The sequence below is a fragment of the Salminus brasiliensis genome, chromosome 5 (genome assembly GCF_030463535.1).
Source record: "Salminus brasiliensis chromosome 5, fSalBra1.hap2, whole genome shotgun sequence".
NCBI classification, from domain to species: domain Eukaryota; kingdom Metazoa; phylum Chordata; class Actinopteri; order Characiformes; family Bryconidae; genus Salminus; species Salminus brasiliensis.
Window position 1 is genome coordinate 10,012,895 of NC_132882.1, and position 144,179 is coordinate 10,157,073.

Sequence of the window (144,179 nt, forward strand, 5' to 3'; positions counted from 1 at the left end):
ATTATTATTATTATTATTATTATTATTGTTAGAAATAGTTTGTATGTAACTCTGCCAAAGTACAAAACTCACATACAAACATTATAAAAAGTGCATGTTAATTAATAATTTAAATTATATAAATAATATCATATTTAATAATGTACAATATTACTATGCTAAAGACAGCATTTTGGGTCAAGTCAAACTTACTCTCTTACACTCACAACCAAGTGTAGACACTGTAGATGCCATTTATTCATAGTTAAAGAATGTTAGGGGGGTCCTCTTACCCTGTTAATGTATAAAAACAATTGTTTGTGAATAAATATATGTGTGTTTGTGTGTGTATTCAATTTAGAACCCCCATGTGAATGCCATGTTGGCGGTCCCTCGCTGCTCCAGAGTGTCTGAAAGCTGTGTTCCTCACTCGCGCTGCTGTGACCCCTGCGCCTCCTGCCACTGCCGATTCTTCAACACCGTCTGCTACTGCTGGAGACTGGGCCACCACTGCCAGAAAAAGACCTAAAAACACACACACATAATATGCGTATACACACATACACACACACACACACAGTAGACAGACAAAGCAAAGCAGATTTGCTGATTATTAGGCTATGGTTTATGGCCTATGTAAACGTTGAGTGCAGTATTGCTCGTCTGGTTGAATCTCAGCTTCACTCACAGCTGTTCCATCTGACACGGTACTGAACAATTCCTTTCCCCCAATCTGCCTTATTTTCCTAGAAGGCCTCGGGCAGAGTAATATTGTTTTTCTATTGTGGGAAGTGCCCATTCTCCTTAGAGAAGCTAGGAAGGGAGTGCTGTGAACAATGATTTGTCATGGGAAAATGTGCAGTGTAAACTGCCTTTATTCAGTTCAAATAGCTTTCAACACTTTGAATGAAAACCATGAAGAACCAGAAGAAAGAAAATTATATTTGACATCAATTTAGACAAGAAAAAAACACCTCTGCCTTGTTCTGCTTTTAGCAAAATGATTTAACCCCCACTGCAAATTAGGTTAATTAGCAAAATGTACAAACTTTCATCTGTCTTCAATATCTCAACACAACTAATAGAACAAGTGCATTCTCCAGAATCCACACAAATACCACTCTTAATGATGACTGCAGTATCAGAAATATTCAACCCCTTCATGACGAGCATCTTTAGTATTTAGTAGAGACCCTCTGCTCTTATGACCTGCTGCAAACTAATGCATAGCCAGACACCAGCTTCTGGCAGCATTCCTGAGCTTAGCATATCTTAGCCCATTTCTCATGGTCAGTGGCCCCCAGTTCACTAATATGCTTGGGTTTGCTGCTGCAACCGCCTTCCTCAAATCCCACCAAAGACTGTCTATGAGTCTATACTATATGTCTATACTGACAGACCTGACCAAGACAAAGGGCCTCCCAGTCCTTCTTGAATATCTCTAAAGAAGAATTTGACCAAATGCATATGTCAGTGACAGTTGTGAGTGCCTAGGAAATGTGTGGGACATGGTCAGCTGTTTATTATTCAGATATTCATTTCTTTAAGCTCTTAACTGTTCAAAGAGTGTGGAGAAAACACTGAGATTATTAGGTCTGATCACACAACAAACACATCATTCAGTCAAAGTGTGTTTGGATGTTACTATCAGGCTGTTTGGGTCATTATGCTTTTGGTGACTATGCTTGTAGTCCTCTACAACCTTCCTTTACAGGGTTTTATTGCTATCAAGAGCTTGAATGGCACCTGTTGACTGATTGGAAGAGTGCACACTGCACAAATGGCTAAAGCCAAGAGGATTAGTGGCTGTTTGCAAGTGGGAAAACTCAGCTGTTGTTGCAAAGTGCTTTCCTGCCACCTCATTGCTTCTCTTTGGGTTGTTTGACAGTTTTTCTTTCCCAATTGAATTTTAAAATGAAAATATAATAATATGTATATACTATTTCATCAGGAAATGGTCTGGAACGCTTAAAATATGTAACTCAACGATTGGTTTACTGCCAAATTAAGACGAGATAGTTAAAGAAGGGCACAGCTGTCAGTACTGAGAATAATTATTTGGAGGGGAATATTGCTGTAGTTGTATTTTTGTATGAAAAGCAGTTATTAATGTGCTTGTTGCGTTGTATTGGACTTCACACACTATGTATGTAAGTTATGTGTTATTTAATAAAAAAGAGCAGTCATTTCTACATGTACACTGATTCTATCCTCTTCTGTGGGAAGGATCTGCAGGGAGAGTGTGGTGGGGAAGTGGTAGGAAATTGGATAAGCCATGCTGGCCCACCGCTGGAACTGATAATGAGCCTGATCTGGGCCGAGTCTGGCATTTTTGCGGTGTACTTCTAGCTCAAACCTGGTCCTAGCCCGACTACCTCAGTGTATCTGTGGCTTTGTATGCTAGGGCAGAGTCAATAACACAGTTTTATTTTTTGTTTAATATATATATATATATATATATATATATATATATATATATATATATATATATATATATAAAATACACAAAAGGATACACAACTGGATATGACTTCTAGATTAAGAGCCACTGAGTGGAAGGAAGTGTTTCATTAATTACAGTCTCTAATTGACAGTCCCATTAAGGATCTGCCCAGACGATCTCACTATAATTAACTCCTCTAACATTGCACCTGTTTATATCTGTCTTTCTGCTTGTAGAATACACACACAAACACACACAGGTAAGAATGAATATGTGGGTTGGCTGAGGAGAGTGAGGAAAGGATAAGCTGGGGTTGGTCTCAGGAACTGGGGTTGGCTTCCTGATTAGGAGCCACTAAGTTCATTCACTAAGTAAATTCATTCACTAAGTAAATTCACACGTTCTGATTCTATAAGTAGGTAAAACAGGTTAACACAGTAAATGAGTGTTATTTCTTACCAAGTGTTATCTCTTTCCAAATGAGCAGCTCCTTCTATTTGAGCACACAAGTTGTTTTACTTTTTCCTTACTTCACAAGCAAACAAATTTACTTTTAATAAAAAAAAAACTTTATAAATGTTAGAAATTTAGAAATCTAGACATTTACAGTAATTAAAAAGTGAGTGAGAAAAGAGCCCAATATTTTAACATGCCTTTTAAAACACCTTCATTCAACAACCAGATTGTAGAAACAATGGTCTTCTCCATTTCTGATGAACACTGGTGGGGAGCAAAACAAGCAGAAGAAGTGTGCTATACCCCAAAGTGTGAAACTTCTGAAGCTGTCAACAACAAACACATATTATTACTGTACAAAAACTCACACAAGTCACATGTTCATTAATATTCCATGTAATTAGTTATGATGAGTTAATTTACCAGCAGATTGGCCAGCTTTGAGGTTGAATTATTCTGAGACGTCATTAAAAGTGTCATTTTGGTGAATTTGGAGAAAGCACTTATTAGCTGTGATGAGATATTTAAATTGGTCATCTTTGATTGGTTTAAATAGCTGAAAGCTTGTACATTTTGAAATAGCTGCAAAACAAAGGGAACAAAAACTACGTCTGCTCTTTTTGGGTCACATTGATCCCATTAAGCTCAAGTGGGCCGTTATTGTGAATATCTGATATACAGCAGAATAACTTGTGCTTTTCCAAACTACTGTACGTCTAATCCATTCAGATTGTAACAGGTGGACTCCAACTGAGTTCTAGACGCACCCTAATGATTATCAACGCAAACTGGATGCACCATGGTCTGGTGGGCCTGAGTACTTTTGTAAGTAAGAGATTTTAGTTAATAATTTACAAACCCATGTTCATCATTATGGATGATTAAGTGTAGATTGTTAAGTTAAACATCTGCAGTTAGGTCCATTCAAAATAAAATCCACAACACAGTAAAGTGGGCACCAAGTGAATATGTGGCTTTTTACATAATGTATGAATTCTCTTTTAAAATCTGTCTCTAAGTTTGATGATTGTGTGACTACTCTGCTCTTTCTGTATCTTGGATTTCAGACAGACTTTGCTTTTAAAAGGGTTTGGCTTTGTCTCTTTGATAATTAAGAAAGCTTGTTTATTTCTGAATATATTTCTAATTTAAATGATGTAAAATGTATTTTATATGTATACCAGTGTATAAACTCTTTTACTGCTAAACCACATTTAATTATTTCTATTAAATAATGATTATATCATAATTTCTGATTGTCATCTGGTGGGGAACTTCTGAATTCTACACCTAACTGGGATACTTTTACCATTTAAACATAATAATCTAATCCAAATAATGTTTAAATACAAATATACATATTGTAATGTGTAATATATGTAATGGTAATAGTCAGCTGCATTTTGAAAGTGTATAACATCTCTACAATCTAAGCAATAGGATGCTTGTTGACAAATATTAAAGAACCCATATCATAAAAAAGAATTTCCTTCATTTTTGGTGAAACTAAGCCTTTCATTTCAATTAATGCACCATTCACACTCAACCAACTAACTGACTAGTGTCTAAAGATCTGAGAGTTCAGCTTGGGTCTAACACCATTACACAATGTACAGACCAGTAATACACTCAATGTCCAAACATTTGTGGACAGCCTCTTTAATGGATGCACATGCTACTTTAAGTTGCACCCATGGTTAAAACAGATGTGCATATGTACACACACAGCTTGTCTAGTCCCTGTTGAGAAGCACTGCCAATAGAATAGCCTTCTACCCTGGACAGTAGAGACAGTTACTGCAACAAAGGCTGGATCACCTCTTTTTAATACCCTTGATTTGAGAAGAAACAATGAATAAGTAGGTGTCCCAATAATTTTGTCCATGTAGTGTAGTACCTCAAAGTGTATTCTGTAACATACTGGTAGCCAGTGTACGGATTTAACAGTGGGGAAGTAATGTGTTCTGCTCCTAGTGAGAACTCTGGCAGCTACATTTGGACGTAACTAGAGCCGTTTTATTGCTGTGCTCAAATGAAATAGGCTCAGTTCTTTCTTCTTTATTCATCCAGTTGGTGATGTGATCAGGACACTTACAAAGTGAGTCAAGGGGGCCGTAGTCATTTGGGAAGAGGGCCAAATAAATCTGAGTTTTGTCTGCATAGCTGTGGTAAGATATCGCATAGTGTTTGTTGTAGGATCTGGCCAAGAGGAAGCATGTAATGCTTAAGTAAGAGTGGCCCATAAATTGAACCCATGGGTACACCGCAGGACACTGGCATGCTCTCAGAAGCATTACTTGCTATTTTAACAAAGTAATTCTAGCCTTTAAGTAGAAAAAAATCATTGTCACATTTTTTCAGAATCTTTATTTAAAACTAATATCATTACTGATCTTAATTAAAGCAGAAAACTAAAGGTAGAAAACTTGCAGCTGCTTTAAGATGATTGTTGTTTTCAGTTTTTTTTCCAATGAAATGGAGTTGCGTCTAGATTTTTCTTTTCTAAGAGAAGCTTCACAACTGCAGTTTTAACGAGATTGGAAAAGAGGTGTTCCCTATCTGAAGTAGTCCTATGTCCTGTGCAGTTAAGTTAAACACAGTTTTTTTTTACGTGTTAACAGTTTTTTTTTATTTAACGTGTTAAGACTGCATGTGGTTGACTTGAGGCCACTCACTGTATCAATAAACAATATCACTGTTCACCCCTTAAAAAACTTATATTAACCAGAGAACAGCCACACCAGTTCGTACAGAAGTCTCTGTAGTCACTAAGTAATACATCTTAGTGTATAATAAGCCTTTCTGCATTAAAGGTTTAATAAGACTAACCTGGGGTTATATAAGACTAACCTAACTGTAGTTCAGGGTTATATCTGTAGGTGAGTTTGTTACTTTGTCAATAATGGCAAAGACACTTTTGCTGTTGTTAATGTTATAATTGATAATGCTAAAGAATCAGGACTGCCTGGCTTTGCATATTATTCTATTGTAATAGCAAAGCCTGTGTTTGAACATTGGACATTGGAGAATTTAAAGATCTTCTGCTTTCAGTTGTCCTATATTCTCTCTTTTTATATTTTTTAATACTTTTTTTTTTACTTTTAATAGCATTTCTCCATGGTGCTCTCTGTGGGAATGACAGGGTTTTAACTTGACCAGTGCAATCTCATCTAACAACTATTGCATTAAAGCTGTCCAGCAGAAAATCCACAGAATCAGAATCAGAGTTACATCAGAGGTGGAACAACCACTGGTCTAGTGCCTCTGTTGGCTGGTTGCAGTATGATGTGTAGCTCTGCTTATCTCTATATGTTTGTATGACAAACACATTTAACATCTCATCTAATATTGGCACGTTTTTAAATCAGTTTTTAAACCTTTACCCTTTACCTTTGCTCTATCCTAAGAAGTCGGGTTACACTTAGGAATGAAGTGATTGCCAGCCTTGGCTGGGAGAGGCCGGTCATCTGCAGCACCTGCATTGCGCCCTTTCTATTCATTACATGGAGTAGCTGAGTTGTAGTGGAACTTACATGAGCTGCATGTTTACTGTTGGTACATCGTACTACTGGAAAAACAGGGGGAATTCAGGGAGAAATCTGCTCTGCTTCTATACTGTAAGCTCAACAAAGAAAGTCTGAGGCACACTTGGTCTGGGAGAAGGGGGCAGGTCTACCAAATGAGTAGGCGAGTCTTGCTCCACCTCTGTTCTCTACTGAACAGACTCTGGTTGCAAATTTGACAACATGTTTTGGGTTCATTTCCCATGTTCCCTTGTTTTCCACTGTCATTGGTCTACATGGTGCAGCGCACAGTTTGCTGTAAAAAAAGGTGTGATAAGGAACAGTAGTTTGTATAGGATAGTCACACAAGAAGATACTATCGAGTTAACACAGACGTAACGTGGTTTCAGTAGTGCATGCTGCTTGCTGTGCAATTATTGCCTTTTGTGTTTGTGTATTCGTCAAAGAGCGTCATTAATTCCTGTTAAAACTTGAGACTGTTCTACACGTATAATGATCTATTGCAATCAGTTTTCCCCCTAAATTCATTTGTCTTTCGTTAATCCATGTGACTGCAAGCTAGACAGTTTCACCTGTTTTTGCTAGTCCTCTCTAAATAATTCATGCATTTTTGGAAAATATATTCTTTCCCAAGGACAAGAAAAGGCTCGGTTTGTCAGTGAATAATGCTTCCAGATGCGCTCTTCTTACTAGATGCCAATGGAACCATAGAAAAGGATTATTTGTGTGTTTTTCAATCCATGCAGCTGAATAACGAATGAAAGGATCCACTATGACACATGTCCACAGGAATGAAAAAGTTAAGCCTGCGAAGAGCTGACTCCCTGAATTTGCGCAAGTCTACCACACATCGCAGGCTCGCTCCAAGTTGATATAGAGACAGCTGACAGCGCAGCGGGACACGTCGACTCCATGCTGTACGGACTTCTCGTTCATGACAGAGACATGCGCTCTGTGGTCTTGCTCTTGCCAAAGACATGCTTTCTGTTGAGGCTACATTTCTTCATAGGCCTGATTGATGTGATTGTGCATGACTGAAGCTGTACTTTGCAAATAAATTAATCAAACATGACAGGATGAGAATAACAGGAAATAATGCAAACGTACATGTTTGATATATAATCCCATGAGCTCAAAATGCCAAGAAAGCCATTTCAGTTTATGTTGGCAACAATAGAAACTTCAGTGTTAAATCATTTCACTATATAAGAATAAGAATGGGGGAAATCTGACACCATTCATTCTGACTGCTCCTGGTACACCCAGAAGCAGTCCATCAAAACTGGACCCAACAGATAAAAGCAGAGAAGACTCCTGCTATAGTAGACTTTTGAAGAGGGCGTTCTTCAAGGGTTCTTAAGGACATGGTGTCTCAGGTGGTTGCTGTGGTACCCCATGTGGTTGATTGGATGTACTTGTGCATTTGTCATCGTGGCATAAATATTATTCATTCACAGAATTGCTCTATAAATAACCTTTTTAATGGTTTAAAGAACCTTCACTTGATTTTAAGGTTCTTCACACTCACATATCTATTTTACAAACATGGCTCTTTGTGGACCTTCACCTCTATGGTGTCACTCAAAGAACCATTTGAGCCACTTTTATTTTGAAGAGTGTAGGTGTACCGTTACACCCTTACTTAACTACAGTTTTACACTAGGCTGTAGTACATGTAGTACATCAGTAGTAAGACAGCTGCCAACTGACCCCCAGTAACAGTGAGGATCAGTGGGAATTAGGCAAAAATTGCAGCAGTAATTCTAAATAGTAGTAGTAGTCCCATGTGCCTTATGAGGATGTCTTCCAAATGTATCCTAAATATGTTACTTTTTGATGTTGTAGCAGAATGTGGATCTAATTATATTTAGAACAGTGTATTATCTGTGAGTAAAACATGGACAAAATTAATAACTGTCTATTTCTAAACACAATGTGACATTACTGATCTTAACAAGCTTAACCAGCTAATGCCCTCTCGCTGGCATCCTCAGCTGATCTTGACCAGGCTCGCTGAGGAGCTAATGTCATTTCCATTGAGAGGTTTTGTGAAGAATGAACTATCACTGCATGAATTATCACTGCATCAGTGGTGTGGGATAGGCAGAGTATACAGAGCTAATGCTCAGGAGTACCAGAGGAGATCAATCTGGCCTTGATGGTACCACAAAAGGGTCTTTGAACCCATTTTAGTGCTATATAGAAGCATTTTAAAAAGGTCAGTTGAAGAATCATGTACAATAGCTTCTCCAGTGTAGAGAGGAAACCCTTTAACCACATAAAGAACCATTGTTCTAGAGTATCCAAGATAAATAAATAAATACAAACTAAGGGGGAAAGTAGTGCACTTTGCTGAAGGGAATAGAACAGATGATTCACAAACATCTACATGTGGTAATTACTGCCAAATGGACAGCAATAGTTTTGAAGTGTTGATTTAATGTTTATTGGAAGACAAATGGAAAATGTGCAAGACGATGGCGGGAGGGAGGGGGGCATCCTGCTGCAAGTTGACCTTATACCCAGATAACATGCCTATATGGTCAGCCCAACTGGTAAACAGAAACTTTTGTCCATGGGTTTTTATGTTGCCTCCACATATGGATGCCTACTAGGGTCAGTGATGGGATCAGGAGGGGTTAAACATGGGCCCAATTTAGGTTGTACACATATTAGAGTGGGCTGTAACAAGTGGGTTTGTCACAACTGGGAAGTCCCATTAACAACACAAGTAAAATCCCACTGAGGCCCCTATGCCCATCTGGGACCCACCTAACCCAAGTTTCACCCATATGAGCCCCACATGAGCATGTCGGCTGGGTAGTTTCAGAGATTGGCTAACCTAAGGTATCCCCTTTGTGTTGTCGCAAAAGATCTTAGCATTTGAGGCATGGGCTCCACAAGACGTCTGGAACTGTCCTGTGGTACCTGGACCCCTTTAGATGATAGCAGCAGACCCTTTAAGTCCTGTAAGTTGTGAGTTGGGGTGTCCATGGGTCGCAGCAATGCGACTTAGGTGTCCATGACCCTGTCTGAAGTTCTCTGATTGTCTTTTCTTAAACCACTAACGGCAGGTACTGACCACAGCATATCAGAAAACCCAACAAGTCTAAGAGGCTCAGATTCTTATGCTTGCCCTTTTTTCCTGTAACCATTCACTCTGACAGATGCGCCAAACTACAGGAAATATGGGAAAATACTTTCTCAAGGCTTTGTACAAGCAAAGGATAATAAAAGCTAATTTGTTACAAAGGGAACAGATCTAATTCAGGATCTTTGTCATAGAAAGCAATTCTCAAATTCTAATTCCTGGAATCTCTGGAATGGATTCAATTGAGGCCTCCATAGTTGAAACCACAAACAACTTCCAGCACACACACACACACACACACATACACATTCATACACACTCACACACGCATACTCTGATGTTTTCCTGGACGGATTGTCATTAGAATTGCAAAAACTACAGAAAGCTCACATCTCTCATCTATTTCGGGAACAACAAATTGCAGGCGAATCAAGAAGTACAGATTGGAGGCTGCAGAAAGGTTCTGGAACAAGTTTCATGGATGAATGAGATGAAAATGAACTTCTTATGGAATCCATCTGTGCGTTGTTCTGATAACAAAGAAAGTCTTTATTGCCAATAACTGGAGTGAGATACAATTTATAGATGATTTGGAGCGTAGTACCTCAGTTGCTATATGGTGTGAATAAATATGCCATAAAACATTTAACCGTGCATGGCAGGCGCTACAATGGACCCATCTGTACGTTTGTTGTTGTTATTTTTTTTTACAAGAGTCAGTGCATGTTTTTTTGTAATTATGCAGACTAGCAACAAACAACAACACACAAAACTAATTTCCCAATGCAACAAAGGAGTTCATCAAGACAAAACATGGTTCCAATTTATGTGTATTAAAGCTGGCATTTCACTTGACTGAACACAGTAACCTTAAACCTGAGGTGTGGTTTAACATCTTAGAGGAAAGACAACGATCATGGTTATTTCCATTGAGATGTTTTGTGAAGAATGAACAGAGAAATTCTGTTGCAAGCTCTCATGGAATTATCACTGGGTAACTGGAGTGGTGGATGGGAGGCAGAGTATGTGGGGACAAAGCCATAATCTGGCCTTAATGGTACCATGATGGTTTAACATCATAAAGGAAAGACAATGATCATGGGCTCAGTCATATTTAACTGCAAGACAGTTGATATCTGGGCAAGTAAAAACTTCTTAATTCTAGTGAGAATATCTGTTGTAGGAGACTGCTATATGTATATAATAATATTATTAAACATATTTCTGTTTTTTTATTGCTTAAAAGTAATTTTATCTCAGTTGGTATATTTACTAGCTTTTCAAGCTTTAATTTACACTAATTACTAAACGGCTTAAACGGCTTTATTTTGATTTTTAAAAATAAAAATATGAAATATTTTCAGTGAAAATGTGAAGCAATCAATAATATAGCTGGACCAGATTTAAGAGGATTTCAGTTCACTACACTTATTAAAAAGGTGCTTTAAATACCAGAAGAACCCGTTTTAGTTCCATAAAGACCCGTGAGCCTCAGTTCTTATGAAGAAATTTCTCCTTAAAATCCACACAACACAGTTTTCACAAGGATAGCAGCATTCAGAGTTTTTCTATTTGGGATTTGTTCAGTTTACGAGGTCAGTGGGATGCATCATTATAAGAGCAGAGCTGAGAACAATTCTGTGGTTTAAAAACACTTCATGAATCTGACATGGACCTTCTGTTAGGACTTCTTCATGAACACATTTAAGAAGAAATTCTTAGGATATGTTGGTGAAAGAGGTCACATATTTGTAATAGAGATGTGTGAACATGGATCTTTATGGAACTAAAGTGGTTCTTCTATGGAATCGCTCCAAGAACCATTTGAAGAAGCTTGATTTTTTGACCAAGGCATTTGTGACCAAACACCAACTTCAACACTAACTTGCCTCTGTTATAACATGTCTATCAGTGCTAGTTGTCCTAATAGCTGTGATGTCTACTGTAATATCACTGAGCTCTTTTTACGCGTTTGGATACTGTAGGTTTATCCCGTTTCTGTCGTTTTCACTCAGGCTCTTGAGACCCACCAAAGACTCCACAGCCTTCCTTCTCAACACGCTTTCACTCACTTCCTCTCATCCCACATTATCTTTTTTCACTAAATCTGCAAATCAAAATTCTTCCCTTTGCTGTCATTACCCCACTGCATTTCCCCCCTCTAAGGAAGTTCACTCAGCCGCAGACTCCAATCATCTCTCTCTCTTGGGGACGTCCCACAATTCATTGCCAGACATTACTTTTTTGTTGTTGCCAAATGTGTGACTTGCCAACTGTGGCACCTTATTCTCATTTCCATCACACAGCAGGCCCTGCAGTCTATATTCATGGGGTGCCTTTGGTAAAAGTGAAGAGGAATGAAACATCTACTCCAGCTTCCTCGACGTTGCAACGGGCCTCCCAAGGCAAGGTGTGAAGGAGAATGGTCAGAGACCAGCTCAGCTTGCGAGCTGTTGGCAGTGCCAAAAAGGTATCGTTTGCTAGAACTGCCAATGAAACGTAACAGACCTCTAGAATGAACTAATGGCAGAGTTGCATGAAGAACACATGATTGTGTCCAGATTGTTCAGCAGTTCCACTGCTCATTAATCATGGGCTAGAGCAAAGAATTATAACGAAAGATCAAAAACACAAGCAGGCGAGTTATGCTGACCATAAAAGTCACTTATTGTTCATGCAAAATTTGAATTTGGGTGAGAAGGAGACAGAACTCTCCATATGCTGTACATCTGCGAACCAACAGGAAAAGAGAGCAAGAAAGAGAGGGAGAATGGGAGAGAGACAGAGACTAAGAGAGAGAGAGATGTCCTTTATGTTGCCTTTTCCATTTAACAGTGTACAGTAATCTAGTTATTCACAGAACGTATAAATTCAGGCTTATCAGTGCAACATGGCAGCACAGTTATTATTAATTATTAATGAATAAATATGTCCTCTACTCCCTAGGGTTTCAGTACAGCCCTACAGTATTTACAACCCTGTACAGACAAGCCATATAAGGTGATAAGAATAATTTAGAGGCAATCTGCATTAAGTCAGAAACAGCCCCCGACAGAGCTCTCGGAAAACAAACTGCTTGAATTACTTCACTTAATCAAATCTGAACACATGCTGACAGGAGTGCTAACGACCCCTGTGAGGAATGCAGAACCGATGTTTACTGTATACTGACTGTGAAGTTGGCTCCTAAAAACAGTGGAGAATTTATGTCACCTGCTGAAATGTGGTACTGTGGCGCCATCTACTTGTCATTGTAACTACACATAGTCCTACACTGTTAAAAGTTTAAGATCCTTGAGGAACTTTTGAAACTGTGGAGGAACCTCTTAAGGTGCTTTGAGGAACCTTTAAGAAAAGGTTTTTAGAAGAAAAAGGTGAAGGTTAAAGGCTCCTCAAAGCACCTTAGGAGGTTCCTCCACAGTTTCATCTGAAGAAGCTCCATCCGATCCTCAAGGATCTTTAACATACTTTTAACAGCGTACATAAGAATGGTGTTAAAAGGATGTCTAGGGTGTCTTCACTGTATGGAACAAGTAGGTCTATGTTGTCAAGGGATGTTAAAGATGGATGGCCTTCATCAGCTGTGCAAGAAACATGCTTCTGAAGCTGTAGTACGTGAACCAGACCATGGTATCTCCAAATCTCCAAAATTGCAAATTTACAGATATAACAGAGATAAAATTCTTCTCAAATTTCATTGGAAGTCAATTTAAAAATATTCCAAGTTGGAGCATTTCTATTGGTCCATTCATGATTAGATGTTCAAGTCCACGTTCAAAGTTTTATTTGTCACATAAATAGTTATATACAGTTCAGTTAGCAGTAAACTGCTTTGATAACTGTCCGCTTACAAGAAGTAATAGGATAGAACATAGAGTAGAGTATATAAGCAAAGAAGACAAACAAAATAACCTAAAAAAATAACCTAATTAAGTAAAGTATAAAATATATATGCAGAGACCATGACAAATATATAAATAGCAATATATGCGCAACAAATATTTACACAAAAAAATAGAAAAGAAATGTACAATGCAGGGATGAACTGTGAAGTGTAAAGTGCAACAACTTCGAATATGCAACATAGTGCTGTGCAACTAAGCAGGAAGTAGCGTTGTAAAGAACAACTGTTAGATTGAAATTATGTCAAAAAATGAAAAAACAGCAAAACCAGAGAGACACGGTTTTTGGGTGACAGCAGCAATTTATATCTGGGTGCCCCCTTTCTAATTTACATTTAGGTCTAGAGGTGCAAATACGTAAGTCATTAAAAAGTAATATACAGTGTGTCGTGTGTGTGTGTGTAGCATAGTAGCAAGTCTTCCACAATGCTGACTAGGGTTTAATTCCCTGTACTGGCAAGCACACCACACTACACCAATAAGAGTCCTTGGGCCTGACTCCTAACTCCTGCATTCTCCTATATGTGTAACATCATTCAAATGTAAGTCTTGTGTAGATAAGAGCTTCAGCCAAATGCAGTAAATGTCATGTCAAGTTTTAAGAATATAATTCTGTCCAAAGGGCTTCAAAGATTTTTCATTTTCTTTAAGTTTCTCAACAAGCTTGGCCCGGCCTCACAGCGGCCAAAAAAGGCAATACTGCAAGCATGGTCTGAATCCTTGGTTCCTGTGCATCTTATTTTTGGGACATTACTCTTCTGGAATGTCCAATGGCCAGGATAAATGAGGCCAAGACAAGAGCCATGGATTCCTGGTGAAAACTGAGAAAGAGCTGCTAAAATGAATGAGAGCATATGAACAAGGTGTTAACTGATATGAGTGTGAAGCCATGTATGTATTTATTCATGTATTTATTTACATACTTATTTATTTTTTGCTTTGATATGCGTACGTCGTTCACTGTCTTCAAACGCAGACTGAAGACCCATCTCTTTCAAGATATGTAATGTATACTGACTATGCTATTTAGTAGCATCTAAGCTTAGAGGGATGTTTTGGATGCCAGTCTGTACAACTAGCTAAGGGTATTTTCTGAGTAAACAGTGAAGCACTTTTGTAAGTCTCTCTCTTTGGATTAGAGCGTCTGCTAAATGCCTTAAATGTAAATGTAAACATCTTCTCCTCTTATGTGAGTGTACCACTGACCACCACTACCATCATCATTACTGGTACTGTTAGCTGTATCTAATAGTAATGATTAACTCCATGCTGCATCGGTTGTTAAGAACACAATTGGGCACATCTTGGGCTTTGTGAACACAGTTCTCATGATCTATATGTTTATTAATGAATAAAATATTAACTATAAAGTTTCTCAAAAAAGAAATTGGGAGTTTAAAGAGTAAACAGAAGTGATTCTGACCCTTCAATCAGCGTATGTTCTCTGGGGCAGTGGTGGCTCAGCAGTTAGAGCAGTTAGATTTGATGACAGGGTTGTGGGTTTGAAACCCACTGTAGCGCCCTTGAGCAAGGCCCTTGACCCTCTCTGCTCCCCAGGCGCTGAGCGATGGTTGTGCACATGTGCTCACTGTCACTGTGTGTGTTTGACCACTAGTGTGTATGTGTGTGTTCACTGCACAGATGGGTTAAAGATGGAGGCCGAATTCCATCTGTGTCCAACATTAACGGTGAACATGGTTGTCTTGTCTTTGTTTTTCCATTGCAAAGTCTGTATTAACACTTTCGCCATGCTGGCAGGCCATAGGCCTTTTAAGGGGTTAATGATGGTTAGGGGCCTGCCATTTCAGTGGCTGTAGTGCATTTATATGCACCGTGTCTCAATCAGTGTGTTGTTTTTGTCAGATCTATTATAGGCCATCAGTGAATACTCCTTATAAAGTGAAGCAGTCTCGGGATTGTCCTGGAGGATTCTGAAGTTTTTGAGTGTATTCCCACTGTTTTATTTATATCTCTGTTTTATTTTTGGGATGATTTGTGAGGACCAAAGGAATTCTCTCTGTCATGGTAGTTTATTGTTGTGTTCATTACCCAAAGCTTCCCTTCCCTTTTACTTTCGTCTTCCTTTCTCTGTCACATGTCTTAAAAATATGCAGTGAAATAAAAAATATTCACACGTCTCCCTGTCCCTCTGGAGAAAGTCATTTCTCATCCTCTCTGGTCGTTGTTTCTACAAATGTTTTTGTTGTGAAAGTGGTGAGTATGAAGTAGAGTTCGAGCAGTTGTTGGGGTAAACATGCTTAAAATAAGGGTACTACAAAAGGCTCTTTGAGCAATGTCATGCCATAAAACCACTCGCATAAAAAGGCATGTTTGTAAAAGAGGGTAGGAGAGTGAAAAACCTTCACATCAAGAGAATGTTCCTTAAACCTTTAAAAGATTTAAATTAAAATAAAAAAAAGTAAATTGTACATTTGGAAATACATAATTATTATGCAATTTTCATGTGCCTCTCAGGCTTTATTATAAACAATTTGTACATTTTAAATTACCTGCATCAGTATTCAAAGCTTAAAGCAACACTATGTAGCCTTTCTACCCTAAAATAACAGTATCTACCACTATACCGGGGCAGTGGTGGCTAAGCGGTTAGAGTGCCAGGATATTGATAACAGGGTTGTGGGTTCAATTCCTGGGCTCATCAAGCTGCCACTGTTGGGCCCTTGAGCAAGGCCCTTTACCCTCTCTGCTCCCCGGGCGCTGGAGTTGGCTGCCCACCGCTCTGGGTGTGTGTGTGTACTCACTGCCCCTAGTTCACTAGTGTGTGTGTGAGTGTGTGTTCACTACCACAGATGGGTTAAATGCGGAGGACACATTACGCTGTACAGTGACAGGCACATGCACCTTTACCTTTACCATGAAAGGTACCTTTACCTTTCATGCTGCCTGTCATCAGCAGCCGGAGCCTGATGGAGCACAATTGGCTATGCTGACAATTTACTGCTTACCTTTGTACCATTCAAGGTTCCTAGACTTTGTACCATGTAACATATTTACCATAGATATATTGACATATTCCTTATATTCACATGTATTGCACATATATGGCACTCTTTTAATGCTACTGTTTGCACTTCTGGTAGATTCTGCATGCGATTGCCTTGTACTAATAATGAGAAATGACAATAATGCTTGCTATTAAAATGACGAAAGTTTAATGGGCAACTAAATAATTGAGTAATTGCATGACAGTGGAAACATACAGGTGTTTCCACAGCGCTCACTGTGCCATCAGCAGATCTGCATAAGAATCTAAGGAGAACAAACTCTTGGACGGCAGCAGGCCAAGACAATCCCCGGGAGTTTGCTCATCACATCCGACATGATGCCCACCTGCTTCAGGTCTACCACGATTGTACCCATCCCAGGGAAGAACCAGACAGTGACCTGCCTGAATGACTATCGTCCCGTTGCAGTTTGTGGACCGTCTGAACCAGTCCACTGCACTGCACAGTCCAGTCTACACGGCCATTCACACACCTAAAGGTCAATGACACCAATGTCAGAATGCTGTTCATCGACTACAGCACAGCATTCCCACACAGACCCTCAGAAAAGCTCCTCACCCCCCGGACTGGCACCCTCCCTGTCTAACTGGGTGGCGCAGTGGTGGCTAAGCCAGGCTATTGATGACAGGGTTGTGGGTTCTATACCTGGGCTGCCACTGTTGGGCCCTTGAGCAAGGCCCTTCGCCCTACTTGCTCACACTCTTGACTCACATATGACGATGTGGCCTCCCAGAACACCACCAGCATCATCAGGTTTGCTGATGACACTACTGGGCCGGAAGTGGCAGTACTACTGGCCTGGTGCTGGGACAACAACAATCTGTCCCTAAAGCAGACAAGACCAAGATGATTGCTGACCCAGGGTGGATGGGGAAAGCCGCTGAGCCCACTCTACATAGGCCAGACAGATGCGGAGATGTGCGCTCACACCTCCTGATCTTACAACACACGCCAGATCATTAAGGAGCCCCAGAAGGGACGGCCCCTTTCAACGGGTGCACGGATCGAGACCGTCCTCCAGCATGCTCTAGTATCAAAACTGCCTTACCCTCACTACAGGGGGCCTCACTACCTTACCACACCAGGGCCAATATGAGAGCACTGAGCATCCTCCGGGTTCTTACTATGTCCTAGTGTATAGGCCATTTTACTTGGAAGGGTGTAAAGCTGATGTCAGGCAGGGGTTACCTGGCTCTTTAAATGACGTCATTGGACGTGTGAAGGGTTTCTCTGCGGTGTGAACAAAAAAAAAAAAACGCAGCAGTGTGTGAATCTGGATATCAGCGCAGAGAGAGAGAGAGAGAGAGAGAGGGAGAGGGGGAGATATGGCCAGACCATAGCGCTGTCTGTCCAGCCTTGGAGAGCAGACCCAGCTCAACAACAGCAGCAGGAGCAGCAGCTCAGCAGCTCAGCAGGAAAACACACACACTGCGACCTCTCCGCTGAGAGGAGGGCGACGGACTCGGTGAGCTCACACACAGCTGTCTGATCTTTTCTGCTGCTGTTATTATTATTATTATTATTATTATTATTAGAATTGACCCCCCCTTCCCCCTTTAGCTGTGCCCGGGACTGCGCTGGTTTACTAGAGCCGTCGATGGCATAAGATAGATAGCTTAGCTAGGCGAAGCAGCTTCAACAAGCAGGCATTTTTAATCTGGTCAAGCTAAGGTTAGCTGTTGTGGCTCACACACACTCTCTCCGTGCAGTTTGCGTGAAAATGGCGGTCACTAGTGCAAGGCCCTGCCGATTTATGCGAGGTTGAAGTTGGGTTTGGGTGGAATTATCCGTTCCACCTTAAATGGTGCAGCAGTTCCATTCTGGCGCCGGAGGCGCCAGAATGGAACTGCTGCACCATTTAAGGTGGAACGGATAATTCCACTAAGTCCGATAAAACGTGCTAGGAGCTAACTTCTCCCACTAAACCCGGCTTAGTTAAGCAGCTGGACTACAACAAACTTGATAAACACCTTAAATCTCCCCTTAATTGACTAAAATGGCACGACGGAGACTATCTAACCCCCCAACTCTACCTAGATACCTGTGCTAGTGCTAGATAGCTAGCTAGCGTAGCTCCAAAAAGAGCTAGCTACGCTACCAACTGGGTTAGCAATTTGTGAGAGGTGAAAAGCAATGAGCGCGAAAGTGGACGGTTTTCCTCCCAATACTAAGGACTAATGGTCGGCCGGTGCCGTGACAGCTGTTCATCTGACGTTTGACTGTTTTGTAAGACGTCAAAAGTTGTGCATCCAGCCTGTTAGCTATGCTAGCAACGTTAGCTAGCTAGCTAGCTGCTAGCCGGTAACGCAGACATTCGAGTCCGCTGACTGTAAAGTTTTACAACCCAGTGACTTTTTTTTACTTTTTTAAAGACAGTGAAAGGTTGGTGACCTTCTTGACACTTAAATCCTGCACTAGTAAGAGACGTAAGGTGAGCGAAGTTGATATTTACTGGGGGTTTGCACGGTTAGCTGGCTGGCTAGCTAGCTAGCTGGCTGGCTACGTGACCTGGGCTTGTGCAGATGGTGCTAGCTAGCAAAGTTTGTGGGTCTGCTGAATGCAGAGACAGGCTGGAGAAGTGTCTCACTAGAAGCAGTATGGCTGAATGTAAGGTCTAGACGTAAATGCAGTCCATATGTGGGGCAGTGAGTTGACTTTTGCATTAACTGGATGCATCCTGCTGTGTGTGTGTGTGTGTGTGTGTGTGTGTGTGTGCGCTGCTTAGGCCAGCATTAAAGCACTGCCATTTGCCATGCAGTAAGCCTCTAATTTATTGGTCTCCAAAATCAGTCACAAAGACCCCATGCCTTTAGTTTTACTACTAAAGCAGTGGTGAGCAGTGGTGGCTCAGCGGTTAGAGCGCCGGGTATCGATAACAGGGTTGTGGGTTCGATTCCCAGGCTCGGCAAGCTGCCACTGTTGGGCCCTTGAGCAAGGCCCTTTACCCTCTCTGCTCCCCGGGCGCTGGAGTTGGCTGCCCACTGCTCTGGGTGTGTGTGTGTGTGTGTACTCACTGCCCCTAACACATGTGTGTGTGTGTGTGTGTGTGTGTGTGAGTGTGTGTTCACTACCAGATGGGTTAAATGCGGAGGACACATTTCGCTGTACAGTGACAAATACGTGCACCTTTACCTTTACCTATTAGCTAGAGCAAAGGTACCTTAAGCCAGTTCTCGGGACCCCATGCCATTGGCTGTGCTACTAGCTAGAGCAGGGGTTTCCAAAGTCAGTCTGGGTCAGCATTAAAGCACTGCCATTTGCCATTAGGTGTAATGTTACCAGCTAGATCAGGAGGGTCCCCGAGCCAGTTCTGGAGACCCACACATTTAGCTAACTGCACTGCTACCAGATAGACTGGAGGGTTTCCCAAAAACAAGTCCTGGGGACCCCGTTTGTTTAGGCAGTGTTATTCAGTATAGCAGAGATTCGCAAAGGCATTTCTGGAGACCCTTGCATTTAGGGGTCCTGTTCCATATGGACTGCTACTAGCTGAATCAGGCCAGTGCATGTAGTAGAAGTGTATTTGCTAGGCTGGGGGTTCCCAAAGTCCGCTCTGTAGGTATACTGCTGCTACATCTAGGTCAAGGGTTCGGTCATTTCAGTGACCCCCATACATTTATCTATAGTGTTATCTGCCATCTAGATCAGGGCTACCCACAGTACTAACGTTCTGTGGTCCTGTGTATTTTGGTGTACTCCTACCATGGATGTAGTTTTACTACTATGAGCAGAGTCAGTTTTGGGGACCCCACATATTTAGCTGTACCTCTACAGACTAGACCAGATGTTCCAGAAGTCAGTTCTGTGGACCCTATGTGTTTTAGGTATATTGCTAGTAGCTAGACCAGGGGTTCCCAGTGTCAGCTCTGTGGATTTGGGTATACTGCTGCTATCTAGATCAAGGATGCTCAGTCATTTTAGTGACCCCATACATTTATTAATAGTGTTATCTGCTATCTAGATCAGGGAAAAGTTCTGTGGTTCCATGTATTTTGATTTACTACTAAGCGCTAGAGCTGGGGTACGCAGAAGACAGTCCTGGAGACCCCATGTTCTACTGGGGCCTCCTGCTCTATCCCAGCATGCCTGACCCAACACTTGAGGGCTTGCTAGTTATATTGTGTTTAATCAGGTGTGCTAGGTAAGGGGAAGTGTATAGTGTTTGGCCCTCAGGATGGCCAATTGTGACCCTGTTGTACTTTTGTGTAAAGTTTGTGCAGCTGCTGATCGTGTTCCTCCCTGAAAACCTGACTTGCGGCAATGACTTCTGTATGCAGTAGCCTTGTCCACCATCTCCCATTGACTTTGGCCCCTGTGGGCTTTGGCATCCATGCTGCGAGGGACATATTTACAAGGCACTTGAGGAGCACCTCTGGATCTCCTGCAGTGTTTGTTTTGCCTCACAGTTTCTCTGTCCTTGTTATTTATCTTTTTTCCCCCAAGGAAACAGCTGTCGAGAATGCTGGAGCTGTGTTTGTAACTCCTGTGGTGTGCATGAGGGGCTGGAGCCAAAATAAAGAAAAGTAGTGCTTGATGGCTGGCACTTCACACTCGTTGTGTCTTTAGGATCTCTTGTACAGTATTTAGTGTTGTAGGGTGTGGATATTGCATAAATGTGGTCTGACATGATTTTTAGCATCTCCACCAATCAGAGGAATGTTAAAATTACACAGCTGTAGGGCTGCAACAAATGACTATTTTGATGGTCAATTAATTGATTGATTATTGAAATGAATAACCAATTATTTGGATTATTTACATTTATGACATTTAGCAGACGCTCTTATCCAGAGCGACCTTCAAGGTTACTCGTATTACAGAAGTGGACCAGTGTAGTGTTGGGAGTCTTGCCCAAGGAAGTTGTGCTATCTGTTGCGCCACACCAACCACATGAATTATGAATTGCTCAGTTACCAAATAAATGTAGCTTGTGGTTATTTGTTATTATAAGTATTATATTTTATTATATAGTGATTGTGTTGTACATTGTTGAGTGATTCTCTCTCTTGTTTGTTTGTTTTTGTTTTTTGTAATTTCCTCTCGTTCTGAGGTTGACCTATTTGACTATTTCTCCTTTTTACACTCAGCCCATGTCCGTATGAGACTCCTCACACTAATAAACCTCTGCTCTCCATTCACACATCACAGTGATGTTGCTGCAGATGTGGCCAAGTTGTCTTCCAGCTCTTGTGGTGACAGATGCTCAGTCTGTATGATTTTAGTTGACTGAGTCAGTTAGTCGTTGCAGCCCTACTCAGCAGTGTTTGACACTAGTCAAAGTTTGGTTTGTCTGTCCCAGTACTGTCTGTCCTTTTAGTGTAGAGTGGTCTTGGTGTGAGTGAATCATGGGAGATTTAAAACTCACATGCAGATGATGCTTGAATCATTTGGGGGGGGTGTAATTCTGATTAATTTTTTTCTGATTTAAGAACTGACTTTGGAAACCCCTTGGTTTTGGGAACATTAATGTGTTATAGGTGGTTCAGCAAGTAATATGAGTGGGTATTATGGCAAAAAACACTCTTCTAATTTTCTAATGAGCATCACAGTATGTCAGTTTTATTGGTTTTGAGAAGTTCACCAGAACAAAATTCACCAGTAGTGGCATGTTTTAAGAACCTTTGATCTTTTTATCCGCTAAAGTTTAACGTGCTGTTTTATAACATCCAATTAAAAATGTCTTCTTTTGCCCTTTTGAACTTCATTTGGGCATCGTTGAGACTTAAACTTCTGGCAATTGAACCTAACCTTAGACAGTTACACCTCCTATTAGCCATGTTGAAGCCACTTCATTAGCATTTTCACTCGTTGTGTAATAATGATGCTGATGGTCCCATTCAGTAGCCTGGTACTGGGTCCACAACTCGCCATTCTCTTGATGTGAAGAACCACTCTTGAATGTTGTTGTATGATCAACTATTGACCCTAAATGTGTGACCCATGATGTGGTTGTCCTGAACTGCTTTGGTTGGTTCTGGGTGTTTGGTGTTCAAAAATACCTTTACTGGTGGTGTTCGGTCTTTATGACCTTTAAACTGGCAGCTTTCCAGCTGTCTTCTACTGCTTAAGATGCATGTTTTCACTTTTGCTGTCAAAGACGGTCCATTAGGAAGGACCTGTGCTCGGCATCCATTTCCAAATCATGTGTGATATGCACTCCTGCGACGTGTCTGTTGGTCATTCTGCATTAAGTTTAAGTGGTAGCTGCCACACAAGCTTAAGGGGTAGATCTTTGCCACTTCTCTCTAAGCAGTCTGTCAGTAAAGTCATGTAAAAAGCTTGCCATCATGAAGTTTGTCATGTAAGACCACTGGAAACTGTAGTGTGAAAATAAAAGCATCACAAACTTTATTTTTATTTTTGGGCCAGTGATGTTGAAAGTATCTCTGCCTTTCCCTGTGATATTCTGTTTATTGAAGGCTGTCCTGTGGTCAAGTCAAATGACTTTCTTTTAATTTGCTTCCTTTTTGTTGCTGAGATGATATTTAGTAATTTTTCATCTTCTGAAGTAGCAAATGTTAAGGTTAAATCCATGTATTTTGGACCATCCATGTTAGGAAATGCCAAGGCAGGACAGCAGAAATGGTACTGTACAACTGTACAATGTCATTGAGTTATATTTTAGGGCTATGTTGGTCATTGGTTTGTTTCATGATGATTATAACCTGCTCATGTTTACTTATTTATATGGAATAAACAATATTTCTGGTTTACTTCAGGGCTGTCCTTAAAACTGTTATAGTTACAGCCTAAAGTTGTAGTATATTCATAATATCTTGCTTTAATGGGAAGAAATGCAAGTGAAATTATATGCTAATTATAAATTTCATAAATTAGACAGTTGGACTTAGGAGTGTGTTGTTGCAGTTCTTGGGGTGAAATGTAAACAAATGCCGCACTCATGCAGTTTATAGCCTAGTTTCAGAACTATTCACTGGTATAGGCACTAATATCCTAAACAGGGTAGTTGGTGATATTCATGTATATAGCTTTTTAATGCTAGTAGAAATTACCAAAGTAAGTCATTTAAGTCTACTACTTTAATGAGCTATTCATTGGAAATACCTCCAAAATGGTGCTTCCATGACCTTACAAAAAAAAAAATGAATAAATAAATTCCCCTCCCATCTTGGGCTGTCAAACACACTAGGTTGGGAGCTTATTATGGACTTTCTAAAAGTCCACTTTCTTGTAATTGAATGGTTGTATTTAAATTGTAAACCAGTCTTTTACACAGCACACACAAAAGGGACTACTGGCACAACTGGCTGGAAACACCCTTTCCAAGTTGGGAAAGAAAAGAGTCTGTCCTTGTGCAAACATGTCCTGTTAATGGCGTCTTGCAGACTCAACAGGTAATTAAGCAATGTTTATGTCTTATACAATTTCCCAGTTGTCCTCTGTTGTTATTGTAGTGGTCAGTAGCTGATTTGCTGCTCAGGCCATGCGTCAAACATTTGTATGGGTGCACAAACATTAAAGGGAGCGCAGTGACTGTGCAAATTACTGAACTGTGCTGGACTTTGACATTGCCCGCACTTGCTTCATGTGTATTTGCTGGTTTAGACATGGCTGTGTTGGCAAGCAAAGCCTGGCCACATGCCGCAGGTTTGACGCTTGTGTGGTAAATGTGAAAACACCTAACTTTGTATGAGTGTTTCTGCAAGTGTTAGTCTCTCTTTTTTATATATATATAAAGGCTATACAGGCAAATATTTGTGGTCTGATAATGAGTCAGTTGTTATCAAAGGGAGCTAACTGTTATCTATGGAAAAGAAATTGTCCTCCTCAGATTATTTAGCCCAGGTCTCATTCAAAGGACAGTGTGTATGCTGTACTGTCACTGTCTTTACAGGAGTGAGCATAGTGTACTTCTGAAAGAAAGATGGTGATCAAATGAACACACGGTCATTGTATGAGTACATGTTAACCAAACTGTAGAGGACATGCGGCCATAGTGAACGCATTACTAGGCCTACTCAAGCTCCTGTATGTATATATTTTTTGGGGAGTTTTTTTTTTTTTTTTTTTTCTTTCAGTAAAAGTGACTTGAAATATTTGCTTTGGGCATGCAATCCTGCTACATTGACAAGCGCTAGGCAATGTTAGGACCAAAACCAGCTTACAAACATCTAGATGTGTATGGATTGTTTACTGTTAAGCCTAAGACTTTAGTAGACTTTTTTTTCTGGTGCCTGAAGGGAAGTCCAAAGAAAGTAATATACACTTCTTTGCTGTGAAAATTGATGAGCTGTAACTGTAATTTTATATAATGCTCAAATAAATCATGGGAGCTATTAAATGTTCACCTATTAACCATTAATAAACCTGTACAAACATGTCAGGTTGAAATGTGGTTTTGAATAGTTGAGTAGGCTGTATGTGTTGGAGACATTGGGACACGTGGTTCATCTCACCACCACTGGAAGAGACCTGAATTAGTAAGTTTCTCAGCATTGAACAGCTTGACCTGAAACTATGGGACGTGAACCTGCTGTTCGTGTTGACCGGGTTCAGTGCTAAAGGATCCAGCATCGCTCCGTTTAACTCCTTTCTCACATGCATTTTCACCCAGTAAATAAACAGCAAGGCATCTGGTGTGAGCGAGAGTGGATCAGTGTTGTAGAGCGTTTTGTAAAGCTGTAGTTTAACAGTAGTTGTTTTTAATGTTAAGCAAAAAAGGAAGCACTATTGATGTTCATGCTGAGGATACCATGTCCAGTTTACTGGGAATTTTACAGAAAGTAAGACTGTATGCGTCTTAGTAAATTACCGCTTAAGGGCTGCATGTGTAAATGACGCAAAGCCTGAATGTTACCTTTACCAGTAACCTGGGTTTTCATTTGTTAAACATGTAAAACTTGATTCACTATAAGGAAATCTTTAGCTTGAAATGGGTCATAAGACACCAATGGAATTGTTCAGAAATAGAGAGTAGTTCATTGAAAGGCCACAGCACAGTTATTCCCTGCTGTCATACTTGTGATTGAGCTATTTAACAGGTCTGATAATTAGCTGATGAATTGGATCAGATGTGCTAAGTGCAGTGCTAGGGCCCTGCTGAAATTGGCCACCTCTGAACTAGGCCCTCTGCCCATCCAGGTAGGGGATAATGGCTGCACAGTTAGGGATGTCCCAAACCAATCTGAGAGTATCAGTTATAATAAGCCATGTAGAATCCTTTGTACTTCTGAGTGTTTTTGTTGTCAAGCATTTAAGCATTGCAGAAACCTTCTGCTTTTCTGATTTAACTCCAGTGTTGGCAGTAACGGTGTGTTCACTGCTGAGAGACTGGTGTAGGCTACTTCATTTTAGAGCAGTAGTCTCCAGCCCTCTTAATGTAGGGTAGGCTGCCGTCTTGCAGGTTTGAAAACCAACCCAAATTTAACACACCCCATTCAGCCTATCAAGAACTTCTGAGGGCAGTAATTCATTGGATCAGGTGAGGTGGATTAGGGTTGGATCCAAAGTCTGCTAGATCTCCAGGAACAGAGTTGGAGACCTCTGTTGGAGCAATGTGAATTTGTGTATTTACAGAACTGTAAAGTGATTTCACCTAAGCAGTCCAACTCGGTCATGCAGATTTCTCCTTTACAACATCCAGAGAATTCGACCCTTCCCCTCTAGAGAAGCCACCCAGGTGCTTTTTCGGTCTCTTGTCACTTCAAGGCTTCATTACTGCAACTCCCTTCTGGCTGGTCTCCCTTTGTGCACCGTCAGGCCCCTGCAACTAATCCAGAATGCAGTGGCAGAGGTTGTCTTCAATGTTTCTCATGTCTTCAAGTTCAGCCGTGTTCAACTCCACTACTGCTTTCTCTTCACTGGCTCTGTAGCTGCTGCCCACATCAGATTAAGTACCCTGATGCTGGCCTAGAATGGCCAAGCCAAGAATGGACCAGCCCCTACATACTTGATGGCAATGGTCAAAAGCCCACTATCCCTCAAAATCCACAGAAGCATTCAGGCTTTTTTCTGTTCTGGCACCGGAGTGGTGGAACGAACTTCCCCTGGGTGTCTGAACAGCAGAGTCGCTCTCTGTCTTCGAACGCAGACTGAGGACCCTCCTCTTCCAAGAGTACTTGGGTGAAGTGTAGTGTTGAGTATTATGGTCTCCATACTGGCTTCTGTATTTAGTAGCATCTAAGCTTAGAGGTATCTTTCAATTCTAGTATATTCAAATGATATTCTGATGCACTTTTATCGCTCTGGAGAAGAGCGTCTATTAAATGCCGTAAATGTAAATGCAATAACAGAAAATGTTGTTTTGGAGAGTATCCCAGTTTGCAGATAATCATGCAAAGCGGCTAAATCGTAAAAGAAAATTAGTGTGTAAATTGTGGACTTTTGCAAAGCATTATTTATTAAATTATTTTAGTATTAATTTAAAATTAAATATATTTTGTCTAATCTGTATAAATTGGCTACTGTTGCTTTAAGAGAACTATTAGTTTTCTGCATTTAGTACACATCAGATGCCAGTTTTGGTGGCTGTAGCACTGCAGACTGTAGAATTAAACTCAGCTAATTAGCTGTTTTTTTGTGGACACTTAAATGCAGGTGGGAGTTGCTAGTCGATGCATTTTTGTGCAGTGGCCTAAAAGGAACCCAGTTTGCCACCTTTGGTTTAGTGTTTTTTTTTTTTTTTTTTTTTTTTTTTTTTTTTTTTTTTTTTTATGTAACTGTAGAAAATAAGCTTTTCTACATCATGTGCATCGTGAGCCAAACAATGGCATGCTAAACTGCAGAAATTGCAGCATTATCAGATCAGCTCATGAAATATGCAAAGTATCATTAAAGCAAAGTATTTAACTTCATAGTCTTATTAATGCACCTAGTAGAAGTGAAGCTGTTAAACTAACCCAATTAAATTCATTTTACTGGCCTGGCGTTAATATACTGTATGTACCAAACATACATTTGCTTTGAGAAGCTGTTCTATCCGTTAAAATGCAAAGATCTTCTTCACTGGTGCTCAGTAATGGAGTAAGTTTCTGTACCAACTGTTCTGCATAAATGGCAGAAAAGCTGAACTTGCTGACGCAGGTTTTTGTTGTTGACACATTCAAACTGTTTTTACTTCACTTTTCTGAGATGGTTTGGTTTCTGAGGATGACTCATGACCCATGGCTTGAACACGTCAGTGCAGAGACCTGAAGGGCAGAGTTCCTCCAGCTCTGACATACTTGACTCTGATCTGCTGATTAGCAAGTTCAAGAGTTAAGTTGGTAATGTTGAAACGGGGGAAGCTGTAATCTCTGCTGGACTGTGGAATCGATGCAGGTGTCTCTTAGTTAACGTGCATGTAAAGGTGGTCAATGGGAATATTTTATCGTATCGTGATTAAATTGTGTTGTGATTTGCAGTATACTTCTCAGAGCATATCATCCCTACTTAAAGAACTGATGAACTGCATGATTTATTACAAAGAGTCTAATTAGGCGGCGCTCACAATACAAGCCACATTAATCATCGGATTGGATTTGGCTATAAAATCAGATCTGGCTGTTTGCATTCATGTCAGTGACTCAAATCTGAATATAGAAATGTGAACGGAGAATTTGTTTTGTTTAATCGGATCCAGTTCAGCCAATTTTGAATAAAATCGCTGAACTAAAGCATTGGACAGGGTGTCTAAATTACATTCTTTAAGAATCTATTGCTACTAGTACATTTTATCTACATGTCTAAACGTCTCCAAATTTCATAAATCCCTAGTCTTGGAAAAGCTAGCATGGCTCTGTATACGCTGCGAAAGTGTGCTGTCTGAGACAATTGCTGGCGTTTGCTTGGGGCTTGGAGACAGATTAATGCAGAGTCCTATCCAGCAGCCCTTGAAATCATGTATTGGTCTAATTCAGTATGCTTTGCTATTCACGCTGCTTTGTTAGTAATGCATGAAACTCTTCTGTGAAAATGCCACTTGTGATTTATGTAGGTTTGATGCCATTTCAGAAAAATAACATTAACCTGTTTTATTTCATCATTCGTCTTAAATAGCTTTTATATGATGGGCAAAAGGGTACATTAGTGTAAATGATCATTGTTTGCAGCCAAAACAATCAGCTAATATTTAGTTTTCATCTGAAATCATCTAACAAAGGTTGATTTTTCTACTGCAGTCTTGAGCTTCTGTCTTCAGATTACAGCACAAGTGGCGATAATTGGGGTCCAAGTACTCTGCAATACAATGGACTGAGCAGAGCACAAATGATGGGCAATGTTTTTAGAGTAACCTCTAATTTAACTGAATTTGGATTCTCAAATGGGGACTTTTGGGTATGCCTTGGATTTGTATAATAGTCTCCCCTGTATTTTAGTTTCAGAATGGCAGCAATGCCGCCAAACCCCTTTAGCGAGGTTTGGTTTCTAAACTTGACCTTTAACTGCTGATGAGTTTGTTATTTATATTACTTTGCTTTTTTATCATCCTTTTTAGTTTGTGAGTTTAAGGTCAGTCTCTTTTATAGTTAGAAAATTTAATTTAAAATGTAAGATCATGATATTTGTGTCTGTGTACATGTGTATCTGTTTCATATATATGTGTGTGTGTGTGTGTGTGTGTGTGTGTGTGTGTGTGTGTGTGTTTTGTCAGTCATCATTTTCTAATCTACCATTTTTCAAACTTTAGCAACATGGTCTCTAAAACTTGACTGAGGCCAATGGGATGTTTTTTCAACTTTAATACTTTAATACTAGGGCTGTGTATTTCCTTGGGTGAGAATCTGATACAGTATGTATCATGATACACAATTTAATATTGCAATACTGTAAGCAAGGCGGTTTGTTTGTTTTACAGTATAAAATTTAACATCATGTGTTAAATTTGAGTAGAAAAAATAACTTTACTTTTTATACAGTCAGAACAGTGGGGTCTAAAGGACGAGTAAAACACTGCTATCTAGCAGTATGAGTTTAAAAACACCACATGAACCACTGTCTGCCCCCCAGTCTTTACATGTCCACTAATAATTAAAATCCATAATGTATTTTTGAGAATTGAGAGTATTGCCAAACATAATATCTCAATCTATTGTCTTACACCCCTATATGTTACATGAAACATTTAATGTGCATAATGTGAGCTCATGATATAGGCCTGTTAAAGCATGTTTCAAATGCCTTCCGACTCTTAAACTGCACTCGAACCATGACAGCTGCTAGTCGCTACAGCGACTTTAAAGAATATGGCAGTGTTTTGGCATATCTCCCTTCAGGCTTTAGTAGGACAATAGCAGACTGCTTTTGGGGCCACCTTCTCTGACCCAGTGTGGTGTTTAGCTGTTGTTTTTCTCGCTGACTCCCTGCTGTGGCGACTGTCCTGCTTTCTCAGGGGCAGGGCCTCTACCCAGGCTTCTCAGTTTTCATTGATAGCCATGGCAGACACGAACTGACTGGTGTAGTGTGTGTGTGTGTGTGTGTGTGTGTGTGTGTGTGTGTGTGTGTGTGTGTGTGTGTGTGTGGGGGGGGGGGGGTGGAAAGGGAGGGAGGGGACAGGGATTGTACACTGCTGTGTTAGCAGAACTCTTTATATCTACAGTGACATAAATGCAATTTGCTGTGCTGAGGGTGCATGTTCAGGTTTGCAGCATTTTAAACTTTTTTTTTTTTTTTTTTTTTTTTTTTGTGAGACGGCCCACCACTCTCCCAGGTTTCTTATTTGTTTCTCTTGATAGCAGTGGTTTGATTTGCTTGTTGATCACCATGCCCTTCGTCTCTAAATGCAGTGGCTCTGCGGGGAGGGCAGCGGTAAGGTAACCGCCTGATGAATTTGGCTGGAAGCACAGAGGTCAGTAGTGTAGACTGAGCAGGAACAGCAGCAGGAACAGCAGCAGCGTCAACAGTTTGGGTTTTGCTTGAGTGGGGTAGTTTTGCTTGTGAAGTGAGTATTAGAGGGAATAAATACACAGTGATTGTCACACGTGATTGACTCAGGGCTTTATTTTTGGCATGTTGATAACTCTTCTGTCCAGAGTACCATTCAGGAAACGCAGTGAAACGGGAGAGGATTTTTAATTACAGCCATCTCTGTTTTACTTATGCATGCTGTGTCATTCTGCGTCATGGTCTCTCTCTTTGTGTTTCTGCATGCCTCTCTCTCTCTCGGTCTTTGGTAGGAGCAGGATGCTGATGGCAGAATGTTCAAGTGTTCAAGCAGGACCGGTGTAAGCTGACGTTGGCTATCGGCTGTTGAACGTGGATGCCTCAGGTTGACATGACTAGACTGACCTCCACAGCAGTTCCTGTTTCTAAAGCTTAAAGCTTGGTCAAATAGAAAATTAGTCCAGTGAACTTGAATGTTAAAGATGATGGGGTTATTTCTGCTGATGTTGAATAATTGAGTCAGTTTTAATTGTATCTTAAATTGACATTTTCAGAATTACTGACTAATGGGGAGAGTAGCATCTCTATCATTGCTGTGTCAAGCTTAAGCGCTGCTACCTCACTATGTAACTTTGATGGAGCTGTCTAAAACTTCTCGCCAGAACTACATTTACATAAAATCCTTTAATACTACTCTACTGTGTCCACTCACATACTACTTTCACTGTCTCATGGTGGTTATGTTCATGAGGAAGCACTGTAATCGGGATTTGTATTTACGACAGTGGATTAATGGTGAATTGAGATCCCCAAACTGTAGGGGGAGCCTTTGAGCAGATATGTAACTATAAAGGTTAGGCCAGTGCATGCTTATTATATACCATCTTTTTATCCACCACAGTACAGCCAGGTCCTTTGAAAAAGGGGCATTTTGTGTTTCATCTCTTAGACCCAGACATTGGCCTGCCGCGAACACCTGGTCTTGGTTTAGCTAGAGCTCATTCAATCATGTTGGGTTAAAATAAATTTCTTTAAACCATGGTGGTGATTTACTGGCTCAGTGTGTATCTCTAAATGAAACTGAAATGCTGACTATCAGCTTCAAAGTCTATATGAAGACTGACACATGAGCATAACACCATTAACTCCTCAAAACTTCGGTTTCTCCTACAGTGTAGGAGACGTTTCCCCAATTACTGATAAATTTGTGGAACCCGAGGATCTGTTGATGTTAGCAGCCAACCAACACTTCGGTCACGCTCTACTGAAAATATGGGGAGGGTTAGGGTGTTCTGTATAGCCTGTCTCTCTTCAATTCTCCACCTCAGTGCTGGAGGTGTAGAGGCCATGTGGTTTGGCTCAAATGATCTTGTCAACAAACTCTTTTGATTAGTGGGGAGTATACAGTTTGGGACTGTGGTCTGGATAAGTGAAGGTGTTTTGTCAGTTTGCCCTTCTTACTCGCAGGGAATGACTTGGACCTTATGAACTGCAGTATAAAAGATTTTGCCTCCAGAGTTGGCTAAGGCTAAGCACACATCATGACATTTTATCCAGAAGTGTCCAATCCAGGACAAATTTGCAAAATCATGAGGAAATCTGTAGAGACAAGAGCGTGCACCTCTTGTCTACCAGCATTTGTTTAAGCATTTGTTTAAAGTGAGATGGTCAGACGTACTCTGTGTTTCTAGTCAGCGGCTTTTGCAAGGTTTTGAGTTCAGCTCTGGTTTTTGGTCTTTGCTCTTGAGGTTGTAGGCTGAATGGTGATGCTTTTTTTTCAAGTGAAATGATGGAATTAACAGCCACTTATCTATTAGTTTTTGGGGGGTTATTGTGGGAGAAACACTGGTTCGAGTCCTGGTTGGCTGTCAATGGTCCAAAAAAGTTCTAATTTTAACATTTGGTCACATTTAGTATGTAGTGCAGCCACAACCTACAAAAAGTGTGGATTATTTGTGGACACCCCTGCTTATTATGGATTTCAGTTGCATTAAAACTGACATTCAGTATGGCAATTCACAATGCCCAGTGTCAAGTGGGGGCTAGGGGGGTATAAAGACCCTTAGCATTGTCAAATGGTGCAGTAGAACATTTTCGCTGGAGTATATTTTTTATATATCCTACAACTTTGAGTTGAGGTGTAGGGCCTCTCTTTTCAGAAATTTCCAGAACGAGTTATCCAACATCAGTTCATGACCTCAAAGCCTTCACTGAGGAGTAGTGACTATTACTGCAGCAAAGGAGCTCCTTTTTCATGCTCTTCACTTTGGAGAAACCTTGGACGAACAAGTGTCCACAAACTTTTTGACAAAAGAATATTGTATTGTTAAATCTCACTCGTAACGTGAGGACTGTTTTAAAGTAATGCACGTTATTCAGTGATTAATTCAATAATACACCCAATTGTGATTTCTCAGGCTCCGGACAGCGTGGAACTATGTTTGCATCTTATTAGCATCTGACCCATCCACTGTCCTACTCCTTGATCCGTAAATATAGTCTATGACTGCGTTCTGGCTATTTGACACTTTGGACACTGAGCTAAACAATAAAATCTAATTGGGAGTGTAAACATCTTAAATCACATAATACAACCAAAAGGCAATAACTGAATAGGTTAACCACTGTCATGCAGGTCTGGAGTGAAGTTAACAGCTTTAGACGGCCGAATAAACATCACAGGTTCTGGTTAGGTAACCTGAGATCCATAACCTGTTCCCTTTACTTTGTCAGTCTATCTGAAAGCTGCTTATTTATTTATTTTTTCTTTGGGAAAAGTGATAAATGCTGTGATTCTGTAAAAATGGATTCTGGAAAAGTCCTTTCCACTCCCTTTCATAAGTGCTGCTGTAATGGTGTCGAATCAGCAAGTGTGACAAGGGTCTGTTGCTTGCCTAAACTGCTGCCTCCTCTGTAGAAAATGTGCCTCCCTGTTGTGACTAACGCCGGTAAAACAGTTCTTGGGAGCTTCTTCAGCATTATTGTTTTTTTTTTTGTTTTGTTTTGTTTTTTTGTTTTTTTTTTATCTTAAACTCAATTTGCTTTAGAAGCTCACTCTTTTTACTTCCTAAATCTTAAATAGCAGCTTCAGGGGGTCTCTGAGTGGTTCAGCCGTCTAACATGCTACCAATATGGCCCAGTTGTCGGGAGTTTGAATCCTGAACCAATTCAATGTTTATTTATATAGCGTCTTTCACAACAAATGTTGTCACAAAGTGAATTACAGATCCAGGTCCACGCCTCTGATGAACCAGCCCCACAATGGAGGTGGTGGCGACAGTGGCAAGGAAAACTCCCTCATACTAAGAGGAAGAAACCTTGGGAGAAACAAAGACTCTGTCCAAGGAACCCATCTGCCTTGGGTCGACCCGCACAGCACAAACAAACAAATAAATAACGTTATACAAAGAACTAGACAGAGATGGATAATGAAGAGCTGTAACTTATGTAGGAAACGGTTATGAAGTATGAGTGTGAGTAGGTGCTGGACATATGCTCAGTGTTGATGTTAAAGTCCATGCTGATTAAGTATGTGTATGTAAATCCATGGAGTGTGCCACTGATCCTGATACCATTCTAGCCATCAGAGGCTGGAGTTCCAGAGAGCCCATGTACCCACACATGCTCTCTCTGGGTTTGTAGGTGGTGCTTTCACACCTAATCATGCTAAAGCGATATTGGCTGCCACCGGCATCGATGTAGTTGAGCTGGGGATCTGACGCTCTTAAGCATGCCAGGATTCCGGCGGACGAAAAATTGGCGACAGTTTGAAAAATGCACTCTAGTGAACTAGGGGCAGTGAGCACACACCCACCCAAAGCGGTGGGCAGACAACTCCAACGCCCGGGAAGCAGAGAGGGTGAAGGGCCTTGCTCAAGGGCCCAGCAGTGGCAGCTTGCCGAGCCCGGGTACCGAACCCACAACCCTGTCATCAGTAGCCTGGAGCTCTAACCGCTGAGCCACCACAGTGCCAAATTGGAGGAAAAATAAGAAATGTATTACAAATCTACTGAAAAAATAGTAGCTTCAGAATAGAGCTGGGCAACATATTTTATCGTATTGTGATAAATTTTGTTAGTTTTTACAATGTGCTTTTCTAAGCATATCAAGGATATCCGCAGTTGACGGTGTAATTAGATTGGTTTAATTGGATGAAGAGCAGCATGTGTTGAATATATAAATCACTGTATTCAGTACGGGAGAGTATCTGAACAGTCGTTTTTAAGAATCTGTCCCTACTGATGTATTTGGTCTATGATTACATGTATTGTGATAATTTGTGTATTGCGAAAAATGTCTCTAAATACTGCTATTTCAGCCCAGAACAGTGCGGCTGTGTGTTAATGGTAAAAGTGACTGGGATGAAAAGTGCTCTGATGAAGTTTTACAAACCTGTTTACAACCCTGTTATTTTGTATAAAAGTGGAACACCCTGATTTTCTTTTTATTGAGGGCCTGTTTTTATTGGCTGGAAAACTCAAAGTCTCAAACAACATATTCAGTCGCTGGTCTACACTACAACAGGCCCTTCACCTTTCTCTGCTAGGTTTATTTTCTCACAGCCAAGCATCCAGCCTGGTTGACCAGCCTGTGTTGATTTACAGCAGTACAGTGATTAGTCATCTTCTCACGAAGTGTGAACAACACTGCTGCTGCTACGAATTGTAAAAGGCTTGGTTTTAGGTTGATCCTTCAGTCAGGTGTGCACAGACCGAAGCAGACAGTGGAACAGACGTTTAATTCAATAATTCAGGCATTTAGTTGTTAATGGGGAAGGCTAGGGTCAAGGTCCAAGGCAAGGTCGTGGTTCAGACAATAAACAAACGTGGTAAAACGAGGATGTTGAAGTCTGAGATTAGGCAGTTAAGTCTTTAACTAGCGCTGCACTTCAAACGAACTGCTGCAGATCACTCTTGGACGTTTTTCGATGATGCAATGGAAGTGTCACTTATCTGAGAATGATCATTACACATTCAGTACGCACAGTGAAGCTTTCCCTAATGGCCACAGTGATTTATGCTGTTTTGTATTTAAAAATGGTTAATGAGATGGACCAAGCTTGACTTGCAGCAAAACTACCCAACCTGGTCTGTTCAATGAAATGAATACATTGATAAACTGTATTGGCTATTTACAATGTCTACCAGATAGATAAGAGAAAGTAATTCTTATTTAACCTTGCTGTATTTCACTGTGTTGGTGTTTTATATGCCCATCAGCCATAACATTAATGCTACCTCCTTGTTTCCACACCCATTGTCCATTAAATCAGCTCCACTTCCCATATAGGAGCACTCTGTAGGTCTATCATTTTAAACTGTAGTCCATCTGTTTCTCTCCATACTGTCTTGGCCTCCTTTCAGTCTGTTCTTTAATGGTCAGGACCACCACAGAGCAGGTAGTACTTGGGCGGTGGGTCATTCTCAGCACTGCAGTGACTCTGTCTGACACGGTGGTGGTGGTGTGTTGGTGTGTGTTGCGATGCTGGTATGAGTGGATCAGACACAGCAGTGCTGCTGGTGTTCTTAAACCCCTCAGCGTCACTGCTGGACTGTGAATCTTGTAAGCACTGATTAAGGACTGGAGCATGACCAACATAAACTGTGCAGTAACAGATCAGAGAGCTTCTGTGTCTGACTTAACATCTACATCATACCAACTAGATATGAGTGTCTACTAGAGTGGACAGACTGTGGGCACAGTGTAACTCCAGCAAAAACTCCACTGCTCCACTCATACCACCAACACACACTAACACACTCACCACCACTGTGTCAGTCAGTGTCACTGCAGTGCTGGGAATGACCCACCACCCAAATACTTCCTGTTCTGTGGTGGTCCTGTGGGGTCCTGAGCATTGGCGAACAGGGTGAAAGGAGGCGGACAAGGTATGCAGAGAAACAGATGAACTACAGCCTGTAATTGTAGAAATACAGAGCGCTTCTATATGAAAAGTGGACAATACATATTGAAACAAGGAGGTGTTAATGTTCTGGCTGGTCGTTGGACAAGCCTGGTTAAGGGAATGTCCCCAAGTGTGTTTCTATATATCTGCGTCAGTCATGTTCTTGATGAATTGCGAATGTCTAGTTGAGCTCCTGTTACGCACACTGTTTTATATGACCCCCTTTAGCCCAATAAAAGTCCCTTTTCCTCTAATTATGGGTAACGAATCCTCATCAGCACTGAAATTTTTACTGGAACGTAATGGATAAAATCTATAAAATCAACTACAAGCTGAAGCTCAATCCTGAGAGTCAGTCTGAAGGATGTTTGAGTCTTTTGATGTTGGTCTATATGGTGTCCCACACTCGTAAAATGAAGAGTGCTACTAAAGCTTCTTTATGCAGTGCTGTAGAAGAACCATTTTAGTTTGGAAGGGACTGTTTTATAAAAGATCTGAGTTTGAAGAGCATTTATAATTGATGAAGAACTTCTGCATCCATTATTTAACTATGGATATATTTCTCTTTTACAAAAAACATTGTTTTTAGACCTTAAGTTGGTTCCATAAGGAACCATTTAAATCTCCTTTATTTTGAAGAGTGTAGTAGTAGTAGTGAATGTGTGTGTTTGGGTCTTGGTGCACAGTGGAAATGTTTTGCTGCTGACACGGCTCATTCTCTGAGCCTTCTCCCTCCATCTGCCCTGCTATCAGTGTGGAGCTCACTCCGCCCTAATTGGGTTCTTCTTAAGCTGCTTAAAGCCCGCTCAAATTTGGGCCTCTATCTTTATGCCCGCCTCGAGACTCATCTCCCTCCAAGCACACAGCCCCAACCATAGTGAATGTGCTAATGAAGCTGTGTAGCTCTGCAGGTTTTCCTTGTCTCAGTGTTGAACACTCATACAGCATGCTGTGGTTTGTCACTGCCACTGTCTGTGTTTTATTGCCATCATTGCTAACCGCTTCCTGTTTCCTGTTCTAGTGGTAACCATGGGCCACGGTGTCGGCTGAGGATCTGGAGGGCTTTGCGAACACCTATCGTGAGTACACCATGGTAGCCCTCAATCTGACTGTGTTTTCATGAAGTATTTGTATGTGCTGTGCATCATCTTGAAAAGTTGTGTTGGCACGGTTAATCTGACTTGGTGTTGGTTAATGATTTCAGGAGAGCTACAGCAGCCTGTAGAGCTTTGTGTCCTGCTTATGTGCAATGTAGCAACAGTAAAGCTAGTATTGAGATGAGGCTGAATCAATGCAAGGTCCCAGAGCAGGACAGCAGGCAGCTGGGTAGTGGAGCGCCAAGTCACCCTTATCACCCTTATCACCCTGATCTCCCTTCATATCGGCAGTTGTGTTCCTGGGAAATAACCAGTTGCTGCATGCAAAAGGGATTATTTTGAATTGAGTCTAGTGGCGGGGACTCGTGATGACCGTGACACATCAGGACAAATACACATACAGCATCACAACTAATTGTTAAGGTGCATCACCCCTAATTGTTAAGGTGTATATAGTAAAATTAACTAATAATGTAATGTAGCATGTTCTAATAATGGGTTGATGCTGAATTTAACTCCAATACTTTCCTGTTCTTTGAAGAAATAAATGCCTTTTGTAACAAAACCCATAGTAACACTCTTCCTGATCCATAGTCTTTCCCATACATACACTGCCAGTATACCCAGTGCACCTAGGTATGAGGAGGCCTGTCAAAGAGTATTTTGACCTTTTGTGAATGGAGGCTTTTCAGATTGATTTATTTATTTATCAATGTCTATTAATTTATGGTTTTTATTGTTTTATGACTGTACTTTGACTGCTGTTTGGCTGCTAAGTGCCGCATGCTCAGGTCGGATGTCTTTGAAGGTGCGCTCTGGGTTACCTTCGAATGAGAAATGCATCTATGTCATCGCACAGCAGTACAACAGACTTCAGCCTCTGCATTTAACCCATCCATGGCAGTAAGGCTGTTGATTAGTAGTATAATCACAGAACCCCTCTAGACTGAGTATCTCCTGTCCATCATTTAAAGACTTTGATTCACTGGTTCCTTTTCTAAAAAAGACCCTCTGAGGGACTGTAGAGCCAAAAGGCTTGGAAATATAGCATTTGTAATTCTTCACTCACTAACAAGATGGCTGATGTGATTTGCTGATGTGATATGACTTAAAAATAAACCAAATATTCAATGAAGTGGGTCAGACTTGATTTTTATATTAATATTTAATATATAGCGGTTTGTTGACTCCTCTGCACTAAGGTATGTTTCAGATCTATAGGAAACACTGAACCGATGTTAACAGAAGAAAACAGTGTGTTTCCTTTTTTATTTTATAGCCTTCTTCAGTATTAGTAATACAAGATTAATATAGTCATAAATATCCAGACATGTTATGCATCCCTATTTTTATTATTATAAAGCGTTCTAGATATAAACCTACATGATATTGTTAACTTTATTAATCGTTCTTAATTGTCTTCTTAATGCATCACCGTAGTCTGTCTGCTTTACTCTGTCTTTTAAGAAAGATGTATGCCCCTAAAAAGTTATGGCTAGGCTATGCTGTACTCCTACAGAGAACTCAGTGGTTTAGGCTAAGCAACTAGCGCTCACGTATTATATATGATTGTATGACACTAGTGCTCTCTCCCTGTCTCAGCCTCTCTTTGAAGTGGCTCTTCAGTCTCAGAACTGAAATAGTGAAGTCTTTTTAATTGTATCCTTTTGCCTCTGATTCACTTTGTAATGATGCGTCACTGAGAATGTCTGTCTGTCTGTCTGTCTATCTGTCTTTCTCCTGATGTCTTAGGCTTCCACCTCTGTGTATGACATGGCCACGGCCTCGTCCAGAACAGATTGTAGCAATAACCACGGAAGGACGTCGCAGCTACATGCCATTGGTAATGTATTTGCAAATCTTGAATGAGCAGCAGAAGTAAGGTGTTGCCTCTCTTAAAATAGCAAGGGGAGGCAAAACAGGTTTAGCATCATCCGTGAACTAAAAATTCATGTACAAGTTATTATCACTCAGGCCAGGCAGAGCACTGTGGAATGTCCTGTAGAGTGTTATGAAAGTCAGTAAATGATTTGTTTTACCTGTCTGCGGGTTTAGTTTGGTTAAGTGTGGTGTATTTTTCAGTTTCATGTGCCAAACTCAAGAGGAAGAAGAATTGGTTTGGGACGACCATTTATGTGGAGGTGACAGCGGAGGGAGAGAGCAAGAAGACGGCCAAATCCCATAGCTCCTCCAGTCCCAAGTGGGAAGAGCGCCTCACCCTGTAAGAAATGTCCTCCTCAGCCTTCTCAGTATCAGTCTGACCAGCCCAACACTCTCAGCATATAATTGCTGACACGCAAAAATGATTTTTGCCCAATTTCTGAGGTTTTGTCACTTTTTGACATAATGTGAATAATGTTCTTTAAGTTGTATCAGATTTCATGATGAATGGACCAATAGAAACGCTGCAATTTGAATTGGGATAAAATCGTTCTACATTGACTTCCATTGAAAGCTCACAATTTTTCTACAATTTTTTTTTTTTTTTTTTTTTTTTTTTTTTTTTGACATTTTGAAAATGCAAGGTTTTTGTCTGACAGCAACCATATGCTAGAGTCTAATTTAACAATAGTCTTATTGAGTATGTAAAGACTTTGACGTTAAAGTACATTTAACATGCTCAGCTGATATTTTAAATATGCAGTGGTAGTCGTCTTTGAATTTGTGAACCTAGAAATGAGAATGAAGGAATATTGCATTACAAAAAACATAATATTTAAACTTAATATACTATGTCTTACCATTACATTTAATTTTCTGCTTTTTCCTATTGGCTCATGACAAGTATTTTGTAGTCAGCAGGTTTTCTGTTTTATTCTAAGTATGATTATTTTCATTTATTTATTATTTCTTTAACACAAGTTGCCTGTAGTAACCGGTCATGCACTACAGAAGAATCACATAAGGGTTGTTAACAAAAACCCTGGTATATTCCCCTAAATCAGTTACTTTAGCTTTACAGATCTTTTTATATTTTGATGACCTCAAGCTCCAGACATTTCAGTGATGTTTTGAGTGGGAGAGTCTTAGGTTAAAACATGCTTACTGGTAGTGAGAATTCCCTTGTTGTCCTTACATGCCTTGCCCATAATTTGCCTGGTATGTTATTTCTTAGAAGACCATGTGATGTTGTTGGTATGAAATCCAAAGAGGGAAGGTTTTCCCACAGGCACACCTCCTAACAAGAGTTGGTTGTGTGTGATGTTCCTAGAGACCTCTGAAAGATTTAATTCCACATGAGGAAAGTGATTTATTGGTACCATGACTGAGAGACCAAGTCGTAACCCTCAGAACTGGTGGACCAAGTGTGGCAAGTCACAGTGTCGAAACACGTATGGTATTTTTATATTTGTGTGTAAAATCAGACATGTGGAGCTAGCAGGAATTATGTGAGCTATGCAGAAGCACTGCAGTTACAAACAAGTAGGTTAAAGGTACCAAGCTTCAAACACCACGAAATGAAATCCCAGCTGTTTTCACACTTTTAATGCTAATGGCTACGTCTGCAATATAAATTCCTTCAAAGTAAATTTTAAGGAGACCTAAAAGCTCAGCAGTTGATGGAACTGTCCTTCAGAACCTCCAGTTTCCCTCCATAAACTGTAATAAAAGCAGGCTTCAATTCGTACATTAAAAACAATCCACCAGTGGCAGTGAGACGTTGTCAGAATGAGTTGTGTAGGATGGGCGACTTCAGCTGCGTTTCTCAGAAGCCTACAGGTCCGAATTCTCTGTACAAACACACCCACCCACTATGAAGGAAATCCAGCAGAGCTGCACAGAGCTGCTGGCACAGCAAGGCTGCGCTTCTCAGACAGGGAGGGGGATTGGCGGGGAGATATTTTGCAAGTCATCGGTATTGTATTCTAATCTCGTTTTTGGCGTAGATCCTTGTGGCGTTTTTAAGCTGCCTTCTGACTGGAGCTTTGGTCTGAGGGAGTCCCTGTGTTTGTCTGGTGTGAGAGAACACCGCAGTATTAGTTAGTCACTGCTGTGGTTTGACCTAGGAGAATTTATGCATCAGTGGATCTCAGTAGTTTGCCCTGAGTGTCGATCCAGCTTGTGATAAACCTCGGAGAAGGGGTGGGAAGCTCTGGGCACCTCATGGTTCGATTTCAGTAACGGTACCAGCAATTAAACTGTAAAGGAATTTATGCATGTTTGATTTCTCAGGGTTATGCTGGTGTCCCATATTTGTACTCTTCACTAGCTCTGGCTTAATTAAACTGGACTAAAGCCCACACAACACACTTTGTTAAGTCTATAGGCTGGTAGGTTTCAGCTGAAGAGTCACTGTGTATATAACTTGGCCTGTACTGTTTGATTTTACTGTTAGGCTTAAGCATAAATGACAGTTTCTGTTATTTATTTATTTCCCTGCACTATTTTAGGATCTTTAAAGAAATGGTCACGGTGCAATCCAAGAGTTTGTCCTCCTCCCCACCCCACCAATGCAGAGATGCCTTCGTATATTCATTCATTTTGGTACCATGCAGGCTCCTTCAAAAGCCTTGCTTTGCTGCCAGTTCCTGTACCTGTACACTGCTTAGTCTGAAATAACTTGGAGCAAATCTCCAAAATCTCCTCAGTGGGGCTTTGCCTCTGACAGACTCGCTGCTCATCTGCTGCTCTTTTGGGGACAGCTTGGTTCTGCAGGCAGTGAGACTGAGCTCTGAGCAGCTGCTGATGGGGGGCTATAACTCCAGGCTCTTTTGTTGCTGCTGATTGAGCTAATGGGAGAGAATGAGAGGACGATGATGGAGGGGATAGAAGAGAGAGCTGCTGTTTGGCTAAAGCCCCTGTGTGCAGAATACTAACTGCCATGCTCATCTGCAAAGAGCTGGGAGGGAGGGAGACGGAGAGAGCGAGTTTGTCCTTCGGACAGATTTAGAGGTGTGTCGTCAGACAATAGCGTTTAATATGCTGTGTGTTGGTGAACTGATGATGATCTACACTGTTGGCCTTATAATAATGATGAAAAAAATAATAATATATATATTTTTTTAAATACTCAGATGCAATGTTGCAAGCTTGTTTACAACAATGTTACTTTACCACAGACTTGATCGTTTTGATAGACTAGATCTGGTTTTCTTAGTCACTGTGTTGTCTCAGAGCAATGTGGTGTTGGCAAGCTGAAAAGATCGTAGCTGGGTTAGCTTTTAGCCTTACCCCTGGGTTCGGCTCTTTTTACCAGTCTTACCAGTAAAAAGAAAGCCTGAGCTTGTTTAAGCTGAGGTAGTTTAGTTTGTTTTTGAGGTGGCAGACGATGGACTGAAATGATTGCTAACGTAGTAAAAGGCTAGCATTAGCACATAACCTAGCACAAGTCCTCAGCTGCCAAGTTTGACCTCTGGCACAAGAAAAGCTGCAGTCACTAGGCCCGGTTTGTGTAGCCACCTGTATTTCTGTAACTAGCAGAGTCTGGAGGTGATGTGCTGATCTCTAGTATCAACAACACACTCTTCTTGTATTGCTATTGCATCTTAGCCATGTGGGTTCGCTAGTGGGTTGGGTGTGTGTAATTTTGGGAGTGTAAATATAATCAAGACTGTTATACAGTGGCAGTTTTGGGGCTTTGGAGTTGGCCTGTTTACAGCCCAGTTTTCCTTTGAAGACGGACACAACAGGGTTTCATGGTATGTCAGTTCCTTATACTGAACTCTTTATTATTTCACTTTTGCCATTTTAGGGCACCTTTATACAAGTGGTGACTGGGTCACTTTCAGTACTGTCTATTAGTGATGGTACTTCTGAAGTTAACATACGGTTTTGTAAACCCCATAGAATGTAATTAAAAATCTGTAAAATAGTGATGTGTGTATTGATTTCCACAGCTGTACATTAGTCTCTACTCTGTTTATGTGCTTTGCTATAATGAAACCCACGTGCCCTGACTGAGCTCTGGTACCACATTGGTTTTCAGTATCAGCCAATGACCTATTTCACCTCTTCAGATATCAAAATCAATATTGGGACAGAAAATTTTGGGTCAGTTTATCCCTACACTCGTCCTCCTCTGTCTCACCTCTGAGTCACGGGAGAGACTCATCCTAAATGCTGCAAAGGAGATCACCGGAGACAGGAGTGTGAAATTTGATTAGATGCGTTGTCTGTGCCCGATCTCCAGTGCACAGATCGATCAGGGAGGCCGCCTTGGGATCATTTGAGAAGGAATGGTGAAACTGTTACTATGCGACACTCGTGGGGGAGCCTTGATGTGAACCACCCTCTGATGATGTGGGCTGGGTTATTTTAATAAATGTAAGGGTTTAATGATCATGCCATCATCATGTAAGACAAAACAGGCTCTCTATATAACTCTGCATTCGTTAGAGGATATCTGGTGTCACCAATGTATTTTATCTCTCTCTCCATGTTCCAGAAATCTCCATACACACCGCATGCTAACTCTGATTATAATGCCCTTATCTTCATTCCACATCTTGCTCTTGTCCTGCCTAAGGCAGAGACCAAACAGTGTCTGCTCCTCTTCTGCATTTCATTCAAGATGCTCCTGCTGATAGCTGTCAATGCCGGTGTCTTGTGCATTCTTATGAGCCTTTTTGTGTGGTTGTCTCTGTGTTTGTGTGTGTGTGTTTGTCTGTTTGCAGGAATGTAACACCACACACACAGTTGGAGTTTAAAGTATGGAGTCATCACACTCTGAAGGCAGACACACTGCTGGGGAAAGCCACTCTAGACCTGCGCCAAGCCCTGGAGCAGCACGACAGTAAACGTATGATGCCAACACCAAATCATTCACCACAGTCTGACAATCATTTGAGGGTTTAAAACCTGTTGGGAATGCTAAAGCTGCATCTGATGAATCATGTGTGATCCAGCATCCTATTCTCAGATTTCAGTGGGTCATAATTTAATTATTAATTTAAATAAAAAATATATATAATAAAATTTTAAATAAAATAGCCGTCATTTAGTAAAAAAAAATAAACCTTAACTTTAGCTTCTTGGCATGAGGTGTATGCAAGGAATACTTTCTACTAGATTTTGGAGTATTGCTGTGAGGATTTAATTGCATTCAGCTACAAGAGTTAGTGAGGTCAGGATGTTGGGTGATAGCCATCCCATCTCCTCTCCAACTTCCAAAAGTTTTGGATGGAGCACCAACCGTCTTCCAATGGTTCCAGTGCTTCACAGCTCAATGCTGGGGTGCCTTATACCTCTAGCCCACACCTGTGGCATGGTGCCAATAGGTTCATGTTTTTTCTGTAATAGGGAGTCCTATTCTGTTGACAATACTTTTCTACAGAGACTTGACAAGCTGTGTGAGCAGTGGGTGCAATCCAGCTGAATGAGTGTCCACAAACATTTGGACAGTTTATGAGCATGCGTCTAGTTTTCTGTAATTTACATGTTACTCTGGTGAGAAATCTGTCCTTGAAGTCACCGTATTTGTGTGTATGCAGTTGAGAATGTGAAGGAGGTGCTGAAGCTGACTCTGGAAAATAAGAACGTTGTGGTGACGTCTGGAGAGCTAACGGTCGTCCTGGATGGCTTCGCTGTTGACCAGGATTCTCTGCATAATGGTAATGCCACCACTACAACCAGTGAGTATTTGCTCTAGTTTTTCCCCATTCATAGTTCAGCAGGGCCTTGAACTTCTTTGTTAAATGTTTGTTGTCTTCATCTTCTAATAGAAGTACAGCAGAATGGAGATGCAATTCATGAGAATGGGGAGGAAAGTGCCACCAGGGCCCAGAACAGGTGAGGCCACTTCTCCCATTATTCTTGCGCCCTGGCTCCCAACCCTGGGCCTGGACTGCTGCCTGTCCTGCATAGTTGGCATTGCCTTCTGCTCTTAACAGACTTGATCCATCTAATCAGCTAATTTACCAAGCCCTTTCTGTATTAAAGTGTGTATGCTGCATAGAGGCCTGAACAAGTCGGGTTAGCCATTAAAAGGGCAGCTGCTCTTGCTCCCTGGCAACAGAGAACGGCATGGCACTCTAGGTATTACTTGTGTGTTAAATTGCCTCGCATTATTAATAATCCAAGCATAAATGATAACCTTGATACAGTTTTTGTGTTCGGACATCAGAGTAGGTAGTTCATGACGAGGCTAAATATGGGCGTATTTTCACGAGGACTTAGTGGGCAGTACTGGCGGGTATGATGTGGTTAAAGTGGACCGGTGAATGCCTTCTTTTGCAAGCATAGGCATGTGTATGGAAGTTAAGCTAATGTACACATCTGCTTTTAGGGCAGAGAAAACACTCCAATATTTTCTATACTCTATACTTCTATATGACTGACTCTGGTCCATTGTAGGGATGTGGATCACCTGGGTTACAGGGGACACCATTCAATATATGGCATTTATTTATTTATTTATTTATTTATTTATTTCATTGTTCGGGAAAGTTTGCATAAAAAGTTAACTTTTCTTTTACTCGGGAACAGTGGGATCTGAGGACAGTAAAACACTCCATTTAAACAGAACACAATGATCCGCGGTCTGCCACCAATCTTTATGTGTAAGCTATTAATAAAAAGTCAATACTGTGGTTTTGAGAATTGATACAGTATTGCAAAACAGATCCCAATTCGTATGATATATCAATATTGTCTTACACCCCCAGTCCACTGGTCAAAAATGTGACGTGGTACATTAGATCAGTTCGAGACTGCATTTGTTCTCCTGGTAGTACACGGTTAATGCAACACTGCAGTTTTTTCCATCTCGCTTTTCAGCTTTGGCAGCAACTCTCCCACGTCCATTATTTTTGAGAAGTGATTCATTCAGTTCCTCTTCAGGCAGACAGGTGCTTGCAAACCAGCTGATGCCAGCTGTTGCTGTCTACCTTGCACCGTCACCACCTCAGTTTTGAGAGAACTCTCAGGAATGCTATCATATTACTGTTGTTTAGCTGTAGTTGTTCATTATTCGGCGTCTGCTGTGTCTGAAGTGTTTTTATATGGGAACCTGTTTCATGCTGTGGCTGAGGTGTCAGGAAACAGTGCAGATGTGCTGTAACTTCCTGTCCCACACTGTCATTTCCTGCAAGTGTTGGATCAGTTCGTCACTGGAATATCCCTGCTTTATCAGAGCCCCCCCAGCATGACCTAAGACTTTAGCTCTTATGTGCGTCAGCCTTTTTCCGCACCCAATTTGCTGTATGTCTAAAAATATATATACAAAGAAAAATCCATGATTAACAGATTAAGCTGTTTTTTGCTACCTGTTAAGGCCAATATATGTAAATTGCCTCTGTTTTGATTGGTTGCCTTTTATTCTACCTTAGCAGTTCAGACTGAAACACCCCTCTTAAACAACGGGGAGAAATAGGGAAAGTTAAACTGCCGTGGGCTCAGAAGCCGTGGGCTTTGTGTGGCTAAGTAAATTGACATGTAACAGTTTCCATATATCTACTGAATGGGGAGGAGAGTGAAGGGTATATTTTAAGAAAAACAGTTTTTCAAAGCTTCAGTTTTTGAACATTTGAAAAGCTAGCCCGCATAGAAAAGCCACAACACTATATTATTTGCTGTGGATTCCCCTGGTATAGGATTGCAGGTTTAAAGAAGTGTCATTTTGAAGAAACACCAAGATTCCCCTGCACTCTCTGCCGATTCATCATCATGGCTGCCCTCCTCCTTCTGTGTCCTGCATAACAATGGACTCAATGTCAGGCTGGCAAATGCGTCAGGAGTGCCCTCGCTTCTCCTCTCCCACTTGCAAGCAAAACACATGCCATCATTTCCTCTTCCTCGATCACTGAACAGACCAAAGGCTGCCTTCCTCTGTGCTGTGTGGCTGACTTTTTGATCTAGCTGCCAGGTCTGCTTTTGGAGATGTCTGCTCTTTTGTCTAAACACAGAAGCGAGCGGTCTTATTTAACCTGGTTTTAACTTTGATTTGGAACATTTTTTATATAATGTGCCGCTTGTTTACTTTTCTGTTGTATAAATCTGTGACCATGATTAGGTAAAGGAGAAAGAGAATGCAAATGGGTTTGGTTGGTATAGCGTAGTTGGTGAATAACTGGCAGACTGGGGTTTGTCTTCCTGCATAGGAAAGCACACCACACTATACCAGTAAAATCATTAGGCACAAATCCTAAAGCTATTTGCCTACCTCTACATAAGGGTTTACATATGCATCTCATGGTCATGGTCCTCTTCTAAATTATAAATGAGATATTTGGGACCAACCATTAACGACTGTCGGACCTCCAGCTCTGTGTAAATTCCTCTGTGTGTGTGTTGTGTGTGTTGTGTGTCTTGTAGCTCTGTGAACGGCACAAATGGAGTGGAAAGTGAGGCCCCATCCACCTCTTCTGGCAACAGTGAGGGCAGCTCTGTTCCTGTCGTGAATGGCGAAGAAGAGTCTACGCCTACACATCAGATTGCCAGCCCAAAGGCCACGTCCAACCAGAGCCCTGCAGACAGGGACGTAGCCAGTACGACTGGTGAGCTCCACTGCACTTGCTTACTGGGATATCACCTAATATTTGCATCCCAGCGGCTTCAGGACTGCTGTTAAGGTCACTGCTGTAGATATTGAAAATGATGAGCACTGGCCATGAGCACCTGTACTGATACGGGTGCAGATTTGAGTAAATTCTTGGTGATATGCCAGTCGATATGGTCAAGGGTGGATTGATGCACTATATGGACAAAAGCATTGGGACACCTGCTCATTCCTTGTTTGTTCTGAAATCAGGGATATTTAAATAATAGAACTGCTGCTTTTGTTGGAGTAACTGTCTCTACTCTCCAGGGAAGACTTTCTACTACATTGTGGAGCATTGCTGTGAGGATTCGATTACATTCAGCAGCAAGAGCATTAGTGGGGTCGGGATGTTGGATGATCACCACCCCACCTCATCTCCAAATGTATTAGATGGAGCACCACCATCCTTCCAGAGAATTTCCACTCTTCCACAGCTTAATGCTGGGGTGTTTAGTACTCCTCTAGCCCATGCCTGGCATTAGACATGGTGCCAATAGTTTCATGTTCAAGTTTCATCTGCTCCAGGAGGTTCTGTTCTATTTGGCAGTACGTCTCCACAGGGTCTGTGTGCATTTGCACATCAGCAATGGGTGCAACTTAGTGTCTCAATGCAAGCAAAAAATGTCTATGGTATTCAGTGCCATGTCTTGCCACAAACCCCTAATCTGCCTGTGGTTAATCACTTTGCAAATCTGGTGTTTAGAGTACAACAGCTCCTGAAAGCACAGTGCTCAGCTGGTGATGGTGTTCTGCTAATTTTTGCAGTGTGCTCCACGGCACAGAATGTGTATGTGTGGAGAGCAGAGAGAGGATTTAATGTGTCTGCTGGGGCTCATTTTCATTAAGGTGCTTGCTAATCCATGCTGCTGTCAGCACCTCTGCTCAGCTGAGCTCTGAGAGCAAGCAGCCAGAACAGGTCACAGCAAAGACACACACTCGGGGGTTTGGCCTCCATGATTGACACCTTAACCCAGGAGGGAAGAAGGTTGAAAAGAATTGAACGCTGTTTAATGGGGAATCAGTTTAAATGTAGCTCTTGTTGGATGGAATCTGCAGAGACTAAAGGAGAGTCTTGTTAAACGTGCCTGTTTCTCTCGCTCTCTACAGTTAATGGGGAGAATTCTGCTGCTACTGCTGCGTCTGCAGTGGAGGATGTGCTTCCCCCTGCTGGTGGGAGTGAGGAAGGCAGCGTATCTGCCTCCTCTTCATCTCCACACCAGCCTGCTGCCCCTTCCAACACGCAGCCCACTAGTGCCACTACCGCTGCTGCCTCCTCTTCATCCTCTTCCTCATCTACAGCTTGCCAGGCGGCTGCTACTGTTGCTGCTGCTGCATCTTCTAGCTCCACAGCAGATGCTGCCACGGGCAACAGCACAGCCACGGATGGGGCCAAACCTCGCCAGCAAGCCCCCAGCTCTGGCACTTCGGACCCTTTGCCTCCTGGGTAACTCTTGCACGTTGTCACAACTCCACAGTTTGTTTTTCAACGTCTGTCAAAAAGTAATAATTCTTCAGTTTTTGACTACGAGTGGAACAAGTGGAAGTCTTGATGACAGCAGTCATGTTTATCAGCCAATTCCTAATTTTTTGGTAACTCTGTGTCTATAGGTGGGAACAGAGGAAGGACCCACATGGCAGGACCTACTATGTCGATCACAATACGAGAACCACAACATGGGAAAGGCCGCAGCCCCTTCCACCAGGGTTAGTCAACAATTTCCTTGCCCTGTTAAGGGAGATTGCTTTTAACACATTGTCTGATTTTGTAAATGATGATTGGGCGTGTGCTGTGTGTTGCGTAGATGGGAGAGGCGAGTGGACGACCGAGGCCGAATCTACTACGTGGACCACAATACACGGACCACGACGTGGCAGAGGCCCACCATGGAGTCAGTGCGCAACTTTGAGCAGTGGCAGTCCCAGCGCAGCCAGCTACAGGGAGCTATGCACCAGTTTAACCAGAGATACCTCTACTCGGTGAGAAAACCGCAGTTATACAGCCCAGCATTCACAACAAACCTACATCAACTAAACACTGTTTACACATATAAACACATAAATGTATGTATCAGTAGAGATATTTAAATAACAATGAATAACCTGAGAGTAAAATATATAAATACTGAAAATAAAATATATAATCCTGATGAATCACAATTTTGTGTAGTTAATCGCTTTTGTCTAAAATTCTTGTTTCATTCCAGATTATCTTTTTAAAAAAGCAGAGCATTTGTTGTGGTTGAGAAATGCAGGGTTCACATAAACCTGAACATGAAAATTGGCATTTCCACAATAATATCTGGAGGGGTTTTCACAGAATTTGCAGTTTTCATTGCTGGTCTTTTAAGGGCAACAGTGAAAGCGTTTAGCAACCATTGACCGTACAGTCACTGGTTCAGCCCCTTTTTTTTGTTGTAACCTTTCGCTGTCCATGTGTTGTAACTTTACTGGTATTGTTGTGCTTGTAACTGATGCTTCAGCCATACTTCTACTCACAAAAGAGCAAATTCAAAGCCTGGCAATAGCTGGAAATATTTTGGTTCTGGTTAAAAGCTGTATTTGACTGAGAATGCAACAATTAAAGGCTGCATCTCAAATGACTCCCTATGCCTATGCCTTATATAGTGCACTACTAAGTCAAAAACTGAGTTTTACACCCAAATGGTGCACTAAATGCATGCAGCCTATGGCTAAATGTAAATGGCATTCATGTGCCATTTGTTGCATGAGTGACATACAGCACACAAGCCATTAGCCTTGTTCAACCTAGGACTAAGGAAATGGAGCCCTTAACTGCACTTATGTCTATTATATGTAGTACAGTTTAAACAGCCTAGTTATGTAGGTTGTCTGAAATGCCTAGTTACTTTTGGTAGTATTTTTCTTTTTATATATAAATAAATGTATATATAAATGTATATACTTTCTTGAGAAAACCAGTAGCACTCATTTACTGTTTTTATTTCTTATATTTTGATTTATTTCTGTTTAATCATAATGGAGCTTTTATTACTCCTCTGAACTGGTGCAAGTTGAGTGAGTACTGCTGGTCTTTCATTGGCTTGATTAGCTCCTACTTCACTCCACTGCAGATTCTCACCTGCAAAATGTTACTCTTTGAAGAAGACTTGCTTGGCCTTTGAGATGCTGGTTAATCTTGTCTCAGTTTGATGACCGTGATTAGTTTATTTAGCCCTGGTGATATATAGTCAGGGTTTAGAGGTGGGACAACTATCGAGGTGGACAAGCAGAGCTCCAGTTATTTCCTCAGTTAAACTGGATTAGATTTCCCTGTTTTTTCAAATGTCTGTCTTTCTCTCTCATTCTCTTAATATGTATTTGGTCTTGTTTCGAACACAGGCTTCAATGATGTCGGCAGAAAATGACCCTCTGGGTCCGCTACCTCCTGGTTGGGGTGAGTTATTTATCTGTTGGATTGCATCTCATAGCTTACAGGCTCAGACAAATGACAGTGTGTGTGTGTGTTTTTGTTTTGTTTGTTCGTTTGTTTTATTGACTAATCAAGTAATCATTTGGGTCGTTTTCCCTTTCCCAGAGCGACGAGTGGATTCAAACGATCGGGTGTATTTTGTCAATCACAATACCAAGACTACCCAATGGGAAGATCCCCGCACACAAGGGTGAGTCCTAACTACATTACAAATCCCAGATGATGTCTGGGGTTGTATGCCAGCACAAAGCAGTTTTTAGAAATCTGTGTTTGAGCAACTTTTGAGCAAGTCGGAGGTGACGGACTAGAAAAACTCCCTCAGATCAAGAAGAAGAAACATTGAGGGCAATCTAGACTCGAAAGAGGAAACCCCTCCTCTTTTGATTAACTCGAAGTGGTACAGCAAGAGCAAAACAGCACTTTTTAAAGTAGTAATGGTTTGCGTTTGTTTACGTCTATAATCAGACTAAATTGTAATCTGATTTACTTTGTTTGGGAGCAGCTTATAGTGTTTAATATCTTACAGTCCAGTTAGACCTACCTGACCATTCAGCCTTATACTGTATCTTCCTAAAAAGAATAAGAAGTTTGTCTGCAGCAGCTGAGGATCACATCTACTAATGATGCATAGAGGACAACAGATGGCACTCTGCTACAGCAAACCTAACCTAAGGGCCTAACCTTGAAAGCTGATAGCAGATCCAGCTCCCCGTCCCTAGCTACTGGATCGGATTGGGAAATCCCTTGTATTTGCACAGTATCTGATGTCTAGATATAAACACCTATGGGAAGTAAATCAGGTGTGCGTGCGTGTGTGTGTGCGCAAATGATCATATGCTCAGCATCATTTCATTTCTCCAGTTTCAGCATGAGAATTGGAGAATTACATATGGTGTGTCTAAAAAGTCATGTACAAGAAGGCCTTTTTTTGAGTATATGCACTACTGCTTGTTTGTCATTTGAAGTGTACAGTTACATTCATACCACCCTGTCACAACAGCCAGTTCATAACGCACTCCAAGGATCGTCACATCTACCACATCTAAATAATCTCCCTGTCTTTCTCTGTGTTGTCTGTAGGCTGCAGAATGAAGACCCTCTGCCAGAAGGCTGGGAGATCCGCTACACACGGGAAGGGGTTCGCTACTTTGTGGATCACAACACCCGCACCACCACATTCAGTGACCCGAGGACCGGCAAGTCCTCTGTGTAAGTGCACATTCATCTGCCACTGTAATCTTATCCTTTCAGGGCTCACTCTTTCCGTTTGTGCTTTTAAATGCATTTTGTTTAGTAAATGTTTAAAGTTGTCTGTTTTGAGCTTTGATCACTGTTCTCTCTGCTGTGTTTCTTGCAGCACCAAAGGGCCCCAGATAGCATATGAGCGTAGCTTCCGATGGAAACTGGCTCACTTTCGCTACCTGTGCCAGGTAAGGGTGGTTGTTGTCATGCCTGCCTTCTGCATTTGGATGTTGTGTTTTGCACATACAGATTCCCTTTTCCCCTCAGAATCACAAACTTTGGTTTCTTTTTCCTTTCCAGTCCAACGCACTTCCCAGCCATGTTAAGATCACGGTGTCTAGACAGACATTGTTCGAAGACTCTTTCCAGCAAGTAAGAGTTTTCCCACTTCTCCCTCTGTGTGAGGCATGTTCACAAATTCAGTATATGCAGCACAAGCCCCGGTCATGCACTTAGGAATGCTATTTTTGTTCTGGTTATGATTGGAAAAGTTTCCAGTTAGTCTTTCAATATGCAAGTAAAACCTCTTCCTGTTTGTTGGTAAAGTATTTGTTAGATGACTGCATGTTGTGCCAGTGTGTAAATTTTACTTCTGTCAATTTTCCAGATAATGGCTCTAAAGCCGTATGACCTTAGAAGAAGGCTTTACGTCATTTTCCGAGGAGAGGAGGGCCTGGACTATGGAGGCCTTGCCAGGTTTGTTCAAGTTAACACAACAGTACTCTGTCAGGTTCAGACAGCTTCATCAATCCCAAGGAGTTTGCTTTCCCCCTCCATACGAAAGCACTTAAACTCCCAGACAGAGTAGTTACCTGTCAGAGACGACAAAACATGCATAGGTCAGTGCAAGGTCAGTACAAGGAAACAACAGAAGAAATAGCAGCTTGGAGTAAGGGTCCGTATTGAGCATTAGTTTACTTCCTAAGGTAATTTCTAATGGGCTGGTGTAATTTTGTTCTCCAGGGAATGGTTCTTCCTCCTCTCGCATGAGGTCCTCAACCCCATGTACTGTCTGTTCGAGTATGCCGGCAAGAGCAACTACTGTCTGCAGATAAATCCTGCCTCCACAATCAACCCAGACCACCTGTCCTACTTCTGCTTCATCGGCCGCTTCATTGCCATGGCAAGTACTTTCATTCGCACTCACTGCTTCTTTTCTTCCCAACCAGAGTAACTCGAGGCCAAGGGTAAACATCACATAACCATGAATTCAAAGTGGGCCGTTTTTGCAGCACAGTGTCCATAAATTAACTGTATGAATGGTATGCTTAAGACAAACAGTAAAGTCAAAAAATATTGTATGTATGACCATTTACATGCACAACTGCTTTAGAGCTACTTAAAACCTTCCATTACCTCTTTATGTCCTCATTATTTTTCTATCAGGAGGTCAAGCAGTAAAAAATCTATTATGGAGTTCCATAAAACGTTCTTGTTTCTGATGGAGCAGAAGATTTATTGTACCACACTGTCTACACTGCATTACAAATGTAGATTGTCTTTTTTACAAGATTGTTCTGTATAATTCTCTAGAGTGAAAAGAAAAGGAGCACCATGCAAAACGTTTTGAGCTCTTGAATAATTGTTACTAGGCTATAGAAACATTACAACGAGATCAATTCTGGAAGTAAACAAAAAAATGAAGATAAAAAGAGGATGGTTAATGATGATACCTCAAAGTCCAAAGACATATGTTTTGTCATGGCCTTCCCAGTACCCTACCCTGAACAACCGTTTGAAAATTTGTGGATAGACCTCAAAAGATCATTGCAGCAAGACTGCCCAAGAATCTCTCAGAACTAGAAGTCTTCTGTGAGGAAGAATGAGCGAACATCCCTCAAACAAGAACAGGAATATACTTGGAGGCTTCAAAAGATGTGTAAAAGCAGTTCAATTTGCCAAAGGGGGGTGTTTCTAAGTCCTGGCCATGCAGGGTGCCTAAACGTTTGCTTTGGGCTCTGCTTTAAAAAAGTAAAACATTTAAAGAAAATTGTCTATACCTTTGGAGATATGGTCATCTACTGCTTACTTAATTATTCCCAGTAACAGACATTTTGACCAGGAATGTCCAAATTTTTGCATGCCACTGTACATTCTTTAAAAAGGGCTAGTATGTGGTGAGTTAATCTGTGTCGTCCTGTACTGTCTATCTGTAGGCACTCTTCCACGGAAAGTTTATCGACACAGGCTTCTCTCTGCCCTTCTACAAGCGCATGCTCAACAAGAAGCTCATCCTGAAGGACTTGGAGTCCATTGATCCTGAGTTCTACAATTCTTTAATCTGGATCAGGTATGTGCTGCCTGCCCGGTCTGTCCTTAAACACATTCGGGTCTGCCTTTTCCAGTTCAAGTTCAACACCATTTATTTATTTAGGTTCTGATCTCTTTGAAATGTACAAAATTCACAAATTGGTGCCAAATAATCCAATAAGCTTTGATGCAAATGCACATCAACCCAAGTTATTAGAATGCTAATAATATGCACCAATTAGAAATATAAAGGCAAACTCTTAAATTGCTAAATTATATGCTATAGCTATATAATTTAGTTTTTATAATTGCTATAAATTATATGCTTTATATAGACTATATAAATATAAAGAAAACATTATTTTAGGTTATTATTATTATTATTATTATTATTATTATTGTCCTCTGAAGATTTGACTTCTCTATTGGATCTTATAAATATATAAATCTTGGACAATAAATAAATGAACAAATCAAGTAACAAGTAATTTATATTATGTATTATTCATATTTTGTTACTGCATATTAAACATTGAAATTCCACATTTGCCTTCTTCCTTGATCCTTTCATGGTGTTACTTTTAATAGACAGAAATAAGACACTTTTTAAAATTGAAAAATGAATATATTCAGCCATAATATGTAAAATTACTCTCGCTTTCTCTATGTGCAGGGACAACAACATTGAGGAGTGCAGTTTAGAAATGTATTTCTCTGTTGACATGGAGATCCTGGGCAAAATCACCTCTCACGACCTGAAACCAGACGGCGCTAACATTCTGGTGACAGAGGAGAACAAAGAGGAGTATATTGGGTACAACCTTTTCCTTTCTATGACCAAACTGGCAGAGCATGATGAGACTGCTGTGCATGATGACTAATGCAGGTGTGTTTTTCTCTGCCCTCTGCAGGCTGATGGCAGAATGGCGATTTTCCCGAGGTGTTGAGGGACAGACCAAAGCTTTTCTGGATGGCTTCAATGAGGTGGTTCCTTTGCAGTGGCTGCAGTATTTCGATGAGAAGGAGTTGGAGGTGAGGCCTAGTTCTTACAACAAACAATTTTCAGGGTATCTGTATCTCTTAGATTTAATTAAATGCATTTAAGGCTGATTATTACACTGATACGTAGTATGATCCTTTATAATGGCAAGATTTCCCGGGTATTGAGCGGCCTTTAACACACTTATTGTATTGCCATCAGCAGTCGGAGGTCGAGAAAGCCTAATTGCTCTTGCTCTCTCAGGGGCGTGTTGATGGCACTTAGTCCCCCACATCAACTACTAGTGTGATGTTTTGTTAGCTGTTGTATTTGAACTGGGGAGCCGTGCTTTCCTCCAAGCACATTGGCTACCTAGTGATTCTGCTTCAGGGCTTGTTCGAAAAGGGGCAGTAGCTGATTTCACGTGAGTCAGAGGTGACATGCTAGTCTTCACACTCCTAGTGAGACATCAGTTGTACTTGCTTTAAAGTAACATCAGATGAAAAAGTCTGCATGTGCTACTGTTACCATTTACGGCATAGATATCTCACTATAATACACAGTATTATGATGTGTGGCTTTAAAGGCTTTATACTATATAAGAACTTATAGCTTGTCTTAGGGTGGAACTTTGATCCAACTGCTGTTCGGCTCTTTGCTTCCTCTCCATCAATCAAATAAATAGTTCAGAGGTTAACTGTTGGCTGCAGCTCATTAGTTCTCCAGTTGTCAACATTTTGTGACAACTGCAGTGAGTGATACACTGAATGTCCAAATGTTTGTGGACACCCCTTTTAATGAATGCATAGCTACTTTAAGTTCCACCAATTGCTGATCCAGATTTGCAAATGCACACATACACAGCTTGTCTAGTCCCTGTAGAGAAGTATTATGACTAGAATAGGACTCTCTGCAGCAGATTGGCACCGTGCCTAATGCTAAGCATGGGCTAGAGGGGTATAAAGACCTCCCCAGTATTGAGCTGTGGAACTGTGTTCTCTAAAATGACGGTTGGTGCCCCATCCAATACTTTTGGGATAAATCGGAGGTGAGGTGGGATGGTGATCTTCAAACGTCCAGACGCTATGGTCACTAAATGGATCAAATCCACACAGTAATGCGCTTTAAAATTGTATATACATCTCCTTGATTTCGGAAGTAACAATGAATGAGCAAGTGTCCCAACACTTTTGTCAATATAGTGTATGAGAGGTTAAGTGTGTTTGTGTGCTTGCTTGTTAGGTTATGCTTTGCGGGATGCAGGAGGTGGATCTGCAGGACTGGCAAAGGAACACTGTGTATCGCCACTACACCAGGAACAGCAAACAGATCATGTGGTTTTGGCAGGTGCAGTACCTCTTTTGTTATGTTTAGTGCTCCTCATTCTCACCCCTAATTGAACAGATCACCCTGAACAGATTTGCTTGGTTTCTCTGTGTGGAAAGTCGAATGTGAAATGTGCTGTGTGTGTGCAGTTTGTGAAGGAGGTGGACAATGAGGTTCGTCTGCGACTGCTGCAGTTTGTCACCGGCACCTGCAGGCTGCCTTTAGGAGGCTTTGCTGAGCTCATGGGTAAGGCTTTCGTGCGTGCGTACACATACAATGCCAACTGCACAGAACACCGTATTAACCGCTGAACTGACTGATACGTTGTCAGTTTTTACGTTTGAGATGCTTTTGACTACATGTTCTGTACTTAATATTACCATAATATAATAATACCATGTTGTTTTAATAGGGAGTAACGGACCTCAGAAATTTTGCATTGAGAAGGTTGGCAAGGACACTTGGCTTCCTCGGAGTCATACATGGTAAATCCTTAGTTTTTAGATTGCATATCATCGCTGTCATGCAAAAAACGCACCACAACTTTTGCCATTTTACACTTTTTGATAAAATGTGAATGTTAGTCATTCTTTAAAGTGTCTCTCAATTTCCTGATTAATAGACCAATAGAAATGCTTCAGGTGACTTGGAATAAAGTCAATCTTTTTACATTGACTTTCATTGAAGGTTAAGAAGGTTTATGTTTCTGCTGTTCTGGAGTTAAAGTTTTTGTGTTCATCTTTTCATGAAACCAAAAGATAATTTAATGTCGCATCATCTGTATGACATTTCTTTATTTTTCAGCTTTAACCGGCTGGACTTGCCCCCCTACAAAAGCTTCGAACAGTTGAAAGAGAAGCTACTTTTTGCAATCGAGGAAACCGAAGGATTTGGCCAAGAGTAGAGAGCCGTTCCTCGCTGCGCTGCAGATGTGCCCAGCCAAGTCAAGAGACGGGGAGGGGGAGAGGAGAAAAAAAAAAAGAATTACAGAAAAGTAAAATTGCACAGATAACTACCAATGTACATAAGCTATTTTGTCATTTTAAACCAAATCTTAATCTAAAACCTCATTTAGCAATCTCCATGACATTATTCCCCATGATTATGCAAGCATTTCAGCTTTTTCTTATCTTTTAAAAAGCAGAAATCTAAATACAATAATAGTCTTTTTCTTTTGGTTGTTTTTAAAGGAGATTGACAAAATAAAAAATATCAAGAGAGGATTTTATAATTAAAACATACCTACAGCTCTAGTTTTATAGAGCTCTTAAAGGATGATTGTAGTGTTTGTTCTGGTGCCTGGGTTTTCTTCTTTTTTTTTTTTTTTTAGTTGTGATTTGTGCTGCACTTGCATGGCTGTCTCCAGAGAAGATCAAAACCCCCCCACCCCTCTCCCCTCCCCAGATGCACAAACACACCATGCATCAAATTCATAGTTCTGTTTGCATATCATCTGGACAAGACCTGGGTTCAGTCTCACAGTATTGCTGTTGTCACTTTAGACCAGAAGTATTTTTGTTCCTCCACACATAATTTCGCAGTGTCCCAGTTCAGAATACAAATGAATGGGTAAAAGGTGTCTCACTCTTACTGTCCCTCTAACCACATTTGCTCAACAAAGTATATGTTGAATTATAACCAAGGTTCAGCAGGGTCCGTTCGTTTGATAGCAGGTTACGCTCCTTAAGAAGCATTCAACATCATTCACCGTGGCATATCAGAGTGAAGTCTTCATGACTGAGCGCTTTAAACTGCTGTTTTACGGCAGCAGTAAAGAGGCCTTCTAGCGTCTAAAGAAGAAACCATTCATCTTAAGGTTTAATGTTGAAGTGCTGATTTGGATGATACTGTAGCTGAACAGCAAGGCCCCCAGTGTAGTAATGAGACTCTGGGTCCAAAAATGTTTTTTAAAAGATATCAAGTATGTGTTTTTCTGGGGGGTTTAATGTTCTTTCAATGAACCCGCCCACAAATCCATTCTTTTGTAGCATTTGTTGCTCTGTGTGACGAGCAATTACACAAGGCTGGCAAAAATCTCATTTTGTTTGATCAGAGATTTTACCACATTTTGTTTAGACTCCCTACAGAAAGTTGGGCTCACAGTTTAGAATAATATCCTGCTGAGGTGGATTGTGTTATTTTAGCCAATCACAATCCCAAAATCTGTTCATTCATTCATTCGGTATTGAACTGGTTTGCAGGGATGACGCCTACACATCTCTCTCAAATTGTCACCTTTTTTTTTTTTTTTTTAACTGCAGGATCACAAGGATTAAAAAAGTAAACAATTTAGTCTATTAAACCACATCTTGATGTTTATAGTGAGAACCAGCCACAGAAACTGAAACTACAATTAGAGGATGATCAAATAAAACACTGGTGGACTCCATTTCTAAGTATGGAATTAGTAACGCCCCCCCAATGGAGTTGAATGGGATTCTTGCCAGTGTCCTGTAACATTTAGCCAATTATCTACTATAACGGTTGCTGCAAGAGGACACCTTAGAGACGTTCCAGTGGTGTGGAGAGTGAGGGAGTGTCTCCCACCACTGCACCTCTAATCACTGGCCCTCTTAAGCTTTACTGCCAAGCTGGTTTCACCTTTTTCCTCTTTATCATTATTTCGAGTTAATGTATTACTGTCTGTTTGCCTTTGTTATTGACATTGGATTGGTAAAGAGATGAACAGGACGAGGATTCTGGACAAAAGATGTAGTAGTAACCTTTATAGTGGAGCTGAGAAGTGTCCTCACCTAGAACCCGTGATAAGATACAGATGAGATGTTTGACTTTGGTTTATGAAGATGTGGTTTGACTTTTAAAAGATCACGAGCCCTAATTTTAAAAGAACTGACATTTTAACGCAGTGCAATTTAGTTCTGATCTGAATTCTGTATCGACAGGTGCACCTTAGAGAAGCTGAATTTGAACAGTTAGAAGGGCGTTTGGATACAGATGTAGAGAGAGAGGTAGATATAATGAATCTTGTGGTTATTTACAAAGTGATCGATCACAGCAAAAAAAGGTTTTCACAGGTTTTAGCAGCCATTGTTCATTAAAATCACTTTTAATGATTATTCTATCCCAGGTCTCCACTTTTATAAAAAAAAAAACAAAAAAAACACCTGTAGACATTTCACATGCTTCCCGGAGACAGTCCAAGCCTCAGAGACCGGAATTGTAGAGGCTGTTAGTCTAGGTTGTTTCTCACTTGTATTTATTTAGGTTTGTTGTTTGTTTTTGTTGTTTGTTTGTTTTTTTTAAAAGTTATTTTGTTTTAATTATGTGAAAATTACCAAAATCTGCCTCTGGTGCTTTTTGTCAATTAACTAGAGCAGGGAGCTGCTCTGTCCATTTAAACGAGTTTGTCAGCGAGCTGCTGCTGTTGTGCTTCGATCAAATCATAACAGTAAAATTTCAATCTTGTTGGTCGAATTCAATTGGTTCATTAGTCTTGTAAATAATGAATGTAAGTTTCTCCTCACTGAAGAGTGAAGTTATTTGGTAAGAGGACTCCCATCGCTTCTTGTCTAACTATTGGCTTGAACAACAGCAGTTGCTAAGTAAAACCTCATCACCACGGTACTGTGCTTCCACCTGAAATCTACGACTCAAGAAAAAAGCGTATGACAAAAAAAAAGAGGATCTTACAGCTATCATAGAAAAGTACTTAATTGGTTGTATTTGGAGCAGCAACATCAACAGGCTCTGTGATGCCTTGTTCCTATCAGATGAACTGTAACATATCACATGTAGATAGACACTGTAAACACTGTAAATGCCCCCAGCTGGAGACTTGTGTATAAAATATATTAATTTTTAATCTACTTTAACCATTTTAATAGACTCTGATTTGATTGATGAATTAAAACCTACCCTCTTTTGTTTGTCCTGTGGAAGGAGATGATGAGGAGGGTGGGTAAATTGGCTATGCTTTTTTTTTTTTTTCTGTTTCTTTAGTTTTTGTTTTTTCGGGGAGGGAAGGGGGTTATTGGTTGGATCTTGCCTGTGGAGAGAACCATATTTAATAAATGTATATGACCATCTTTACATTGAATTTGACTTTGTTTCAGATCTTAACCACCACACCTTCTGAACGGTCTGAGTAAATCAGACAGCAAACATTTACATTTACATCAGTGGCATTTAGCTGATGCTCATCCAGACTAGGTTGCTCAATGTAGTGTTGGCGGTCTTGCCCAAGGACTGATTGGTGTAGTGCAGCATGAATCGAACGCCTGTCTCCCACATGGTGTAGCAGCTCACGGGCAGGTGGTACTGTTATTCATTGCTCCATACCTACCACTAAATCGGATGCTTCTGGCCTGGTAAATCGAGCAGCCCTCCGCCACTGCCATGATGATCTTAACATTAAGATGACTTTTGGGAAACTGAGCCCTGTTTAGTTTCACAATCTCAAACACAAGCAAGATGTTTTTATGCTCAGTGAAGTTAAAACTATTTACACTTTATTATGGAAATCACAGATGGAGCTGTTTAACGTGCACTTCGCTTTAAGGCTATTAGAATTAAACTCACAGCTTGAAAACCTTAGAAACAAGGCATTACATCCAGGTCTGTGTCATATCTGGTACAGTCTGTGATTGATGCCGCCATCAGCCACCGAGTTTCTTTAGCAGGTCCAGTGCTTCTTTGTGAACCTAAGAAAAATCATAAATGATTATTTTAGAGTATCAGATAGAAGTGTACATGTAAGCACCAATCAGCTATAACATTAAAACCAGTTGAAGTGAAGTACACTGATTCTCTGGGTGCAATGGCACCTGTCAAGGGGTGGGATACATTAGGCAGTCAGTGAACAGCTAGGTCTTGAAGGTGATATGTCACAAACAGGGAAAATAAGCAAGCGTAAGGATCTGAGCCACTTTTGTGGGGTTTTGTGGTATGCAGTGGTCAGAACCCAGCTAAAGTGGTCCCCAAAAATACAACCATTGAACCAGTGCCAAAGTCATGGGCATCCAAGTCTCACTGATGCGATCCATGGAGGCCCCACCTCACACATTAACAGGATCTGCTGCTAACGTCTTGGTACCAGATACCGCAGGACCCCTTCAGAAGTCAAACTACAGTAACCATAGCCTGGTTGGAGTGCCCATGCGGACCCCTGTCTACCATGACAGGCATCTACAATGAGCAGGTGAGCATCAGAACTGAACCATGGAAGATGGTCTGGTCTGGTCGCGTTAAATGGACGCCCAGTTGCGTGTACCTCCTTGGGATAGAGCTGGCACCAGGAGTGGCACGAATAGCGGCAGAGGTAATGTGATGCCCTGGGTAGTTTTCTGCCAACAAAATCCTGGTATTTATGTAAGGTCTCCTTCCTTCCTAACTACCTACCTACTTACACATCTACCAAAAAAAAGTTTCAGGAATGGTTTGAGGAACATGACAAAGTTCTCAATCCCATTAAGCATCTGTGGGATATGCTAGACAATCAAGTAGGATCCGCCTGCTGCTAACATCCTGGTGCCAGATACCACAGGACGCCTTCAGAGGTCTTGTGGAGTCCATGCTTAGACAGCTCAGAGCTGTTTTAGTGGCAGGAGGACCTACACAATATTAGGCAGCTGGTTTCAGTGCTAGGTTCAGTGACTGACTGATTATCGTACGTTATGCAGTTAAAAACTGCTGAGTTTCACACTGACGGGTGTTGAGTATTAAGACAGTCAAAGCACATCCTCACCTGCTTGTCCTCTTCGGTTATGGTGGGATAGTCTCGTGCTTTGTTAAGCCAAAGAACGGCTTTCTCCTGGTCCTTAAGCATCATGTAGGTCTTCCCCAGCATCAGAAGATTCTTGCTATAGAAATTTGGGTCCACTGGATAGAAACAGAACAAAAAACGGTGCTATTGTTTTTTACTTTAAAAGTTAAGTTAAAGTTAAGTTAAGGTTATATTTGATACATTTTAGAAAATAATAGATATTGTGATCAATACTATACCTTCCTCAGCTTTCAGGAAATAATCCAAAGCCTAATGAAGACAAAGGATATGTCTATGTATATCTGTATCAGTCAGGCTTTAAGACTGTTAAAATCGTCCATCTCTACCTACCTGTCTGCCTATCTTACCTCTTCATAAGTAGCAGTGGGGGGTGATGCAAATATAACCGCTGCAACTTTACGCTGATACCATGGCAACTCGGCAAAGGCGAAACACCTGAATGAAAAACAGGAGAGCTTTAGAAGCCATAGAAGATCCCATTTTGGTTCCATGAAGAAAACCATGGTTCTAATAGCGATGTGTGAGGGACCTTTTTAAAGGTCTAAGATCGTTTATTGATTCTTTACACTTTGATTTCTCGATTACGAACGACGCCTCATTTCCCAACATTTTCTTGAGATTTTTAAAAAAATTGTTCTTGAAAAAACAGTTTTACACCTGGCATTAACATATCATAATGGATTTCACTTGTCCACAAGAAAAATCAGGTGTAAACACCCACAAGACGCATCCACATTGGGACATGGTCAGAGTCAGATCTTACCCACATTTAATACAGGTGTAAACGGAATGCGCTTTCTGTGATCAAACTCCAGCAGGCATGCGGAAATACGTCTGTCATCAAAACAGTTAATGCGAGAAATAATTAAGATGGATCTTTCTTTCTTTCTCTCTGTCTCTTAATCGGTCTGCCTCTCTGTCTGTGTCTCATAGTCTGTCACATTTTCTGATCGAGCCATTACAGGAATGCGAGAACCATTTATTGTTTCACGGTGTTGTAAAGCCTCCACTGTTTCTCTAAACTGTTCACTGTCTCCAGAAGCAGGGCAGTTCTGACGAGTATCCATTGATTACAGGAAGTAAAACAGAAATGATGTAGATGCTGGTGTGCTTTTTATGTGGAAAAGTAAAATCGGATCTCATCTGGTCTCATCTGGTTTTCCCTGGGGATGCATTACAATGACGGGTGGTCCTTAAACATAAACGCATGTTAATGCCAGGTGTAAACAGATTCATAATGTGTTTTTGAAGCGCAGAATAGTTCAGAGCTCTGCTCTTATAATGATGGTTGGTGTGAATGGCAGAATCTTTGTGAAAACTGCGTAAGTGGGTATTAGAGGACATTTCTTCAGAAGAATGGTTAATGAACAAGGCCCACGGTTCTTTATGGAACCAAAATGGTTCAGAAATCTGAAATCGGAGACGTAAAGTGATTCAGAGGACAGATGCACACTTACCAGTAACCCAAGATGTGGATAGAAGTAGCATCTTTTGGATTCAGCTCTATAGCTCGCTGTGGAAATGACATGCTGTTACAGTGGCCGTGTCTTTTTCCAAATCTGTTATTTGTCTGTTTTATATGAAAAATTAGCATTTAGCAAAAATGCAAACCATGATCAGCTTACCTCCAAATGGTCCTTAATGATGTAGGAATTTCCGATTTTAACTTTGATCCCTTCATAATCGCCCACATCACTAAGGCATACGGCATACCACTGAAAAAGAAATGAATAAATGAAAAAAGTAAAGGTTTCAGATTGTAGTTTAAAGAGAAGCGCTGATGTACACTCTTTCAAAAAAGTAAAGGGCACTTAAAAGGGTTCCTTGAACAATGCCATAGAAGAACCACTAAAGTCCCATTATGAACGAAGCTTGTAATACAGAGGTATGAGTGTGAGGAACCTTTTAAGGTCTAGGAATTCTTCACTTGATTTCTTTACATGTTTAAAAACTTCACACAAACGAATCTGCATTATAAACATGGTTCTTCCTGGAACCAGAAGTAGTTTGTAGCTCAAAGACCCTTTCTTTGCAAGAGTATAAATCACTATGGCTTCTACACTGCTTACTTTGTGTGCAGCGAAGCAGGCCTCGTTTTTCTGCAGAGCTTTTTTGGCGTAGTCAAAGGCTTCATAGGTAAGCTTTTTCTTCTGGTCAGCAGCGATGTTGGGCAGTAAAGCGAGGTCACGGGATGCTCGTGCCAGCCTCCACAGGAATTCAGCATCATCACTAGGGGTGCAGGATACATATAACACACACACACACACACACTTTTAAATGTTATCAAGGCAAAACCTGGCTCATGCTTCCTTCAGTTGGAATTCCTGATAATTTTATTCCCTATTTTGTGTTTCTGAAGTGGTGACCATTGTACAGTTGCTAGGTTAGGACTTACATATTCAGCTTGGAACTTAACTGTAGTCCAATCAGCTCTATTACAACATCTCAGTTCGGACTCTAGTGAACCTTAAGATCTTTTTTATTTTATTTTAGGTTTTACTGTACTTTTTTGCCACTGTATCATCTAGTTATGCATTAGCAGTATATGTTTTGTACACTTTTCTTTAATCCATTATATATTAAACTGTACTTTAACTGTTTTCCTAAAATGTTTAACCTTAAAGGCTCATGAACAGACAATGTCCTTGCTCTTTTGTGAAGAGGAAGGGGAAGGGAACTCAAAAACTTGGGCTGCATTTACGGCAGCTTAAGCTGATGATACTTGAAGCCAGACCCCGCCTTGCTGAGCAAATGTTGGGCATGAGTTTAAAGAAAAGGTGGACCTGGGGTGGTGGTGGTGGTGTGCAAATTTTTACCATGAGAAGGTCAAGGAAGAGGAGTGTTGTTATAGGGTCTGTAATAACGAAGAGGAGGAGTTTGGGCGTGGTGTTTCTCCTCAACTTTAGTTATTTTATACCTCCATTTACTGTAGTACAAACAGTGGTTGAGTGTACACTGCTCTGTCTAAAAAGTAAAAACTCAAATTTATAATACTGCATAAAGACAGACTGTCACATACACTGACTAGTGTAAACAATACCTTAGAGAACAAAGTCCTTTTTATTTATTATTTTTTTAGTTTTGGAAATATACATTTAATCACTATAGCTATCCAGACATCTCCTCTAATTAGTGAATTCAGCTGCTTTAAGGTTTGTATGATTTCCACATCACTGTTCTGCCAATAGAACAACCCTAAGGCTTCCTGTAGCTGCTTCCCGCATCTGATTCAAAACCCTGACTCTGGCCTACAAAGCCCAGAAAGGACCAGCCTCTCCGTACTTGATGGCAATGGTCAAAAGCCGATCTGCACCAAGAGCCCTTCGAGCTTCAAGTACGGCTCGGCTCGACCCGCCATCCCTCAAAATCCACGGAAGACAAGCGTCCAGGCTTTTTTCTGTCCTGCACCAAAGTGGTGGAACAAGCTTCCCCTGGGTGACCGAACGGCAGAGTCGCTCACTGTCTTCAAACCCAGACTGAAGACCCTCCTCTTCCGAGAGTACTTGGGCGAATAGTAGAGTGGTCTCCTTACTGACTTGTGTTTAGTAGAGTCTAAATTTAGAGGTATCTTTAAATTATTAGTCTATTCTAACTAGCTGAGGTTTTTCTTGGGTAAATAGCAAAGCACTTTTGTAAGTCGCTCTGGATAAGAGCCTCTTCTAAATGCCTTAAATGTAAAATGTAAGGACACCACATCTGTGGTGCTGTAAAACTGTGTTCTCTGAAGTGATCCTCAGTGAATCAAGCTATATTTATGATCCAGGACTCCTCATCCAACATAGGTACCTGATCACATTAATGCTTTTGTTCCTAAATGCAATTAAATCCTCACAGCAATGTTCCAAATCTAGTGTAAAGACTTTCAAGGAGGATAGGGTCTGTTACTGCAGCAGATGAAGAACAAACCCCTGTTAGTACCCCTGAAGCAGGTGTTATAAGCAGGGCTTATTGAACACTCTTAAAAAGATACAAATGGTTCTTTGGTTCTTCAAGGCATCACTCAAAGAACCGTGTGTAGAACCCTTATTTTTCAGCGAGCGTCTGCAAAATTCTAATTTAGAAAGCTCTCAAGCTGTGTGCATACCTTTCCTGGTGCGCACTTTGTATGCTATCTCAAAAGTTGCCAGGGCCAAATTCAGCTGCCTCTCAAAGCCCTCAAAGAAGGCATTGTCCGTTTTGCCATCTCTCAAAAGAGAGTGCACTCGTAGGGTACTCCAGGACACTGCCCCCAAATAACACTCACCTCTTTCCTCAGTGTCCGAGACTGAGCGTAATGTGCAGGGTGGCTGAACGAGTTCATTCATATCTAAATCAACAGAAGAAGACCTTTTACCTGTCCTTATACTGTAACAGCAACTGGTAGAGTTTCTCGGTCTCGCCACAGCTGTATAGGTAATCAGCTTGTTCTACAACCTCCTCAGCTGACCAGAGTGGAGAAAAGAGAGGCACAGAATCAGGATAGTTCTGAAATGAGTGGCATAAATTCTCCAATATGATTCAATATGGCATGGAAACAAATATGTAATATAAATGCTGTTGACAGCAATACCTTTGTCAAGTGCAAAGACGGTGGTTGCGTAAGACACCTTCTTGTGCGCCTCATATCCCAGATAAGATAGGGCAGGTAACGCAGCCAGGAATGCTGTCTTTTTAGCCTGGTTTGGGTCACAACACATGAAACACATCACCAATGGAAAGCCCACACACTCAATGTCCTGAGTTTTCTCTTGCACTTATATGTGGTTGGTGTAGTGGCTAACACCACTCTCTCAATGGCAGACTGAGGTCCGCAGACTGGGAACCATGCTACACCAAACACTACATTTGCTAATCTGTGTAACATGATTTAAATTTAATACACTCTAAATACGAGTGTCAGCCAAATGCAGCTAATGTAAATACACTATGTGTCCAGATGTTTGTGGACACCCCTTCTAATGAGTGAATTCAGCTACTTTAAGTTGCACCCTTTGCTGACACAGACACACACAGGTTGTCTAGTCCCTGTAGAGAGGTATTGAGCACTAGGCTATGTATCTCTAAGACCCTTCACCCTCTCTGCTCCCCGGGCACTGCAGCAATGGCTGCCCACCACTCCGGGCACGTGTGCTCACAGTCACTGTCTGTGTTTTACTGGTGAGTTTCTTTAGAACTGGGCATTTCACAGGCCTGGGAATGGACCTTGCTCTCCTTTTCCAAGTCTAGCCCATGGGACCCTCGCCATATTATTACTCAAGTCCATACCATTCCTTCAGGTCTATGAACAACCGCATAGCTGATGAATACACTTCACACAAGCTACATCATGGGAAGTCATGTGTTAGTACTTTGGTACTTCATTGGAGCACTCTTACTGTTACTGATACTGATATACCTGCATGTATTTGGAAAATAGAATATTAAATTTGATCAATGTTGCCCAGCCATAGAAATCAATTTTATACATCCTGTCAAAACCCACAATCCCACAATGCATTGTTCCATCCTGATGGTTGCTATTTACATACATTACTACATGACAGCACTGAGGATCAAACTACAGGCTGTATCATCCTCCTGTCAGAGGCCCTTTCACCTATCTAGATAGATGGTCTAGATAACCAGAGAAGGTTGCAAAGAAGGTTCACAGTAAGTGCTGAGTGCCGAGAAGGTTCACAGTAAGTTCTGAGTGCTGAGAAGGTTCCCAGTAAGTGCTGAGAAGGTTCACAGTAAGTGCTGAGAAGGTTCACAGTAAGTTCTGAGTGCTGAGAAGGTTCACAGTAAGTTCTGAGTGCTGAGAAGGTTCACAGTAAGTGCTGAGAAGGTTCACAGTAAGTTCTGAGTGCTGAGAAGGTTCACAGTAAGTTCTGAGTGCTGAGAAGGTTCACAGTAAGTTCTGAGTGCTGAGAAGGTTCACAGTAAGTGCTGAGTGCTGAGAAGGTTCACAGTAAGTGCTGAGTGTTGAGAAGGTTCACAGTAAGTGCTGAGTGCTGAGAAGGTTCACAGTAAGTGCTGAGTGCTGAGAAGGTTCACAGTAAGTGCTGAGAAGGTTCACAGTAAGTTCTGAGAAGGTTCACAGTAAGTTCTGAGTGCTGAGAAGGTTCACAGTAAGTTCTGAGTGCTGAGAAGGTTCACAGTAAGTTCTGAGAAGGTTCACAGTAGGTTCTGAGAAGGTTCACAGTAGGTTCTGAGAAGGTTCACAGTAAGTTCTGAGAAGGTTCACAGTAAGTTCTGAGAAGGTTCACAGTAGGTTCTGAGAAGGTTCACAGTAAGTGCTGAGAAGGTTCACAGTAGGTTCTGAGTGCTGAGAAGGTTCACAGTAAGTGCTGAGAAGGTTCATAGTAGGTTCTGAGTGCTGAGAAGGTTCACAGTAAGTTCTGAGAAGGTTCACAGTAAGTTCTGAGAAGGTTCACAGTAAGTGCTGAGAAGGTTCACAGTAAGTTCTGAGTGCTGAGAAGGTTCACAGTAAGTTCTGAGAAGGTTCACAGTAAGTGCTGAGAAGGTTCACAGTAGGTTCTGAGAAGGTTCACAGTAGGTTCTGAGAAGGTTCACAGTAAGTTCTGAGTGCTGAGAAGGTTCACAGTAAGTGCTGAATGCTGAGAAGGTTCACAGTAAGTTCTGAGTGCTGAGAAGGTTCACAGTAAGTGCTGAATGCTGAGAAGGTCCACAGTAGGTTTAGGTGAGAGATCACCCCACTGAAGTTACTGTCAGCAGAAAAGTTCTGTTCTGTTTGAATATCTCAGGCCCAAACTATTGCTACAACAGTGGAAAGCCATGATATAAAAGCGGAAGAGTATCAAAGGTTAATGTCAGACAGGTTTTGAGAACAAGCGAAAATCTTACCTGAGCTGTGATCTTCAGAAAAGCCCCGAACTGCTGCCCGGTGACCCGGTTCTTCACCTCTCTGCCAGCGGCTCTTACAAACGACCGGAACAGAGCTGCACAGGCCATGCTTCAACTCAACTGACCCCTGGTTCAAGGACCTCCACTGTCTGACTGACTGAATGGATACGAACCTGAGAACGGGTAGAAAAACTGTCCTGTAACCAGAGAGGCTGTACAGCAGTCATCGTCAGAACCAGGGTTGCCAGATACTCTTTCATAATCCCCTTCTGAACGATTCTCTTGACTTCAACTAGTTTTCGGAATTGATCAGATTGAGAATTGAAAATCTATACTGAAAAGATATTACACTGGTAAGCACAACTCTAACAAGACTGTAACAATACTCAATTAATACTACTACTGATACTACTACTGCTGCCACTACTACTACTACTGATACTACTACTGCTGCCACTACTACTACTGCTGATACTACTACTGATACTACTATTGCTGCCACTACTACTACTATTACTACTGCTACTGATACTACTACTGCTGCCACTACTACTACTACTACTACTACTACTGCTACTACTACCACTGCTGCCACTACTACTTCTACTACTATTACTACTGATACTACTACTGCTGCCACTACTACTACTATTACTACTGCTACTGATACTACTACTGCTGCCACTACTACTACTACTACTACTACTACTGCTACTACTACCACTGCTGCCACTACTACTTCTACTACTATTACTACTGATACTACTACTACTGCTACTACTGCTGCTACTATTACTACTGCTACTACTGCTGCCACTACTACTACTGATACTACTACTGCTGCCACTACTACTACTATTACTACTACTACTGATACTACTACTACTGCTACTACTACTACTCCTGCTACTATTACTACTGCTGCCACTACTACTACTATTACTACTACTACTGATACTACTACTGCTGCCACTACTACTACTATTATTACTACTACTGATACTACTACTGCTGCCACTACTACTACTGATTCTACTACTGCTGCCACTACTACTACTATTACTACTACTACTGATACTACTACTGCTGCCACTACTACTACTACTATTACTACTACTACTGATACTACTACTGCTGCAACTACTACTACTATTACTACTACTACTGATACTACTACTGCTGCCACTACTACTACTGATTCTACTACTGCTGCCACTACTACTACTGATACTACTACTGCTGCCACTACTACTACTATTACTACGACTACTGATACTACTACTGCTGCAACTACTACTACTATTACTACTACTACTGATACTACTACTGCTGCTGCCACTACTACTACTATTACTACTACTACTGATACTACTACTGCTGCCACTACTACTACCATTGCTACTACTACTGATACTACTACTGCTGCCACTACTACTACTATTACTACTACTACTGATACTACTACTGCTGCCACTACTACTACTATTACTACTACTACTACTACTACTGCAACTACTACTACTATTACTACTACTACTACTACTACTGCCACTACTACTACTACTATTACTACTACTACTACTGCTGCAACTACTACTACTATTACTACTACTACTGATTCTACTACTGCTGCAACTACTACTACTATTACTACCACTACTACTACTGATTCTACTACTACTACTATTACTACTACTACTGATTCTACTACTGCTGCCACTACTACTACTATTACTACCACTACTACTACTACTGCTGCCACTACTACTACTATTACTACTACTACTGATTCTACTACTGCTGCCACTACTACTACTATTACTACCACTACTACTACTGATTCTACTACTACTACTATTGATACTACTACTATTATTACTGCTACTATTGATACTACTACTGCTGCCACTACTACTACTGATTCTACTACTGCTGCCACTACTACTACTATTACTACTACTACTGATACTACTACTGCTGCCACTACTACTACTACTATTACTACTATTACTGATTCTACTACTGCTGCCACTACTACTACTACTATTACTACTATTACTGATTCTACTACTGCTGCCACTACTACTACTATTTCTACCACTACTACTACTGCTGCAACTACTACTACTGATTCTACTACTGCTGCCACTACTACTACTATTACTACTACTACTACTGATTCTACTACTACTACTATTACTACTACTACTGATTCTACTACTGCTGCAACTACTACTACTATTACTACTACTACTGATTCTACTACTGCTGCCACTACTACTATTACTACCACTACTACTACTGATTCTACTACTACTACTATTACTACTGATACTGATACTACTGATACTGATACTACTGATACTGATACTACTACTACTAATAATAATAATATTTTTTTAAGTTACTGTAACTTCTGTTATAACTCGAACGTAATTCGGGGTTTTACCCAAATCTGGCAACCCTGGGCTTTTGTTTTGGACGTCTGCCTGTTCGTCACATCCGCTGACGACACGCACGATGATGGCGGAAGAAGCTTGATTCCTCCGAGTGTCCGAAAGAGATTCACACCATAAAAACAGAGATTATTAAAGTGTTCACATGTAAACTCGAGATGGCAGCTTGGACAGAGCCTCAGAGCTGTGTGTGTGTGTGTGTGTGTGTGTGTGTGTGTGTGTGTGTGTGTGTGTTTAAGTCAGGGAAGGTAAACCCTCAGATAGACCGGCGGTAGAGCACAGGGGTGAGAGACAGTGGAGACCACTGCTCTCTCTCTTTCACTACAGCCAGTCAAACAGGATTTAATAATCGACTCATAAGAATTTAATTTAATTAAATTAATAAGATTAAGATCCTCCTTTTTGTCTTCCACGTTTACTCCATCTGTGTTAATGAACACACACACACACACACACACACACACTCCCAGAGTGGTTGGGTCACTGTGGCACCCAGGGATCAATTAGGTCATGAGTATTGAGGAAGAAGAGGGTTCCTTCATTTCCCAGCTCCCACTTTCTGACGCTCCAGTGGATCGGACCAGTAATCTGCTGGTCACAATCCCTTAACCCACAGCTGCCCCCGAATAAGTAGAAATAAAAGAAATGAGTGTTTAGCATTTTAGTGACCTGTTTGTAGATTGCCCCCCTTTTTCTCCCAATTTTGGTGCTGCCAACGAACCCACCCATCCGGAGGATAAGGACTTCAGTACATGCAAAGCCAGGGCTTTTGGGCTGGAGTTTGGTGCTGAAGAAACGAGAGATGAGAAAGGGTGAAAAACAGGCGGAGATGGTGAGGCTGAGGGGGGTGAAGTTATTTGAGGTGGTGATGGTGTGAGACAGAGGGGGTTTATATATGTGGCTAAGTGGAAGGAGTTTGGGGTGAGGGCCACCTCTCAAAATTAGGTTATGTCATAACGTCACTAAGAGTGATGAGGGGAGAGAGCCTGGCTAATCGTGATCTCTTGGACTCAGGCCGCTGATGGCAAAGCGGCATGGCCTTGAACTTGAGACCCCCGGGCTGTAGTGGTAGCATATTGGACAGCCCCTCTGAGCCCTAGCAACTTTTTTTTTTTTGGTCATTTTGTCATTTAAATTGATTTAGCTCTGTTTAATTGAACGGTTGTTATTCATTTGGGTTTCATTCGTCTCAACTTGACCATCTGACGACAGAAAACTATAAACTATATGGTAGAATGTTTGTGGACACCCCTTCTAATGAATGCATTCAGCTACTTTAAGTTTCACCCATGACATAGAGACATATTAGTGATATTGCTAATCCTTTGCTGCTGTGACACTGTCAATCTCCCCACTGTGGGACTAATAAAGGATTATTTTATCTTATCTTATTTATCTCATCTTATCTTATTGCCAATAGAATAGGACTCTTTGGAGCGGGTAAACATGAACCTATTGGCACCATGCTGCCTAATGCCAGGCATAGGCTAGAGGAGTAAAAGCTCCCCAGCATTGAGCTGTGGAGCAGTATAACTGTATTCTCTGGAATCATAGTTGGTGCATCATCCAATACTTTTGGGATGAGTTGGGGATGAGGTGGGGTGGTGATCATCCAACATCCTGACCTCACTAGCTCTCTGGTCGCTTATGCAATCAATTCCTCACAAAAATGCTCCAAAATGTAGTAGAACGCCTTTCTTCCCTGGACAGTAGAGTCAGTAACTCCAGCAAAAGCAGGATATACTCTTTCAAATAGCCTTCAGTTTGGAAGAAACACTGAATAACCAGGTGTCCCAATATTTATGTCCATATTTTTCTGGTGTTCCAGAAAAAGTAAGATTACAATTACATTGCTATGATATTCATGTCCATGATGGGTGTATTTACATTTGAGACCACAACTAAATGTACAGATGGATGACAAATTAGAGGGAGTGAGATAGGAGGATGTTGGGCCACCACAAGGATCCAGAAGAGCTTCAGCTTGCCTTGGCATACCTTCTACAAGTCTCTGGAGCTGTACTATTGGGATTAGTTAGTTAGTGAAGTTGACTCATTTCCTGACAGTGTGCTGAAATCTGGATTTCATTTGATTGGGACATCAGTTCAAACCCCTCCACCAGCACTGTGCAACCTGTGCAAGGGCCTGACATAATTACATTCACCAGTGTTTTGTTTCTTGGGAGGAGATACAGGGCCAGAAGTTCTCCACATTACTGGGATTGTTGATGGACAGACATACAGGAGGGTTTGTGATGTACTGAACACTACTGGCCTGAACAGACTTTTGGAGTGTGTGGATAAACAGATCCTGCTGTGTTACTGATGTACACTAGTAATGGTGGGTGAGTGACCCTGAGGCAAAGACAAGAGAAGACTCCTGGACTGCAGAACATCAGAAATCATGCTCATCAAAACCTTCAAAAATACAATGATTGGCCACATGTAGGTCAGCCTCACACATCTGGAACATTTTATGGATGTGTGAGTAGCTGGTGATGCACATCTACCTTTCCATGATCAGTTTGTATTAATATCTGAGAGGTTCCCATCAACTCTCTCTTTATATTCTCTCATACTTTAATAACTTCCTCAACTCTGTTCAGCATTTACAAATACACCCTCATCTTATTCATCACACCCATTCCTTCTGTGGTTATCCTTGTAATGGTTGCATTCATGCCTTTACAAATTAGGCTTAATTTCAATGCAGAAATTAACACAGCTGGTCAGCTTGTCAACTTCTCAAGCCATTCAATTTATAAAGACAAATCAGTTAGTGCAGTAAAGACACTCTTTTAGTGCAGTACCAATGCCATTACACATTTACATTTAAGACATTTAGCAGATGCTCTTACAAAGGTGCTTCACTGTTACTGTTACTGTTAAATATCCTTACCAAAAGATCTCTCTACGCTTAGATGATATACACACAAAAAAGTCAGTATGGAGACCACTACACTTCACCCAAGTATTCTCAGAAGAGCTGGAACTTCAGTCTGCATTTGAGGACAGCGAGCGCTGTTCGGACACCCGGGGGAAGTTTGTTCCACCACTTTGCTGCCAGGACAGAAAAAAGTCTGGACACTCGTTTTCCGTGGATCTTAAGGGATGGCGGATCGAGCCGAGCCGTACTTGAGGCTCGAAGGGCTTTTGGTACAGATTGGCTTTTGACCATTGCCATCAAGTATAGATGGGCTGGTCCAGTCTTGGCTTTGTAGGTCACAGTCAGGGTTTTAAATCTGAAGTGGGAAGCAGGTACAGGAAGCCGCTGAAGAGAGAGTTAAATGGCTGAACTTAGAAACACCATACATCAGGTTTTTAAAATATTTTGCTTAAGTTTTTCATTTTTAAACAGCACATAATCACAGAACCATATATACACCCCCTATAACACCCCACTCCAACAACCTGAGAAATACACACAAAATTCCACAAAAAAATCACAACAGCTCAATCACTCCATTTGGACTACATGTGTCATCTTGGATAAACATCTTGCAAATCAAGGGGACAAAGAGGATTTCCAATCAAGGAGAATAATATGTTTAGCTGCATCCATACTGGTCATTAGAACCTGCTGTTGAGCTTGAGCTAGCTAGGCTCTGGATACCCACAAATTGCAATAACAGGGTCCGGGAGCACATATGTATCAAATACACCATAAATAAATGTCATTATTTGACATCAAACACTATAAAAAAACAGACAAAACGTAAAAAGATGAGCTAAGGTACTGTTGTTTGGTTTTTGTATTGCAGCGTCTGTATAGGACTTGAATTGTGTCTGCTTATATTTTGAATTGCTAGAACAGTGTGAAATCCTGGACAGACTGTCCTCCCAGATTTTGTTGGGCAGGGAAGGACCAAGCCCCACCAAGCTCTGCCAAGCTCCACAGCCAATGCCTATTACATATACACAGTGCTGTAAGTGCTGGGGTAATGCAATTTTACCACAGGATGTCTGCGGTGCTTATGCAGGAATAAGGTATAAGTGGTATAAGGTGAAGTTTGCTGGTTCAGAACATACCGTCCACTCACTCTCTCAGGCTTTTTATAGCTGACATTGTCACAAGGCAGATTTATAGGAATATAGTAATGGGATCAAGAAATCATAAAACATAAAACCCCCCGGTGAGCAAGCCAAGGACAACAGTGGCAAGGAAATACTGCCTCAGAGCTGGAGGAAGAAACTTTGGTCTGATGCAGGTAGCAGGAGAGACTTTCGGACGGGCTGGTGGGTGAGCACCTGGGTGAGCAGCTGGTCTGATGCAGGTAGCAGGAGAGACTGTCGGTCAGGCTGGTGGGTGGGCAGCTGGTCTGATGCAGGTAGCAGGAGAGACTGTCGGTCAGGCTGGTGGGTGGGCAGCTGGTCTGATGCAGGTAGCAGGAGAGACTGTCGGTCAGTCTGGTGGGTGGGCAGCTGGTCTGATGCGAGTAGCAGGAGAGACTGTCGGTCAGGCTGGTAGGTGGGCAGCTGGTCTGATGCGAGTAGCAGGAGAGACTGTCGGTCACGCTGGTGGGTGGGCAGCTGGTCTGATGCAGGTAGCAGGAGAGACTTTCAGTCACGCTGGTGGGTGGGCAGCTGGTCTGATGCAGGTAGCAGGAGAGACTTTCGGACGGGCTGGTGGGTGGGCAGCTGGTCTGATGCAGGTAGCAGGAGAGACTGTCGAAAGGGCTGGTAGGTGGGCAGCTGGTCTGATGCAGGTAGCAGGAGAGACTGTCGAAAGGGCTGGTAGGTGGGCAGCTGGTCTGATGCGGGTCGCAGGAGAGACTCTCAGTCAGGCTGGTGGGTGGGCAGCTGGTCTGATGCGAGTAGCAGGAGAGACTGTCAGTCAGGCTGGTGGGTGGGCAGCTGGTCTGATGCAGGTAGCAGGAGAGACTGTCAGTCAGGCTGGTGGGTGGGCAGCTAGTCTGATGCGGGTAGCAGGACAGACTGTCGGTCAGTCTGGTGGGTGGGCAGCTAGTCTGATGCAGGTAGCAGGAGAGACTGTCGGTCAGTCTGGTGGGTGGGCAGCTGGTCTGAGGCGGGTAGCAGGAGAGACTCTCAGTCAGTCTGGTGGGTGGGCAGCTGGTCTGATGCGAGTAGCAGGAGAGACTGTCAGTCAATCTGGTGGGTGGGCAGCTGGTCTGATGCAGGTAGTAGGAGAGACTGTCAGTCAGTCTGGTGGATGGGCAGCTGGTCTGATGCAGGTAGCAGGAGAGACTCTCAGTCAGTCTGGTGGGTGGGCAGCTGGTCTGATGCAGGTAGCAGGAGAGACTCTCAGTCAGTCTGGTGGGTGGGCAGCTGGTCTGATGCAGGTAGCAGGAGAGACTGTCAGTCAGTCTGGTGGGTGGGCAGCTGGTCTGAGGCGGGTAGCAGGAGAGACTCTCAGTCAGTCTGGTGGGTGGGCAGCTGGTCTGATGCAGGTAGCAGGAGAGACTGTCAGTCAGTCTGGTGGGTGGGCAGCTGGTCTGATGCAGGTAGCAGGAGAGACTCTCAGTCAGGCTGGTGGGTGGGCAGCTGGTCTGATGCGAGTAGCAGGAGAGACTGTCAGTCAGTCTGGTGGGTGGGCAGCTGGTCTGATGCGAGTAGCAGGAGAGACGGTCAGTCAATCTGGTGGGTGGGCAGCTGGTCTGATGCGAGTAGCAGGAGAGACTGTCAGTCAATCTGGTAGGTGGGCAGCTGGTCTGATGCAGGTAGTAGGAGAGACTGTCAGTCAGTCTGGTGGGTGGGCAGCTGGTCTGATGCGGGTAGCAGGAGAGACTTTCGGACGGGCTGGTAGGTGGGCAGCTGGTCTGATGCAGGTGAGCCCAGGGGTCAGTTTTCCATTGCTGTCAGGCCAGACATGTGGGCAGTCATTAACTATGTTTCTATGATTCTTGGCAAAGGGATGTGATCCCCTCGCAATATTAACCCATCCCTCTACTCTGCGATTGGTACAGTTTTCTTATCATAGCTGCTGTTGTCTAGCAGGAAGGCTGTTTCTTGCGTCCACATCACGTTGCACAGAAAACCCGTCTTACCTGGGAGGAACTAGACTGATTCATTTTCTATTGAATGCAAAGGAAATCAACAGCTGGATAAATAATACATTGTGTGTTATTATTAAATCACAAATGGTGATCTTAATGTTGATTAATTGTCACCAATTACTTCACCATTTAATTAGTGTGAACAAGGCCAAAGAAGCAAAATACTGCTGTTTAAAACCATTGGTCAATCTGTGGGTGGGCAGCTGGTCTAATGCAGGGGGACATACAGGTAGAAAAAGAAAGAAATCATAAGGATTTTGGTGCACAGTTTTTAGTGGTGTGAAAAATAATGCATTAAATAGATATGCTAATTATTTTGTAATAAAATAATTATGACATAAATTAATAACCTGGGGACATAACAGTTCCCTTATTTGAAGACCCATATATCATTTTCACTTTTCACATTCATATTTTTGAAATCATATATCGTAATTCTAATACCAGGCTTTAAAATGGTATAAAACTTGACAAATCTATATTCAATTTCCCCATGAACTGATCATAACCTAACCAGAGCACAGCTAAGGTTTGTTAAACAGGCAGAAGTGTTTATTTCCCCTCACTTATTAATGAAGGAAAGTTAAATCAAAGGTTGTATAGATATGAGCATAAATAATGCATTCTGTGTTTTTAGTTATTATAAAAAGTTATTATAAATCACATTTTTATCATTTTATTGGAGCAGAGAAGTTTCAGTCTGGGTTAGGAATGAATTTATGAACTTGGGGACAGTGAGATATGGGCTATTTCCTCTAATTGAAGAATCACCCTTAGATAGTTTTTCACCAGCCAGCTTTAATTTAGTCAAGAGTCATTTTTTTTAAAGATTTTTAAGATTTTTAGGATTTTTAAGATTTTTAAGAATTTTAAGATTTTTAGGATTTTTTATATTTTTAAGATTTTAGGATTTTTAAGATTTTAGGATTTTTAAGATTTTAAGATGTTTAAGTTTTTTAGGATTTTTAAGATTTTTAGGATTTTTAAGATTTTAGGATTTTTAAGATTTTAAGATGTTTAAGTTTTTTAGGATTTTTAAGATTTTAAGATGTTTAAGATTTTTAAGATGTTTAAGATTTTTAAGATTTTTAAGATTTTTAGGATTTTTAAGATTTTAAGATGTTTAAGTTTTTTAGGATTTTTAAGATTGTTAGGATTTTTAAGATTTTAAGATGTTTAAGATTTTTAGGATTTTTAAGATTGTTAGGATTTTTAAGATTGTTAGGATTTTTAAGATTTTAAGATGTTTAAGATTTTTAGGATTTTTAAGAATTTTAGGATTTTTAAGAATCTCGAAAACAGGCTCAACCAGTTATTCAGTAAATCTAATAAAACAAAAAAAATAAATGAAATGATTTGAACTATACTTCATGCTCAATGAACTCATCACAACGTTAACAGACATAAAGAGAGTTTGTAAAACAGGCAGAAGTGTTCATTTCCCCTCAGTTTTCTGATAAATGACGTCATGCAGCGTAACTCGGCCTCGGAGCAGCACGATCTGCGGCGAGGTTGACTGTCCTGAACTGGATACCGTAGTTCCAGACGATACCATTCAGAAATGGGGGGGCGTTAACGACGTGTTCCGCTTAAAATACGTTTACATCACGCACACGATGGCTATGTCCACATCATTTAGAGGGTAATACAAATTGAATCTAATCTAAATACCAGATCCCTCTTTATTATTGACCATTTCGTCAGACCCACAGTTTCACCTCGCTGCGAAACCCCTCCAGCTGATTCAGTCCTGCCGTCCTCGGGCTTCTGCGATGGAGCAGGTCTAAGTGAAAGGTATCGGGCTTTTTGACAGCGGGGGAACTTCACTTTTATTCAGCACACTGACACTGAGCCCCGAGGTAATTACACTCACACGCCGTGACCGTCCTCTTTTACAGCTGGTTCAGGTATTAGCAGTCGAGCTGGGGTTGAGTGTTGGAGGCGAGAGGCGAGCTGCGGTGTGGAGCTCACTGGACAGCAGGCTCGGTTTAGCCGACTAGCTGCTGCCTCGGTTCAGAGGGAGTTTAGCTTTCGGCGTCCTGACCGAAAGGGCAGTTAAGTAACTCCACAGGGTGAACAACAAGCCCGGTCCAGCGTCTGTCTCCACTAAGTCCAGCTTCCAGCTCTCTACACCAAGCTGAACTGGCTGGGATGTCAGACTAGCTGTGCGGCTACACAGCTAACTAGCTAGGCCTCTGTGCCTCTGTGCCTCTGGGCTGCTGGGCTGCTGGGCTGCTGGGCTCGGGCTGTGTTTATGGGCACAGAGAGGCTGGTGCACCACCCAGCTGGTGGCTTTAAGGCTTGCAGAAATCTCAGATAGGTGCTCTACCCTCCTTACCACTCATGTAACCAGTCCTCTAAGACCTGGTGGGGGTCTGAAGTTTGCTCTGTAGTTTTACTGTGAGGCTGGTGGACTCTGAGGGGGTCCCCAAACTTATGCCTTATGCTAAATTAGTACAATGTACATTTATAATATTGCACTATATGCTGTGTTACTGAACCGCTTACATACCTGAGAATGTGATAAATCCTGCATTGCCCAGTATGAAGAGACTTTAGGCTGTTTGCTTTGATATGATACATCTGAGAGTGTTTTTTAACATTGTGTCGACATTTCCTGATGAATGGACCGATAGAGATGCTCCAGAATCCCTCAATAAAATCATTTTTGACATTAAATACAAATAAATAATATCGTTTGACATTGACTCTCCTTAAAAGCTAATACGGTTTTGTCCTCCTCCTGTAAAGTTGCCATTGGTCTGAAGTTGGCCGTTTGTTCTGTAGTTTTGCTCTAGGACTATAAGGGGTCCCTAAATGAGTCCTTAAATGAGTTAGTTATGTACATTTATAATATTTCACTATGTGCTGTGCTACTGGATTGCCTACATACCCGAGAATGTAATAAATCTTGTATTGCATAGTATAAAAATACTTTAAGTAAAAATTTAGGCTGTTTTTTAACATTGTCGACATTTCCTGATGAATGGACCGATAGAGATGCTCCACAATCCCTCAATAAAATCATTTTTGACATTAAATAAAGATAAATAATGTATAAATAAATAATAAAAGCTAATACGGTTTTGTCCTCCTCCTGTAAAGTTGCCATTGGTCTGAAGTTGGCCGTTTGTTCTGTAGTTTTGCTCTAGGACTATAAGGGGTCCCTAAACTCAATGTAATTCCTTAAATGAGTTAGTTATGTACATTTATAATATTGCACTATATGCTGTGCTACTGGATTGCTGAAATACTCCAATACTTAAATACAGAATGTAATAAATCCTGTATTGTATGGTATCAAAATACTATTGACATTTTTGACATGATATGAATCTGAGAGGTTGTCTGAATGTCCTGTTGAATGGACCAATAAAACAAATCACTTAATAAAATCATATTTTACATTGAATATTTTTTTATGTTGACTCCCATTAAATGTTAGTAATGTTTTGTCCTACTCCTGTCAAGTTGCCTTTGGTCTGGAGTTTGCAGTAAGGCTCGGTGGCTGCTGGAGGGGGTCACAAACTTAGTAGTTAGTAAAAGTGCAAGTTCATAACATGGCCCTGTATTGTGTAACTTAAATAGTTTAATACAGAATATAATAACTCATTATTTCCTGATAAATGGACCAATAGAAATGCTGTAAAATCTTTTCACACTGACTTCCTTTGAAAAGTCTTTTATTTTTCTTGTAAGCGTCACGTTTTGGAGAGGCAGGGTTTTTGTGTGACAGTGACATTGTAAGAGTGGGGTTAGAGTGATTTTCTGACCGGCCAAGTCGAACAGCAAATATGAACAGCCCTGGGCTAACATAATAAACAGAGTATTTCATGTTATTTAATGAATGATCTAGATTCCCATTGCTTTTTTGTTTGTTTGTTTGTTTGTTTTTTATCTACATTAGTCTCAGGACACTGGATGTGTGTTGGCCGGCTAATTTAATTTTGGGAAAAGGGGAAATTGTGTGCAGTATTTGTGGTGAGCTATTGCTTTACGCTTTATGTGAGTTGATGTTGTGATGGACCGTAAGGTCAGCATCCTCTTGCAGCCAGCCACTCATCGTTGACCTTTTTTGTCTGGTATTTCACCCAGCTGACTTGGCACAGGATAGTGTACTGTCTGAGTACTGTTTTTTTTCTGATTTTTTTCTGTTAAAAGGTCTCTGCTCCTCATTCATAAAGCTTGCATGTATCTGCGTTAATCTGCAAACTCTTCAGGTTTGCATTTAGATTTGAAATAAGCCCTTTAGACTTTCTATTTTGAGACCTTAGAGAAATGTTGGCCTTGGTGTTGGTTATGAAAGTCGTTGCTGTCATTCAAAAACCTTGCAGTTGTTCTTTCCATTATGTCCAGATTTCACGATGAATGGACCAATAGAAATGTGCTCCAAATTGACTTAAAATTAGTTAAAGTTTTTGTTCCTTCTACTGTAAAGTTACCATTTTGGAGAGACAAGGTTTTTTTGTGACAACAGTGAAGTATCAGTCAAATTATATGTTCAATAATATTCATTACTTTTAATTAGTAAATTTATCACCTATTGATTGTTGAAGTGTTCAAATGTGTAAGCTCCTTATATAAATACATTGCCAATAGAATGGGATCATCTGCAGGAGCCACACATGAACCTACAGTCACCAGTGTCCAATGTAAAGACCCCTTTATTTGGGAATGTAGATGAGCTCTGTTCTCTGTAGAGATGGAGCTCCATCCAATGCATTTGGAATGCTGTTGTGGCTGAATGCAATCAGATAGGTACTCCCAGCTATGTCCCAACATCTGTTATAGATCTAGCAAAGCTGGGGTAAAACTCCCAGTTAATTTCAGAAGAAACTTAGCTTGAACCGATGTTTACAGTCTTTTTTTAGAGTCTAGCTGTTGATTATGAAATCTGCTCTGTGCTTCACTGTGGCAGTGGTAACAGGGTTGTATGACACATTATCTTTTGAAATCGTGTGCTTCTCCCAGCAGTCCGCAGCGGAAGCCGCACACAATGTCCTTAAAGCCGCGGGTGGTGGATTTTGATGAGACATGGAACAAGCTGCTGACGACCATCAGGGCCGTGGTGATGCTCGACTACGTGGAGCGAGCCACATGGAATGATCGGTTTTCGTATCCTGTTTTACGCCTGGAGGGAGGAGACATACCTCAGGTGTCTAGTGGTAGTAAGTCAAGGCTACTGGCCTTAAACCTTTGACTTGCTATTACCAGACACTCTTCCTGTTACAGACATGCTTCAGTCTTAATTCTGAAAGAGTTCATGAAGGCATTTTTCATTCTTTTACTGTTTTTGGTGCAGGCATTTAAGCTAGGACGAATGTTAGAGGAAATATTACATGGAGATGGCCCAGTTCCACTTTTTCTTTTCCAGTAATGGTACTGAAACTTTCAATTCCAATACTGAGTTACTTTTTCTCTTTAAAAGCTGTTGACGTAGTTTTTATATTGAAGCACCTCATTTAAGATAAATGGCAAATCTAGATCCAAAGCCATCATCCTCAAACACTCTTAAAAACTAAGCGGCGCCCAAGAGGAACCACTTTTGGCTCCATAAAGAAGCTTTTTCGTAGAAGAGATCTATGTGTGAAGAACCTTTTAAAGGTTAAAAGAAGTCAAATTTACAGGTTCTTTACCAAGCTAAAGGATCCTCACACTTACATCTCTCGTAGAAAAATGGTTCTTTATGGAACGAAAAATTGGATGCACCCATACCACTTTTTCCTTTCCGATTTTCAAGTATCTGCCGATACTGAGTACTGATACAGATACTAACACTGACTTAAATACTCAATAGATGGCTACAAATCCTGATATTTATAGTGTTTCACTTTTTAAAACTTGTTATTTTTTATATCTTATCACAAAGAAGCTTGCTAATGTATAAGTTCCATTAAATGTCTGTTTAATGGTAATAACTATTTATGACTGGCTTTTACATTTTGTTTAAACATTTGGTTTCAAAGTATGCAAACAAAAAAGTGTTTGTGTAAGTGCCAGTGTCTACATCGCTTAACCCCCTGTTCCTACCTACCTTTATTTTTAAGAGTGCAGACATAAATGCACAGCTAGCGTGTTCTTTCAGTATTATTTTTTTGTTACAGGATTGTATCAGATTCATTCTTTCTTTTTTTATCTCTGAAAATCCAGAAATTTCTGCTGAGGCTAATCTGACATTACTACGCCATCTCTGATATTAGCTAAAATGATTGATCTGCACATTCGTTTCTGCACATGATTAGGCATTTTGCCTTTGTCCATCATAAATGTAATGCACTGGTGATACTACCTGTACTAAAATGTTTAAGCTGTGTTTTCTACCCAAGATTCTTTAACTCGACCGTCAGTGATATTTATGCGTTGTGTGTGGCGTACCCAGAACCTTTGGGTGAACGGCTATACACAGAGACAAAAATATTCCTGGAAAATCACGTCCGTCAGCTGTATAAGGTAAGGACCAGTGGTGTTTCTCCCTGGACGGTTGCTCATGCCATGTCATGCTGGAGGTCATGCTGAAGGGTGTCTCTCTTTACAGAAAGTGCTGGAGTCTGAGGAGAAAGTCCTGCTGATGTATCATAGATACTGGGAGGAGTACAGTAAGGGTGCTGACTACATGGATTGCTTGTACAGGTGCGTGGCTGTGGACTCAATTTTGAGAAATACAGATATTTATGTTGTTCTGTGATTTGGGTGCAGTTTTATGATTTATGAAAGTGGTGGAATATGTGAATCACGGTTAGCAAGCTCAGCCAGTTCTGTAGCTTGTTTACTAATGCAGTGACTCTTTAATTGTTTTGTTATTTGGCTGGTTGTCATTGAAACTGAGCCTTTTATCCTCTTTTCTTTTGGTTAATCCGGCCATTGCTTGTCAGTTAACAACACATAAAAAGCGATCGGCTGATATTAAGGTATCCTCACTTGATCTTTGCCAGTAGAGCTGTATGTAAATTAGATTACTGATATGCTGTAGTGAGAGAGGCTTTCTTTTTTCTGCTTGTTTCACTTTGAAATGTTTTTGCAGGCGATTGTGTTTTAGGCTTGTAGCCTATTTAACAAATTTTACAGTCTTAAGTTAGGACACATATTTAAACATATGAATATTTGATTTCCATTATAACAGTGTTGCGATGAAGATAATAATATAATTAAACACCCAACTGAAGAAATTGCTTTTAATTTGTAAATATGTAATATATATAGAAATGCAACAGTCTTGTGAGTAAAAAGTTAGGGCACCCCCCACATTTATTACTATTTAAAATGTATAATATTAGAACCAGGTGCTCCACATCAGTTGGGGATGTGGTTAGAGAGGATATTGGAGGAGCATGTGTCTTGTTTAAACCTCGGACATTTAGCTTGGTTTGCTCTTGATTGTTAGAGTGAGGACTAAACCTGGATAAGGCCAAGGCTCATAAAAAATACAGACGCTTTTACAAATCCGATCACTCAAGCCCCTTCAGGAGGTGGTCTGAGACACATTTGAGCTACATGTTATAGCATTGTAAACGCAGCTGTCCCTACAAGACGTATTCAACAACCGAAACACCAGTAATAATTGCCACCTAAAGAGCTATTGTGCATATTCCATCCACATATCAGTTGGATTTTATTCATATACTAGTCACATGAAGTGACCGGGCGTAAACAGGGTCTTTGTTATTGTTCTGATTGAGGGACCTGATAGAGTGTGTGTGTGTGTGTGTGTGTGTGTGTGTGTGTGTGTGTGTGTGTGTGTGTGTGTGTGTGTGTGTGTGTGTGTATATATATACACACACACATGGCCACAGGCTATCAGGACCCTTAATCAGAACAATAACAAGTAAGTACATGTGTGTAAGTTGAATAGTAGATTGACACCTTCATTTTACATGTAATGACACTAATGTATTACTTCCCCTGTATGTTTGTAAAAAGTGTAACCTAAGATTCCTGTGCCCCATAAGCCCAGTCAAAGTTTAAGGCCAGTTCAGTGTGCTGGAGTTCACAGTGCTGGCCTGCATCCTGGCAGTGTCACTGTCCTGCTGAGCTTCGGCAGCTGTGGAAATAAGCAGATAGCCCACAGTGGCTCATTGTAGCGGTGTAATTGTTGATTGTCTTTGGTCTTTACCGTTTTACCCAATGCCCTATTTTAAATGTGATCAGTGTGCCAGGGAGACAAACAGTGATGCACGAGGACAGTCTTTGTTTTTTCTGTGTTTTTCTCCACTGTTTATCCATTGATTATTTTACCTCAGGTACCTCAACACACAGTTTATAAAGAAGAACAAACTGACGGAAGCAGACTTGCAGTATGGCTACGGTGGGGTCGATATGAATGAACCACTGATGGAAATTGGAGAGGTAAACACAGCAAGAGATGGTTCAGTTAATGTACACTAATAAATCATTATCTAGGTTTATAGGTGTTGCCAAGTAAGCATTTAGTTGTGCATATTTTGAGACAGTGCTTTGCTAAAGATGCAGAAAGAAAATGTATAGATTCAGTCCACAATTCAAAATAGGAGAATTTATTATTACTTGACTCATTGTATCATTGCTAATACTCATCGAGTGCTAACTCCACTCTTAAAAATAAAGATGCTACAAAGGGATTCTTTGAGAAGAGCCATAGAAGACCCATTTTTGTTCAATTAAGAACAGTTAAAATGACTGTAACCTTTAAATTGGTAAAGAACCTTTACATCCACATCTTTGAACATCTAATAGGTTCTTCACCCTCACATTTATCTCTTTAACAAATGGTTCCTTATGAGGCTATAAATGGTTATATATTTTTAACGCCTTTATTTTTGAGTGTAACTAAATATAACCTTATCCTCGAGTTGAGATGATCAGTGTGATGAATTATGCTTTAAACCTACAGCTTGCGCTTGATATGTGGAGGAAGCTGATGATCGAGCCACTGCAAGCCATGCTGATCCGAATGCTTCTAAAAGAAATCAAAAAGTAAGTAACTGCTGATTGAATCAACGCCATCTTAATCACTGTTGCTTAATGTACAGCCTAGCTTCTGAACCGTCATATTTTAACTACCTTTTCTTTTTGTGTGTAGATTTGTGTGTGTCTTAATGTGTGAATACCTCTGGCCTACTATGACTTCAGTCTGGCCAAAAATAATATTTTAAAGTAAAAAATGTTATATTCCTAGTGACCGGTGTGGGGAGGATCCGAATCAGAAAGTAATCCATGGGGTTATCAACTCCTTTGTTCATGTTGAACAGTACAAGAAAAAGTTTCCTCTAAAGGTGGGTACCATTGAAATTTTAGTGGCAGCTTTGCTTTTTCTGTCAGGTTTGTTGTGATAAGATACCAAACATTGTTTATGAATCTGAATTTATTCTTTGACAAGTTAGTTCTTTGGACTCTCTACTGGCAGGTTATTTTAAAGGTGCTGGAAGGAAGAGTGAGTGTTTGATACCTGAGAGACCATGAATCTCAAACGCTGTTGTGCCGTAATTCCAGCATAACCAAAGCAGGACTGGTGTTACTATGATCAGAGGACCGCTGGTTCGAATCCCGGTCATGCTGCTAGCCATCGGCAGCCCAGGCCCCACAGAGAGAGAGCACAATTGGCCTTGCTCTCTCCAGGGTGGCTAGATGGCGCTCTCTCCCCACATAGTTTTTTTTGTGGTGCTGGCCGTCACTGGCGTCTGCAGGCTGGTGCTTTGCAGCCAGGTAAACGGCACTTACTTCCAGGCGCGTTGGTTGCCCGGCGATGTTGCTTCTGCGGCAGTTCGCAAAAAATGAGCGACTTGACTGCGCATGTGTCGGAGGGGGCGTGTGCTAGTCCTCCCTCACTGGTATTAGGACTGGAAAATCTGGTAAAATTTGGAAATAACTACAGTGTTCTTGTTACAGTGTTAAAGCTATTCTATGGTACGAGGCTCCTGTGAGCTGCTGCAGTGCCAAAAACCAGCTAATCAGCATGTTTCATTCTGAGCCAAGTAACACTGAATGAACATTGTAATGGGCTGTCTAACCCAGTCTAGGCATTTTTCTCTGGGCAATCTGTTCGGATCACAGATTGTCAGTGATCTGTTATACCACTACCAGTTATACCTCAAAGAACAACAGAAAACACTCAGTAAATGCATTCTGTGGCACCTTTAAGAAAATTAAACTAGGTCTGTACTCTGCAAGTCCTTCTGCACACTTATAACTCACATGGGAACCACACCCTCTGTTGCTGCATTCTAGTTTTATCAGGAGATCTTCGAAGGGCCGTTTCTGACAAAAACAGGCGAGTATTACAAACAAGAAGCCTCCAACCTACTGCAAGAGTCCAACTGTTCTCAGTATATGGAAAAGGTGAGTAAGGTGGCCTGTTTCTTCTAGGACTGTTAGCATCTCAAGAAGCTAGTTGTGGATCTTTGTTCATGTTCATCTTTGCTCTAATGGTTAGAGTCTGCATGTATGTTCAGTCCTAATGTCTTCAGATACATTGCATCTGGTCTAAATATTATGTTTATGAAAGGCTTCTTAGCGCAGTCTCCTATTGTACCCAATTTATCCCCAGCTGGAAAGTTTCCGAGTAATTTAATGCCGGCTTAGTTTGGGCAAAATGCTCTGATTTTGTCTGTCAGCTTTCATTAATGCATACTGGTTGAAGGTGAATGTTAGTGTCATGTTCCTGCTGCTACGCTGTTGAATAGTGTTATTAGACACAGTCATGCTGGTGAGAAAGCCCCTTCTCATTTCTGGAATCTGTGTAGATAGGGCTGCTCCGTGGTTCAGTAGAAATTCCACTTTAAAGTTTGGGATTTTCTGGACTGCTGGTAGTTGATGGGCTCACAACACTTTGCTTTACATCATGGCTTGATTTGAAGCTTCTCTTTGAAAGATTTTATTTTATTATTTACTGCGTCTCTCTCTCTCTCTCTCTCTCTCCAAAAAAAAAAAAAAAAAAGTAAAGTGTCACTTCATTTGAGGTTTTAAAGCCAACCTTGAATCTGGTGAAAAGCCTAGTTCTGTTCTTTATACTTCTGGCTGAGACATCAAGAGCAAAAATGATCTTTCCAGGTCTTTCCAGAATCATTTTGGAACAGTTTTAATCAGATTAGTGAGGCTTTACTGCTGCATGATTATGTAGAGCTGTCATAATATTCAATAAACAGAACTACAGCTAAGCACTTGAATGGAAAGTGAATTTCCTCCATAGCTTCCTATGAACGGGGTGTCTGTGGTTTTCTTTTTTTAGGTTTTAGGGCGGTTGAAAGACGAAGAGGTGCGATGTCGGAAGTACCTGCACCCGAGCTCCTACGCCAAAGTCATTCACGAATGCCAGCAGAGGATGGTGGCCGACCACCTGCAGTTCCTGCATGGGGAATGCCAGAACATCGTCAGGCAAGAGAAGAGAGATGGTGCGTACACTTTTAACTCTCACAGCCATTATGATAGGATTGTGATAGTTTATTGGATGATATTTATTGGACACTTATTGAATGATCACCTCAGTTTCCAGTTTAATATAACCGTGTAATTAAGAGCATTTGTCTCCTAAAGCATCTAATTACTAAATTTGGAGTTCATTACTTAAGAGCTAATCAGAATTTACCTGGGTACTCATAATTTTAATTAACACTAATTAGAGCCTAAAAAGTGTGAAACAACTTTTTAATTAGTGATAGAATAAATTCAGCCTATTATGGCTGCCAAAATTGTTTGAATACAACACTCATATGTCAGTATGGGATCCATACAGGGGTCTCGGGTATCAGCATTTAGTTATTAAAAGGAGTTACTCTAACATATTCTCAGTGTACATGTTGTGTAATGGATGGTTTGATGTTTACAGCTAAAGAAAGCAAAAAATAAAATCATTAAATTAAATATTTTACTGAAAAATACAATATGATCATTTTTACATACACAATATGATAAATGTTTAGCATTGGCAGCTTTACTCTGTGTGGTGAGAGCAGTGGCACTTTATTCAGTCACTTATTGGGGCATGTTTGGCAAATACAGTTTCTAAAGCCAATTTAATTTTAGGGTTAATTTCAGGCTGGCAGTGTTTGTTTTGGCTTTGGTTTGTGGGTTAGATTGTCAGGTTAGATTGTCAGTTTAGTTTGTCTTTCTCTCTGCTTTAGTCTTTCTGTCTGATGTTTCACATATAAATAAATCATTTGAATCAAATATCAAATGTCTGTACAATGTCCTTATCCTGTATGACAGTATATATATTTAAATTATTTGTATAGAACACCCCTGTTGGCTACCAGTACGCTTAAAATGTATTTTTATTTTTTTTATAATATAGGACAAAATAGGCTTGAAATAGCTTTTGGGTAATAAAATCACCATTACCTACAAACTGTAGGAGTCAAATGCTTCAGACGATTTAATTATTTGAATTAGTTTGCGTTTAGATCATTTGATGCCAGTAATCTGCATTATAAGACATTATATCACATGAAAGACCTTCAGTTATATAGGAATAAAGACCATAATAAAGAAAACCCCAAGCAAAAACATTTTATATGTGTTTATATAGACTGTGGGCCTGACTGTCAGAGGTCATTTAATAATACTGCTCATTTGACTTTGCTACTCTCTGCCTGTTTAACTGTATTCATTAAACCTTCTAAAGCTGTTTAACAGCAGACTCTCAGCAGTGGTATTTTTATTGTGGCTGTGGGTCAGCCTTCACTTTAGGTGGTTGTGGTTGTGTAGGATCGCAAACCTCCTGATTTTCACGGCTGGATCTGGGGATTTGACACTGCTTGTTCTGGCTCGTTTTCAGACATGGCGAACATGTACACGCTGCTGCGGGCTGTGTCCAACGGCTTACCTCACATGATACAAGAGCTGCAGGTGCACATTCACGACGAGGGGCTCCGAGCCACCAGTAACCTCTCTCAGGAAAATGTGAGTCAACAAATGAAGTTATTAGATTTTTTTAATAAAAATAGTTTTTTAATGTTGATGTGGAAGTGACCATACACTTTTCATGGACATACTTTTCATGGCAGTTTGGAGCTTTCAGTTTCCTTTTCTGGAGCAGAATGAGTAACAACATACAGATAAAAAAATAGATAGATTATTAGCATGACTGACTATAGATAGTAGCTTCTCTAAGAAAAAGGAATTAAAAATGGTTTGTAATTGGACTGACCAGAACACAGTACAGTGGGTTTGAGAAGCTCAATGCAGCTCTAAGAAGAACTGATTGATTGATTGATTGATTGATTTATTGATTTATTGATTCATTAAGTCAGTGATTTCTCTTGGAGCCCTTTCCAAATAACTGCAGGTCCTAGTGTTAATGGGCGGTGTAGCCTGAACTGTCAGCTCAGAGGAATTACTTCAGATGGGCATGTATGGTTATGGGTGTTTCAACAGGACTGTGACCCCAAACACACTTTAGATGTAGTCACGGAATGCATAGAGCAGGCTAACATTAAGCTTTTGGACTGACCTTCCTAAGGTTGTGGCCTCAAGTCTATCATAGAATTTGTAAACTGTGTTTGAAAATCCATCCATGCCTGGAATCAGACAAGTTTAAGGGGAGGTCCAACATCCAGCCAGAATTCTGGACAAGCTTGTTAATGGCTACCAAAAGAGTCTAGTCAGGGTGCAACTTTCTAAGAAATCTTTAACCAAATATTATGTATATACACACAGTACACCTAAAAAAAACCAAACACTTTTACTAAATATGTATGTTGTGCATTCTGCGCCCACCCCCTCAAGCCCAATATTACCATGACATTCATCTATGATGAGTGTTTGAACCTATATCACATCCTCCTACTTTGAAATCCTTTTACAAATGAAAGAAATTAATGAATACTCAACTAATGAATAAATAACATATACTTCAGGATTTATGCAATACATTTAAACAACTATTGAGGTCTGGGAGGACTAGCACCACTGCAATGCCATCGCTTGTCCAGCCAGTATTGTCACATAGAAATCCTGGCTAATTAGTCCATTGCTCTAAATAGTAGTTTGACTTGTTTGGCTACCTGCAATTTGTGTAATTGATTTCTTTGTGTAAGTCTACGACTTGGGCAATGGCTGACCTTTGCTGACTAAAGAAGGGATTACCGGCTCTTTACTGTCCTTGTTTGACATGTTTTTCTCCTGTAATTCTCCTGTTATCCTTTTTTGTCTGCAGATGCCAACCCAGTTTGTGGAGTCTGTGTTGGAGGTTCATAGTAAATTTGTCCTGTTGATTAACACAGTGTTAAATGGGGACCAGCATTTTATGAGCGCACTTGACAAGGTATAGAGCATTTCTTATTATATATTTAAAAAAATAATAATACTTTGCTGCAAAAGGGTGAAAAAAGATTAGTGGCGTGAATTAAACATTGCATAAATCTCATACGGGGTCCCATACCTGTACTAGCTTTTAAGATTTCCAGGTTTGTGCAGGCCTGTCTATCCAGCATGTGCAAACTTGTCCTTAATGTGAGGTACATGTATTTAATTTCTGAGACGACAGAGTAACTACATGAGAAGTTGAGTGTACAGTATTGTAGATGTGATGGATTTCTGTGAAAAGATAGACGTACAGTGCTGTGCTGATGTTTTTGGCATTTAAACATGTCATATAAAGCATTTATCCCAGCAATAAGAGAGTGTTTACTGTATAAACTCCAGATCCCATCAGAACAGATGCAGGTAAATATAAATATAGTAAAAAGGAACAAGAGCTTCTCATTCTGAAGAAAGTAGCAGAGATGTGAGCTAGTCTGAAGAAGCTCGGTTCCAGGTTTCTCCTGGACGCCCCCCCAGTCCAGCCAGCACAGCGTGGGTGTGTTCAATTCCATCAGCAGCAGCAGCAGCAGCAGCTGCTCACCTGATTTACCATCATTAAGCACTGATTTACCAAATCAGGTGTTGGATGATCACTATAAATAATACTATGAGGAGAACACAGTAATGTTAAACCATGACTTTCTGTTGTAATGTTATTACAATAGTATTCTAAAATGAGTGTTAAGGAGTCAGTATTTACTAAAAGCAGTGTTTATGCTTTTAGCCCAGTAGATGGCATCAAAGAGCCAGATAATGTGGATTTGCTTTTATGATATTGAGCATGTTTACAGGCATTGAAAGAATAAAAAAAGGCTCACCATTTTGTCAAACCTTTGTGTTTTAGGCTCTGACTTCGGTAGTAAACTACAGAGAGCCCAAATCCATCTGTAAAGCGCCTGAACTGGTGAGTGATGGCTCAAAATTTCATTATAGAATAACAGTGTAATGGAATATAATGTAATGTTTTACAGTGAAGCACATGGTTTTCTTCAAACCTGACACAATAATTGGAGGGTGTGTGTGTGTGTGTGTGTTTTTTTTTTTTTTCATGCACTGTTGTGCAGCTTGCCAAGTACTGTGACAATCTGCTAAAGAAGTCAGCGAAGGGGATGACTGAGAATGAGGTGGAGGATAAGCTGACCAGCTTCATCACCGTTTTCAAGTACATTGATGATAAAGATGTCTTTCAAAAGGTAAGTTTAGCAGGAAAAAAAGCTTTGACACATGAGTGCATTTAGAATAATTCATTAATACACCATATATCCAAATGTTTGCGGACACCCCTTCTAATAAATGCATTTAGCTAGTTTGTTGCTTCTATTGCTCACACAGATGTACAAATGCACACACAGCTTATCTTAAAGAAATAGGAGACTCTGGAGCAGATTAACATAAATCTGTTGCTTATTATTACCATGCCTAATGCCAGATGTGGACTAAAAGGATATAAAGCACCCCAGCATTGAGTATCATCCAGCATCCTGACACTAAATGCAGTCAAATCCCCACAGCAATGCTCCAAAATATAGTAAAAAAAACCTTCCCTGGACAGTAGACAGTTACTCCAACAAAATTCCATAAAATTTTCATCACTCAAATATGCATCCTTTAAAGCAGCACTATGCGAGAACTGGTGTTGTGCTCGTGGGCTCCCCTGAAGTCTGCGCTAAGGGAGCATAATTCACTTTTACTCCACTGTTGTAAAAACAAATTGCACTCTGAGCTCCCGCTAACAGACACCTGCATTTGCTTACAGTCTGAGAGCTACAGATCCGACATCTGAAGGAAAAAAGTATGTGGACTGAGGCGGTAGTGTATTATTAGTGTAGTAGTGAGTTATTTCGTGCAATAGCAGCGTCAGGTCCAGAGTGATGATGACCGACACCATCCTCTCTCTTTCAATCAGAGACATTTATTTTAGGTAAAGGTAAAATTGCTACATAATGTTGCTTTAAACAACATTTTACCAGGACGCTTGTGTTCATACTTGCCAGGAAAGTTCTAATAAACAGGATGAGACCCCCTCAGCATTAAAGGCCAGCAGATTTTTCATTTCTTAATCTTTCAATCATGAAATTTTGAAGAATCAAAAATCAAATTTTGATTTTTTTTTACAAAACTAAATTATCTCAGAGATGCTTCACTCTGTCAGATGTATTAGCTTCTTCTCACACATGTTCTCCCAGTGATTACCTGGGAGTTGTACTAGATTTCATGTAAATTCTTCATTGCTACGTTAACTTTACTGGGATTTCAATTCTAGCTTATGTTGACATTTAAGCCCTTTCCTGTTTACTTACCATTAAAGGGTAAAGATTTATGTGTAAACTTTGACTGTTTTGTTCTGCCTCTGTCCTTCTCTTTTAGTTTTATGCAAGAATGCTTGCTAAGAGATTAATACACGGGCTCTCCTTATCCATGGACTCGGAGGAAGCCATGATCAACAAACTAAAGGTAAGGCAGCAGCCTTGTCTTGTGCTGTGTGTCTCTTTGAAGTGGCCTTTAATTCTACACTCCTCGGCTATAAAAGTAGTGCACAGATGTGATTCAGCAGTAATCACCAGTCCTTTTCAGTCTCCCACTCCTGCGCAACAGCTGCCATTACGTATAATCAGTAACAGAAATGAAAGGGCTCTTCTGATGAAAGTGTGCAAACTGTGCTTTTTTGTTTTTTTAAACTCTGTCTTTTTCTCTGTCTCCTTCCTACCTTGCAGCAAGCGTGTGGCTATGAGTTCACAAGCAAACTGCACAGAATGTACACAGACATGAGTGTAAGCGCCGACCTCAACAACAAGTTCAACAACTTCATTAAAACCCAGGAGATAGTGGTGGACCTGGGCATCAGTTTTCAGATCTATGTGTTACAGGTGAGAGAAAGTGAGAGAGATCGAGATGGGAGAGAGACCACACACACACAAACCTGTAGAGCTAGAGGGGAAAATATGTTCCTGGCTTGAGAAGTTATTGTTTGAAATGGGTTCATCAAGCGTGAAGTACAGATAATCTGACATGCAGTGCCTTTGACATGCCTTTTCCAAAAGTAGACAAATTCAGACAAGTTCTCAGAGTTTTGGGAGACATAAGGGGATTCTCTGAGGTAAACGGGTGTCTGGGCTTCTCTGTATTGCAGGCGGGAGCATGGCCTCTCACACAGGTCCCCTCCTCTACGTTTGCCATCCCTCAGGAACTGGAGAAAAGTGTACAGATGGTGAGATCTCACTTTCTTTGTGACAATGTAACAATGTGCCTTTTATATTTATTAACACAGCAACTAATATCCTCTGTTTAATTAATAAATGAATGATTTTAAATATAGCAGTTTACAGAGTTAATATATGCGCTAATGCTTATTTCCTTTCTTCTCCAGTTTGAGTTGTTTTATAATCAGCATTTCAGCGGGAGGAAGCTGACCTGGCTACACTATCTTTGCACAGGTACTGTGTCTGTGGGCTTGTGTTTTACACCCAGGATTGTGTTGTGCACTCCAGTAAACACATGCACAAGTACACAAGTCTGAGCTTGTCGATGCAGTGCCACAACGTTTTTGTTGTTTGAATGGTTTCGGCCATATGTAACATGTTTCAGAGCGTGCCTTTTTCTGTGGAACTGTTGTCTCATTCTTTAGAAATGTAACAGGGATTGTTAACATCAACCCAATTGATAACATCAGGCAGAATTGCTCAAGGCAAGGTCATCCCACCTCTCTGAATGCATTCTCCGCAAACTCCACTCTGTGAATGTTTTAAAAATGCTGTCACTAACCTGTAAAACCATCTGATACTGTTCCAGTGAATCACATCGAGTTTCCCTTTCACTCCCTCCCTCACTCCCTCCCTCACTCACTCACATACTCTTTTGCAGGTGAAGTGAAGATGAACTACCTGTCCAAGCCCTACGTGGCCATGGTTACAACCTATCAAATGGCGGTGCTGCTGGCCTTCAACAACAGTGAGACAGTGGGGTATAAGGAGCTGCAGGACAGCACACAGATGAGTGAGAAGGAGCTGCAGAAGACCATTAAGTCTCTGCTGGATGTCAAGATGATCAATCATGACTCTCAGAAAGTAAGCTGGCATCTCATGTAGCTCCACCTAAATGTTTCAGAGTCATTTGCCTATAAATTCTTACATCTGTCTTTGTCTAGACTTGAATGCATGGAAGCAGTTCATTTTTTTTCTTTTTATTAAGCAGCTCATATTATTTGGGCTTTTTAATATGACTTTCTTTTTACTTTTGCCTTTAGGAGGAAATCGAGACCGAATCCACTTTTTCACTAAATATGAGTTTCACTAGTAAAAGAACCAAGTTTAAGATCACTACGTCAATGCAGCGGGACACACCACAGGTACAGCTCTGTTTTACCCTCCTATATGTTGTCAGTTCTTTTTACATAGAGGGGAAAAGAATCTTTCTTTGTTTAATTGCGAGGCTTTTATGTGACCGGGAGGATATGCTGTCTGTGTTGTCATGTGAAGCCTGCTACATGACTGGATCTGTCTGTGTGTGTTTTTAGGAGATGGAACAGACGAGGAGTGCCGTGGATGAAGACAGGAAAATGTATTTACAGGCTGCTATAGTGAGGATTATGAAAGCCAGAAAAATCCTGAGACACAATGCCCTCATACAAGAAGTGAGTCTGTCTCCTCGCTTTCACTCTTGCTCTCTACCTTATTGTCCTGGTGGTCTCTGTTAAAGGCCTCATTCACATTTTTATTGTATTTGATCGTTTTCACTGAGATCCATTTGTGTGGGTTTGTGAACCCCGGACACACAAAATTGAAGAGTAAATTCTGTTGCGTTCTGATTGGCTATCCTGCATTGTGCTTTATTCCGAAAACAGAAAAAACATTCCTTATAAAGGCAGAGCTAAACTGCAGCAAAGTTGTATTTCCATAGATAGACTGTGGAGGTAATGGAAAACTGTACGTCCAAATGTTTGTGGACACCCCTTCTGATGAATGCATTTAACTATTTTAATTGCTGACACAAATGCGTGCGCACACATGCAGCCAATGCCTAATGCCAGGCGTGGGCTAGAGGGATATAAAGCCCGCCAGCATTGAGCTGTGGAGCAGTGGAATTGTCCGCTCTGGAATGATGGCGCTCCAGCCAATACTGTTGCGGGTCAGGTGGGGTGGTGATCATTCAGCATCCTGGCCTCACTAATGCTCTTGTTGCAGCAGTGCTCTAAAATCTTGTAGGAAGTCTTTCCTGGACAATAGAGAGAGTGACGCCAACAAAAGCAGGATATATAATTAAATTTTTTATTTATTTTATTTTATTTTTTTAATACCCTTGATTTCAGAGGAAACAACGAATGAGCAGGTGTCCCAATACTTTTGTTCATATAGTTTATATTTTGTTCACATACTACATACTAGATCAAGCCTTTTTCTGCCCCATTATATTTCAGAATATGAGCGCTTTAATAGATCGTTTAGTATATGTAGAGCCTTTTTAATGCAGTCCTTTTCACTTCTTTCTTTACTGTGAGGTTTGGACCTGAAGTTTATTTAGTGAAGTGTTTTGAAGCTGAATTCCTACAGAATGAGAGATGACTGCTGTAAATGGGCTGCAGTGGGGGACTCTTATGGACCTCTGTCACGGCATGCCTATAAGCCACCCATGTCTTTAAAAAAAAAAAAACATTACATACAGAGAGAACTGCACATGTACAGGACTCCTGCATGTCTATAGTATACCAAGGCGCTATATACATGCCACCAAGAGCCACAGAATATGTGCATCTATTTATCCGGATAGTTAGCATTTATTTGTTTAACAGTAACCTTAGACCTCTGCTAGTATGCCTAGTATTTTCGGTATCTAATCAGTCTTTCATTATAGTAAGTCAGGTGAGCTGCTGGTGGACCTGAACAGATCCATGCAGTGTCTGGAGTTCACAGAGAAGTCAGGAACCAAACCTGTGCTCTTGTAACTGTGTCCTTCAAACTGCTCTTCAAACTGCTCTTCTACAACTGTGGACAGTGTATATGTATGAGACGTACACAAACAGTAGCCATGGGTGTTCACAGTAGTCATGGGTGAATGTGCACAAACACAGGACTGATTTACAGGATTCCCACCCTCTCCACATTCCTCTCCCACATTAAGGCACTTTTCCTGCTCGCTTCAGGCTCTTAAGAGTTGCATGCGAATCTAGGCCTCGCCTCCCTCCCCTCCCCTGCACTGCTCTCTGTGTACCTGTTCTTGTATACACAGGAGTGTGTATATTCTATTAGCATTTCTATCTGTACACACACCGACTGATGTTTCAGTGGCATGTTTTGCAGGATTTGGCAGAAGAAAACATGCCTTCCTCACCTGGGTGCAGTTGCCTAATAAAGATGACCATGGAAGCTGATAATTGCAGACTTGCTGAGCTTCATTAAAAGTTCATGAAAAGACTCTGGGGATTCAAACCTTCACTGTAATGCTGAAGACCAGAATAAACATAGAAAAATAAATCTATAGCCCGGGGTCGCATGTTTGAATCCCGAGCCATGAGTCTTTGCCATCAGCGTCCAGAGTCAGTAAGAGCACAATTGGCCGTGCTCTTTCTGAGGTGGGTAGGCTGTGCTCTTCAGGGCCCCTCATCACCCTTATAGTGATGTCACTGGCGTCTGTTGGCTGGTGTGGTGGAGCTGGGGAACCCGGCGCTATCCTCCAAGCATGTAGGCTGCTGAAGCGGCATTGTCGGGCAGCAGTTTCAAAAGAGGTGGCGTCTGACTTAGTATTTATCGTAAGAGACATGTGTTAAGAGCTTTTCCACCTAGTGTCTGGAGCATTGCTAGTACTAGGAGGAGTTATGAGCGGGTGGGTTGATTGGTCGTACCAAATTCAGAGAAAAGGGAAAAATGTAATTTATCATATTGTTGTTATATCACCCATCCCTAGTAAGAGAACTCTTTCTACTGGTTGTACTAAAAGGATGAAGCATGCTATGCTTACTGTATATGTTTCTCACCAGTGCTCTGTGCCTTTTTTCCCCCTCCTCCCCTTTCAAGGTGATCAACCAGTCTAAAGCCCGATTCAACCCCAGTATCAGCATGATCAAGAAGTGCATCGAGGTGCTTATCGACAAGCAGTACATCGAGCGAAGCCAGACATCTGCGGATGAGTACAGCTATGTCGCATAAAAGAAACGTCACTCGGCCGTCGGACCACAAACCATGATCTTTATTTTCGGCTGTGGCTGGCTCAGGCTCTCTCCCGGCGGGATGAAGCGGGACTGTGCCTCCATCTTACGAGGGGGGAGGGGGAGGGGCCTCCAAGTAACCAGGCAGCCATCAACACCCCCCACCTCCCCTCTAGCCCACCCTTTCTGATTTTATGCTGTTTACAACATCACCAGTGCCACGCCCTAGAGCGTCAACAAAAACAAATAAAAAAAGAAAAATGCCTATAGCTATTCAAGTGAGAGCTGATAATACATTTTTAGACGATGTAATCGTAACCAGAGAAACCATGAGAGCGAGCGGATGTGCTGAGCTGCGTCAGTTTTAAAAAAAGAAAAAAAAACAAGTGTCAGAGAAAAACAACCATGCTTTCTTTTCTCACGTTTGCAGTTGTCGTGTGTTTTTCTTTTTTTTAATGTATCAAAGTAAGAGGAAAAAATATTGTAATAAAACCGTTATACTGATAATTGTATTTACTTTCAAAATGTAAAAAAAAAAAAGTAAACAAATAAGAGGTGACAAACATGATTCTGCTGCTTGTCCAATAAATAATTCAAAAAAGTTCACCTTTGTAAATATTATATAGTAGACAAGAGACATGAGTGGGTCAGATGCTTATGAGGGAGTAGCTCTGCCTGAGCTCCAGGGTTCTCAGGTGGCTATTTTATGCTGTAAGGTTTTGACCAAACAATAATAATGTAATCATAGAATTTCTTGTTTCATATGCTGCTCAGACTCTCATCCAATTAAGCAGGACAGCTGATCCTTTGTTGAACTTTCAGCTTTGTGGAGATTCACTGTCACTAGGACTAAGTTTTTGACAACTATCGATTCAATTAAATTATTTTTTTTTATGCGCTTTTCACAACGAATGTTTTCACAAAGCAGCTTTACGGAGACCCGAGTCCATCAGTGGCAAGGAAAAACTCCCTTGGATCGTGAGAAAGAAACCTTGAGAGGAACCAAGACTCAAAAGGGGAACCCATCTTCCTCTAGTCTCTTCCTCTGTGCCACATTTTTTTTTATTATTCTTGATCTTTGAGTAAGTAAAGTATATGTCTGTAGCCCGGGTCACAAGTTCAAAACACGGGCCATGCCTCCTTACCAGAACCCTACCAGAGCTCCAGTGTTCTCAGGTGGCTATTTCATGCTAATAGATTTAACTTTAAGCCCAATCCCTGTTCCATAGCTCCTTCTTTGCTACCTCTTGGCTGAGGATCGTCTCTAAATCAGATCCATGTGAGGCTTTCTGATCCACCCCACATTTCCACTTGGTGTACGTCACCAGCAAAACATGTTCAGTGTACTGTGAAGCATTATATTGTCATCTTATTTAAGGGACTTTGTTTTTGTGGTTTAGCTGATGTCATTTTAGTTTACCAGGCAAAAAAAGGATCAACATTTGGACGTGAACCAGTGTCTTAAAGAGGTTCGGGACTGTTCCAGTAGGGGGCACTGAAACTCCTGAAATTCCTGCCAAATATTTGAAAATTCAAGAGCACTCACTTTTTAGGCTGGGAAGTATGGACATACAGGGTGGAGACCCTTTGGATTTTGAAGTGCCAGAAGTAGCTCATTTATTTGTATTCTTTCAACCATCACAGCATATTCATTAAAATGTGTCCTGCTTATGAAGATCATTTAAATGTCCATATATTTGTGGACACCCCTTCTAATGAATGCATTCAGCTACTCTATGTTGCACCCATTGCTGAAGCATTTCCAATAGAATAGGACTTTCTGGAGCAGATAAACATGAACCTATTGGCGTCATGCCTGAACCCAGGCGTGGGCTAGAGGAGTATAAAGCCCCCCAGCTTTGAGCTGTGGAGCAGTGGTACTGTGTTCTCTGGTATGATGGATGGTGCTCCATTCAATACTTTTGGGATGAGGTAAGATGATAATTATCCAACATCCTGAGCCCATTATTACTGTTGTCACTAAATGCAATCTATTTACATGACGTCCTACACTAGAAAACCTTCTTCGTTACTCCAACAAAAGAGTAAAAAGTCTAAATACCGTTGTTTTAAGAAGAGAGAGTGAATGAGCAGGTGTCCCAATACTTATGTATGTATAGTATATATGAACCTGAACTGGGTTGAGCTGGATATTTGTTGCATTAGACACAGTAGTGTCTAGAAAACATGAGACTCAGGATAAAGGAACTGTTGTAACTCATGGTAAAATATTACACAAATTACCATAGAAGTCGGTAAACACCCTGCTGACCCAGCCTCAGCCTAAACTACCATCATTAGCCTCATGTAGCTGATGGTAATGATAGTGCTGCTGTTTGGAAACAACCTGCTGTCAAAGCTGGTGCAGAAACTGCTGTATTGAGCACAAACCTAGACATTACACACACCAGTATTGAGTAATGTGTCCTAATGCATAAGTCTCATTTTCACAAGAAACATGGTCAACACACAGCCCAGGTCTATGACAATGAATACATTATATGTTGCAGACTACATCTTGAATGTAGATGTAAAACATAGGTGTCTCTGTCATAGCTGTCTCCTAACCTCCCTATTTATTGCCTCACTAGTTTACTCATATGACTTAGGCCAACATTGGCTTTCTCAATTTTTGACAGAATGACTATGGCAGGTTCAGTGGTTTATGGTTTTCCACTGTGTGATCTCATGGGACCTTCTGAAACTGTGTATTAAAGAATTAGTTCAGAAAAAAAATTAAATGTGCACAATTACCCTCCTTACCCCAAATGCTGTTATTCAGCCAATACATGTCTGGCGTGTGACGTTTGCTGGCTTTAGTTTTGCACTGGAGCTGCGAGGCTGCTCCAAATAGGCCCACAGTCTGTGTCTGTGTTACTCTCAAGCTGTTTTTATAAGCCAGAAATTCTGTAAAACATTTTGAGCTGCATTTGATTGTATGAAAAGTCCATCTCTTCCACATCTTCCTGGTCAAGGGTTGCAGTGGGTCTGGAGCATACCTGGAATTATTGCCTGCAAGGCAGAAATACCCCCTGGACAGGGTGCCAGTCCCTTGCAGGGTAACAAACACACACACACACCAAATGTATGAAAAGGACAAATTAATTAATTAATTAATTAATTAATTAATTAATTTTAATCATTATAAGTAGTAGTATTATAGTGTTCTGTGACCCGAGGGTCAGTTTCGCTTATAACCTATAACCCCAGCCCAAAGTCAAGTCTGTCCAAAAAGTAGAAGAGCTGGGGGTCAACCCCACGGGATAGTACTGAAGAAATCCTACTTTGTGAAACACACTGTTAGCTTCATTAGCCTTGCAGATCCAGTGCAAACATGTCCTGACTGATTTTGCAGTACAGGGACATTTGTGGGAATTTTATTTATTTATTTATTTATTTATTTTTGACTGAAACTGTGTGTTTCAGTCAGAGGAGCCATGGTGGGCATCCCTTATCTTCATTTTGGAAAGGTGCCAACCCTATTAACAGCTTATACTTCTCTAAAACTGATCCTGGTCAGGGCTGAGGTCCCACAGCCTGTGTTGTGAGAAGTCCATGTGTGAGAAAGTTGATCAGTGGTGAGTCTCAGTGGAGAAGGAGGAGGAAAGTGCTTCACGCTATGAGTCAGTGCTCGCCTTGCCCAACCCATTCAGCGTGCACACACACACACACACACACACACGCACTTACACACACACACACACAGGCAGGCAGGCAGGCAGGCAGAGTCACACTGACTGAACAGGTGGGTCTTGTAGCCGAGCTTCACCCTCACACCTATGGAGGAGTTATGAGGATTCCCGCAGGCTGCAGGCTGCTGCTCGTGGATATGATGCGTCCCCGCTCGGCGCTTTCTGAGCGCGAGGGTCTGTCTACAAAGTAACTGCGCGCGCCTCTCGGACTCTCCAGGAATCCTAAAAGGGGGGAATATGAAAGTGACAGTGTGCTTCGGCAGGACCCGGGTGGTCGTCCCTTGCGGAGATGGGAATATTAAAGTCCACAGTCTTATTCAGCAGGCAGCCATGAGGTACAAGAAGGCGATAGCGAAGGTAAGTGGCGCTGGTTCGGCTGTGCTTTCGCCTTTCCCTGCTGCAGCGTCCTCAACATGGCGCTTCTCCGGGAGAAGAACAGGGAAGAGGACGGAGAAAGGGCACAGTTCCCCTCTTTTTACCTCAACTTCGCCGAAAAAGTGGGCTTAGTTTGGGAGAAGTTTGTTTTTCTGGCTGTTTGGTGCAGGTGGTTTGGGCTGGCTGTGTTTGTGGAGGCTCTAGAGGGGCTTCTGACTCTGAACTCCCCCCAGTATGTCCACCTCAGGAGAGACTGGTCTCTGTGGGCTTTCTGTTCGGCTGCTCTTCACCCTCTGAGAAACCAGACTGGGTGAAGTGGACAGGCATATGGGCAGGCACACAGGGCTCTCTGGGTCTCCTCAGAGGTGAGGGAACTTCTCCTGGCCAGCAGGAGGAGATCATTATTATTATTATTATCATTATTATGTTTATTATTATTATGATTATTATTATCATTATTATGATTATTATTATGATTATGATTATTATTATTATTATCATTATTATGATTATTATTATTATGATTATTATGATTATTATTATGATTATTATTATTATTATGATTATTATTATTATGATTATGATTATTATTATGATTATTATTATTATTATTATTATTATTATTATTATTCTGATTTATTTTGGAGGTCTACATCACTCTATATCACATTCTCACTTCTGCAGGGGGTGGGTGGGGGGGGGGGTTACCAGTGGTGCCCACCAGACAGATATGAGGAAGAGCTTTAACCAGCAGTGCACTCTTACAGAGCTAGAGGGCTTCTCCTCGGTCTAAAGCTCATGCAGGTAGCTAGCTAACCTAGGTTGTGTGTTCCCCATACTTGGAGCACAGTGGTTTCGTACCCTGGACTCTCTCTCACAGGATTTAACTGGTTTTAACACCAGGATGCTTCTGGAAATCTGAGTGGTGTCACTTAAAGAAGCTTTTGTAGTACCTAAGTTCTCTGCACTGCAATGGTGAGGCAAGCATCATATCATATCACATCATAGACTCCCACCGCCAGTTAACAGGGTCTTACCATCAAGAAGCTTTTGGAAAACTTTTTGGCCTGGTTCATTCACAAGCCCTTCCTAAGATGAAATGAGTGTTAGAGGCTGGAACTCACCAACATGGGAATGGGAAGCATTTACTGGTACCCCTGGGATCAGGGTTCTAGTCCAGTTGGTCCCAACACTGATCCCACAGTTTTCTCTGATCTAACACACCTGATCCAGCGAGCCTGGGCCTAGTTTCTCAAAAGTGTCTTAATCTTATGAGATCTTATCTGAGAGAGAGAGAGAGAGAGTTTATTTGGCTGTTTGCTCTACCGTTTAAGAATCTAATTTACAAGCCCTTCCTTAAAGTAGAGCAAGGTGAACCCTACATTGTGCAAGGCATGGCTCCAGAAGCAGAAACCACTGCTGGACCCAATCCCCGGTCTTGTTCATCGTTTAATCTAGTGCACTTGATTTGAACTCAGTAACTAATTAAGCTCAGCATGTGGTGGATCAGGTCAGTTATAGACTGTTGAAACAAACAACGGTCAGAGAGTGGGGTTCCTAGTTCCCATGGTGGGCTTAGGAAAGCCCATATTGTTAAAGGTAAAGGTGCACGTATTTGTCACTGTACTATGTAAAGCGGAATGTGTCCTCCGCATTTAACCCATCTGTAGGGCAGTGGGCCATCTTCAGCGCAAGGAGATGAGTAAAGGGCAGAGAGGGTAAAGGGCCTTGCTCAAGGGCCCAACAGTGGCAGCTTGCCAAGCCCGGGAATCGAAGCCACAACCCTGTTATCAATAGCCCGGCGCTCTAACTGCTGAGCCACCACTGCCCAGCTGTTCAGACGCTACTGTTGCAGGTTTTGATGAATTCCCATTAAACACTATAGCATGTTAGTCATCGAGTCCCATTGTTGTGACCTTTTTAGTGTTTTTTTCTGATCAAAACACTCCTGACTCAACCCAACAAGCCCTCTGTGGCGTTAATAATTGTATAAGTGTGTATTGGGTAACTCAGTCCAGGAGCAGGATTGGGGAAACACTACCTTATAGAATTGGCTACTCGTAATTCCTAATACTGTTCGGGACTCCCAATGATCTCCTAAACATACCGACTTTGGCTTAAACGTCTTGTGTGCTTCAAATACCATTAGGTTGCTTGGGTGTTAAGAAGCTTTCAGAAGAGCCCCCCCCAGTCTAAGAAGCAGCCTCGTAAAATACTTTTAATTAAAGTCATTAAAGTAATTATGTCGACTTGAGAAGAGTCTTCTTGGGGGTGGATACGCGGTGTGATATAGGAGAGGGTGAAAGAGGGAGGGAGAGAGAGAGTGATTCATTATTTTTAATAATGAATTAATTTTATAAACCTCAAGCAAATGCCTAGTGTCAAGATCACTAACACACTGATTCCTATTAATGCTTTACATATTCCCATCATCTCTTAATATTCAGCTTTGGGCTTGTATTGGCTGATCTACTGCTCATCTTTCTGTCCACTTCTGAACAGCTGAGGCTGTTAATAATGCTGTCAGGTCCAGCGTCTGTTCTGCAGGCTGTGAATGCTTTAGTAAACCAGTGCTGGTGTTGCCAGGATTTTTTATTTTATTTTATTTCTTTCTTTTTAAAATATTTGCAAGAAACTGAGATCTCACTGCCCCAGCATGGAAAATCATCCAGAGGCTTTGTGAGGCTCCCTGTGTTTCTGTTAAAAAGGCTGGAAAAACTGTAAGTCCGTCTTTGTGTGAAAAGTAAAAAGTGCTGTGGGAGGGCAGTAAGCTTAGAGTGACGTAGATATCGTTGAGGTCTTTAGTGTCTTTTGGCGATCATCTCGTTTGTGAGTGAGCTGTATCTGTCTAATATGTGATAGCGTACTGATATCAATAGCTGATATCAGCAGAAAATGTTGGATCGGATATCGGAAGAGGGGGGAAAAAGGAAGGAATCTGATCCGATCAAGTGAGAAATCTAGTCTGAAATAACACACACTCGCACTGTGGCGGGATGTTGTTTGACTCAAAGCAAAACCTGTTCTGTATGGTACTGAAAACGGGTTCTTTGATTTCGCAACAGTAGTGATACACTTTTTGGCGCTAATACAAAAGGTTTTCCACCAATCTAAAGAGCTCTATAGGCAGGCAAAGAGCCAGTAAGCGTCCGTGTGGTTCTTCTTTTTTTGGTTGTAATAGTTATGTATAGAACCCGTCTTAATGAAGAACACTCGAGGAACCAATTTATTTAATTAGTGGTTCACTTATTAGCCTACTTCTTTCATTTTAAAGGAAGAATTGGCTGGTTTTGCTCCTGGGCTCCCCCTAGAGCTGTGGAGTGTAATATATGTTTACATCACTGCAGTAAATACAAATCACAAGCACAAGCTTTCACTCAAATAATGTGATTGTTGACAAGCTGAGAAATACAGAACCGGCATGTTGAGGTGAAAGAATGTGGACCGAGGTGCAAGAGTAATATTACAGTGTTTGACACAAATATGACTCAGGTTATGGTGCTTTACACAGTTCCAATTAGAGGTGTTGTGCAGTTTCAGCACTGGTTCCTGCACTAGCAGCTAAGTAGCTGCTATTTTAAGGTAAAACTGCTGTACAATGCTATTTTAGTTTAAGTGTTTAAATAAAAAAAATAAAAACAATATAATTTAAAAGTTTTATAGGTTTTAAAGACTTAGACTGGGCTTAGTTTTGGTATTTGGCTGATTCTCACTCAGTGTTCAATATGAGCATTAGGAAAGGAAAGGGAAACTGCAGTGAAATGTGGGCTGAATTGGCGTTCTCTGGCTTTTTAACACAAGTGCAGTAGCTCAAGCCACAAATCCTCTTGTGCTGCAGAATGAAACTTGAGATGTGTCGCCTTGGCGAGACCTCACATCTCAATATGCCTTTCAAACAAAAGCATTGCTTGCTCTCTACAGAATTGCACCCTTCTGCTGTTCTTATTCCTGTTAAACTAAACAAGGACTTCTCACAAACTTGGGACACTTGAATTCCACATAAACACACACACACACACACACACACACACACACACACACACACGAACAGGCGGCCTGTCTGGCACACTCCGGACCTCTGGCTCAGCAGAATAGCGGCGGCTGGCTCATTGATTGACTCAGTGTAGGATTTCCCCGTGGACTTGTCCAGGCTTTCTCATCTCCACAGTCCACTCACAAGAGGCCTCAGGACAAATTTGCTGAAGCAGGGGTTTTGTGAGAAACCCTTCGTAGACTAACTAGTCTCTGGACCAGCAGACCATGTTTTAATGGCAAAGTGGGAGAGGGATTTTATTAGCATACACACCAGAATATATGATGTGCACCTTTTACTATTCCCTTTAGAGCTGGTCGTGGAGAACCACAGCACTGTTTCTCAGCTTAAATAGTGGTAAATAGTGGAAAATGAACGTGGCCTAAAGGTTAGAGAAGTGGGCTTGGGATTGGAAGGTCGCCGGTTTAATCCCATGGACCAGAAGGAAATGGGGCTGGGGGAAGTGAAGGAACAGCGCTCCCTCAGCATTCCTGATGTTGGTGGATGTTGGTGTTGGTGTCCTTGGGCAAGGCACCTAACCCCTGTCCCCAATTGCTGTGTGCTGTGCAAGGTGTGTGTGTGTGTCTGTGTGTCTGTCTTCACTGCCACGGATGGGTTAAATAAGAAAACTTGATTATGTTGTATTGCTGCACTTTGGCTATAAAGGATGTCAGTCATAAAGCAATATCTATTATATGTCATAACCTAATCAATACACAGTGATTTGAGTACGCAGAAAAGTTGATGGGATCTTCTTTTTAAAAAACGAATCGAAATTTAAAACTCACTACAATGATCAAACCAAATTTTTATAATGAATAAATAAAAGAAGATATTGGAATAACAAGCTTAGATCTGATCCAGAGTTTATTCAGTGGCACATTGTTGTGATTGCTGTGTGTCTTTATGCATGTAATTGCTTAGTAGTCTAGAAAAACTGATGATTAATCTGAAATTTTATATCTCTGCTGTCCATTGAAAAACCTGTATCTCCATTTTGATCTGTTTTTAGTTTTGGCCTGAACCCTGTAGCTGCTCTTTACACTGTGTAAATAATTCTGCGTGAATGGACCAACAGGAATGCTCTAAATGACTAGAATATGAGCTCTTATGTTACATTAACTTCCATTCAAAGTTAAGTCACCATTTTGGGAGGATATATATATATATATATATATATATATATATATATATATATATATATATATATATATATATATATATATATATAATAATGCTCATTTATTATGCCCATCAAATCACCCACCTGACTTAATGAACCAAAAAAGATGGCTATGGCACTGGAGTATGGATAAGTGCTCACGATCGTAATCACTAATAGACCCTCTTCTCATGTTCATGAACTTTGAACATGAACTGATCTGTGATTTTTCAGAAGCCCCCCCCTGTCCGCTGCTGGACTTTCCGCCATTCAGTGCATCCCACAGGTACTGTGCTCAGTTGAATGTGACTTGGTTGCAGCTTGATCTAGTGTTTATGTTGTGCCTTCTTAAATGGCACTTCTGGATGTTGCACCTCAGATGAAGTTACAGGCAGAATCACTTTAATAATACCAGACACTGTAATACCTTGAGGACTGTTTTGGTCATTTCCTGCTGCTCTGATGATAAGGTCAGTGCAAGGTTGAAATAAATGAGCACTTTAAGTCGGCTCAGATTGCAGGTGTGCCGAGTGCTCTTTGGAAGAGGGTCATTCTTTTGATTAGCCCTGATTTAACCTAATTGCGTAGGTCGTTTTGGCTTGATTGTGCAGATGGCTCCAGGTGAAATATTTTGTTAATGTGGTGCGTCTTCTGACCCCCCCCCCCCCCCAGCCCCCCCCCCCTTCCTCCTTTTGTGTCCTGAGATGGTAGTATGAAACATTAGTAGCCAAAGAGGGCAGGGATGATCACTGCAATCACAGCTGAAGCCCAGAAGGCACTGGATCACTGTGGAGAAATCCTGAAGGTGATTATTCTTAAACTCCAGCAGGGTGTTTGTACGTCAAAGCTTGTAGTGCATATCAATGACATACATTCATATCTGTCACCCAGACCTTATGGTATGAGCTCAAACTATAACTGATAGTTACTAATGATCATTTTAGAATCTGTACAGTATGTACAGTATCGTCCAGAAGTTTTAGGCCCCTGATCACATTATTTAAAAGCATTTCTTTCAGCATTAAGAGTTTTTGTTTTATTGTAGAAACTCCAGGTGACATTAAAACATATGCAGGTAAACATAAACACAGTAAAAATGAATTCCTTATTCTGTGGGTCTGTTCAGTTCCATCATCATCAGCAGCAGAAGCTCACCTGATTTACCCTCATTAAGCTCTGATTTACCAAACCAGGTGTTGGATGATCACTATAAATAATACTAGACTCATGAGGAGAACTTTGGAGATGTTTTAATGAACACAGTGATGGAGAACCTCCATGACTTTCTTATTGCCTTATTAGTGTTTATTCTAATATCAGTGTTTTACTGAAGAGAGAAACACCTACTGTCCAGATAAGTAGCTTTTTTTCTTTCTTCTTGTCACAATTTCTTAGTGCCACAATTATTTGCACAGTGTTTTGCTGCTATCTAATGAAAACCATGTATCTCCCTTTTTGTGTGTTATTAGTTTTCTCCATCTGTACACTGTAAATACTTCTGGATATATGGGCCAATAAAAATACTCTACATTACTAGAATAAGCACTTATGTTACACTTACTTCCATTTAAAGACCACTTTCCTTCTTTTGTAAAGTCGCCACTTTGTAGATGCATGTTTTTCATTGGACAGCGACAATATACATATATATAATATTGTAAAAATTCATGTAAAAAAAAAAGATTTTATCGTGAGTCATTTTGGAGCATTTGGAGCATTTCTGACCATCATGTAATTGTAACATAACTTAAACAGCTGCCAGATATAAATTATGTCGTAAAAATAAAGTAATAATAATTAAATACATAAATAAATAAGCTGCATAAAGCTTGTTATAATAGATGACCACAACCTTTTTTGGGATCTCTTGAATAGTGAGCACTATAACATGAAACTGTGGAGCTTCGTGCACTCCAGACGTTCAGAGTGAGACATAGTGGGCAGATCAAACAGACTTCTGGAAGAAGGGGTGACTACATACAACATGTTTACTACAGGAACAGAACACTGTATGCCCATTTAAACAGAGCTTTAAAAGTTATTGTTTAAAGCAAATGCAGGCATGTTCTGAACAGCATGTTTCAGCTACTCTCTGGTTTGCTTTTTCTTAGCAGCAGATTGAACTAACCACTGTTTAATAGCCTCTAGCTGTATTTAGATCCACTGGAGACCTTGAGTGTGATTAAATAGTGAAAATGCTTCCAATAGCTTCCTCTGTTTTTTGTACTCAGACCCACTATAGTGTGTGTTTCAAGTTTAGAAAACAGCCTGATCAGACAGAAATCTGATTATTTCCAGTCTGTCTCACCATTCAGCATCCCTGTGACTCCAGTAACCACACACTGGTTTTCCTATTAAGTGTTGTTTTTTGCCAGCTGACTGTGTTACTCCTACACTGGAGCTTTTGGTCACGTGAATCTTGATTTATTCAGACAGTGAGCATGTGCAAAGACCTTTGCTGCCTTGCTATTTGAGTATGGTGTCCAGTGATGGGTACAGTATCTCTCACGCTCCAGTAAATAAGAGGGAAGAGTAGGAAGGTAGGAGAACTGAATTTAATTTTGGAATATATTTATTTATTTTTTCCTTCTTATTTTTTCCGCTAACTCCTCCTGCAGTTTTTGAGGTATCGACACTGTTCCAACTACAGATTGTTTGGCCGGATTGTGTGATTCTGGCTTTTGGATCAGATGTATTGTTTCCATTTATTATTTTTATTGTGACACCATAGCAACCACCCGAGACACCATAGCAACCACCTGGGATACCATAACAACTGTCGAGACACCACTTAGCAACAACAAAGCAACCACCTAGTAACACCAAATCAGCCACTCAACTTTACCCTAGTGATTACGTAGCAACAGCCGAGCAATTGCCTGGAAGTGGAAACCTCTTACTGTAATGAGCTCAACAGATTTGTCTATTCGAGGCATCCTGTGGTACCTGGCACCAAGACGTTAGCAGGAGATCCTGTTGAAAAGTCCTGTAGGATTGGAGGTGGGACCTCCATAGATTGCATCAATAAGCAAGCCTTGGATGCCCATGTTCCCATTTTTTCTTAAACCACTTTTGGTAGGAACTGACTAGGCCGCATACCAGAGAAACCTCAGGAGATCTGCCTCATGTTTGGAGATGTTCTGACCCAGTCGTCCAGCCATCGCACCAGTCAGTGGTGCTAATGTTATGGGTGATCAGTGTGTATACTTAATGTACCAGAATACTCATCATGCCTAGCCCTGTGTTGTGCCACATTTGAAAAGCAGTGCAGACTAATAGATTTCCTTAAGTGAAGGGTATGGACTTTTAAGTGACTAATATGTTGCGGGACCTTAGTTTTTACATGCAGCATGTGGGGAACGTTCACATTTCAGTGGTTTTAGATCCTTTAAATGCTCAGATCAATTGAAAATAGCAGCATAACATTGTTCAAAGCACATTTTCAACCACCCCTTATTTTTGCTTTATTGACCAACAGAACAGATCAGGAAAACACTGTATTGAATCGTTTTGGGGTGAAACTGAATCATTCAGTTTGTTTTTGTAGTTTGTAGCTTTTGCATGACACTTCTAAAAGTCCAGCAAGATCCCTCAGACAACAAAGGCATTGGTGAGGCTTTAGCACATGGACATGAACTCATGAGCCTCAGCTGTTTGCATCTCTTTGTCCCCTCTTTCCTCATAGAGGCTGGGACAGCAGTCTCTGTGTGAGGCCTCTGGAACTATTCCACCAGACAGGCGTGCTGGACCTCCCACTGTTTATGACCACCCTCATCCTCTCCTTCACATTTAGCAGGGGCTCATAACACCGCCCTGTGCATGTCCACCCTGTCGGCCCGCTGCCCGCTCACAGTCAGCTTCTTTTGTTTCTGAGAAAGGCTCACATCACTCTCCCTCTGGTCTTCCCCAGCGAGTACTAGATCTTTCCCTCTCCCTCCCTAATTGTCTCCCGCTCTCCCTCACACAACTCCCCTGGTGTCCACCGATCATTCTCTCTGTATGTCCAAGACAGCCTTTGACCTCTGACCAATGGCTTTTGGGAGCCCTCCTGGGCACAGTGGAAATTGAGTGTGAGTGAAGCTGGAGGGCACAGCTTGACAGAAGGAGGAGGAGGAGGAGGAGGAGGAGGAGGAAGAGGAGGAAGAGGAGGAGGAGGAAGGAAGCCTGGCTGAGGCTGTGCTGGGTGTTCAACACAGCTTGAAGAAGGCTTGCCTTTCGTCTTGTCAGCATTGCTAAGGAAGGAGTTGAGAGAGGAGAGATAACTACAACCCTCCATGTTTGATGTGTCACAGTCCTTTGTAACTATTTTACACACAAACTAGCCAATGTGATTTAAACTGACCACAATGACCACTGACCGTTCTAGCCATATATTGTGAGCACAGATCCATGGGTATTGGTACAAAGCTGATATTGGCTTCTCTGCGGCCTCCAGTGTATGGTCCAATTGGCCAGTGACAATGACTGATATTTAGGATTCCTCAGTGTTGACTTTATCATGTTTGCCTGTATTAAATTGTACTAAATTGCAAATATTGGTTATCAGAATCTGTCCGTACGTCCATCTGTCTATCCGTCCTCTTATACATCACTCCTTTTGTCCTCATATCCATCCATCTGTCTCTTTGTCTGTCCATCTTCTTATCCATCTTCTTCTTGGTCAGGGTCGTAGTGGCTCGGGATCCTACCTGGAACCATTGTGCACAAGGCAAGGTGTCCAGCCAACTGTCCTCTTATCTGTCCCTCCATCTGTCCTCTTATTTGCTATGATCCACCCTTTTATTCTTTCTCTTATCCATCTTTCCATCGAACCTCTTGTCTGTCCTCTTATCCAATCCGTCCTCTTATCCATCCATCTATCCATCCATCTATCCATCCTCCTATCCATCCATCCATCCTTTTGTTTGTCCATCTTGTTATCCGTCTTATTCTTGGTCAGGGTCGTAGTGGGTCTGGAGCTTACCTGGAAGCAAGGGCACAAAGTAAGGGCAAGGTCTCCATCCGTCTGTCCACTTATCCGTTACTCCATCCATCTTTTTGTCATTCCTCTTATCCATCCCTCCATTCATCCTCTTGTGCATCTTGGTCAGGGTTATAGTGGGTCTGGAGCCTACTTGGAATCATTGTGTGCAAGGCAGGGTGCAAGCCCATCACAGGGTACCACATACCTTTTTTGCTCCTTTCTTTTTACAAATGGAAGCTCTGAAAATTCAGCTCCAAAATGGCAACATAAGTAGAGAGTGTGTAATTGTATGTGAATTAATAGATGAAGATGGCCGCTGGTTGGCAAATTACTTCTACACACCGTGCAGTAGCTCCAGCGTGTGGTGCTGCAGTTTTCCCTTAATGAAGCATGTGTCCATTGATTAGTGGTACTATAATTGCCTTCTAAAGAAATCATTTAATTATGTTCCTGAATGGAAGTCACTGTGTCAGCCAACTGACTAGCCTAACAAAAAAGAATTGAAGTCTTAAAGCATGCTTGGTTAAATAAGGTCATTTATGTTTATGTAAAAGCAAAGAAAATGTTTTTTTTTTTTTTTTAAGTGAAAAGCAGCCATTTAAAACAATGTAGCCTCTGCCTCCCCAATTCCCAGAACCATGTGAACATGCCAGTGAAGGACACTCCTGTTTTCTGAGTTTGCCTGTGCTCTAGACCCGTTTTTGATGAGCTCTTCCTGGGGAAAGGAGAGTAGAACTTTTACCAGCACCTCTTAGGCTTCCAGCCAGGGAGGAGATGCTTAGCTACAGCTCACCACTAAAACTTTGATGATGTTAACGTTTGCTCTGTTAGTCATCTTTTCTCATGCATGAAAAATGAGTGCTTTGGCCTCATTGTGTTCTCTTACTGTTTTGAAGCTTCAGGTTTAAGATTGCTCCTCCACAGTTTTACTTCTGGTTACAGCTGGTTCTACAGTGAGCTCTAGTTCATACAGAAGTATTTCTGTAAAACAACGGTGCCTTCCTCTTCCTCCGCTGTCATAATGGCTTTGTCTTTAACATGAACTTTATTTCCATCAACTTTCTGCACAGACTGCGAGCAGAAGCACTAACTATAAAAGTGGCTATAAAGACTGCAGTTTACTTTACCGATATATAAAAGTAGCTTGATGTTTCCATCTTAAATTTCATGAATGCTGCTGGTTCTGCTGCTGGTTCTGCTGCTGGTGCTTCTTGTTTTGCTGCTGCTGGTTCTGCTGCTGGTTCTAAGGGTTTGTCATGTTCTGCTACTGGTTCTATGTGTTTGTCATGTTCTGCTGCTGCTGGTTCTGCTGCTGGTTCTATGGGCTCGTCATGTTCTGCTGCTGCTGGTTCTGCTGCTGGTTCTATGGGTTTGTCATGTTCTGCTGCTGCTGGTTCTTGCTGGTGGTGGTGTTCTTCGTATTCACCTTCTTCATATTCTTTGTATTCATATTCATAAATCTCCTCTCCTGTTAAAATCCCAGTATAGATGAAATTCAAATGAATAAAAGTAATCACTGTATCCAGGTGATCTATAATCTAGTAAGGTTTTGGCTACACTACACTTCGCAAGTCACAGCACATTATAAAAAGAGTATAAAAGGGTATCTCCCACCATTTGAGTTTGACTGATTTTAACAACAAATAAAAGACTGTCCGTTGCATGCTAAATTAATTGCAGTGCTGCAGTATCAGACACGTACTAGCGCCAGAATGAAGTGGCTTCAACATTAAAGGTGAACCGCAAAATAAAATTAAAATAAGAGACTGCTTGTCCTCCATTGTAGAGGTCCATCTTTTTGTTTTTTTTCCTGTGTTCACTTCTCATGCTTAAGCTAAAATATGGCTAACAATTGTGTAGTGTAACCCCGGCTTAATGGGACTAGAGCTGGAAGGCAGGAGGAGTGTGATGTAGCCCATGAATATGCTGGAGTGGCGTTGACTGGTGTTTGCACACTACAGCCATGACTATAGTGTAACGGTTTTGGGTGGGTGGAATTGGGCCGCTTTCCAACTCTGTTTTGGTTATGCGCTGTTTGCCTTTGAATGAGGAGACGACAGTGTTCATGGTTTGCCAGTTCCACAGACTGAACTCTCATTATTCAGCTGTGCAGAGAAAAGTACAGTTTTCCATTTTCCACTTTAAGCCATGGCCTGCAAATGTCCCGCTAATGCTCTTCATGATGGATCTCATGCATCGGTGATTCCTGATATTATCATTAATCGGCTCAAGCCTGCCTCTACCGTGTCACTGAATCGATAAAGTCTTTGCTCAGGACTGCTTAGTACAGTAATACACTGTGTATATGTGTGTGTGTGTGTGTGTGTGTGTGTGTGTGTGTGTGTGTAAATATGGGTCAGTTGGGATTACAGAGTCTGTCTCTGATCCTCTCCAGTGACTGGCTCCATGTCAGGGTCAGGGATAAAGACAGCAGGAGTGGTCTTATATCCGTTGCCCCTGCCCGCTGCTCTGCGGCCCCGCTTGGTCACACTCTGTCATCTTGCGCAACGGCTCACACACTCACGTAGGATACTTGGTCTGTGTGTTGAAGCTCAGTTCATGAAAAGACAAATTGCTTTTCCTTTTTTGAGAAGCCAACTGTTCAGTGTAATCTGGTGAATGACTCTGTACTCTGACATGTTGGACCACCTGGTTGGGGGGACATGCTGATGATTTTGATGGATTACGTTGTGGAGTGGGTGATGACAGAGTTGTTGTGCTTTAGAAGGATTTAGTACCCTATTTATGATTGATCACTGGATCATGACTGTCGGTTTTCTCTTTGATGGTGTTCTGTTGATTGTTGGATAGTTTTGTATGATTTTGGTATGGATTTGGTTTCCAACCCATGCATACCCCCTCTCCACCCACCCCCATATCACATGCAATACTCCTGACACTGGGAAGGCCAACAAATGCTTCCTCCAACATGTGTGTAGTCAGTCACCACCTCTTTTCTGAACTGAACCACTGCTTCTGTGTCACCATGCAACCAACACGCTCCGAGGGAAGCACGGTCAGCCAGCAGACGCCAGTGCCGGCCAGCGATTGCACTGGACTAACATGGGGAGAAGGTGCCACTCTACCCACCCTGACCAATTGTGCTCTCTCAGGACCCTGGCTGCCAATGACCGGCAGCATGCTAGGGTCACAGTGGCAGGACCTTTAGTCTGCTCGACTCCAGTAGATGGTTGTAAATGGGTGGTTGTCACAGTTCTTAAACTTCTCCACAAATCAAAATAGTTTTCCAGTCCTACCTGTATTCCCTATTATACAGGTGAGCAGTAGGTTACTGTCAGCTAGCAGTTTTTGGGGGCCGCTAGAATCCCCAGACATGGACTTTCCTCTGTTTACGCTACCAGTTTGCACATGCAGCTCTTATAAGAAACCATTGATGTACTAATCAGACTGAAGTGACCTTGCTTTACTGGAATGAAAAGTAATGATATGTTGGTTTGGCCAAAGCTTGGTTTATAAAATCTTAGAGTATTAAAGGAAAAAGAAAAACCTGAACATTTTAGTCCCTGATAAGAAATACAGTGGTTGTTAAATCAGATTGTTACGTAATGCCAAATTGCTGTAGAGGACAATAATATGTGCTTTAGTGTCCATAATATGTCGTCTGTCATTCAATCAAATGAATTTTTCTTTGATGTGTGTTCGTTCTGTGTGATGTGGCTTTCAGAGTTTAGGGTTGCTTAAGTTGAATGTGCACACACACACACACACACACACACACACACACACACACACACACACACACACACGTTAATGAATAGTGCAGCACAGACAGCGTGGCCTTGAGTTAGAGTGACATGTGATTAGTCTTTCAGTGCGCTCTTTAAAAGGGCTTCATCAGAGTCACGACCACGCTGGGCCGGAACTACATGCCAAACATTGCTGGAAGATAGTGTTGTTTTGCCAGACTAGGGCTAACCAGAGGTTTCTGTTGCTTTGTCTAGAACCGCTAGAAACTGCAGAAGAACCCTACAGCAGGAAGCATGTTGTTGCTCTTGAAAGAAAGCCTTGCGTCTGTGAAGCAGGAGTGGTTACAGTTCACACAATGCAGAGGACATCAAACAAAAAGCCAAGAATTATGAGGTTTTGACGGTGACCATTTGTATATACTACATACTACATGGACAAAAGTATTGGGACACTTGCTCATTCATTGTTTCTTCTGAAATCAAGGGTATTAAAAAGATTGAATCTAGCTTTTGTTGGAGTAACTGTCTCTACTGCCCAGGGAAGAAGAAGAAGGCTTTCTACTAGATGAGGATCTGATTGCAATAGTACAGTAGGACGTTTGTTAGATGATCACCACCACCACCACCACCACCACCACCTCACCTCATCTCAAAAGTATTGGATGGAGCACCAACCATCATTCTAGAGATCACAGTTCCACTGCTCCACAGCTCAATGCTGGGGGCTTTATACCCCTCTAGACCACCCCTGGCATTAGGCAGCATGGTGCCAATGGGTTCCTACTCTATTGGCAGTACTTCTCTACAGAGACTAGACAAGCGGTTTGTGTGTGTGTGTGTGTGTGTGTGTTTGTGCGTGCACCTCTGTGTCAACAACATTCAGTAGAAGGGGTGCCCACAAACATTTGAACATGTAGTGTATTTCATTTTTAATTGGATGATGTGAACACCTGTTAGCGAAGACCCTCTAAGAGGTCTCATACTACCAGAGCAGTTTTTTTCCCCATCATTTGGGCATCAGATGAAACCTCTGGGTTTCATTCAGGCGTTTTAACGTTCGAGGTTTCCAGGTTTTTGCCTCAGTGGAGTTGCTAAAGGCAACATCACACACGAGTTTTTGAGCAGTGAAGTAGTGGAGCGATTTCTCTCTCGATTTGTCCTCCCTTTTCTCTCTGTCTGTGCTCATGGTTTCCATAAACAGAGGAAATGTGGACATGTAAATAATGGCTCTAAAACGCCCTGGAGATTGGCTTAGGTGATTAAACTGCTTCTCTAGAGTGTGACTCTCCTAGCCTATTAGAAGAAGCATGTGCAAGTATGTGTAAGTTTTGACCCTCCTTTATGCTGGCTGCCCACCCACACTCCCCGTCACATGGTGACTCATAAAACAGTCTTTTTAGTGGCGCGCATATACGTGTGTGTATTTGTGTTTAGAGGTGTTTCGTATCTGAATCTCCTGTTCTTTTGCTCCCTGGTATGTAAATAGACCACGTGGGGGGGAAGATATGTAGGTGAGGATGAGCGACAGACCCAAATGGACGCCGTGGTTTGCATGCATAAAGGAGCAGGGAATGAGGGCCTTCATTACGCTCCCTTTTTAAATACGACACCTTATGGATGCTGCCTAAGTACTTTTCCATGCTTGTAGATAAGCTGGCGGTCTCCCTCCTCACCGCTGCCCCAGCACAGTAGCCTTACTGCTTGATGGGTGGCTTCCTGTGATATTAAAGCCTCCTTCCAGGTTTCCACGTTACAAGAGGGAGTGCATTAGAAAAATACAGAACGTCTGTCAAGATTGCATCCGGAGTATTAAGACCTGGCTCTGTAAGCAAGAGCTCTTTGATTTACGAGGCAGAGGACTTTTTACAAGCTAGCAGAGTTTTGGAAGTTTGGAAGTCCCTTTGCCAGGGTTGTCATGAGCCTTTACTTCTTCACAAACATGAACCCTCTTCTGTTGAGGGCTTCTGGTTAGGCAGCAGTTATGAGAGATGCCCATCTTTGTGGTGGAAGCTAGAAGCTAGACCAAAGCTAGAATTTTAGCAGCCAGGATCCAAGTTGTGTACAAGCAACATGACAGCATATGGACAGAATACGGAGGTTCCCTCACTAGTGCTATATGTCATTTTTATGTCTACATTTTTATTTGCTTCCCTGCTGGAAATGGAAAGAGTGTGACCCAAGTTGCAGTCCTTGAACCATCCATAATCTGAGGTTCAAGAAAGGCCAGCTGACGCTTCTGCTCTCTGGGTGAAGCGTAGATTTATATCTCTTGGCCTGAACATCTACAGAGGTTCTGGCTAGTTGGGGTATCTCCTAGAGGATTCTTTAGAAACTGGTGTTCTCTTTTTTTGTACACTGAAAATTCAACTCATCATCTAATTAAAAGAGTTTAAGTTGAGTCAGATGAGTTAAATGAGGTAGAAAACAGAAGTATGCAGGTCAGGACTGGAGCCAGGGCATGTAAATAGAGTTGGGAAGCTATTGCAGTAGGGTGCAGTAGGATTTGGCAACATGCCTTAATTCCCTTGTTTGTTATGTGTTACAAATTTATTTTAAAAGCTATATTCTGTGTTAAACAGATTATTTTAATATATTAATTAAAAAAGTAACTACTTTAAAATGTGGCATTGCTATTATGTTGCTTCATGGTGTCTTCATATTAACTAACCTGAGAAAAAATTATGATACACTATATTTCCAAATATTTGTGGACACCCCTTGTCTCTCTCATAGGTCCATAGCACTGAGCTGTGGAGCACTGGATTTGTGTTTTCTTGAATGATGGTGCTCCATCCAATACTTTTGGGATGAATTAGGAAGTTGGAGATAAGGTGGGGTGGTGATCATCCAAAATCCTGACTTCATTAACATTATTGTCAAGGAATGCAATCAAATCCTCACAGCAGTAGTCCAGAATCTATTACAAATAGATCCTAATACTTTTGTCAATATAGTGTATGTGTGCATGTTTGACTGAGGTATTTTAGCACCTTTTTAGGAGACCTAATTACTTCTAATAAGATAAGTGTGTGCTGCATCATTTTCTAAGACTTTTAGCGACTTAGTAAAGATCTTTGAGGGACGTTTGGAGGTTCTTCCACTTAAAACTGTGAAGAAACCTCTTAAGGTGATTTGAGGAACCTTCAAGGAACCTTTTTTTCCCCTAAAAGAACTCTTGAAGGTTCCTCAAAGCACCTAAAAGAGGTTCCTCCACAGTTTCAAACGCTAGAACCTTTGAAACTTCCTCAAGCATCCTAAACTTTGCCTTTAGACTACTTGATTGACCTGTTGAAAATTAAAGAGACATTATTGTTATTGATTGTGCTATTGACTGTTCTAAGCCGGGGGATTAAAACACTGTAAATAGGCCGCTATTTCATTGGCAACAAAATACCTAGAGCTGTAATGATCTGACAGACAAATGGAGGATTGTGAGGATTCTCTTGCAAGTAGGGCGTCTACCTTTTTCGCTTTAATCTGTGTCCTAATATCTGAACTGGAGCACAGAAATCATACACATAGTTTTGAGGGTAGCCAAACACGTGGTTCAGGAATTGATCCCTGAAGGGAAAACGTTCAGCCTCCCTGTGTTTTGGAACTTCACCATGCTAGCATTTAAGAGGAGTGTTTTTCAGGCTTGAAGGTATTCTGCCTTCTGAAGCCTGTGCTGAAATGGCAGCTGGGGATGATGTGAACGTGTTGTAGCAGAACTGAAGTATTCGCCTCGCTCTGTTTCAGCATGTCGGACTGGCCCTTGTGGGTGTGATTGTAGTCAGGATTGTCAACAGTTTTCCTCATGGGCCACGGGAGAAGCTCAGAGGCGTTGCTCCTGAGTGAAGAGCTGTTTACTTTATCTCTCTTCTAAACCCTTTTCTTCAGGACTTGCTTCTCTTGGTGAAGGGTCATTTATCTGATGGTACAACCAAGCAGGATCACATGAGCTATTAATTACTGTGCACTTTTAATAAATAATAAATATGCAAGTATATACACTTGGACTAGCGATGTGGGGGAAATAAAATGGGGATAAAAACTGTTAAACATTAACATGATTTAAGAGTGTACTTTGATTTCACATTAGTGGAATCAGCAGAAATATGGAAGCTTACTTACTCATTTTATTTAAATTGTGTACGCATTTGAATCCAGTAAATAAAAATAAATGCTTTGTTTTTTAGGATAAAGGCTAACATTTATTTCTGTAGTGTGACCAAAGCAATAAAATGCAGATATTTTGCAAAACAATTGCAATATTGGCCCAGTGTAAAAATATCTGTGCAAAGCCAGGGCTGATATCTGCTGATACTAAACAATCTGATATCATCAAGCATCCTAAGCTTCAGACTTCTAACATTAAACTGGGTCCTTTTGTTTTTTAGCTTTCTAGCTTGCTGAGTTTGAGTTTCCAGCTATTTTGGAAAAGCCACAATCACAAGGCCTGGTTCGGATAGCAATCTATTTTTCTTTTTTGATTTGTACCAATTTTCTCCCCAATTTGGATGGCTTTAGCAGCGTGATTGGGATTCAAACTAGTGATCCTCTGGTCTCCCAACCTGTTTTCTGATGACTAGTCTGGTGGTGATGTCCAACCTGGAGAAAGTTTGGTATTGAAAACCTCCATATCCTCCTGATTTGCGTTCGACTAACGTGACATTTGACTGTGACACAGCTTTAAATAGACCTCAAGAGGCTTGCACTAGTGGGCGGGGTGTATGTAAATTTTGGGGGGGCCGAACAGTTCTGTAACCGCTTGGGGGTTTTGGAATTGGCCCCTTTTACAGCCCTGTTTTAGTTCTGCTAGATTTTCTTTTCAGTAAAGAGACAGCAATGTTTCAGGTTCACGGTGTGTTGCTTCCATGTTCTGAACTCTTATTATTCAGCTAAACCAGGGCAAAAGTTTTCCATTCTAGAGCACTTTTGTGACCATATTCGTTCATTGAAAGGATTGCCATTGCGGGAAACAGTTGCACAGCAGTGTGCATTAGAAAATGCCTAAATGACAAAACAAACATTACTAATCTGACATTAGCAGACAGTTCTCACCCAGGACCATGTCAGCTATATGAAATCTGTAGATACAGTCCTGAATTTGAATTTGGAAAGGTTGTTGGAACATGCAGCCTGTCTATGGTCTTTGTCTACGGCGTTGTCCGGCTCAGATTGGCAGTCTGCATGACCTGATGATCTCTGCACAACCGACCTGCCTTTGTGTAGAAGGCTTACACACTGGAAGCTGTGCATAATAAGGACGCTGGGAATGTTCATGAGTAATGCAGTGAGGTAGATGTTAAAGGTGGATGTCACTGGCAGGACGGATACCCATGAAAGCACTGCAGTGTTTACGCTGGTTCTCCATTGTAAACACAGTCATTCAGTTACATGAAACTTACACTAAGACTGAGTAGGTGTAGGTTAATCAAACAATAAGCTGTCCCAGCTTCCTCCCAGCGTGGAGTTTGTTTGCTGGGCACACTCAGAATCACGAGTGCACTACCTTAGAATAGTGATCTAGAGAAAATGCACACCATTTCTGAGGGCTTGAAACTCTGGTGACTACTTTAGCATGCTGATCGGTTTGAGGAAACAAGCATAACATAGAAATATTGCACATCAGCTGGTATCTGTGCTTTAGACGGTATAGAAATGCAGCATATCACTTGGCTTGCTCATTAATTGAGCTTGTGCTGTGCTCATTAACATGCATGGAATTTCTGCTGGGCTGGCTGCAGACCAGCTGGTCTGCTAATAGAGGCTGGGAAACACAAACGTGACCTGCTAACTTTGTAGTTAATCAGTAGCTGATTTAACAGGCATGTGTGTGAAGTAGGGAAACGAGTGTGAGTGTGAGTGTGAGTGTGAGTGTGAGTGTGAGTGTGAGTGCATTGCTAATGTTTAAGATCATAACATATTAGGCACTATTTTCAAAACACAAATAAAGCCCTGAATGCCTACAAGCTAGACCTGTCATATTACATAAGGAGCAGAATGTGAATTTATATCAGTCTGATTACGTCTGCAGGCGAGGAGTCTGAGGGCAAGACGGATTATGTAACAGTGCTGTAATTTGTATGAAATATACAGTTCTGTAAGAGCTGAGTGATAAATATGGCATAAATAAAAAAAAAAACATTTGCTTTTGACAATTTTAATCTGGTCCAAATTGCATAAGGAATTGACCAATTAAAATGCTCCAAGAGTTTAACATTGACCTCAGTTTAAGGTTATGGTTTTTATATCTTCTGTAAGGTTGCCATTTTGTGAATCTCTTCTGTGACAAAGAAGAGGCAAATTTTGATACTACCACAAATTAAAAAGAGCATATTTTTGTTATTCAGCATTTCACACACAGTACTGTACTAAATTAATTAATTGACCAGGAAAAAAAAGTTTTTTTGAAATGAAAGTCCAGTTGGCAGTGTTTTTGTATTGGCGAAGTACTGAAGATACAGTCCTTAAAAAGTCCATTAAAACTATTCACCCCCTTGGGTGTTTATTCTCTTTTTTTGTTGTTTTTACAAGTGGAGTCATGGTCAGTGTAACTTGGCAATATTACAGAAACAGTTCTTTGTCCGTGTGAAAACGGATTTCTAAAAGTAATGCCAATAAATAAATGTGTAAATATGCCTAGAGCGGGCCGTCCTCACACACTGACTGACAATGCAAAAAGTGATGGAGGACACTAACAGATCTAGAAAATTCATAAATAAGCATAAACTAGTGTTGCACCGATACCAATACTGTATCAGTATTGGTGCCGATACTGGCACTTAGACACAGTATCTGTATCCGACAATAGAGAGCACTGATACCATGCAGCTTACTGACGCTGTACTAGAAAAATTTTAACATATAAAATGCATACTTTATTAAACCAAATGTTTACACAACCAGTCAAAAAAGTTATTACCATTAAACGGACATTTAATGGAATTTTTGGCACTTTTTCTTTCCATGTGTTTTTTTTGGTTTTAAAGCCACACACTGAAGTTTAGTATCTTTTTACATAGAGACGTGTTCTTGTAATGAAATGTGAATTTTAAACACCAAATAAAAAGCAGTTTGGTGGAGCTTAGCAAGATTATGCTTCCCTACTTGCTTTCTGCATTGTGGTGATTTCCATAGTTCCATAGCTATAAAAACTTTTCAGATGTGCAGTTACTCAATCAGTACATTCTGTTATTTTTAAGAAGTACCAGGGTTTATAGCCATCTATCCAGTATTTAAGTCAGAGTTGGTATCTGTACTCAGTATCGGCAGATCTGGTAAACTCTGGTATCGGAATTGGAAAGGAAAAAGTGGTATCAGTGTATCCCTAGCATAAACTGAATAAAAATAAGTAGCATCATATAGTCTGACTTTAATACTGGGTTGTTTTTATTGTGTCATCATTGTATTGTTGATTAAAAAGGCCAGCATTTAACATTAGCATGCAGAGGCTTTGACCTCACTGAACTGTGGTTGGTGTGGCGCAACAGATAGCACTACTACCAGCCAGTAAGCAGCCACACTATGTGGGAGACTGGGGTTCGAATCCCAGTCTGGGTGACTATGCTGCGCTACACCAATAAGAGTCCTTGGGCAAGACTCCTAACACTAAGCTGGTCTGTGCGACCTTGTAAGTTGCTCTGGATAGGAGTGTCAGCTAAATGCTGTAAATGTAAATGTAACTGCTTAATTAACCAAGGAGTTAATTGAATGGTTTGTCAACACCCTCGCCCACCAAACTGCTTCCTCTTAGCTCCTTTGACCTCAAAAGACCCTTTACCTGTCCTTTCTCAGTGTTCTATATTCAGAGGCACACGTTTGAACCTTCATCTTTCTCCAGACTGGCTCCTCCATGCTGTATGTTTTGGAAGATCATGTGGATGTTAACCGAGATCAAACAGAACCAGGCAGTCTCTCTAGCACAGCATTTCTCCTCCATTAACACTCCACTGCACCACCTTCCAACCATCTGTGGCTTCTTCAAGTTTTGCTTTGTTGATCTGAGCAACAATAGCTAGCGTGAAGAGCTAATTAGCTATGCTCTATAGTTTGCAGTTTAGCGTAGCTTTATAGTGGTAATACTCCCTTTGGGAAGCATGTTAGCGTTATGATTTCGATAAGCTCCGTCTTCATCTTTGGCATCACCGATCCAGAGAGTCTAATGCTGGAGATTAATGCGGCTCAAGCCTGGAAGAGTCTGCGCTGAAAACCGGCATCAGACGACTTGGATTAGGCTTCAATCGTCTTGAGTAATCATGTTGTGTTTTTCTGATCGTTTTCCACCGGCCTGGCTTTTATTAACTCATCAAATTAAATCATTGTTATTATGTCAGGCTGAGCATATTGTGCGGTTCTGGGCCAAAAAGGTTTTGTATTGCTGTATTTTTTTTTTTTTTTTTTGACACAAAGTTTTGCTTTGTGTCAGCTGTACAAGTCAGCAATTTATACTGAAACTGCCTGACCTTCCCTCCGATCTAGCCAAACTCCTCGTAATGACCTATTCCAGCCTGAGTTCAGAGCGGACGTTAGCACGATGCCGTGTTTGCTCATTGCGCAACTTGTGTGCATACCCATGCTGTTCCAATTACTGGTGGTCAGCTGAGACATGGTTTAGTGCATTCATCACTGTTTGCCTCAGTTCTCATTAGATGGTACGTCCAGTTTGGAGCTTTGGTGCTAATGAAGCAAAAAGGCCTCGGACAGGGCTGAGAGATGCTTAGGATTCTGGAGTGGATTTGTGTCTGGATGAGTATCTGCTGTATGGGCAAAACAAAGAGACAGTGTTGGCAGCTTTGACCATCACAGCTTAAAACAGCTTTAGTTTCAAAGCCTGGCTTCTGTCCCTGAGCAGCAACTCTGCCAGCATCTCTGAGTACTCTCTCATCCCTGGCCTGGATGAAGAAGAAGAAGAAGAGGTTTTTAAAGGAAAATGGGATGAGGGTGAGTTGTAGTTAGTTCAGGTTGCGTGAGTTTGCTTACCGTTTCTATGGTCCAGTCCCTGAATATCCGTCAAGAAGTATTACCAATAGAACAGGACTCAGATGATGGCAGTGGTGGACTGGAGGGGTATAAAGCCCCCACATTAGGCTGTGGGGCAGAGGAACTGTGTTCTCTGGAATGATGGATGGTGCTCCATCTAATACTTTTAGGATGAACCGGGGAGTTTAGGACAAGGTAGGGTGGTGATCGTCCAACATCCTGACATCACTAATGCTCTTATCGCTGAATGCAATCAAATCCTCACAACAGTGCTTCAAAATCTAGTAGAAAGCCTTCTTCCCTGGACAGTAGAGACAGTTACTCCAACAAAAGCAGGATACACCTTTTTTTATTTTAATACCCTTGAGTTCTGAAGAAACAATGAATAAGCAGGTGTCCCCTAACTCTAAACCTGGCCTCAAAAGGGTATGGGTAGGGCTAGGTTGTAGAGTTTGTAGAGTATTGAAGTAGAGTTACATTCACTAGACAGTCATTTACATTGATCTTGGAGTTTAGCAGCATTTAAGAGGCATTCAGTTGAATGTTGAACATCTACAAGGCCTCTTCATTGGACCATCCAAGTAACGTGATGCCCAACAAGTAAGTCATCAAATATCAGTTTGGAAGGTTGCCCACATTAAATCTGTTTGATGCTGATATGTTAATGATGTTATTTGCAGTGGTTTTGATATTAGAAATGATGATGATTGTGTTTGTAGTGTAGTAGAGCAACCAGTAAAGGCTGTAAATGCTGCATATTGTTGCTGTCACAATTCTCGGCTTTTGACATAATTTAAATATGAGTTGTCATTTACATTAAAGCTCTGTGACAAAGGCACCAATAGAAATGCTCCAAAATGGACTTTTCCCTTTTTACTTTGGCTTCCATCAAAAGTTCAGAAGGTTTTCCCTTCTCCTGTTAAGATTCCATTTTGGAGATACAGGGTTTTTGCATTGTTGCAAAATATGCAAAACAGAGATGCTTTCTCTTAACAGCACATCAGTGATGCACCTACACTCATTTTAAACACATTATTTGTATAGTTTTAAATAACAGTGAATGGTATGTCCAAATATGTGTCCACATGTTTTTGGACATCCCTTATAATGAATGCATTTAGCTCCTTTAAGTGGCACCCATTGCTTGTCTAGTCCCCGTAGAGAAGTACTGCCAATAGAGTAGGACTCTCTGGAGCAGATAAACATATTAGTACCATGCCTAATGCCAGGCGTGGGCTAGAGGAGTATAAAGCCCCCCAGCATTGAGCTGTGGAGATGCTGTGTGCTCTGGAGTGATGGATGGTGCTCTATCCAGTACTTTTAGGATGAGTTGGCAGTTTATAATTCAGAAAATGAAGTTCTTCAGTTAAAATGTCTTAAAGCTTGCTGTTTTAAAAGAGAAGAAATATTGATCTGTATTGATATATTGGCAAATATTGATTTTCAGGGTTTTATTTCAGAAAAGATTAGAATACATGATTTCGTACTATCTCTAGTTGCCACATTATACTGCAGCGGTGGTGAAAATAGAGGCTATTATTGCAACTTAAACATTCCCTACGTGACTAGCCTGGTCTGCTCTTCTAATATTTACAGGTCTGCCTCGTGCTTGCGCAGCGTCTCTCCGGTAGGAAAAGCGGTAATGACTTGGACAATCTTCTCAATGGCATAAGTTATTGGACTTGGAGGGTGAAATCATTAGCTTGATACTACACCTTTCCACATTGGAAAAGCAATATTCCACAATGGTTCTCTGTTATTCCAGTGGATTTATAGTCTATTAAACAAAATCTGGCGTGATGAAAGAAAGAGTCCCTGCAGTATTTTTGTTGTCTTGGACCGGCAACCGTGCGTTTTTCATCAGAAGCGTTTCAAACAGGAAAAACGACACGGTCATGCCTCAGAAGCAGCTTTTTCCTTTTTTTCCTGCTGGCAGTATTCCCTGAAGTGAGAATCCAATTATGTGCTTACTTGTTCCCCTAAAAATCTGTCTCCCTCCACAGGACAGGGATAGGGGAGAGAGCACTAATTGCTGCCTGATTCATTGGGTGCAGCTGGGCTTGTGGTGAGAACTGCGGACAGGAGAATGGACTGGGCTCTGCATGAGCCTTTAGAGCCAGTACGGTTAGGGGCAGGGCAGCAGGGTAATGCAGGCTTTTGGAGAGCGAGCTGTTTCCACTGTGAAACCATGCTGGGCTTTACTACTCATGAGCATGAGAGAGTGAGTGGTATAAATATATATATATTTACCTCCCCACAGTGTGATGCTTCTCTGCTCATTCAGCTTCACACCTCCTCACTCATCCCCCACATCTTCCTACAGTCCTTCCTGCTTCTAGTACTGTAGGCAGCTTGAGTGGTGGACCCCATAGATGCCTCATACCAGACTTGTTTACCAAACACATGAATGAGCTTTGACTACAATGCCTGTGATTTCACTGCAGCACTACGTGTCGTTAAAGCTGAATGTGTAGAACTTGCTGTGTGTTTCCGTTTTAGAGATGTAGATTCAAGAGGCACTAACCTGAAGGCACAGATCATGGAGCTCTACATGTTTGTCTTGCATGTGTTACATGTGCTTTGTAAGCATAATTCAACAGTGATAATGATGAGTGTCGGAAATAACCAGAGGCAGTCGGCAGAAGCGCCCCCATATTCAACATTTTGACCTACTACATGAGTTAGGAAATTCCATAGTTGCGTTGTGAATGTAGTGAGTCAGTATGAATGAACTAGGGCTGGCCTGAGCAATGTGAAGTACTTGTTTGTTATGCTGGAATTCGTTTCCTTATTTAGTATGCTAAAACTTTCTGTGGTTAACGTTTTAGTTTTTTTGTTTTAGTTCCCGCCTCACATTAGATTGAACATTGAATTTTTGGAAATATATTGGACTACATAAACTTTGAAAGGCACAGATTCAGGAAATCTGTTTACTATAGCAAAATATATAATATTTTAAAAGAATTGTGTTGTTGTTCCTATCTAATTGAGTTGTCCAGACTCATCTGTCTCCTTTTCCACAAAATGTTAGTTTCACAATAGTTTAATCTTTCTCTCCATTTTCAACATATTTAAAGGTAAAGGTAAAGGTGCACATATTTGTCACTGTACAGCGAAATGTGTCCTCCGCATTTAACCCATCTGGTAGTGAACACACACTCGCACACACACATGTGTTGGGGGCAGTGAGTACACAACTCCAGCGCCCGGGGAGCAGAGAGGGTAAAGGGCCTTGCTCAAGGGCCCAACAGTGGCAGCTTATACAGACATATGGGAAAAATACTTTGTTAAAAAACAAATCAAAGAATGTACTTTAGTTAAGGTTAAATATCAAATGTAAATCTGACTTGGAAAGTGCATTTCTGGGAAATGCAGAATGGTTACACTACTAGACCCAGTTCCATTTGACTGTTGCTACATGGTTGACTGGTGCTACATCAAGTCAAGTCAAGTGGCTTTTATTGTCATTTCAGCTTTGTACAAGTACTCAGTGAAATGAAACAAGGGCCAAACGAAATGCCACATAGAACAAAAAGAGAACAAAAAAAACAATACAGAACAGACAAAAACCATACAGTACAGGACAGACTACAGAAAGTGCAAAGTGCAAGACAGTACAATAAATACAGTAAACATGACTCAGTTCTGAGTGAGGTAATGAGTGTGAGGTGCATGGATGTTTAACAGTACATGGGTACTGTCATTGTCAGTTAGTTACTATGGTATACCATGGGGTTGCAAGGTAGCTACTATAGTGTTGCTAGGTGGTTGCCCTAGTGTTGCTACTCTGCTGCCAGATGGGTGCTGTAGTATTTCTAAGTGGTTGCTATGGAGTTGCCAAGAGGTTGCTAAGATGTAACTAGGTGGTTGACTAGACAGTTGCTATAGTTTTCCAGGTGGTTCCCAGCAAGTTGTCATGTGGTTGCTGTCGTACCCCACATGGTTGGTTGGGTCTTACTAGTGTAACTGTATCATTGTGACCTAGGGGGGCACACACGTTTGCACTCCATTAATTCCAATATGAAAATCTGTGCTACATGGAAACTGTTTGTGTGGTGAATATGAGTATGCATGGGATATCACCACCTTCTCGAAACAAACTCGAAACACAGCATTCTCCTATTTCTGTAATGTGATTAAATTTGTAATTCGCTCTGGATCAGAGAGTCAGCCAAATGCCATGAATGTGAACATAATTGTGAGCAGGAATGAAGGTACTTATTGCATCACTTGGCCATCTGATCTTGATCTGGCAGCATTGTTGCACCAACCCTAGTCCATAAATAAAATGTGTTACATTACATTGCTGGCCCCCACACATCTTTAAAATCTTTAGCTGATCATTTATCTTCCCCTGTAACCTACACGTCTTATGAGAGTTCTCTTTGGGAATATGGTTTATGCACTGACTGTGATGAAGCTGATTAATCAAAACAAATGGCTCTGCAGAAATTCCACTGGAAACTGATTTGGGCCTAAGATTAGGAGAAGATGGCTACGTTCTGAGCAAACGCTCGATCACTTTAATACGATTTCCTGTTAAGATAGAAGATGGATGTAGTTCGCTGATGGGATGCTGTCTGTAGATGATTACTGGGGTTTAAAAGTGGGTCACTGTGTACTTACATGATGTGTGAAGTAGTCTTGGTAGTCTTGTTCATAGATACATGAGGAGTTGATTGAATGTTGAATGTCTTCTGGAAAAAAGCTGTGGATTTGTTCCCTGAGCATTGGGACAACTATTTTTTTTCCCTCCCTCCTCCTTTGGAATTCCCCTGTTAAAGGTACACATCCCACACCATATCTGCACTCACTCACATCTTCATAACTCATGATTTGCTTTCACATTTGCCATAGTTCTTCATTATCTCAGTTATTCGTCTGCTGTTATTGCTGTCGTGCTATTTGGTGTTGACTACAGTAAGATAAGGTTCCTTTTTGAGTCTTGGTTGCTCTCAAGGTTTCTTCCTCTCCATCTGAGGGGGGTTTTCCCTTGCCACTGTTATCATTAGTTTGCTTAAAAGAGGCTCTGACCCTGACTGTGAACTACTAAGTGTGAGAGGGTGCATGTTCTACTGATAAGGCTTACCTTTCTTACCAACTTCTGACTCTCCAGTTCCACTCATTTCCAGGCCTATGAATGAGTGTCTATCTAAAGAACCTGTCAGGATTTCCTGTGTAAAGGCCGTTTGTCAGGCTTTGTGCTTGGTGTATGTGCAGGTGTGGGAGCGTGAGTGTGAGACACAGAAAGATATGGTGATTGCCACAGTATGTGCACAAGCCTGAGCCTGCTGCCTTGGCACTCCCACATTGGTCTAAAGTGACAACGTATTGTATATCTCTCTGTCTCCTTCACACACACACACACACACACACACACACACACACACACACACACACACACACACACACACAAAAAGACAGGCAGCTTCTTTCACTTGCTTGTGTTTCCACACGCTCAGAAAGACAGACAGACAGGCGCGCACACACACACACACTCTCTGCTTTGTTTTAATACAGTGTCGGGACGTGAGGGCATGCCTGCAGTATGTCCTGTATGTATTATATGAATGCATCTATATGTAGTAGGGCTACCCCTAAACACCCCAAGTTCTGAAGTAGTTTAGAAATAGCAAGTAAATCAATGTAATATGTTTATTCACATTGATTTAATTTGGTGTAACAGGGGGGTAAACACCATTACGACCATGCTGTACCAGTAAGAGGACGTCTTGCACGCTATATCAGTAAGACTCTGAATGCTACATTTGCTTACCTCTGTAACATGAGTCAATTTGGTCTTAAAAGAGCATCTGCTATAAATGTGAATTGAATTCATTCGATGTAACAGGGTGGTAAATGCTGCTAACATGCTCCAAACTGTGGTTTTGTTCCTTGTACCTGTAAATAAATTAAAAAATCAGTATCGTTATCAGTAATGCTCTAAGAACTCTACAACATAATAAAGTTGCTCTGAATAAGAGCATATCGTAAAAAAAAACAAAACAAAAAAAAACAATCTTAGTCTTAATAATAAGACGACATGTTTGGGGTTTTTTTTTTGTTTTTTTACACTTTTTCTATATAATTAATTAATTAATAAACATTAATAATGAACAGCGTTCAGGGTTTTCCTATAAAGTTAGACCAGTCATTGTCCTAAAAATATATGAAAACAAACATGCACACCAACACGACACACTCTTCCTCCAGCCTTTCACCTGTAGTACTGGAACAGGTTCTTCTTCTTCCCAAGCTGTCTTTCCCCTCCTTCTCTGCCTGTCAAAGACAAAGTGCCTGACCTGAGGATCAGGTTGCTACCTTCACGCTGCAGTCAGTTGGATTTCCTCATCGTAGAGCCGAGCCGTCACACATGCCACTATCGGTTGAGTAAGGGCTGGGGTCACTCTCAATGCTTTGGATGCCTTTTGTTGTGCTATCTGAAGATCCAGGCCATAGTTCACAATGAAAAGCATGAGCATTTTTGGGGGGATACACTACAAGGCCTCGAGAATGTGGCGGTGGGAAGATGGCTTGGTTTGTTGGCTTGGGGGTGGGAATTAGACCTGGATTTCTGTCAGTGGCTAATTGTCCACAATTTCTTATCTGGGTACTGGAGAGATGAAGGTCTTTGTGCTTTTGCAAGATGCACATTTTTATATTTTTCATATTTCCCATATCTTGACCACAATGTCTTCTCTCTCTAAATCTCCCATGTGAAAGTTAACCTGAGATCTGGGCCTTTTCTTTCTTGCAACAGGTTAACGTGGACTAATGTTGAGCCATTCACTGCCAGTTCCAGGCACCCGGCTTTCCTCTGTTTAGTCCGATAATGCTCATATTTGAAGCTGTCTTAGATGTTCCATCTCATGCTTTATACCTTTCACTTGGAAAATATCCACTTGCATCTTACTTCTGTCTGGTTAGGCTAGCAGAACTCTGAATGTTCTCAGCCAAGGACAGGTACTAATTGAAGGAAAGGCAGAACATGTAAAAGAGTTTCAGTACTGATGGGTCAGATGTGGAGAAGGTTGATGATCATGTTCCTTGCGACCAAGGACTTTCTTTCAGAGCTTCAGCAGTGTCTTATATAACTGCCAAGCTAATCTCTTCACTGGCCATCATTCACAAAAGCAGCCTTTTATCCCGGCTGATGGGCTTTGTGGCAACCGAACAAAGGCATTTCGTATTATGCAATGCTTGAGTGTAAAAAGTGAGCAGGGTTTCCGCTGCAGAGCATATAGGTGGTCATAGTACTATCAGTTTGAGGCCCAAGCCTGTAGCAGTATTACTCACCAAATTGGTGCCACCTGTCTAGGCTTGGGCAGCCATGAGCATGACTCAACAGAAACAATCATGTATGTAGATGTCTTTGTTGATCGTAGAGTCAGTTGATCGGTTTATTGACATGTCTGTTATATGAGAGAAAGAGGCGTCCATAACAGACTTCACTTTTTTGTAATTAATTTGTGGTGTTTAGCTGCTAGTGTGAAATCTCTACCCTTTTCCAGACCTTGATCTGTGCCATTCAGTGACTTGAACAACAACCGAAACGGCCAAATGTTGTACCGAGCTGATGGGGAATTACGCCGGGTTGTGATGTTTAGGGGATGAGGTCTTTCTTGTGGCTACAGTGTCTGGAAGTCATCAAATCATCTTAATCTGGATCACAGTTAAGGACCTTATGGGCCAAAATAAATGGTAGAAATTTTAGCAACAGTACATTTTCATGGGCATTTACTAAATGAATTCATTGCTTTCAAGCAAATGTGTGGATAAGACTTTCAGGTTTGTTGGATTTGTATGGATGGTTCTTTGATGGCTTCATTGAAGGGCTCATAGGAACTAAATGCTTGTTGGATACTGTAGTATCTGGACAACCTCCTCTTTCAATGTGTGTTTCAGCAAAATATATGAGGAGTATGGCTGCTGTAGTAATTACATGTAGAAGAAAACCTTCTGGGTCACCTCACACAGAGTGAAGATCCTCTGTGGAATGCTGAATTGGCTGGGACAGCATACGCAATCATGTTTATCTGTTGAATAATCTCTTACTGAGCACTTTCTGATCTGCATTGCATTGATAACTTTTAAACGCGAAGCAGCCCTGGTTCATTCTCAGGTGGGTCTAGAACTTAGAGGTACTTTTGAGTCCAGGGTCAGGCTCTTCTCACTGCAAACAACCACCTCAGCTTGGGTTTAGTTTGGTATTTTTCTGCTGTTCCTGCTCAGGGTCATGATAAAGTCCAGAGCCTACCTAGGAAATAATGGGAGCGGGGCAGGAATACACTATAATGGCATGGCTCTGCTGACTGGCTAGTTCCTAGTTCAGAATTAAGACATTTGTTAAATTCACAGAAACACTGTATTGGAGTATCAATGCTACACCATTGACTTGTAACACACGAGAATTCAGTAGTGCTCTACCCTGTTATTGTTCAGATGTGTGTTTGGGGAGGGTTGACCTTGTGCGAAAAAGCCCATAGTTACACTCCTGGTAAACAGTGCAGAGGATCTCTGTGTCTTTGAGCTGTAGGATGCGTTGTAGCGTCGTTCAAATACATGAGAATAGTTTATTCTGCATTGTTTAAGTTAAGTGCCATAGCTACTTCACTTAGCAAAGCTGTTTTTATGAAGGCTGCATGCTAATAGAGTATATTTCCATCATTTTCCCCTAAGGCTTTCTCTCGAATATCTGAGGTCAGCTTCTTCGTGCATGTTTTGACACAGAAAATTGAGGCGCTGTGTTCACGATTTCAACAGTCCTGTCATGAAGTCTGTTTGTTGCTGTTTGTTCATGTTGGGAAACATGTGGATGGCTTTAGTGGCTGGGTGTGGCTGGGTGTAGATGATTCAGACGAAAATGTGCTGTACCGTTGCTTCTGCCTCCTTACACGGGACTTCATTATGTGCCCTTTTTTTTTTTTTTGTCAACAACAGTGTGGTACGTTTTAGATGCATCTCCTCCACACATGGGCCTTGATGTAATTTGCCTTTTGTGCACATGACTCTGACAAGAAAATATTGGTGAGGTAATAAACACAAACTTCTTTTACTTTTTTTCACCCAATAAATTCCTCTGATGGATCACTCCCAGTCTTCCTGCCTGAGCCAGCTGCACAGAATAATGCTCCTTCTGCCAGTTGTATCTCAGCCACCCCTCTTAAGACACACGCAAACAGAGCCACCTGTGCCAGTTGAAGTTGAATGGGTGCAACAGGTTGTAAGTGGCTGTGTCACTCATGCCCACACAGGGATATATGCGTGTGTGTGTGTGTGTGTGTGTGTGTGTGTGTGTGTGTGTGTGTGTGTGTGTGTTGAACGCCAAGCTTTGTGTTCTTTCATGATGGGGTCTCGTTGCCCTTCATGCGCCCGCTCCAGCAGCCTGGCTTTGTGCCCCCTCAGCTGGCTCTGCCATCCTCTGAGCCTGAGTGCTGCCAGGATTAATGCCCCTTACTCTCTCTCTCTCTTTCTCAATCTGTGACCACCACCTCCCCCCCCCCCAATTCTCTCTCTCCTGGTCTCTTTTTCTCTCTCTGCCCCCATCTCTGCCACTGCATTGCTGGTGGTCCTGTGCCATGATGGATGGGGCGGTTCATCCATCACCTCACGGACACTAATGTCTGCAGCCACTCTAAAGCAGAGGGGCTGTGGGTGGTGGGGGCTTTAGTCTGAATAGCTCATTCCACCTCCACAATCAATTAGTTGTGTTGGGATTTTCAGGCTTTTCTGGCTTTCTGACTGGTTTTGGCGTCTTAATGGGCTGTTTGTGCTGTTTGTGTTGAGTTGTGAGTGGAAGCGATTCTCAGCCTGATTTAATAGTTTGGCTGTAGAGCAGGGAAGTGTTTTTGCCTGTCGTCGTCTTTGTGTCTGAAACTGGACTCTGGTCCTCTGGACTCATCCTTTCCTGCATTCTCTTATAAACAACTCGCCACAAAATTCAACTTCAGACATTTGTTTTAAAGAAACATCAAGCCTTATACATTTTAGAAATATGTATTGTGGACTGATATATATTTAAAATACATATTTTTTGTCTGCAATGAGCAAAGATGTGCATGGAGAAAAAAAGGGGGCAGAATTAAATGAAAAGAACTCCCCTCCAACTGTGAGCTTTGGGGTGAAATGTGCTAATGCTTGTGTTGCAAGCACTATCAACTTTCTGTTGTATCTGCTTTGGTAATTTTTATCATTAATGTTTAAATAGTCTGGCCAGAGGAGGATGGGTCCTCCTTGTGAGTCTTGGTTCCTCCCAAGGTTTCTTCCTCCAGCTCTGAGGGAGTTTTTCCTTGCCACTGTCGCCGTTGGCTTGCTCACGGGGGTCTTTGACCCTTCATGTTATTTCTTCTTTCTTGACTTGCAGCCAGTGATACGGGGAATAGGGAAGAATACTAGCTGTTTATAAAAGCAAACTTCACATCATCTGTAAAAATGTTCAGGATGAACAATGGATGGCTTTTACAGCAGGATAACTGCCAACACCTTAAAATCCACTTTCTTAAAAGAGCAGTGCGTCAAGACGGAAAGTCTTTTGCAAGGTGAAATGGGCAGAAATCACCCAAAAAGGAAGTGAAAGACTTAACTGGAAGACTATTAGCTGACCACCAGCTGATACTTGGGTTTCTGAATTTTTGCTTCAGGCCCTTTTTTTTGTCATAAAAAAGTAATCTGCAAGATGTGTTTCATGTTTCACTTTATGCCTTCTCATATTTACTTGTTAATAATTCATAGTAACAGATATTTTACCCAGGGGTGTTTGCATGTCACTCTGTGCATGTCTGCATATATGTGTGTATATATCTCCCACTGTAGGTTTCTATGGAAATCCTTGATCCTTGAACTTTACTAAGCAGTCTTGCTTATGTTAAACTTGTCAAGTAGGTCTTAACACCTAGGATCATGGTGTTCTCATGAACTACTTGATGTTTAAGTGTTTAGTTGATGTTGATCTACTAAAACTAAATTTTTCTATTAAAAAAGGAAATGCACTTTAGCACATTGATTATATACAGTGCCTATAGAATGTATTCACTGCCTTGGGTGTTTTCCCCTTTCACGATTTTTACTAAGTAATGTCAATTAAATAAAAATACATAATGGAAATTAAGTGATTGCATAAATATTCACCCCCTTTAAAAAGTGACTGACCTAATTCAGCATTCCAAGCAATTTGTGCACCTTTTCAGGAAATGTGAGGCTACTAGCACTAATTGCCTGGAGCTCCGTTGAATTAGATCAGTCACTTTTTAAATGTGGTGAATATTTTAAATACTTTTTTGCTTTGATCTTTTGTAAATTCTTGTCAAAGGCAAATTATTTTGATGCATAATTCCATTTATAAAAGCAGTTAAAGTGGGAAACATCGAAGGGATGAATACTTTTTATAGGCACTGTATAGAGCTGGGCAATATGACATGATATTTTATTGTATCATGATTAATTTTATTGTGATGATCATCAGCTTTTCTAAGCATATGGAGGATACGGTTTGTGTTAGCTGCAGGTTTCATTACAAACAGTGTAATTAGACTTAATTAGATGAGGTGCAGCAGATGTTGAATAAAAATCACTGTTTAGTACAGGAGAGTATCTTAAAAAGTAGTTTATAAATATGTTGTATTTACATGTATTGTGATAAATTTTGTGTATCGTGAAAAAAACCTTTTAAATATGGTCATATAGTATTTTTACCATATCGCCCAGCCCTAGCTCTTAGCATCTTGTAAATGCTAAGCATGGCTTTTTGATCAATTAAATGCATTTTATTGTTTATTTTGAGTGATTTAAATGATCAGTAATGGTTTTCGGTAAGGATGATTTTTGTTTTAATATCATATTTTGTAATGCTAAAGTTCAGTACGCACTTGCATTTTCCTGTTTGTTGATGCAGTAAAACAGTACACTGGAGATTTCATTCATCTTGGCTTGTTAGTAATCAGTGTTTGCTTTGAAGACGTAGTCTTGCCGCATAACACACACACACACACACACACACACACACACACAGTGGTTTTATGGAATGTATGTGTAGCTGCATCGATCCAGCATGGCATCAAATCTGGATGTCTCAACAAGTTTCCTACTTGTAGACTTCATTACTCAGCAGCTTCTGTTTAACAGCACTGCTTTCAGAGCAGGAAAGTGCTTGACTGGTTCTCTCGATGCGACTGCAGGGAGTCACCCTTCACTTATTGCGTCATTTCATTCCCTTACATTATTTCACTTTGATCCATGTTGCCAGGGTGGGCGCCGTTGAGCTCTCTCTGAAACGATACTCTAGAAGAGCAAGAAATCGGTCCCCTCAATCTCTACAGTCAGATCTATATTTCCCACTCGAGTGCCCTTAAATAGAAATACCCTCCCATTTAAACGCATGACCTCTCAGTAGTGAGTGCAAAGCCTACCCTGCCAAGTGTAATTTCCATAGCCAAAGCCTACTGCCACGGTTGAGTGTCCCATAGAGGGTCTTAAACGCTCTGTTTGAATGAGTGCATGTGGAACAGAAGGGATCATGGCTTGAGGTAGAGGCCTGACTCACACAGCCTGGGGAGCGACAGGTCGAGCTAGAAAAGGGAGGGAGCGAGAGCAAGATGAAGACTTTGTTAAAGTGCCTATACAGTGGCATGCAAACACTTTGGCACCCTTGGTCAAAACTGAATGCATATGTTTTGGCACATCTAGAGATTTGAGCTCTCAGATAACTTTAACCATGCTCTCAGACCTTTAATCAGCTAGTTATGGCTATGGCTTGTTCAGTCATCGTTAGAAAAGGCAAGGTGATGCAAAAGTCAAAGATTTATGAATACACTGACTCCTCTGCCAAGTTGCCGCCTAGCAAATTTAAATAATTGGTGCCCATGAAGCAGGAGACAGCTGGTAAAATGTTTTCAGGGAGGTGTTAAGAGCTTATTAAGAAGTGACAGGTAAAAAGAAGCATGGAGGTCAATTTTAGGTTTGGAAAGTCAAGACATCTTTCAGAGAGAACTGCTCCTTCCATTACTAAAAAGGGTGATCAAAACCATTGGTCAACTATAGAATATCTTGGGGAGATTTGGAAGTCTTAGCAGGTCTGGAAGGGGTGGTGCACTGTTCTATTGTACCTGTGTACAAATTCATGGAGGAGTCATCAGGAGGAAACCTTTCTTGTGTCCTCATCAAAACAATGCAGTGTTAGGACCTGTATTAAAGCCTGATGTATATCTGTATCTGAATATATATTTTAAGCAATTTTGCCTAGAATATTTAAGAAATGTCCTTACACTTAACTTAACACTTAGCTATGCACAGTAACCAAAATTGTAACATTTTTAAGGTGTGTGTCTCTTCGGGGTGGACAATATGATGGTATATGGTATATGATGAATTTTATCCTGATACACCATATGCTTTGTATAGGGTTTGATCCATACAAATAAAAAAACTGTGACCCGTTCAGTTCAGGTATATTGGTAAATAAGTCCCCTCATCTTTTGTGGTTGGACTGATGACCGATTACTTTGGAGGAAATCCTTACCAGCCTGGCCTTGACCACCACATGTCTGTTAGTCAAACTACAGTACACATTGCTGTGATTTGAACTGTTGAAGGCCAGTGGATACGTGATGAAGCACCATCAAGAAAGATCTCCAACTCCAGGGACCTTGGCCAACTGCGGCTAGACATATCACTGTGGGTGCTGTGCATAAACATGGAAGGTGTACTTCTGGTTCATGACTACTCATGTGGAATTATTATTAATTCAAGATATCACTTACTTATTTTAGCTGTTTTTATCTATTGAAGATAGCTAGTCACATATGCTACTATTACTACTACTGCTGCTGATACCATTACTGCTGCTGCTGCTGCTGCTATTACTGCTACTGCTACTGCTACCATTACTGCTGCTGCTGTTACTTCTACTGCTGCTACCATTACTGCTACTATTACTGCTGCTGCTATTACTGCTACTGCTGCTACAACTACTGCTGCTACTATTACTGCTGCTACCATTACTGCTGCTACTATTACTGCTGCTACTGCTACTATTGCTGCTGCTTCTACTTTTACTATTGCTGCTGCTGCTGCTGCTACGTCTACTACTACTACTTCTACTACTATTGCTGCTACTACTACTGCTGCTGCTGCTGCTATTACTACTACTACCACTACTACTGATACTGCTTCTGCTTCTACTGCTGCTGCCACTGCTGCTACTTCTGCTGCTACTGCTACTTCTACTGTTGTGTATTAATGGTAGTCAGGACTGTGACTAGCTAAAACCATTCAAACCAACCATGAAGCAGAAAATGGAAGCTTATACTGCTCCAGTTGTTGTTGTGCAAATGCATGCCTAAATCATCACACACTTGCCTCAGACCAGACCAAGTCTGTTCAGTGATCTCTAATTGACTTGCTTATAGGCGACTTTCTTAGACTTGGTTAGACGGTTAGTGTTTATAACCATATAATGTACTTGATTCCGGTTCTATAGATAGCTTTATGCGTCCTTTGTCCTCACTCAAAATGATATTATATAGATATAGTACTGAAGATTTTTTTTGACTTGTAACAATAGTGGAACCCTTTTTAGGTGCTGTATAGAACCGTTGTCAAAAGGGTTGGTTAAAGATTTAGGGCTGTTGCCTAACACAGCTAATGCTGTTTTTTCTTTAAAATGAAGAGAGAAACAGTGTTTGAGGTTCATGGTGTGTCACTTCCATGTACCAAACTCTCATTTCTTGACTACTGCAAGACAAATACCGGCTTTATTATATGGAACCATTTAAAAGGATGTATCTTCTCCGGTCAACACAGCCTTGCTCCACATTCTTCTAGGCCCGCTCTGCACTTCAGATGAAACAGGACGGGCAGAAAAGAGGCACACCCAAACGTGTGTTTTGCTTTCTCAATTCAGATCTGCAGTAACATCAAGACTGATGATTTCATTCCCAGACGTTTGTGCAGATGGGGGGCCAGTGACGTTTATTGTGTGTTTTATGGAGATGGCCACTCGCCCCTGGCAGATAGGCCCAGGCCACAGACTGCTGTAGGCCGCGTGTGAGCATGTGCCAGTTAAAACGGAGCGGCAGTTTCTCAAACTCCAACTGGCATATGGAGGCTGACTCAGACCTGCGCAGCCAGCCAGCGAACACATCAGTGACCTTTCCAACAGAGACGAGCCACCAACCCCCCCTGAAGGCAGCCAAGGTTTCTTCCAAACGCAGTGTGCTTCAAAAATAGAAATGAGTTGAAATGAAACGTCCACGTTTCCTCTGTGATTTCTCTAACAGTCCCTGGCATCCTTCACGGCTTGCTTTGCCATCACCAATTGTTGCTTAAGCCTGCTAATTTGTTTTTCAGACCGGTTTTCTGCTCGCTGCTTCAGCGTTATATCGGGAATGTTGCAGGCCGCACTTCCAGACATGCTTTAAGCGTAATCCAAGATAGAAATCCATTTTCTATGGAATATTCCCCATCAGAAGAACCTGAAAGATAAAGTACAGGTAATTTCCATTCATGGTCAGAGTGATGTGATTAATACTCATTCCACTTGACCTCCTTTTTATTGACCTGAAGGTTTCCTGAGTTGACTTTGAAGTGCACTTCCTGTTCATGAAGTGCATTTGCCTTGTTGGCCTCTCAGAGCTCTTCCTGCTCAGTGAGAGGCTGTTTTATGAGTCCACAGGGGCATATGGTGCGTTAGTACTGTCCCCAGCAACGTACACACACATGCACAAAGCAGTGGGCTGCTATTAATCCAACTGTTTATGTTAAAGATCACTTACTTACCTTCTGCAGTAGCATTTGTTATGTAGTAATTTAGCACCCAATATAGCACCTGTCAAAAGTTTAGGTACACCTGATGCTGCATATTACAGATAATCATAAACAACAGGACACATTTATTATTTTCCGTTATTCAGTTAACACCTGTACATTGGAGGAAAAATCTGAGAACTGTGGTGCGACATTGTTGGGAAAGCTGGTGGATCTTGTTGAATTAGACATTAATTCTAGTAATTTAAGTATTTAAGTATTTCAGCTTATAATTGGATACTTATGATGGACAGTAATCTTCTGAACTCTTGCAGTCTAAGACAAGTGTCAGGTGATGAAAAGGTTAAGAATATATTCAAGAACATTGTTAGGGGAAAGTTAACAAAACCATTAGAAAATCACAAATATTTGAAGAATACTTTGTCATCTGAATGGAATTATGTATTTAGTTAAATTCAGCTGTGTTGTCATTAAACTAATACAGGGTTACAACACTGTTAGGCAAAGCCTTCGTGCAGAATAGGTAGGACATGATATGAGAGTGTAAGATCTATAGACAAAACACAACACAGGGTGCAAGTACAACGACAATAAATACAAAATATACGAATATGTGCTGGGTCCAGACTAAGTTACTGTGCTAACACTGAAATGGAATATGCAGAGCCGTGATGGACGTAGTGTGTGTGTAAATAAAGAGTATAACAGGGAGTTCAGGAGTGATATTATAGCTGCATCACTTACGTAAACAAGCTGTACAGTGCAGTGATGAGTCTAGCAGCTGGTGTTCAGGTAGAGAGAACAGTACACAGCTTATGTACTGAGAGGGAGTTCCAGTTAAAGTGTAAAGTGCATACAGCTCGGTATGGGTATGATGAGTGAACTTGTGTTATGTAGTTGTAGTTGTTCTAAAATGTGAAGACAAATAAAAATTAGACTATTACTAGGTGTGCTCAGACTTTTGCCTTTATACATATGCTTTTTATTTAATTTAATGCATTTACCAAAATAAGCATTTCTAAGTGGTTTTCACGGTTGACATGTTCTGCTCTATCTTGGAGCAATCAGTTGACTTTGGTAGTATACGTAGCTAAGATACACATCTTGTCGAGCATTTTCAACAATGGAAACCATTTCAGCTGATGGACATATGAGGGCAGTTTTGGAGTAGATAGAGCTGGGTTCTGATTGTATGAGCACACAGCAGTACAGTACAGTGACTACTGCATACGTTATAAACCCAGCGCTCTGCCAATCTCTAAATGTTGACGTCAGCCCTCGAGAACCCGTGCGAGTCAACATGTAGCACACACAACTGTTCTGGACTGTTATTGCCTAAAGCAAAGAGACACAGTCTCTTAGGTGCAGGGACCTGTGTGCACACACACACATACACGCATATACACACACACAGAAACTAATACTGCATGCTGTTATACTGTTGTCACCTTAGTAGTTAAATTACAATAGCCCTTTTCCTCCTACACAGTAAAGTACTGGAATAACTAGTTCTGCTTTTAGTCAGTGATTTTCTGTGGCTTAGTTTGTCTGCTGTGGTGGACACACGCCTCTTTTGTAGATCTGTTATCCAATACGCCATGCATGATGTGGATGGAATACAAATATTGCAGTCATGGTTTGTGTGTGCTGTATGTAATAAAAAGAATAAATAAATCAAATAAAATTATATTTTATAAAAAATATTATTTAATATTTTATAAATATATATATAAATATTTATTTTTTAATCATTCACTTTCACATGTCGTCCTAGACCTAGAATATCTGTCTATTTGAAGGCATTCAACATGAATGTGTACAGGTCAAGTCAGATGTTTTTGGGATTCTTTTCTTTTGGATTTTTTTTTTTTGTTACTGTCTGCCAGCACCGGGTGTTGCCCCCCGCCAGAATCCGACTCCCCTTCACATGCATGTGCAAACATGCATGCACACAGCAGTTTGGGCACAACGGATGATGCCTGTGATTCTGTTGTATCTGTTTATGAATATTTATTGCCCAGTTTTATCTTCACACATCGCTTAAGCATTAGCTGTGTTTTAAGCACACTTCATTATAGCAGCAAAACCAGTAAAAGCACTATTGCCAGTAT

The 144,179-nt window shown here is 41.2% G+C and overlaps 4 protein-coding genes across 7 annotated transcripts in view; 3 read left to right on the forward strand and 1 right to left on the reverse strand.

Moving 5' to 3' along the window:
- The first annotated feature begins 17,773 nt into the window (after positions 1-17,773).
- Positions 17,774-61,015, forward strand: LOC140555963 (NEDD4-like E3 ubiquitin-protein ligase WWP1). The gene is made up of 25 exons (XM_072679364.1): positions 17,774-17,886; positions 37,169-37,226; positions 38,997-39,087; positions 39,327-39,465; positions 43,859-43,983; positions 44,675-44,815; positions 44,906-44,972; positions 47,496-47,677; positions 48,829-49,165; positions 49,330-49,425; positions 49,524-49,698; positions 51,082-51,136; positions 51,278-51,362; positions 52,253-52,381; positions 52,530-52,602; positions 52,715-52,786; positions 53,022-53,110; positions 53,378-53,537; positions 54,571-54,704; positions 55,338-55,478; positions 55,576-55,696; positions 56,886-56,990; positions 57,119-57,215; positions 57,382-57,454; positions 57,774-61,015. The coding sequence occupies exons 3-25, from the start codon at positions 39,018-39,020 to the stop codon at positions 57,871-57,873; spliced, it is 2,766 nt and encodes a 921-aa protein (XP_072535465.1). The 5' UTR covers positions 17,774-17,886; positions 37,169-37,226; positions 38,997-39,017; the 3' UTR covers positions 57,874-61,015.
- A 401-nt stretch (positions 61,016-61,416) lies between these two features.
- On the reverse strand, positions 61,417-69,768 carry rmdn1 (regulator of microtubule dynamics 1). Its single transcript, XM_072679365.1, has 10 exons — positions 69,535-69,768; positions 67,262-67,367; positions 67,046-67,133; positions 64,782-64,941; positions 64,338-64,427; positions 64,170-64,225; positions 63,060-63,147; positions 62,931-62,961; positions 62,674-62,807; positions 61,417-61,630 (listed from the first exon to the last, which is right to left on the reverse strand). Exons 1-10 carry the CDS (start codon positions 69,640-69,642, stop codon positions 61,586-61,588), a joined length of 906 nt encoding a protein of 301 aa, XP_072535466.1. The 5' UTR covers positions 69,643-69,768; the 3' UTR covers positions 61,417-61,585.
- Positions 69,769-79,751: 9,983 nt separating this feature from the next.
- cul2 (cullin 2) lies at positions 79,752-100,017 on the forward strand. 2 transcript variants are annotated; one of them, XM_072679369.1, is made up of 21 exons: positions 79,752-79,863; positions 82,976-83,119; positions 84,352-84,454; positions 84,540-84,634; positions 86,242-86,347; positions 86,871-86,953; positions 87,156-87,252; positions 88,205-88,315; positions 89,205-89,367; positions 90,750-90,874; positions 92,130-92,237; positions 93,120-93,179; positions 93,340-93,468; positions 94,643-94,729; positions 94,990-95,142; positions 95,406-95,483; positions 95,643-95,709; positions 96,137-96,339; positions 96,519-96,620; positions 96,789-96,905; positions 99,283-100,017. In XM_072679369.1, exons 2-21 carry the CDS (start codon positions 83,001-83,003, stop codon positions 99,412-99,414), a joined length of 2,238 nt encoding a protein of 745 aa, XP_072535470.1. In that variant the 5' UTR covers positions 79,752-79,863; positions 82,976-83,000; the 3' UTR covers positions 99,415-100,017. The 2 variants fall into 2 exon arrangements, with proteins under 2 accessions (XP_072535470.1, XP_072535472.1); XM_072679371.1 differs by having other exon boundaries at positions 82,979-83,119.
- Positions 100,018-103,146: 3,129 nt separating this feature from the next.
- pard3aa (par-3 family cell polarity regulator alpha, a) overlaps positions 103,147-144,179 on the forward strand; it is a 536,573-nt gene continuing 495,540 nt past the window's right edge. For all 3 annotated transcript variants that reach the window (XM_072679366.1, XM_072679367.1, XM_072679368.1), the window contains exon 1: positions 103,147-103,462. In XM_072679366.1, coding sequence (XP_072535467.1) covers positions 103,343-103,462 — 120 coding nt within the window. In that variant the 5' untranslated portion in view covers positions 103,147-103,342. The remainder of the gene's footprint in view (positions 103,463-144,179) is intronic.

Excerpts from the sequence above, each read along its gene's own strand:
- LOC140555963 (XM_072679364.1), top strand. The coding sequence starts at position 39,018 with ATGGCCACGGCCTCGTCCAGAACAGATTGTAGCAATAACCACGGAAGG. Across the intron at positions 49,426-49,523 it reads CCGCAGCCCCTTCCACCAGG|ATGGGAGAGGCGAGTGGACG; the intron begins GTTAGTCAACAA and ends TGTGTTGCGTAG. Across the intron at positions 56,991-57,118 it reads AGATCATGTGGTTTTGGCAG|TTTGTGAAGGAGGTGGACAA; the intron begins GTGCAGTACCTC and ends GTGTGTGTGCAG.
- rmdn1 (XM_072679365.1), bottom strand. The coding sequence starts at position 69,642 with ATGGCCTGTGCAGCTCTGTTCCGGTCGTTTGTAAGAGCCGCTGGCAGA. Across the intron at positions 67,134-67,261 it reads CGTCTTTGCACTTGACAAAG|CTGAGGAGGTTGTAGAACAA; the intron begins GTATTGCTGTCA and ends CACTCTGGTCAG. Across the intron at positions 62,962-63,059 it reads CCACTGCTACTTATGAAGAG|GCTTTGGATTATTTCCTGAA; the intron begins GTAAGATAGGCA and ends TGTCTTCATTAG.
- cul2 (XM_072679369.1), top strand. The coding sequence starts at position 83,001 with ATGTCCTTAAAGCCGCGGGTGGTGGATTTTGATGAGACATGGAACAAG. Across the intron at positions 88,316-89,204 it reads GTTCTCAGTATATGGAAAAG|GTTTTAGGGCGGTTGAAAGA; the intron begins GTGAGTAAGGTG and ends TTCTTTTTTTAG. Across the intron at positions 92,238-93,119 it reads TTATGAGCGCACTTGACAAG|GCTCTGACTTCGGTAGTAAA; the intron begins GTATAGAGCATT and ends TTTGTGTTTTAG.